General features: G+C 38.3%; 1 protein-coding gene across 1 annotated transcript; it reads left to right on the forward strand.

Annotated features, from left to right (window-relative positions):
- Positions 1-41363: 41363 nt before the first annotated feature.
- VIPR2 (vasoactive intestinal peptide receptor 2) lies at positions 41364-119820 on the forward strand. The gene is made up of 13 exons (XM_034402463.3): positions 41364-41872; positions 48918-49020; positions 83599-83706; positions 86363-86457; positions 100208-100302; positions 103274-103412; positions 106161-106311; positions 107468-107528; positions 111329-111398; positions 114320-114411; positions 114527-114650; positions 114738-114779; positions 117284-119820. Exons 1-13 carry the CDS (start codon positions 41819-41821, stop codon positions 117455-117457), a joined length of 1308 nt encoding a protein of 435 aa, XP_034258354.1. The 5' UTR covers positions 41364-41818; the 3' UTR covers positions 117458-119820.
- Positions 119821-137595: the final 17775 nt, after the last annotated feature.

The raw sequence follows: 137595 nt of genomic DNA on the forward strand, positions 1-137595 counted from the left end.
CCCTTTCCCATACCAAGTTCTTGCTAGTGTTGAATGTTTATTGAACTTACTTGGTCTTTCTGTCTGACCAAACACCTAACATGGTTTTCCCCTTTTGTTCTGTTTTTTCTTGATAGCTCTTTCTTGCTTATTGTTGTGTATGTCTTACAGACAGTCCTCGGGTTATCTAAGTTGCTTAGCGACTATTTAAAGTTACGAAGGACTTCCCTAGAGTACTTACCACCCAGTTTCAAAGTTCTGATGGCCAATCCCCCACCCCCCTCCTTCTCCCATACGGTCACATTTTGGATGCTTCGCAATCAGCCCACATTTATGGCTGTTTGTAGCATCCCACAATCACATGACCAAACAATTTAGATTTATTATTATTTTTTACCAGATGCCTATTGGGTATAGTGGGCTCACTCATATTCACTTAACAACCATCTCCAAAAAGATTGCAAAATCAGGCGCAGATATATGATAAACTGCTTAATGACTGCAACAACTTACTATCATAATTCCAGGCTCAGTTATAGTTGTAAATTGAGGACTACCTGTATTCAATAGTCTGTTTCCCAGAATTGTAATCTTCCTTTTTATTTTTGCAGCCCCTTCTCTCTCAGGTGGTATTTGATATTTCAATTTGGTTTTTGTTGCTATCCTGAAGTCCAGCCTCCTCTGCTGCTACTGTATACTAAAGCATAGCATAGTGAGAATTCTGCAGAAACAAATTCATTTGGAACATTTCAATTTGTGAAGTGATGTTACATTAGCATTTGATTTCTCTCTGATAGTAAATTCACTCTCCAGTTAAAAACTTTACTTTGTTAGTCAGAAAAGGATTTCTCTAGGGGAAATCATATACATTAGTTAGAAGAGAAAGGAAAGGGAGAAAAGAGAGAGCGAAAGAGACACTCCGTTCTCCTCAGTGTATTAACATTGTTAATTATAAATTAAATTAACATATAATTTATTTACATCTTGCTGTGGCTAACCTACAATAAAGAGTCACAAGAGAGTAAGGACCAAAATATTATAAACTTTTCTAAAATAAATTACAAACTACTGGGTGAGGTTTAAGATATCCAGATCCACATTTAAGATTGGTTTTAGAAACAAGAGAGTTGAGACAGGAAATATAATAATATTCTGTGGTACAGTTTCTGTTTTAAGACAACTTCTCCATAACTATGGTGAAATGAGATTGTAATTTCTCCACATGCATGTTGACATGAAATCCAAAAATTAGGAATTTATCCTAATTATCTTCCAAGTAAGAATATAGAACATAGAATAATAAGGTTGGGAGCTCCATGGTCTTCTAGTCCAACCTCCTGCCCATGGCAGGAGATCCTATAACATTCCCAACAGATGACTGTCTAATCTCTTCTGGAAAACCTCCAGGAATGGACCCCTCACAACTTCCAGAGGCAAACACTGTTTAATTGTTCTCACTTTTGGGATAGTTGTCCTTAGTTCTAGGTTCTAGGTTCGCTCTTCAAAAATCTTCCACCCATTACTTCTTGTTCTGTCCTCAGGTGCCTTGGAGAATAAATTGACTTCCTCTTCCCTGTGACAGCTTCATAAGTACTGGAAGACTGCCATCATATCACCTCTGGTCCTTCTCTTTGTTAGACCAGATGTAATTAGTCCCCTCAGTCTTTCATCATAACCTCCAGACCTTTTATCATTTTTGTTGCTCTTCTCTGCAATCTTTCTACAGTTTCAGCATCTTATTATATCATGGTGACTGGAATTGCATCCAATAGCTATAATAAGCTATGTATTTGTTTGAAAATCATGGCAAGACACCAGGATTTAATAGTGGAAAATCTAGGCCCAAGAGAAAGCCAACTCAGCACTCCTTCTTCCTATGTCTAGATGTTGCATATGGAACCAGGGCATCGATAAGCCCCAGAATTGTCCTTCAGTGGATGTCATGGAATCCCTAACCATCTGTCTCTGATGCTTTAATTTTAAAAAATGCCTCTGCCTGGAATATCAGGTTTTCCAAGGATTATTATTATTTTTAACCATTTAGTCATATCCAGCTCTTGGTGACGTAATAGCACTTAGACTTATATATCGCTTCATGGTGCTTTACAGCCAGGGATGAAATACTACCCATTCAGACCGGTTCAGCCGAACCGGTAGTGATGGCGGTGGGTGGTTTGGAGAACCAGTAGCGATGGTAGCGTGAGGCTCCGCCCACCCGCCCGGTCGTCATTACTTCCTGGATTTAACTAGGAAGTAACCTATTTTTTACCCTCTGAGCATGTGCAGAAGGGTTTGCGCATGCGCAGAGGGTCCACGTGCGCATGTGATGCGTGTGTGCATGGCGCATGCACTTCTGAACTGGTAGGGAAAGTAAGTAGATTTCACCCCTGTTTATAGCCATCTCTAAGCCATCAGCATATTTTCCCCAACTGTTTGGGTTCTCATTTTACTGACCTCGGAAGGATGGAAGGATGAGTCAACCTTGAACCTGGTGAAATTTGAACTGCTAAATTGGCAAATGTTCTCCATGCTATCCTGTCAGGCACAATTCTTCCAACTATTCTATGTTCAACTTTGTATCAGATTTGATGTTATCAAGCCTGCATATGCTTTTCTTGTCCCTTCTTCTTTGTCCACTAACCATTCTTAGCATCATTGCCTTCGCCAATAAATTTACTTGCATAATGGGGAATTGCCAGCTAGGCTGGAGGGTCAAGCCAGGGCCTAGCTTTGAGTCACTGGACAGCTGCAAACGTGACCTCCCCTCAAATCCATAAAGCCTTATCTGGTCATTCCCAGAGGAAGACAAGCAGTCCAGTGAGATTCTTATAACATAGGTGATAAAACAATAACTTTACAACCTAAGATTATTTGTGAGTGATTCAGATTACTTGCACATGACAGATATATATTTCCAAGGACCTCTATGATAGATAATGGCTTTATTTGGAAGTGTGTCCATTTGTTGAGAAAGGAGAAACGTGAATAGGAATCATAGGGAGAAACATGTGGGCAGGTAATGTTAGTGTCCTGGTAAATCAAAGTGATATTTATGTGTTTTATTTATTCACTTGCTTGCTTACTGGAGTTTAAATCTCCCACAATTCAGATGGAATTTGGGTGGCTGTATTATCTCTTTTTTTTTCCAGTAAGAAGTTTAAAAGAAGAACACAGTTTTTGTAACAATAGAAAAGTTAGCAATAGCGAAGAAAGTGGAAATAAGAAATGTGGTTATTAAGAAACAGTGAACCTTCAAATACAGCAGCAACCCAAATTGGGAGGGCTCCCAAAATTATTGTATCCCCTCCCACGGCTGCCGTAAGAAGCCAAATATTTATGGTTTTCTAAAGCTCATTTAAATTCTTGATGTAAGCCATTCTGTGTAAGGCAATTCCTGCTCAGTAGCCTCATTCATTCATTCATTCATTCATTCATTCTTTCATTCATTCATTCATTCACTCATAAATTCATCTCAGTGGTTTTTATTCTATTTATTTATTTGTTTGTTTGTTTATTGATGTATTTGCTTGCTTGCTTGCTTACTTATTTACTCCTAACATTGGCCAAGTGTGATTGGACACACAAGGAATGAATGTATCTTTTCTTTTATGTACACTGAGACCATAGGCACCAAGACAAATTCCTTGTGTGTAATCACACTTGGCCAATAAAATTTTTTATTCTATTCTATTACACCTAACATAGCTAATTTTTATCCAAAGAAGTAAGTTTTGGGCTATGACATTATTCCCTTTAGAGATGAAAAAAAAATGGAAAAGATTTTAAATAGGACGTACATTAAATTAACCGTTTTTCTTCATTTCAGCAAGCCATTAGCTGGAGGGAGGAGGTGCCATTGGGAAAATACTGAATGGTGATGCAGAAAATTATTTACCGGTATGTCCTATTGCCTAGATTCAACTCCTGCCAGCCTAGCAGTTCAAAAGCATGCAAATATGAACAGATTAATAAGTATCACTTTAGTAGGAAAGCACCAGCCCTTAAAGTCAGCTATGACTAATAGAGTAAAATCTGCATGGAGTCCTTTTTATTGCCTATCCTAATAGAGATTCCATAATCACTAAACTTTGAAACCATTTTAGAAGAGTTATGTATATGGAATGAGAACATGTCTCGCAACCACAACATTTTGCCTAGCCATCAGAACCAGCTGGGGAATTCTGGGAATTGAAGTTCACCTGTCTTAAAGTTGCCAAGGTTGAGAAACTTTGCATCAGTTCTTGGGCCTGTATTTCAAACATAGCATAGTTTCATTGATTTGTATAAGCATTCTAAACATTCCTTTCTTTCATCTACCTTTTTCTCTTGTCTAACCTCTCTACGTTGTTTGAATTGTTTGTTTATAATTTGACTATTAGCTTCCTCTTTTCAAAATTAAGTTTTGAACTAGTCCAGCTGGATCTGGATATTTTTGTTCATTCTTCAGAAAAGAAGCTTTGTCAGTGCAATCTCCACAAGACTTCCTGTGATAGATTTTGTCATTTTTGAGGTGAAATGCTGGATACAAAGCAAGCAATTTTGAGTTACAGACGACCTCTCAGTTATGATCAGTGTCATCCAGAAACTCCTTGCATTATTTTTGAAATGGTACAGTGATAAATATCCATATGCTAAGCTTTTCAAATTCTCAGTTCATAATGGAATAAGGCTCATATTGGAAGTACTGTAAAACATATTCTTTAAAAAAATGCATTTGAAAAGTAGGAAATATTCATCCATTTTTCAGATAAAAAAATCTTTCACCAAGGCTTTTATACCCTTTTTAACTGTAGGGCTCAAATATATGCATGTCACACATAGCACTTCTTCTTATACAGCTAATCCCTGAGTTACGAGCATTCATTTAATGCCCGTTCGAAGTTATGAGTTAAGCGCCCCCTAGTGTTTATGAGGAACTCCAAAAATTACAAATGTTACAGTACTACGGCAGTTCTTCACCCTTACGAATGACTAAAGAGGTCTGCGCCATTCACCCTATTCCCCCCATCCCCACTCCCCACAACTGCTACCTCTCCCATCCTGCCAAGGTGGACTCACTTACTTTACAAGATCTGTCTCCTCTCTCCTGCAGTTTCTCCTGATGGAAGCTCCGAGGTGCAGTAATATTGCATGAATTCAGGCACCCATCCTCTTTGGCAGAGACTGGGTGCCTGAACTCTCACAAGATCACAGGCCCCAGAAACTTTCATTCTTGGTGTGAAAAATGTTTGCAGTGCCTGCCTCCTACTCCTCCCTCCACAATTCCTTTCTGCCACCCCCGAGAGACTTTTTGCCCAGACGGAGACCTGATGGAGAGTGGAAGCTTCATCTGTGTGCAAATGGGTCCTTTGAAAATGGAAGGGTTCACTCTGTTTTGAAACATCTCTTGGGAACCTATGAGGCCATTGAAAACAGAGGGATTCTCTCAATTTTGAAATGCCCCATAGGCGCCTATGAGGCCTTTGAAAATGGAGGAATTCACTCTGTTTTGAAACACCCCATAGGACCCTATGAGGCCTTTGAAAATGGAGCAAATCCTTCCATTTTCAAAGGCCTCATAGGTGCTTTTGGGATGTTTCAAGATGGAGTGAATCCCTCTGTTTTCAAAGGCCCCATTTGCAGCAGATGAAGCTTCCATTCTCCATCAGGTCTCCATGTGGGTGAAAAGTGTCCCAGTGGTGGTGGAAAGGAATTGGGGTAGAGGGGGAGGAGTAGGAGACAGGCACACAAACACTTTTCATGCCCAGGAGCTTCCATCGACTCTCCCTCAAAGGGAAAGGCAGACAGGAGACAGATCTTTGCAAGGTAAGTGAATCCGGTGCAGCAGGGAGGAAGAAGCATGAGGTATCTTAGTGGGTTGGGGAGGCCTTGGAGGCCTGTTCCACCACTAGCTTCTCCCAGCATGGCCTTCCCCACCCTGAGATACCTCATATGCACTTAACGAACCATACATTCAGCCACGCATTAAATTAGCGAATGCGTGGGCAAAAGCAGGGAGTGATCTCATTCAAGGTATGAGATTCACTCCCACAAATACTCGAGGTACGAATGGAATGGGTTGGCTCCATTTCATTCGTAATTCAAGGACTACCTGTACACAAATATGCATATATTGAATAGATATTGCATATATTGCATATATTGAATAGAAGTTTATTCCACTAAAACCAAGGAAAACACAAAAGCCTATTCTGTCAAGGTAATTGATTTTGTTAGCTTTAAAAAAAAATTATTTTCAAGGCTACATCTGATTTTATTTTTACTTTGTAGGAAATTGTAAATCTGCTCCTACAAATACATTCACTCAAGTATGCTGTATTAATTTAAGATGATTCAATTCTAAGTGCTTGAAAAATGACCCTTCAAGGAAATTAAATGAGGAGGAACGCTATGGGTAAACTGCCCATTTTGTTTATATTTAATTGCTAATCATGCCAAGCCCAGTATATTTTTGCGCTAATTAATTAAATCTAAAGTTTTCCATATCATCCCAGCAGAGTTGGATAGCTGAAAAGGTGTTTTCCAGTGTCTTGCTTTGTTAAACACTTACCTATAGATCAGTGGGTGGGTTTCAGCAGGTTCTGACCAGTTCTGGAGAACCAGTAGCGGAAATTTTGAGTATTTCAGAGAACCGGTAATAAAAATTCTGACTGGCCCCGCCCTTATCTATTCTCTGCCTCCCAAGTCCCAACTGATTGGGAGGAAAAGGGGATTTTGCAGTAACCATCCCCTGGATTGGGGATGGAACAGAGATTTTACAGTATCCTTCCCCTGCCATGCCCACCAAGCCACGCCCACCAAGCCACACCCACAGAACCGCTGGTAAAAAATTTGAAACCCACCACTGCTATAGATTAAGATTAATTTTATGACTGGAAACAGTTTGATCTTAACTTCAGCAGGAACACATCCAAACACTCATGCAGGCAATTAAAATGACGTTGTAATTGTGACTTAAGAAGTTGTTAGACCCATCATGACTCCATGGACAATGTTCCTCCAGGCCTTTCTGTCCGCTACCATCCCCCATAGCCCATTTAAGCTCAAATGTAAGCTCACACTAACTGCTTCAGTGACTCCATCAGCCCCATCTCTGCTGTCCCTTTGCCCTCAATCATTCCCAGCATTGGGCTCTTCTCCAGTGAGTCCTTCCTTCTCATTAGGTGGCCAAAGTATTTGAGTTTCATCTTCAGGATCTGGCCTTCTAAAGAGCAGTCAGGGTAAAATGACTACTGAGGCCAACTTGGACAAAACTGTAATTTGTTTGGCCAGAACGTATGTGTATGTTTATTTTATGTCATAAGTATTTTTTTTAAATGCCCCATTGCTGAGAACAAGAGCAATGTATGAAATTCTAAACCCTTACTGAGAATTAGTCTGAAAAAAAGCATTTTGTTCCTACATACATCTTCTTCTTCTTCTTGTTGTGCCATATCCATCATCGGACGTTGGCGATCATGTTGGCAATCCTATTTTTGTCAACAGCCGTATGAAAAAGTGCTGCTGAGTTTGTCCAAGCTAGTCCCTTAGATTCTGAAGCCATGATGTTCTTTTTCTGCCTGGACCCCGTTTGCCTTCCCTGGAGGATTAAGTGAAAGATGCCGTATTTTTCTGGGTGTCGCATCACGTCCAAAATATACTAACTTTTGCTTTTTAATGGCTTTGATTATTTCCCTTTGCTTTCCCAGGCAGCTTATCACCTCCTCATTTGTGATTTTGTTAACCCAGCTTATACATAACAGTCATCTGTAAATCCACATTTCAAATGCTTCTAGTTTCTTCAAGTGGTTTTCTGTCAGAGACCAACTCTCTACTCCATAGAGCAGGATAGAAAAGATGTAACATCTGACAAGCTTGATTTTCAATTTTAGCTTATGTTGTGACTGCAGAAGACCTTTTTCATTTTGAAGAATGCATACATACATCTAACTGTGTTAAATCAAAGTTAAAATACATTTTAATAGGGCAAATCTTGTTTGGGGCTTTGGGGAAGTTAGTCCAAGTAAGCAGAATAATTTTAGTCCATAGTAAGTACATTCTCTGGAATACTGTACTCCATTTATATTCTATCAGTCTCCACAAGAAGCTCAAGTTATGATATTTGGTTCTTTGCCACCTTGCTGATTTTATTCTCACAATACAGGTAGTCCTCAACTTACAACAGTTCATTTGAAGTTACAACAGCACTGAAAAAAAAGATTTACAACCATTTTTCACGCTGATGACCATTGCAGCATTCCTATGGTCATATGATCAAATTTTAGAGACTTGGCATCAGTGGTAGGTTGCCCCCGGTTCGGACTGGTTCGCAAGAACCGGTAGTAAAACCGGCGGGAGGCTCCGCCCACTGACCTGGATGTCATCAGAAATGATCTGCGCATGCGCAGAAGCTTCTGCACATGCATAGAAGGGTGCGTGCAAGCATAGCAAGCACACGCGTGCGGGCACGATGTGAACCGGTAGTAAAGGTAAGTAGAACCCACTCCTGCTTGGCATCTGACTCATTTGATGATTGCAATGTCCTAAAATCATGTGATCACTTTTTGCGCCCTTCTGACAAGCAAAGTCAATGGGGAAGCCAGATTGATTTAATAACCGTGTTACTAACTTAACAATTTAGCAGTGATTTACTTAACAATTGTGGCAAGAAAGGGAGTAAGCCTCACTTAGCAATGGAAATTTTGGGCTCAATTGTAGTTGAGAACTACCTGAACTCCTATCAGGTGCATTGTTCAGAGAAATAATGATGGGCCCCAAATCACTGAATGTTCTTCACATCTGAATGGAAATAAAACCAGGTTAAACCAGATGTTAGACTACCTTTGAGATAGTCCAGGCAAGAAACACAACCATAAGTAGTAGCTCAATCATTTGTTACATTGCATTAACAAAATCTTGCAAGAGTGAAAGTATTTCTCCCTTCCTCTCCAGAAACTCCGGGAGGATCCCTTCGGAAATGCTTCCCATGCCCCCAATCTTCTTTTGTGGGCTGAGAAACTTTTTACATGCTGGTTGTCCAGTCTGTAGTTGTTCCTCCTTCGCAGCCTTCCCAGGCAGAGCAGACAGAAACCACAACCAGATGATCTGATTATACTTTATTGTAAGACGACATTAACAGAATCTTGCAAGTCTGATAGCACAAATCTCTTTCTTTTACAGCCCGATAAGTTAGGGAGGATCCTGAGTTTTTGTCTCTACTTGTTATGTAGATATGAGCTGTATCTCTTATCTTATCATTTTAAAAAGTGCTTTTCCAAACACATCAGCACAACACTGTCAGTCTCCGGATGTATATACATGGCTATCTCATTTATGACCAGCACTAAGAAGAAATTACAAAATTAACTTTTAGTGACAATTCAGTAATCATACAAAATGATTTCTGTAGGTAATAAAGATAATCTCATTAATGTAGTAGTTAGGCTTCATTTAGTTCAGTTAGTTTCCCAGATTAATCAGGCAAGGTGCTACAATTTTATCAATTCACATCACAGCCCTATAAAGATTTATGCATCACACCCAAGTCAATGAACATGGGATTTAAAAATTAAATCCTATATTTAATGATGATTTATAGGAAGTTATGTTTCCTGTGAAACTTATTAAATGTTTTGAGTACTTCAGATATATTAACTCAATAATCCACTGAAATATAAGGTAGATCAGTTTTATTAAGTCTACAATGTAAACTGAAATGTGATATAGTGAATATTTGGCTGGCACCCGTTTGTATAGCAATGTGACTATTGTTGTTAATGTTACATATGAAAGAAAATACCAGAGTAATGAAATATGAATTCTGCATTATCTTTTTGAACAACCTTATAAATATAAATATTTATAAATTTATAAATAAATTATTTATAAATATAAATAAATACATATAAATATTATAATTTGTATAAATATAAAGTACAATTCCCCAACTCCCTTATCTTGGGAGAGTGGGTGTCAGCCTTCCTAGGCAAATTAGACAGGAAACACAACTAGATCAGCTAATTCTATTTTATTATATGGCTACATTAATAGAATCTCGCAAGTCTGAAGATACAAACTTTCCTTTGTCACTTTCAAGGGATTGATCCACTTGAGTGGATCCTTCCTAAATTTTTTATTTGACCACTAAGTCACCAGGGACTTGCTATGTACAAATACGTAGATGTACATTTTTGCTCTGTACAATCAATTTATATTGAGTGATTTCTAGAATGAATCCATGGTTGCATTCAGAAGCTGTTGTAAATGCATTTTTAATGAGAATAAAGTTCCCTTGTCCATGCCTTTTCATAAAAGCAATTCAATATCTCATTGATATTTGCTTTTAGCCAAGATGCAAAATGAAGACACATGGTCTGAAGAATCATTCTTGATGATGTTAAGGTCTTTGATAAAGATGCTAATCACAGAATCCCAGCCCTAAGTGGTGAGATAGTATTTGGACCCACAATTTTTGGACTTTATGATTCAAACCTGGAACTGGATGCTAGTCCATTTATTAAAAAGTAGTCCATTAAAGAGGCAGCAGCAAAGAGACAGCTCAGTCACTCAGGTGCACAAGGAAGTGTTTAACATAAAAGCAGAGCTATTCAGAAGCAGTCTGATATTAAGGTCCCATCTGAGTGTAGTGTAGCATTAGAAAAACTCTCTTGTGTTAGCCTAACCTCACACCAAAGGGCTGTGCTTTAAATGGCTTATTTCTTGTGGTGACTCAGATTATGAATGCTGATTTACTCCATGTAAAATGAGAACATCTAAGCAGGGATGCTAGTCTCATCATGGACCTGTTCAGTTATTAAAATCTGTAGAAGCATTTTGATGGACATTGTTGCTTGAATATGAGAGCAATCTGGCTCTCTCATCCCACTGATCACCAGCATTGATTTGACTGATCTCATTGACTAGATAGGTGTCCCTTTCCTCAAATTTTTTTACTACTGGTTCTGGGGGCTTGGCTTGGTGGGTGTGGTGTGGCTTGGGAGGCGTGGTTTGGTGGAAGGGGAAGAATACTACAAAATCTCCATTCCTACCCCACTCCAGGGGAAGGATATTGCAAAATCTCCATTCTCACCCCACTCTGGGGCCAGCCAGAGGTGCTATTTGCCGGTTCTCCGAACTACTCAAAATTTCTGCTACTGGATCTGCTGGATTTCACCCCTGCCTTTCCTCCCTTACGACTCCAGGTGGCTTCTCCCTCATGGCCATCCCAGGTAGAAGTGCACCAATCTTGTTTTATAATTATACAATAGTCATGTTTTAGAACTTCCAAGCAAGCTCAAGCGTTGTAGCTTTCTAAAGCCTGAAAGCACATCAGAAAGGAATACAAATGCTTTCTGTTGTACTGATATTATGACTGCACTTGTTATTGTTGTTTAGTTGCTAAATTGTGTCTGAGTCTTCACAACCCCATGACAAGCATGATAAGCCTCTCTGTCCTCTACTGTCTCTCTGAGTCTGCCAAACTCATGTTCACTATGTCAATGACGCTACCTAACCATCGGGTGAAATCCAGCAGGTATTTCTGGAGAACCGGTAGCGGAAATTTTGAGCAGTTCGGAGAACCGGCAAATACCACCTTTGGCTGGCCCCAGAGTGGGGTGGGAATGGAGGTTTTGCAATATCCTTCCCCCAGGAGTGGGGAGGGAATGGGGATTTTGCAGTATCCTTCCCCTGCCACACCCACCAAGCCAGCCCACCAAGCCACCCCACGGCCACAGTAAAAAAATTTGGATTTCACCACTGCTAACCATCTCATCCTCTGCTATTCCCTTCTCCTTTTGCCATTGCTCACTTAACTTATTGTTAACTGACGCACGGTTTACAGGACTAATCCAGCTGTGTGTCTTGCCCCACAAACCAAACAATAAATTAATCACTCAGCTGTTCATGAACTAGCCAGGTTGGCCAAACCACTTACTCAACTTTAAACTTTCAAAAGTCTAATTTCGATGTGTTATTTATGCTTTCATATATTTGGATCTGATCCTTATTGTTTTTATGATTTTACTTTTTATTCATCATATAACACTTTGATGGCCTCTTAGCAGCAGGGCAGTATATAACCATAATAATTTATCTGCACTTTTTCAGCCAGGAAAATCAGAAACATTCAGTATTCATGCTCATATTTTATCTAGTCTTTTTTTTAATCCTTTCTGTGAGTTTCTTTTAAATTTGATTTCTCCTATATGCTTGGTGATATGTGTCATCTGTTTCTTGGTATAATCTTGCAAGGAATGAGTCAACCAATAAAGAAGAAAAGCAAGTAGATAAGTGATGGTCAAGTAGTTTTTCAGGCTTTAGGTTTAAAGAAAACCGCTGTTTCCAGAGATGGTATTTCTCATAATTTTGGGTCTCATTGTAGCAACTGGATCATGTTAAAAACTGCTAACTTTTACACAACGAATAGTCATATAGGCTAAAGCAAAGAAGTAGATTTGGTACAAAACCATCCCAAGGAAGATAAAAATGCAATGAACTCAACACATTCAAACCAAACCTGTATCTAACATTCATAGGTGTACATAATAATGCTAATAAAAATGTTCTAGTTATTTTTTTTCTGCTATCAACCACAGAAACCTGTCCCAGATTCTTACTTTTACTAGGATAAGTACTCTGGCTAAACAGATAAGAGATTATTAGCACCTGTTGGAACATGTCTTTTCTTTAGAAAGTAAGTTTTTTAGCTGTTGGTGTTGATTGCTTCCTTATTGTAGTTTAGAGATTAGGAAGCCAGCTTTTAGACAACAATGGGTGTTGATAGTCTTATCTGTTCTTCCATCAGAAATGCATTCAAAACTAATCAAGGCAAAACAGGGAAGAGATACACTTCATTGACAGCCATCATCAACAATATGTAATATTGGACCTTTGACTGGAAAAAAAATATAAGCATTGGTTTCCTAGGAGCAGGCAAATAGTTATTCAAAAAGGGGAAAAGCTGCAATTATGAAGCAGGAATGGCATTTACTCAGCACACAATCCAAAGATGTATATGTATTTCTATGTGCAGAGTATCATTTGCTAAATGTGAAGGTAGTTGCAAAAAAAAAAAAAAAAAAGCCAAAACTTCATACTAGACCAATTCAAGTTTACAATAGATCATCTTATTTTCAAATCCTCAAAGACTTAAGGCCACATTTCCTTCTATTCTTAAGAAGAAATATGGGATATTATCAGCAGATATTTAATTTAGATTTGAAGGAAGGCAGAGATAATGAAGGCTTGTACCCAGGAGTATTCTAAACCAGGAATCTTCAATCCCCGGACCATGGCCCACAACCGGGCCGTGGCCTATTTGCAGCTGGGTCACATGAGCAGCGGGCTGGTGTGCAGGTGCAGAGAGCACAGTTTGAATTGCATGAGCAATGGGCCAACGCATATGCACGTGTGTATGCAGCTCACCCTGCGCAAGTCAAGCTCTGCATGCAGGCGCATGTGTGAGGCCCTCTGCTCATGGAAGTTGAGCTGCGCGCACACATGCACACCAACCTGCTTCTCACGTGGCCCAGTTTCTCTCTCCCCCCCCTCACCAAGCTGCCAAACAACAAAAGTTGGATTTCGCTGCTCTAAACCCCAGTCTTTATAAATAAATAACATACATTGTGAAACATACATTGCATTAAAAAACAACAACAACTTGTAAATTGAACTGATGTGAACAATAATCAGTTGTACAATTCCAGTGAATCAGTTGAATGTTAAGAGTTTTGTAATACATGATTATTTCCATTATAAATTAATCACAGTTTATTGAATTAGTCCAAAGTCTCGGGTTCATATAGAACAGTGTTGGCAAACCTTTTTGGCACCAAGTTCCAAAATGGGAGTATGTGCGTGGGGGAGCGCTGGAAACTGGAAGAGCAGCTCCGTGTCACACATGTGTGGGAACCCCGGAAACCAGAAGAGCAGTTCCCCAGCATGTGCATGCGGGAGTGCCAGAAACAGGAAGAGCAGCTCCCCAGGGCGCATGCACTTGCAGGGAAGCTAAGCTTCCAGTTTCCGGTGTGCACATGTGTGCCGGCCACCTGGTCTTCCAGTTTCCACCGCTCCCCTGTGCGCAAAAACCAGCTAGCCCGGAAGAGCAACAGGCAATGGCTGGCATGCCCAGAGAGATTGCTTTGCGTGCCACTTCCGGCACGCGTGCCATAGGTTCGCAATCACGGATATAGAACATTGAGACATAAACTAATCATATGTTTGGGTCTATACACACACCCCGCCACAAATTAGTTAGTCCTTGACTTATGACCACAACAGAGCCCAAAATTCTGATGCTAAGTGAGATGTTTGTTAAGTGAGTTTTGTCCCATTTTATGACTTTTCTTGCCAAGTGGTTAAGCAAATCATTGCAGTTAGTAGCACGGTTGTTAAGTGAATCTGGGTTTCCCATTGACTTTGCTTTTCAGAAGGTTGCAAAATGGGATCATATGACCCCAGGACACTTAAACCGTCATAAATATGAGTCATCAGTTGCCAAGGGTCCAACAGCCATAATTTACTTTTTTCACTTTGATCTTGTAACTTTGAAACATCATTAAATGAACTGTTGTAAATAGAGGACTACCTATATAAGCCAACCATATTTTAATATATTGTAGCATGCTAGGAAATCCAAATTAATGGCTGGGATTGCACTTTGCACTAAATCAGAATTTTAATCATCATCTTTTGATTAAGTAATAATAGGTTGATTTATATATTATGCTGTCCTACAGGGAGGGAAACAAATAAATATTATCTGATAAATAAACATGAAAAGTATTTTGTGATCTTTTATATAGAAATCATATTTTCCTATGAATAAATTCCATTGAACTCAGCTTGCTTACACCATTTATATGCAGACATTGTGCTACTAATTTATTTTTACTTAGGGTAACTTGAGTATAATTCAATTGGACTTTTTAAAGATTTACTACATACTAAGCTTTTCCCTCTCACTTATTTTCTAAATGTTTTACAGTTTGGCACTCTTTCAAAAACATTATTGACCATCAAGTAATTATGTGAGGTCTAATTAGTCTTTATTGAGTACCTATTATTGAACAGAGTATTCCTAAATTACCATTTTGTTCTTTTCAGTAGCAGAAGTTATTTTACGTTTTATTTATAGCCAGTGTATTATCCTCACATTATTTTTAATCAAAATCTCTTTAACAGTGAAATCCTCTATAGCAATGATGGCTAACCTTTTTGCTGTCGCGTGCCAAAAGTGGGAGCACGTGGGAGGGGGGTCACGTGCGCGCCTACCCACACCCATAATTCAATATGTCCCACCCCCCTTGCGCATGCACGCGTGACCCCCTGCGCTCCCCCCACTTTTGGCACGTGATGGCACGGTGGGCCTGGCAGGCCCATTTTTTTGCCCTCCCCAGGCTTCAGAGGCTTTCTAGGAGTCTGGGGAGGGCGAAAACGGCCTTCCCCACTGCCCTGGAGACCCTCCGGAGGCCAGAAACAGCCCGTTTCCCAACGTCCGGTGGGTCCGGAAGGCCAGAAAATCAGGTAGCCGGCATGCACATGCATGCTGGAGCTGAGCTAGGGCAACGCTCGCGTGCCCACAGATATGGCTCCGTGTGGCACATGTGCCACAGGTTCACCATCACGGCTCTATAGCAATCTTGCACATTATTTTTTCTTCTTCTCCACATTGCGCTAAATAAATAAATAAATTGAAATGCCCCGCACCAGCTTTTCAGCATGCCTGAGGCAAACAGATCTGACTGATGTATGAAGGCAAAGATACGTATCCCAGGATAATGTTGCAGGATCCAATCTGGGTCGGTCACTGGGACCAGAGGTTTTGTCTTCTGAGCTTTTAGACTCATGCTGGATCCCATCTTCAGGGAACTTCTCTCTAGCAGAGCGTGTGCTGTTCTGCATGTGGAACGGATCTGACTGAAGATACCAGAAGATTTTAAGATGGCCCAGAGCCCAATCAGTGAGAAAGTAGGTCATCTTCATTATCTGATGTCTCCTTTAGTACTACAAGTGAAAAATGTCTCATCCCTCTCTACTTCATCTTCCAACTATCATGGGATCTCTTAAGTTTCTGATAGTTTGCTCTGTATTATTAGCCCTACAATTAACATACATTTATAGTATTTTTCTAATTTTCCAGATTGCTTTGTACTTTTCTTATGACAGTAGCTTCAATGGACTTTTACTCTGCCACTTTGCTGACCGTTTATGTAATTACGTTGAGATCTGCATTATTCTTTTATTATACGACCATAATGATCTCAGGAAGGATGGACACAATATATCATAGTAAAATCATCTGAATGACAAACAATTCTGATGTGTTTGATTATATTTTTTAAAATTTCAAGTTGATGCTTTAAGGCAGGAGTCTGCAACCCATGGGCCAAGGCCCATTGGGAACCAGGCTATGCAAGCTGTCTGTCTGTTTGTCTGTCCATCCGTCCATCTGTCGATCTATCTATCGGTGTCTCTGTCTGTCTCTGTAACTCTATCTGTTGGTCTGTCTATCTGTCTGTGTGTCTATCTATCTGTCTCTCTGTCTCTCTAACTCTTATCTATCTATCTATCTATTTATCTATCTATCTATCTATCTATCTGTCTCACTCTGTCTGTCTGTCTGTCCGTCTGTCTGTCTATCTACCGTGTTTCCCCAAAAATAAGACCCTGTCTTATTTCTTCTGAACCCTGAAATAAGCGCTTGGCCTTATTGCCATGCGCTCAAAACCCTCATTGGGCTTATTATCAGGGGATGTCTTATTTTGGGGGAAACAGGGTATCTGTCTGTTTGTCTGTCTGTCTCTCAAACTATCTATCTGTCTGTCCGTCTCTCTCTCTCTCTCTCTAACTGTCTGTGTCTGTCTGTCTGTCTATCTGTCTGTCTGTCTGTCTGTCTGCCTATCTATCTATCTATCTGTCTGTCTGTCTGTCTGTCTGTCTGTCTGTCTGTCTCTTTAACTCTTTCTGTCTGCCTGTCTTTCTGTCTATCTATCTACCGTGTGTCCCCAAAAATAAGACCCTGTCTTATATTTTTCTGAACCCTGAAATAAGTGCTTGGCCTTATTGCCATGCACTCAAAAGCCTGAGTGGGCTTATTATAGGGGATGTCTTATTTTGGGGAAAACAGGGTATCTGTCTGTCTGTCTCTCTAACTCTGTCTGTCTGTCTATAGATTGATCAATCAATAGATCGTATCATCAGCGATCTATATCATCGCTGATGATACTCAGCTGTACATCTCCACCCCAGACCATCCCAATGATGCCTTGGAAGTGATGCCCCAGTGCCTGGAGGCCGTGCGGATCTGGATGGGGAGAAACAGGTTTCGACTCAACCCTTCCAAGACCGAGTGGCTGTGGCTGCCGGCGTCCCGGTACAGCCAGCTGGCGCCATCGCTGGTTATTGGGGGTGAATCATTGGCCTCCACGGAACGGGCTCGCAACTTGGGCATCCTCCTGGATGCACGGCTGTCTTTAGAAGAGCATATGATGGCCGTGGCCAGGGGGGCTTTCTATCAGGTTCGCCTGATATGCCAGTTGCACCCTTTTTTGGATTGGGACTCCCTACGCACAGTCACGCAAGCACTTGTCACTTCTCGTCTGGACTATTATAACGCTCTCTACATGGGGCTCCCCTTGGGGTGCACCCGGAGGCTCCAACTGGTGCAGAATGCAGCTGCACGGGGGATTATGGGAGCGACGGGAGGCTCCCACGTGACTCCTCTCCTGCGCGAGCTGCATTGGCTTCCGGTGGACTTCCGGGTGTGCTTCAAGCTGTTGGTGATCACCTTTAAAGCGCTCCATGGCTTAGGGCCGGGGTACTTACAGGACCGTCTTCTGCCACCAATTGCCTCCCACCGGCCAGTTCGCTCCCACAGAGAGGGCCTCCTCAGGGTGCCGTCGGCTAGACAATGTCGGTTGGCAACCCCCAGGGGGAGAGCCTTCTCTGTGGTGGCACCTACCCTCTGGAACAATCTACCCCCAGAGATACGAGTGATCCCAGACCTCCGGACTTTTCGTCGGGCCCTTAAAACCTACTTCTTTCAGTTAGCCGGCTGTCCTGATTTTATGATGGGTTTTTAAAATTTGAAATTGGTTTTAAATTGAAATGTTTTAAATCATGGGCCAAATTTATTTAATTATTTTAAATCTATTTTAACTTTGGCTGTTCACCCCCCTGAGTCCGAAAGGAGAAGGGCGGTATAGAAATCTGAAAAATAAATAAATAAATAAATAAATAAATAAATAAATAAATAAATAAATAAATATGTCTCTCTAACTCTGTCTGTCTGTCTGTCTGTCTGTCTGTCTGTCTGTCTGTCTGTCTGTCTCTCTCTCTCTCTCTCTCTCTCTCTCTCTCTGTAACTCTGTCTAGGTCTGGTAAAGGTTTTTTTTTGTTTGAGCAGGAGGTTGGACTAAAAGGCCTCCAGGACCCCATGCAACTATTATTCCATTATCTATCTATTTAATTTAGAGGCCTCTCAATTCTCATTGACTTACAGCCCCCAAAGCAGAAAACAGTAAAATGAAAGAAAAGAGACTTGGCCATCTGGAATAAACAACCCAGCACATCCAAAGAAAACTAACAAGAGGCTCAAAAGTTGCCTTAACCCTAGGCCTGGGAAATGAGCCAGGTGTTCAGGGATTTGAACAACAGCTGCAGAGAGCCATATGGATTTTGGGATGGGAAAGACATAAAAGCCATAATATCTAAAATAAGATCAATCAGTTTTGAAAAAAGAGATAACACTAAGCTACACCCAGAAGCTTGAAGGAATCGGGAGGGGAGGAATGGATGAAATTTCCAGCTGTAGGGAATGGATTTAAGTGACTTTTCTTATGTACTGCCTATCACCAGAGATTGAGCTTCAGGATGTAGATATGAACTTGTCCTATATTTTCTGGCCATCAGCATACATAACACAGGACATGGTCTTATTATATGTAGAGGTAAACAATACATATCACTTTTAGGAAAACTATATTGATTAATAAAAATTTCATTAAGCCTTTATTCTTTATGCATGATAATACTTACAGTGAATATACTTATATTCGGTAATACTGAATATGTAATACTTATAAACAGTGAAACATAAAGGCCATATAGAACACAAACTTTGCCTTGGGATAGGACCTCCATTAGGGTTCCCAAATCAGGGACAACAAATCCCATCCAAGGTGTGAATGTGAGTTATACACTCCCTTGAATAATATCCTGACATATTCTAGAACCCTTTAATAACTTAAATATTTTGCACTATAGCAAAAAACAAACATGTAGAGTGGCAAAATAACAACCTGTATAATTATTTGTGTATGTGTTTCTCCTTTTGTATGCATGCATAAAATAAGACAGAAAAAGATGGGACCAAGAATAGAATAAGAAAATTCTGGTCGTTGGCTAGGCCCGTGATGGCGAACCTATGGCACGCATGCCACAGGTGGCTTGCGGAGCCATATCTGTGGGCACGTGAGCATTGTCCTAGCTCAGCTCCAGAATGCATGCATGCACCGGCCACCTGATTTTCGGCCCTTCCGGGCCCACCAGAAGTCATGAAACGGGCTGTTTCCGGTCTCCGGAGGGCCTCCGGGGGGAGAAGGCAGTTTTCACTCTTCCCAGACTCCTAGAAAGCCTCTGGAGCCTGGGGAGGGCAAATAACGAGTCTTCCAGGCCCACCGTGCCATCGCATGCCAAAAGCGGGGGGAGCACAGGGGGTTATATGCACATGTGCGGGGTGCACTGAATTATGGGTGTGGGCATGCACGTGCGCAAACCCCCTGCATTCCCCCCACTTTTGGCACACGACGGCAAAAAGGTTAGCCATCACTGGGCTAGGCACTTAAACATTCCTAGAGATCATGAGCCAAACTGGAAAAAGTACGCAAGTTATTAGAGGTAGACCTTAACTTAAAACTATTCATTTAGCGACCATTCAAAGTGACAATGGCACTGAAGAAAGTGGTTTATGACCATTTTTCATACTTACAACCATTGGTCATGTGATCAAAATTCAAACACTTGGCAACTGGCATGTATCCATGACAGTTGCCGTGTCCCAGGGTCATGTGATCATCTTTTGAGACTTTCTGACAAGCAAAGTCAACTGGGAAGCCAGATTCACTTAAAGACCATGTTACTAACTTTGCAGTGATTCACTTGATAACCATGGCATGAAAGATCATAAAATGGAGCAAAACTCCCTTAATAACTGTCACTCAGCACAGAAATTTTGGGCTTAATTGTGGCTATAAATTGAAGACTTCCGGTACTCCAAGACCAGATGAAGAGGTTACGGGGTGGAGGGAGAATTTCAAAAGTCATAGTTCATGATCATTTCAGTTCCACAAATGGAGTCAATAGAAAATAGAAATGTCTGCTGATAATAGAATTATAACTAACAATCCAATCTACACATATGTCAACTTTTTTCATTTTCATTGTTCTTCTTCCTAGTTACCATGTCTCTCGCTTACCCAAAATTTGTGTATCACATTTAACCAGTGGTGAAATCTAAAATTTGTTACTACCGGTTCTGTGGGCGTGGCTTGGGGGGTAATGTGACTGGGTGGGTGTGGCCATTTTTTTTTTTACTTTTAAAACCATTTTTTCTACAATCTCTTTGGTGAAGAGGTTGTAAAAAAATGCTTTCCAAAGGTTCTGACGATCCCAGCTGAGTTGCCTGATCAGCAAACACTTTTTTTCTTTTAAATGCCTCTGCCGATCAGGCAACTCAGTTTGGATCGTCAAAGGCATTGAAAAGAAAAAAAAGCCTCTGTCGATCAGGCAACTCAGCTGGGATCATCAGAGGCTTTTAAAAGCATTTTTTCTACAACCTCTGAAAAGGTTGTAGAAAAAATGCTTTTAAAAGCCTCTGACGATCCCAGCTGAGCCGTGCGATCATCAGAGGCTTTTTTTTTTTACTTTTAAAAGCATTTTTTCGGCCGAAGAGATTGTAGAAAAAATGCTTTTAAAAGTAAAAAAAAAGTCTCTGATGATTGTGTGGCTCAGCTGGGCATGGTGGGGGGGGGGCAGGAATTTTTGCTACCAGTTCTCTGAACCACCCGCCTCCATCACTACTGGATCAGGCGATCTGGTCCAAACTCGGACCATTTCACCCCTGCATTTAACTACAAAAAACTATATGGCATTTCTTTCAGCTTGCAAATTGTAAGAAATGTGAATAAAATAAAACAGATCTTCAAAATTCTGCTTCATTAAATGTACTCCTTAGACCAACCACATGGCACACCTTGCCATATGGCAAAAACATTTCAGAAGCTGCAGAACACAGTTTCAGAGATCTGGAAGTGGGCATTGTACAACATCCAGAAGCTATTATACAAATTATGCATTGTAAAGATCAGTAGTGGGTTTCAATTTCGGCCGCTATTGGTTCACTCGTGGGCGTGCACACGCTCGCGCCTGCAACACTTCTGTGCATGCAAAGAGATGTCCGGGCAAGTGGGCGGAGCCTCCCGCTGCCACAAACCACCACTGGTAAAGATCACTTGGAGTTAGGAGATACTTTCAATGTACAATCTACAGAAACCCTGCATGGTTTGTCCCTGTGAATATGTAGGACAGATGGGGGGAACCACCAGATTGCAAGGACACAAGGAAGCGGTCAGACAAGGAGACCTGAACTCATTAGTAACTGCTAATTAGCAATTAGTAATTAGTTAATTAGCAATTAACAAGGACATACATTCAACTTTGCAGCTATTAAGATTGTTGGACAAGCAGGCACAAAAACAGCCAGGGAAGTGTTTGAAGCCTGGGAAATGGGCTCCTTGTCATCCAACAGGAGTGTTGATTTACCAACAGCTAATCAAATACTTAAAAAGCGAGGGCTGGGCAGCACAAGCAAATGACAGTCAACAAAAGCCAGCCATCAACACACCCTAATCAGCATCTAAAATGCCACATACAAGAGACACCATATAAATACCACGCACATACTCTGCTAGAGAGAAGTTCCCTGAAAATGGGCTCCAGCACATGTCCAAAAGCTCATAAGACAAAACCCCTGGTTCCAGTGACCAAACAAGATTGGATCCTGCTGCATTTTTTTTTTACTTGAATGTGTTGTGACATCCTGTTGTTTGTAAAATACAGAAGACATTCAAATTCAGTCTTTATTGCTAGAATACATTTTCTTCCCAGAATCTTTTCTAAAACATAAATTTTACTTTCATGAGTGAAAGAAACTTAATAGCTCTATAGCTGCAAGATCAAAATATTAAATATTTTCTTGGACTAGACTAAATGTGGGAGTTATCCCAAAGACATTGAAATAAGGGGGGAAGATCTATTTTTCATAATATAAAATCCTTCTGTTTGGCATATATTTTTGTTCTTGTTATTTTCTACCTATTTTCACCATGCTTCTCACAAAAACCTAATTATGCCTAGCAACTAGTTGCTAGAAAGAAGATGCTAAGAATATTAAGACCTGGCCCAAATGGTGAATATCAAGACCTTGATTCCAAATTCTGTTATGAGCTTTTTAAAATTTGACAACCAAGAATGCTATAGTTATATGGTTAGTTTGGTTTAGTTCGCAAGTTGTGGTTTGCTGACCTCCAGGGGCCCAAAATGTCATCAGGGGATCCGTGAAGGCTTGATGAAATGTTAGGATTTAAATCTTGAGTTAAATCTTGGGGCTCCATGGCCATGGTCCATGGCCACAAAAGGCATTTAAAGTGGGTCTGTGGTGGAGAAAAGGTTAAGACCACTAGTCTAGTAGTTAAGGCACCAATCTAGAAAGTTGGAGAGAGTGAGTTCTAGTGCCTCCATGAAAAGCTGCATGACTTTGGGCCAATCATCAGGAGACAATCTCACTTTAGGCATGAAAGCTGGCTGGGTGAATTTGGGCCAATTCTGCGCTCTCAAGCCAATTCAACTCACAGGGTTATATTGGGAAAACAGGAGGAGGAAGGTTAATTGGATATGTTAACTGCCTTGAGTTATTTAAAAATAATAAAGGTGGGATTCAAACAAGCAAGTAAACAAACAAAACATCCCACCAATGTTTAGCATCTTATCTGGGTTGGATGATATTATTAATATCTGTCTGGAACCCGCACTGCATTAATACAATTAATGCAGTGTATTAATTGCATTGCAATTACTAAATAAATTAAATTGTAATTAATTAAATTGTATTAACCCGGACATTAATACAATTGAGCGAGTCCAGAGATATTTCATGAGAAGACTCCTTCACTCCTCTGCTCGCAACAGAGTACCTTATGCCACCAGGCTTGAAATTTTGGGCTTAGACAATTTAGAACTATGCTGCCTTTGGTCCAATCTAAGTGTAGTACATAAAATTATCTCCTACAATGTCCTACCTGTCAATGATTACTTCAGCTTCAACCTCAACAATACACGAACACACAATAGATACAAACTTAAGGTAAACCGCTCCAAACTCGATCGCAGAAAATATGACTTCAGCAACAGAGTGACCAATGCCTGGAATGCACTACCTGACTTTGTGGTTTCTTCCCCAAACTTTAATCTTAGACTATCTACTCTTGACCTCACCGCATTCCTAAGAGATCTGTAAGGGGTGTACATAAGTGCACCAACATGCCTACCATCCCTGTCCTAATGTCCCCTTTTATTCGTATCCATTTCATGTATTAATGTCCATGTTTATACTTATTCCTGTTATCTAATTTTTGTCATGCTTGACAAAAATAAATAAATAAAATAAAAATAAATAAACCAGGACAGCCTTGCCTAAGTGTATTCAATTGCTATCAAATTAATCCAAAAAAATTGGGAGAAAATTATATGGACAAATTATTATTTTGCAAACTCAACTTTATGAATGTAAATATAAAATAATTATTATATGAAAGGAGATATTCTGAGACCATGTATCACAAATTCATGTTAAAGAATGTGTTGCATTCTTGATTTTTTAATATTGCCAAGCTCTGTAGTTCACAAAAATATTAATAAATATGTGAAAAATATTTTCAAACATTTCAAAAAGTTCTAATAGGCAGCACCAATAATTTCTTAAGTGCTTTATTTCCAAAAAAGGTGGAAAAGAGAAAGTTAGGCGTAGATTTTTTTGAAATGATGCCTTGCTTTATTTATGAATTTTTTTCCTGAGAACAGCACAGCATGCAATTCTGCAACAGAAGAAAACTATTATAATAAAATTGGTACCTTATGACCTAGGGCTGTAGGGAAAAAACATTTGAAAAATGACTTTGAAATATTTTGCTTTTATTATTCTGGAACTGATTTTAAAAACCTGCAATAATGGGCCATTATTTTTTGACATCAAAGGAATTACGTGCCAGCAGAACCTCTGCAACATTTATTTAGTTTTCAAATGGCAGGAGTCTCATAAATTATTATTATTCAATAATTTTTCAAATATGAATAAAGTAAAATAATTAAGATAGGGAAGGGAAAAACCCAAATCCTCATTTGTACAAATGGGAGCTGTTTTACTTCTATACATGTAAACTTTACTCTTTGGTTCATCCATAGAAATCAAATATATAAATAAATCTCCCCAAAGGTTAGATTAGCCCCAACTCTGATGGTCTTTTAGATAACTTCAAAGACTGAGTTGGGCCACCAGATATGTGGAGTCAGAAGAGATAACATGGTCTGTGGCATAGTTGTGTTGGTGGTTGAGATGGTTGTCATCTTGGTTTCTGAGTATTTATATGATATCATTTTTGTGATTTTATGTTTTATGTTTTTACTGGCAAGAAAAAGAAAAGAAAGAAAGAGAAAGAAAGAAAGAAAGAAAGAAAGAAAGAAAGAAAGAAAGAAAGAAAGAAAGAAAGAAGAAAGAGAAGGAGGAAGGAGGGAAGAAGGAAAGAAGGTTATTCCAGGAAATAAATTAATAACCATCCATAGCAGAGGATGATTACTGGCAGGAAAACATAGGCACACAAGGACATGTCACATCATCAAATATCTTACATGAGACAATTCTTTGCTTATGAAAGTGGAATATAAGTTTTCATGCCATTATCTCAGTGGTCAAATTAGCACATCCTAAAAGCATTAAGAAAGGAAATGTGTAAGTTTCCTGAGCAATGGACTTTTGCCCTTAAAAAATTGAAAAGAGAAGAATATATATATCGTTTCCCCAAAAATAAGACTGATAATAAGGCCAATTGGGCTTTTGGGAGCATGCGCTAAAATAAGCCTCTCCCTGAAAATAAGCCCTCCCCGAAAATATTTAAATACAGAGCTGGAAATCAGGTAAGACAGCAAGAGGAGCCCCATATTGCTCCACATGCCCCAAAATAATAAGATCGCCCAGAAATAAGGCCAAGCACTTATTTCGGGGTTCAAAAAAATATAAGACAGGGTCTTATTTTTGGGGAAACATGTAATTACCATACTAGTATAACCATCTGTTGCACTTCAACTGCAAATTTAAATGTAAGGACAATTTTTACATTTAAAGTTGCAATTGAATCATGTGCTCCTGATCAAAATATTATATGATGGCTGTATAGAATAAATTGCTCACACTTGTAAACCTATCTTGGTCAATCTTACTTCACTATATTGGACACATTCCCTAAATAGTGCAGAAATGATTCAAGAGTTCTTTATGTCTCAATTTCTGCAGTCCAATTTATTAGACAGAGTAGCTGTCTAGCCAATTTGAAAAAGGTACAAAGGCCAAGGAAATAAGGAAAAAAATATGTTTCTTTCAGGAGAAAGAAATGTATCGGAATGTGGATCTCATGTAAGGAGCTAAGGCAAAAAGAGGTTCAGTCTAAAAGTAAATAATTATTTGTATCTTCTCTTGAGACGGATGGATGGATAGATGGATAAAACAGAAATAGAAATGTTTGTCTATGTCCATTTTTTATTTTTATTTTTGCAATTTATCATATAAATCCCTAGTACTCCACAACATTCTCTAGTCTTCCACAGTTTATGGAAGTTCCTCTGAGTGTTTATAGTAAAAAGGAGAAAGTTTTAAAATGGATTTGCTTTTAGCAATTATTATGGAAAGATGTTGCACAGAAACTATAAATATAGAAATGCATTTGTCTTAAGAACACTGGCTTGGCAAAGGATAAGTTTTTGCTTTGGGATCATTTGGGAAGATGAAATAAATTTCAGAAATAAGATATTCCAAAAAGCAAGAGACTAATTACAAGATATATCAATCTACACGTGAAAATAAATGGGAGTCTGTATTGGAAATTCAGCTCAGTTTATTTAAAAACCTTATGTGAATACACACACATTTTTTCTGTTTAAACATGTGCTCTTCCTTTCATATAGTACTTATAATGCATAGCTGCTATGGTTTTTGCAAGTAACCTCAGGAAAGCTAAACAAATGAGTTTTTTTTTTTTTTAATTGTGAAACATTCCATTATCCCAACCATTTCTCTTACTTCTTTCCCAGGTGAAATAGTAGGAATCTTTTCCTTTCTATGGGAAAGTAGGAAGAGTTGCTTAGAGTGAAACAACCTAAGAAAATGAATATTTTGTCCTTAATTTACTTTATCTCCATTTTATAGAACTTTGGGAGAGAGAGCTATTAATCCCACATTGAAAAACAAACAAACAAGAACAATCAGTCTATAGAAAAGTGTGGTTTTAAATTATTAATAGTGACTCTCACCTCAATTTTATATATTTTTTAAATATTTACTTGATAGCTTGATATATTTCCTTGAGATATAAATGTGTACTACCATTAAAATGTCATTTCTCTAATGAAGGAATTAAGTGGGATTTCCAGGAGAAAACAAATTATCCTGACAACAATTATCATATATAAAGCCAGCTCAGAGTAATTTTAGATATCTAAGATATAGTAATAGTTAACAAAACAATATCTAGTATAGCTAATCCTCGATTTACGACCACAATTGTGTGTAAAATTTCTGTTGCTAAGTGAGACATTTAAATGAATTTTGCCTCATTTTATGACTTTTCTTGACACATTTGTTAAGCGAATCATTGCAATTGTTACATTAGTAGTGAATCTGGCTTCCCCGTTGACTTTGCTTGTCAAATGGTTGCAAAAGGTGATTATGTGACCTCAGGACACTGCAATTGTCATAAATATGAATCATTTGCCAAGGGTTCACACTTTGATCACATGACCTTGGGAATGCTGCAATGGTCATAAGTATGAAAAATGTTCACAAATCACTTTTTTCAGTGCCCTTGTAATTTCAAATGGTTTCCAAAAGAACTGTTGTAAGTGTTGTGGTCCGTCAGTGGCATGTGCAGATTGTTGCTGATTCCGACAACGAGGAGGCTGGTGTTGTGCTGCGCCAGCAGCCTGTGCAGCTGGCGCTCGAGTCGGACAGTGAGGAGGCTGGAGAAGATGTGGTGCCAGAGACAGGGATTCCGCCAGGGCCTTCAGAACTTCCAGAAGTTCCTTTAAGTGAAGAGGACGAAGAGGAGGATCCTCTTCTCAATGCACGGGTGTGCAGAGCTGCCAAAAGGCAGGAGTGGCTCCTCAGGAGAAGGTCTCCTCGAGAGTAAGGCTTGGGGCTAATTGGCCACTCCCTTAGCCTACTTAAGAAGGAAAGCCACTTGCAACAAGCTGTAGAGAACAACTTTAGTTCACTCTCCTTCATGTCTGCAAAATTGCTTCTGGGCTTTCTGCCAACTCTAGTAAGACTATGATTACCTTATCTTAGAATTCTGGTAGGCTGTTAAGACAGTTCATTAACAGCCTTTGAATGATAAAGACTAAGTTATTTGAGTAAAATAAGCTTTGTATAGACTTTTTATGTGCTGCGTTCTTTGGGGTCCATAGCTGGGGCAGAACAGTAAGTTGAGGACTACCTGTAGCAAGAGAAACTCCATATTTAGCAGTTATTAAATCCTATGTTATTTTTCAATATAGTTAAGTTTTAGTCATTGCCATCAGATATGGTAAAGCATTCCAATTTGATTTTTGCAATTCTAAGAATTTTCTAAATACAGGTTGTCAATCACCACAGAGATAACATACCATTGGAGGAACATTTTGTACCAAATTTCTCTTAGTGTATTATTCACCATGGATTTAGTTTTTTTTACTTCAGTTGATATTCCTTTGTTGCATATCAATTGTTCTGTTTAACTTTTGCATCCATTTGATCATGCCATATTAGGAGCAACCTATATATAAATTCTACAATAGTAGGAGTTCTGCATTTTGTGTTACAAGTATCTCAAATTCAGTCAAGTCTTTGAAGTGACTATACTGTCATTGTACAGTAATTCTTTCTGGACTGCACATAGGAAATATTAGGCACTGCTAGTTATTCTAAGGGGAAAAAAAATCTTATCTCAGTTTCTTTAGCCAAAGCAGTTAAAAATCTTTTAAACTTGGACTTTGAAATTGGCACCATTTTTAAATTATTTTTTAAAATCAAAGATAAGCAAATCTTGGGGGCTAATGAGCATATTTTGCACTTAAGAGACTGTTGCGACTCTTTTCTCAAAATGGTCATAAAGAATTTGTATATTTACAATATGAGCTGCTAGGGAAGGTGTTAGGATATGGTTTGAGCCTAACAAGTTGTCCAGGCAATATATGTGTTCTGTGACTTTAATATGAATATGTATTGTGTGACTTTAAAGTTTTACTGCTGATTCATTGTAATGCTGAGTCATGCTGTAATTAGATAATCACTGGTTGTAAACGTATTTAAGAAAGGTATTGTAACATATTCAGTTGATGATAAGCTACCATAGTGTGTGGAGTTGCTATCATTGTGCTATCATCATTGGATGGATCTGCTACCATTGTGGTTTGTTACCAGAGTGAGTTTGTTATTCTAACCAACTACTGTTTGTGTGGTAAGAAGAGTTTTTGTATAACTGGACTGATTTAACTGGAAAAGATTTGGATTGATTTGAAGACTATGAGATTGTTTTTTCACAGTAAAGTAAACTTTTGATAAACCAGTTTGCACATCTCTTATTCATTGCTCTCAGCAACGTTTCTCTGTGCTCTACACTCTGCTGGTTGGTAACACAACAACAATATCCTTAACAGAAAGCATGCACAAAGTCACAAGGCACCCATTTACTAGAAGGCAACACTTTTTATCCAAGGATGTGTCATAACATCCTAGCTTACCTCTTCAGGTAGTCCTCTACTTACAACCATTCATTTTGGGACAGTTCAAAGTCACTGAACGATCTGAAAAAAAGAGACTTATAATTGTTTTTCAGATTTTCATTGCAGCATTCCCATCATATTATCAAAATTCGGACGCTTGGCACCTGGTATGTATTTAATATGGTTGCAATATCCCAGGGTCATGGGATCGCCAATTTCACTTAACAACAATGGCAAGAAAGGTCATAAAATGGAGCAAAAGTAATTTAAAGTCATTGCCTTGCTTAGCAAAGGAAATTTTGGTCTCAATTCTGGTTGTAGGTCAAGGATTAACTGAAATTTACTCTTGGGCAGTTATCCAAAGAAATAATTGAGATGATACTCAACTAGTAAAAATTCAGGAAAATAAATGGGGCAAAGAGGAACCAAGTGAATGACTTCTAAATATAGGAACAAGATTGTTGGCTTACACCTTTCAGTTTCCTTTTTGTTTGTTTCTTATAAAAACAATGCAAATAAATATAGGAGCAATGTTTGTGTTTTTCAGGTCTGCAAAATCAGAAATACTCAAGATTCAGCCTAAGATTTTGCCTTTTTTTTTTACTCTTTCCCTCTTTTAGCTTTTCGTTTTAAGCTTGTTTGATCTCTCAGTTGTCATTTGTGCCATTTCTTCTGCTGATCTTTTTAAGGGAATGAATCCGTCCAATAAAATATAATGTCAGGCAATGGTACATCCTTCCACTAATCCACTATAAGACTGGTTTTCAAGATCTTATTTCTGAATAGGTTTTGAAGAAACTGGTATTTCAATAAATTTCAAGCTTCTAAGTGAATCTCAAACATTCCTCTCGGTAGCTGACGTTATTGCCTATGTTCTCCATGTGCTAAATTTCTCAGAATTCATTTCGAAGTGTGAGCCTAATTTTGAACTTTCCAAGTTGCAAATTGTCACACAATGGCATTCTGTGAAGAAAAAGACTAAAATAGCCTGCTTCCATCTTTGAGAATACAGAAGCTGATTTTTCCTGTCTTAGGAAAGTTAAACAAAACTAAATCTTACTTGTTCTTTCTGTTCCATGCACAGAATTAAGAGAAATCATTCAAAATGATGTGTTTAAATAAAGTGTGACACTATTACCTAATCAACAACGGCATTGATTCCAGAATGAAGAGAAGTCCTAAAAATATGTTGCCAAAAGCCCAGCACTGTCTTCTGTATTTCACATTATCTACCAAGTGAAAAAAGGACTCCCTTTCTATCTTATTTAATGGAGTCATAAATCACGGTGTTTAAATAATGCTTTCCATTAAATCAATAGTCAACAGTATTGTTGTAATCTGTATGCAAGACTGACTTGTATTACTTATTATTTAAAGTACTCTCTCTCTCCCTTTCTCTCTCTCTCTCTCTCTTATCATTCAGCACAGTTTCTTTGCAGCTAAAGACACAGCCAGAATATTATCTGGGCTCCATTAACTCCTTATTTTCTGCAGCATCTTTTATTTATATAAAAAAATCTTACTCTCTTATTTAATATTTTGTTGTATCTTAAATGGAGACCACCTAAACAGAGGATAAATAGAACAGTTGAATTGATGCCCCCAAATATACAAGATTATCCACCCAATATCTTCCAGGATCCCATTAAACATGAAGTAAATAAATGAGGAGGGGGGAGAATGTCTTGCACTAAGTTAGTTGCTAAGCTTTCTAAATCATATTTTATATCGTTGCGTATTTTGCAGTAGTAGATATTGTACTTTATTCACTATTAGTGCAAGCCACAGTTAAGCAAATCTTGGTTCTTTCTGATTATGAACCAGATTAAAATTCCACTGATTTAGAAGCAGACCTGATTTTGTGGTATAACCAAGGTGAAGTTGGATCTGGAAGTTAACAAAAATACATATCAAATTTTATATGTATACATTCAGGGCAAAAAACCCCTCCAAAGTATATAGGAAAAAAAAGCAGAATCTAGTGTTTTGAATATATATGTAAGTTTTCACAGGTATAATGTGTGTACAGTTAATATCTCGGGTTTCTTCCCGTTTAATTGTAAACATTTATTCCCTTTTAAAGATATGTTTAGAATTACACGGGAAGAAACCCGAGATATTAACTGTACACAAACACACACATATATATATATATTTGTAGATTTTCATATATATATATATATATATATATATATATATATATATATATATATATATATATATATATATATATATATATATGCGTATTACTGTTCTAGCCAGGGTTTTTCCTACGTAAATCAAGATGTTTATATAGCCATAGTTAAGGGACATCCCAAATCACTATTTTCTAGGCTTTATCAGACATTTAAGCAGCATTATGCTGTCTGTTGCAAGACTTAAGGGAGATTAAAATAAATCTATTTCTGGCTTATTTGCCTTCATCAGTTAGCCACACCCTCATTTTATGACTCCTCCCTGTAACGGTCAAATATTTATTTTGTTTTTTTTCCGTAGGTCTATATGTGCATATATATATGTTTTCTTTCCTTTTTGTAGGCTTTATGTGTATTTCTCTTTAGCCAGGTTCTTCCTACATAAACCAAGATTTTTATGCAGCCCTAATTCAGTGAAATCACAATCCACTAGTTTCTAGGCTTTTTTTTCTGGCAGCCAGCAAACACTCTGCTGCCCATTGGGAGACTAATATTTGTTTTCGTAGATTTTCACGGGTAAGGGTATGCAAGTTTTGGTCTGGATGGGTAGGAAAAGGCTCAGACTCAGCCCCTCCAAGACGGAGTGGCTGTGGATACCGGCATCTCATGGTCTAGCGCCCCCATCACTTTGGATGGGGGGGAGTTACTCACTCCCTCTGAAAAGGCTCGCAATCTAGGCATCCTCCTGGATTCGCAGCTGTCCTTGATCGACCATCTGACAGCCATGACAAGGGGGGCTTTTGCATAGGTTCACCTGGTGTGCCAGTTGCGCCCTTTCCTAGACAGGGATGCCCTCCATACAGTCACTCATGCTCTCGTCATCTCTTGTTTGGATTACTGCAATGCCCTCTACATGGGGCTGCCCTTGTGGTGCACCCGGAGGCTCCAACTGGTCCAGAATGTGGCCGCGCGGGTTGTTACGGGGGCTTCCCATTTTACACCTCTCCTGCGCGAGCTGCACTGGTTACCAGTGGTCCTTCAGATCCGCTTCAAGGTGCTGCTACTTACCTATAAAGCCCTTCATGGCATGGGCCCGGGGTACTTGCAGGATCACCTTCTGCCTGCCTCCAACCGCCCAGTGCGCTCACATAGGATTGCCCTCCTCTGGATCCCATCAGCCAGACAATGTCGGCTGATGGTGCCCAGGATGAGGGCGTTCTCTGTGGGCGCACCGACCCTCTGGAATCAAGATGGCCCCCGACCTCCGCTCTTTCCGCGCTGACCTGAAGACATGGTTTTTCCAACAAATTTGCTGATCTGATGGGAGTTTTAACTAATCTTTTGGGGATTTTAATTGAGTATTTTAGTCGTAATTTTACTGTTTTATTGTTTTATCTTTGTGAGCTGTCCCAAGTCCTTCGGGAGAAGGGCGGCCTATAAGTGTAAATAAACTAAACTAAACTAAACTATTCGAGTCTTTTCCCATGTAAGATTGAGAATATCTTCGCGATGTTTTGACAAGGTTCCACTCATCATCTTCATTATCCAGGTAGTTAAAACACAAAAGACTAATGGGCACACATCAAGGACCTCACCCACACAGGATGTTACGAAACAGCTGACTAATCTGCAAACATCAACTCCATCAACCAATCAAGATGTAACAACACAGGCAACCAACCCGCTCACAGCAACAAAGCCAGCACCCCACACCTCCCCACCAGTATTTGTAGAGAGACGGCAGCTCCGATCACGCTTCCTCGCACAAGCACGAAGCCGAAGACACCAACCTGAAGATGATGAGTGGGACCTCGTCGAAACATCGGCAAGATACTCTCAATCTTACACGGGAAAAGACTCGAATATACCAAAACTTGCATATATATATATATATATATATATATATATGCTTTTCTTTCTTTTTCGTAGGTTTTATGTGTATTTCTCTTTCTAGCCAGGTTTTGAGTCAAATTTGCTGCAATTTGAGTCTCCCAAATTGCAGCACAGAGTTGCTGCTTGTCAGCAAATACAAAAAGCCCAGAAACTTGTGAATGAGATTTCACAGAACTAGGGCTGAAGAACATCTTAGCTTACATAGGTAAAACCTGGCTAGAAAGAATATGCACATAAAAGCCTACGAAAAAGAAAAAGATATATACATATATATATATATAGAGAGAGAGAGAGAGAGAGACAGCTGCGATCTCACATTGCTCCTGGAAGCACGAAGCCGAGAACACCAGCCTGAAGATGACGAATGAGACTTCATCGAAACGTCGCCAAGACACTTCCAATTTTACGTGGGAGAAGACCCGAATAACCAAAGACCTACATACAAACACCTGCGAAAACCTGAGAAAACATATACATATATATGTATATGTATATATGTATATATGTATATATGTATATATGTATATATGTATATATGTATATATGTATATATGTATATATGTATATATGTATATATGTATATATGTATATATGTATATATGTATATATGTATATATAATTTGTTTTTGTAGATTTTCACGGGTACAGGTATGCAAGTCTTGGCATATTTGGGTCTTTTCCCTTGTAAAATTGAGAGTACTCTCATTCTTACATGGGAAAAGACCTGAATATGCCAAGACTTGCATATATATATGTTCTGTCCCCCTTCCCCACACAGGCAAACACACAACCAGGCATGCCTGCCAAGATTTTATTAAGCAATCAGACTAGAAACCCTTGCAGATAAGAGTTTTGGCAGTAAACTGCGAAATGCCTGCCAAGTCAGTTTTCACTCACAGTAAGCAAGAGAGAATTTATCCTCAGTCCGGTTCAGTAGCAAAAAGTTATCCATGAAGCCAGAATTGGCCAAGGTCCAATCCAAATATGCACAAGCCAGATTTCAGATAACGTGGTGTGACTCTCAGGTTTTTAAGTTTGACTGTAACAAAGCCTGAAGAGCAATCACACCCACTTTTATTCCTTGTGGGGTATGGCTCAGTGATTTAGCTCAATCTCTGGCCCTCCCACGCCTCTTTCGTTGCTGCGCATGCTTGTCCCTCCGACGCTGCCTGGGATCAAGCCGGGATTCATCATCCTCGCTCCCTATTTGTTGTTGTTCCGATATGCTTTCCTCCTGGCATATCCCAGGGTGTTCCTCTTGGCCTTCGGATGGAACCTGAGGCATTGCCAGAGAGGAGGGTCCTGGAGGAACCTGAGGCATTGCCAGAGACGAGGGTCCTGGCCTTGTCAGTTCCTCCCCATCACCTTCTGAGTCCTCTTCCTCTGTTAGGACAGGTCATATATATAGCACATAATGTGCAAGGGGAACCTTTACCTTCATATATACGCGCGCGCACACACACACACACACACACACCAGGGGTGGGTTCTACTTACCTTTACTACCAGTTCACAATGGGAGCACACACACTTCTGCGCATGTGCAGCTCACCCATGAGGACGTGGCGGGTGAGTGGAGCCTCCCGCCGGTTTTACTACCAATTCTATAGAACCGGAAGCAACCCACCACTGATACACACACACACACACACACACACACACACACAAATATGCCACTAAACAATTTATGCTTTGTGCAGTAGATTAATTTGTCTTTAAAAGTCTTTAAAGTTTGTGTTAGGATTAGTGGATAACATTTCCCATAGTGAAGTTTATAATACTTTCGTCCTTATCCATTAAAGATTAAATTTAATAGCACACAATTGACCACAAATGAGCCCAAAATTGATGTTGTTAAGCAAGACATTTGTTAAGTGAGTTTTGCCCCATTTTATGAACTTTCTTGCCACAACTGTTAAGTGAATCACTGCAGTTGATAAGTTAGTAACACGGTTGTTAAGTGAATCTGGCTTCCACAGTTGCTTGTCAGAAGGTCACAGAAGGGTATCTCATGATCTTGGGATACAGCAACGGTCATAAATATTTAACCAATTGCCAAGCATCTGAATTTTGATCACATGATTATGGGGATGCTGCAAAGGTCATAATTGTAAAAAACTGCCATAAGTAACTTTTTTCAGTGCCATTGTTGCTTTGAAAAGTCACTAAATGAACTGTTGTAGGTTGCAAACATTGTAAAACTATAACAATTTAGATTAGATTTTTATTTATAACACCCCACCCAAAAGAAAAAAAAAGCTATTTATGTATGCTTCATGTGCAAAGTTTCACTCACTACATAATATATTTGTGACTTTAAGAGAGTATTGCAATTGTGTTTTCATCTTCTCTCTTGGAATAGAAATGAGCAGGGAATTGGACTACAAAATCCCTTCCAATTCTATTTTTCTGTTATATAGTTCTCTAGACACCTTATTTCGATACTAAGGATTGATACTAAGGATACTAAGGAATGTTTTCTGTCCCCTTGAAAACAACAAAACAGTCTGTCTAGGTGGGAAATGAAAGAAGGCCACTGGGTACATATCATAGGCTGTTTATAGTGATATATATGAGTTCTCTTGTGCTATAGGACTGATGCTGTTCAGATAGTTCTTGACTTATGACTGATTCCTTAGCAACCACTCAAAGTCATGGTGGAACTTCCTGGAGGTACTTATGACCCAGATTCAAAGTTCCAGCAGTCACACAGACACAGACACAGACACAGACACAGACACAGACACACAGACACAGACACAGACACACACACGTATACACAGAGAATCACGTACCTGCATGTTAGCCAGTTGGTAAGTGAGCTCCATTTGCAGCATCCTGCAATCACATGTCTTGATTTTATTATGTTTTTGCCAAAAATAGGCGTTTACTTTTGTGCACTGGGAAAACTGTTCCCAGAGCAAACCATTGATTTGGTTAATATCTGTGGTATTTGCCTAATGACTATGGATTTGCCTTTACAACTCCAGTGATTTGCTTAACAACCATCTCTCAAAAGGTAGTAAAATCGGTTTAGTCATATGGGTAAGCCGATTTGCAACTTATGAGTTATGAATTACGACCAGGATGACCATTATGGCCATAACGTGAGCACTAGCTATTGTTCTGATGGATTTAAGTCTCATTGGCTCTAATGATCTTTGTGGGGTAGCTAAAATGAGATGGGAAACCAGGCTACTGCTCCATCTGTTCAAGGGAAATTTTAAGGCTAGGTTCACATATCGTTTTGATTTTGTCTCTTGGAGTATTGTCTGAACTCAGCTTTAAAAAACATGAACGGTCTTAGATACAAGCAACATTCTGAAACAGTCAATTAATTACAAAATAAGCCAAATATTTGGAGTGATGCTACCTGCATGCATACTTTGTCTCCTCTCTGTCTCGTTTCTCTTTATGCGATTAAACAGCAGTAGCTGAATGCAAGTATTGGATGGAGAAGAATGACAATGGCGAAGAATTTGGCAAGGATTTGAACTTTCTTGTCCAGTTACTTAGTCATAAAGGTGACTCAGCTGCTTGAAATGTGCAGGAAGAAAAAAAAGGAAAAGAAAAATGCACCATTGGATGCTGTGTGCTAAGAAGCTTCTAAATCAGTCCCAAGTTTGAAATCTGGATAGAAAGCACCAAGGGATGAGTTCTCTGCTCTTCTTAAAGCTTCATAATGCCACATAGCCTGACTTAGGATGCCATTATATGTTAAAGGGACATCTAGATTCATGCCTATATCAGAACTGCTGGTCCAGATGTTGATATTTGTTCAAAGGACAGAAGGAATCTGGTAGCATTTTTTTCTGACTTAACACATTTTTGGCATAGGCTTTTTGCGAGTTTATTTCATCGGAGACACAGAACGTCTAGACCAATGTGGGATTTAAATGAGCTGAAGTAGAAGGGAAGAACAAGGAAGAAGAAAGGGAGGGAAAATAGGTTGGTTATGCAGATGAAGGATACAAGTGAGACAAATAAGTACTTTGTCAATTAACAATTGTAATGTGTTGAAAGTCCATTGTGTTGGTTCTGAGATGGTGTCAAACTTTTTGATAGATGTGGAGTACAACAATACTTGACTCCTGGGAATACAATGCAATAGCACTAATGCTGATATACTCGTGATTTCCCAAAGTCAGTCGTGGGTTGCTCCCGGTTCGGTCCGGTTCTTGCAAACCGGTAGTAACGGTGGCGGGAGGCTCCGCCCACCTGGCTGGACGTCATTACGGATGATCTACACATGCACAGAAGCACGCATGCTCCTGTTGCAAACCGGTAGCGAAGGTAAGTAGAACCCACCTCTGCCCAAAGTGATACAGTCACTTTGGACTCTACAATGGAGTTAGAAAAGCTCTGATATTCCTTTATCCTCATTTTGAAACTTGATGTCAAACTTGTGTTCATTAATTCTTTTCTTGGTTTTGTGAGATTTTTCCTAAATAGAATCCAGAGGGAGATTACAGGAAGAGCATGTGAAGACACCTGTAATCTTGAATGTCTGCTTGTTGGGGATTATGATTGCACTATTTGTGTAGTTGTGGGGGCAAATTAGACATGTGACTTTGTTGCAGGGTCTGGTTCCCGTATTGGTGTTATGTCTTGTTGGTTCTTGTTACTTGTGAGGATTTGCTTCAAAGTTGGGTAGTTGTGTGTATGAATCTGCTAACAAGGGCCTGAGAAAATGTGGTGTCATTGGCAGAGACATATTAATCAAGTATTTGAGTGATTTGAGATGTGAACTAGAGGTGACAATCAGTAGTCTGTCTTTTAATACTGTAGGTAACGAGGCATAATCAAACAAGTTACCTTAAAATTATAAGGTAATAAAGTAAAGAATTTTACACCACTAATAGTTGTCGACTATAGGGGGCAGTGCTCATCTCCATTTCAAGGCCATTAAGTCAGTGCTGTCTGAAGACATTTCTGTGATCATGTGGCCAACATGATGTCATGGAGCACTGTTACATTCCCATTGAAGTGATACCTAACTACTGTATCTACTGCATTTGCATGCTTTTGAACTTCTAGGTTGGCAGGAACTGAAGTTAGGGTGGGAACTCACCCCATTAGGTGGTGCTTGGGTCTCGAACCTGGGCTGCCATCTTTCCAGCTGACAAGTTCAGGGTCTTAACCGCTGAACCAACGTGCCACCCACTTTAAAATAATAATCAACATTAATTCATTATTAATTAATGTGATAATTAATAGTTACTTGTTGAATAAATCATTACATAAATTGGGGAGGAGCAGTTTTTGCTATCAATTAATCTTCCTTCCTTCCTTCCTTCCTTCCTTCCTTCCTTCCTTCCTTCCTTCCTTCCTTCCTTCCTTCCTTCCTTCCTTCCCCATCTCACTATCCAAAACAACTCTGGGAAGCAAATAAAGTGAATTATATCTAGGAAATTAAAAGGAACCCTTCAATGCCACATTCTTCCAAGTTCTCTACTTGGATCCCACAAGAATATATCAGAGAAAACCATATAATCTGATTTTAAAAGATGCACCAAGTTATATAGAATATTGAAACATTCCTGACCATTTATATGTACCACCCAAAATACACACACACACACACACACACACACACACACAAAGGCAATGTCCCATTGTTTCAAATATTGGAACTATAATAACTGATAGCTAATAGATAAAGAGCCAGTTTGGTCTAGTGCCATGATGGCGAACCTATGGCATGCACGCATAGCCATATCGGTGGGCATGTGAGCTCAGCCAGCTGATTTTCGGGCCTTCTGGGCCCACTAGAAGTAGGGAAACAGGCTGTTTCCTGCCTCAGAAGGACTCGGGGGGGGGGGTTGGTGGGTAGGGCCCGTTTTTCTCTCTCTCCAGCCTCCAGAACCTTTCTAGGAGTGTGGGGAGGGCGAAAACAGCCTTCCCTACCCTACTGGAGGCCTCCGGAAGCCAAAAACAGCCAGGTGGAACCACAAGTTGACAAATGGGCCATTTTTGCCCTCACCATACTCCTACAAAGGCTCTGGAGGCTGGGGAGAGAGAAAAATGGGCCTACCAGGCCATCGCGTGCCAGGAGCGAGGGGAGCAGAGGGGATCGCGCATGCATGCATGGGGGCATGGCACATAGAATTATGGGTGTGGGCATGCACGCGTGTGACCTAACATAAAAGGTTAGCTATCACTGGTCTAATGGTTAAGGCATCAGGCTAGAAACTGGGAGACTGTGAATTCTAGTCCCGTTTTAGACATGGAAAGCACTGAGTAACTTTGGGCCAGTCACTCTCTCTCAATTCAACCTACCTGACTAGGTATCCTTGCCATCTTATTTATAAAAATAATAAAAGCAAATAAACTGGAACATCAGGTTTCATGACTTCTGTGTTCTTACCTTATGCCATCAGCATTCCTACATACATAAAAGAGACCAGACTTCCTAAGAAAAGTCAACCACACTCCTCCTGATTTTTGTCACCTAAACCAAAACAGCTGCCTCGACAGAATGATCTTTGCCAAGCTTTTGAATTATTGGGAATCATTGGCCAAGAACGTCAAGTGGGTGCCAATGCTGGTCTTACTCTAGATGGATGTTGTTCTAAAGATTAGTCTTGTTCTTTCACCTTTTTTCTTGATTTCCTCCACACTTCTTGCTAGTTCGGCAGTAGTAACTTTTCAATAACCTCCAACTCTTTGGTGTAACTTGAAAACAGAAGCAGAAATGGCGATAGCTTTGTGTGCGAATTCTTGATCTAGTGAATCTGAATAGTAAATTTGGTACAAATAGTATATGAAAGAAATGGCAATTTGTGGCTATTCAGACAATGCATAAATATCCAGGATGTTGATCCTGGATATCCAGAAATGGTGGATCTCCAGGATCTCCAGGATCTCTCACCATGCAGAGCAACACTGGAGGAACTACAGGTTCCTTCCTTCTTTGCAGCATTGCAAAATTCTTCTCTTGGGTAGGTGGAACATGAATAGTTCTAGAGTACTTCTGCCATATTGCTTTCAAATATTTATGTGTACTGATCAATAATAATAATATGCATGTTTTGTGTCATTTATTTTGGATGTACCTTTCATGAGTTGTATCTTTTTTTAGTATTCATCAGTTATGCATATTAAAAGCAACTCTCCTTTCTCATCTGCCATCAACAGATGTCTTGGGAGATGATTGAGAATTGCTTGGATCACAATTCTATGCATCTAGAGGGAATTCACAGGGAATGCCTGCGATATTGTAGGATGAATAGCTGAAGATACATACAACCATGTCTTTATTAAATATCAAAATAATCTATTACAGATTTTCCAGAGCAGTTAGAGTTTTCCTGGAATTAATTGCTTATAAATTGAGGTGGATTTTTTCCCCATATTTATAGAGTTTTTGGTGGGTGGTATGTTTTTTCTTTTTAATTCCCAGAGGTCAACATTTGGATTATTTTGGTCATCTAACTTCACTTCAAATGTTCAAAGCACTCACATTTGAGCCATTGGCCACTGCATTTTGGAAATGTTTTCTGTATCAAAGCTCTATAAAACATTGGGGAGAGGGTCTCTTTCAACCATTTGTTATCATCAAAAATGTCTTGTTCAGAGGCGTGTTCTCCAGTGAGGAGGGAAGTTATTCCATTTCCCAATCACTTTGGCAACAGATCAACTCCAAAGTTGAGGTGACCTCCAAGTTGACCTTGGAAAGAAATAAAATAACAGAGTTGGAAGCGACCTTGGAGGTCTTCTAGTCCAACCCCTGGCTAGGCAGGAAACCCTACACCACTTCAGGTTATCCAACATTTTAAAAACTTCCGGTGTTGGAGCATTTACAACTTCTGGAGGCAAGTTGTTCCACTGATTAATTGCTCTAACTGTCAGGAAATTTCTCCTTAGTTCCAGATTGCTTCTCTCCTTGATTAGTTTCCACCCATTGCTTCTTGTCCTGCCCTCAGGTTAAAGTTAGGGTGGCAGTTCACCATAGTGTCCATTCCACTCTCTCTAGCCTTTGACCTATATTTTGGTCTTTTCTCTTTGATCCTCTACCTTAATGGCTCTGGAGGATACCCAAAGCTTGCACACCCATGGATTGGATACTACAATATTATGGAAGGTCTTTTTCATCCCATTACATTATTTTTCCAAACTACTTGATTTAGGGGTATTTTTGTTTTTTTTTAACTTTTTCCCCCTACCCCCATTCCCACCGGCGTCCCACGGATCAACGCAGCTCCTGTTCCTTTAGTTCTGTACACCCCGACGAAGTTACTGAAAGCGAGATACGCGCCACCATCCCATTCCAGGCGCTGGAGAATAGCTTTCGCCGTCCCCAACTCAAGGCATCCTAGACTGCTGCAGAACTTCTATGGTCCTTCTGTGGATTCGATGGGAACGGTTGTCACTGCAACCCTGGTCCTACCCGCCCCCCCTTTTTTTGTGGGGGGGGGGAGGAAAGAAGTAACTCGCGGAGCAATTAAGTAACAATTTAATCCAAAGAAGGATCCGGCGAGGAGGAAGAGAGGTGGAGTCCGGAGAGCGCACAAGACCGCGCGGCGGACCCAGAGTGGGCGGACGGGTGGGCGAGGCGTCGCGGCTCTTCGTCCGGCTACGAGCGCCAGTCAAGGCTCCGTGCGGGAGGCGGGTGGGCTTGAGCCCCGTGGTAAAAAGCGCGCGGCTGCAGACGGGCAGCGCCGGCTCGACGACCGCATGTCCCTCTGGCTGCGGGAAACTGCCCGCGCCAAGGAAGGTCGCCGCGAGTCCCGAGAAGCTGCGACGGGATGCAGCTCTCGCTGCTGCTGCTCTTCTCGACCTGCTGGTGGACGTTGGGGCCGGTGAGTAGGGATCCCTGGCCGGTGAGCCTCGCTTGTGTCCTGACTCGGAAGGGTCTGAGCAGCTCCGGAGCATGTGCAGAGAGCTCCTTTTCTGCGGCTTCTGCGAGAAAAGGGCGCGTTGGCTTCTATTCCGCGAACCTTTCAGGGGGATGGAGAGGGGCGGCTCGGATCTTGCCTTCTGCTCTTCTTCTGGAAGGAAACCTATGGGAGCAGAAGGAGGAAAACGCGTTCAGGTTAGCTCCGTTTGTGGGGCTAATTCTGCGGCCTGGGTCGCCCTCCCTTAATGTGGATATGAACTTATCCCTCCCTCGTCGCATTAGTATGTGATACACACACACATCGAATAGTTCCTGCTATTAATAGTTAATGCTAATAGTTCCCACTTTTTTAGAATTGCTGCTTATTCTTATATCCCTCCCATTAAAACAAAAAAGGAGCGAACGAGTCTCTTCGGACTGTGCTGGATTACAGTTCCCATTATTCCCTTTTATTTCAGGCTGGGGATGACGCCCAGGCCCATCTGCAGAGTCCCGATTGAGAGCTTGGTTATACTAGTGGGCCACTTTTTAAATTTGAGGACAGGATTAAAATCCAGCTAAATTTGAATCTCTTATCGGGCTGGTGAATTGGACTAAAATGAATTTAATAAAGAATTGCTTTAAGGTGCCCTGGGCTTCAGCAGTTCCAGTATCTATTGTAACTCCCTAAGAAAAGCTGATTCGATTTTAATTGATGCCAGTGAAATTGCTACAAACAACAGGATGCCCTCTTTCAAGGAGTTTTAAATCCCATACATGCACCATCTTTCAGGATCATTTAAAGCCAACAGATTTCACCACAAATGTTCTGTATTCAGAAATATAACAGTGAAAGAAAGGCAAAGAGGGTGGAGTTTTTCACAAGCTCTTCTTTGTTTATAGTTGCAGTGGAAATTCTGTACTACTTTAAGGCAGAAATTCTGTCCATTTAATGGTCAACTTGATTTTGTGTGTATGTGTGTAGCACTGTAAATTTTGGTGCATTAATGGCATGAAGTTGTGAGGACTACTGAACTTTCAAACATGGCTGCAGCCATGTGGTTTTTGCCAAGCATTTACGAAATGCAAAATATCAAGAAAAAAAAAGAAGACTAAGCTTAGGGATAAAGGATGTGTGTTTTCTGGATAGATCAATCGGATTCTCTTTTTCCATTGTTCGTTACCTGTTTTAATGAACCAAAGCAGGGTTAAGTAGAGTTCGTGCCTGCAGCAGAATGAAGTATTAGGATTCATTGACCTAATCTTGTATATGGAATGGCTGTTTAAAAATACAAGGGTCAACCCTGCCATTAACCAGAGTGAAGACATCTCCAAATAGTTAATAACTTTTATAATAATTTATTAGAAGGGGGATAATTTATTAGAAGGGAGATTTTGGGGCTCAGCTTCAGCCTCTCTTATCAAGATTTTGAGAATTATGAAGTAACAATCAAATGTCTTTGGACAGTCCTGTTTTATGTCCTGTATCCCACTTTTATAACCTTCCTTGAAAGCAGAAAAACAAATGCAATGAAAATTTTGTTTTGGTATAGTTTTCTAATTGCAAGGAGTTAGTCTTTCCTGCCATTTGTATCATGATAACCTCATTCTATGATATTAATTATCCTTAATTTAGAGAGATTATGGAAATGACCTAAGAAAAATTACATCAGGTCAATGTTTATCATTAAATTTTATACAAACATTTTGGCTGTTGTGTATTTCCTTATTTGTGTAGTTTATGATACATACATTTCCAGAGCTTTTAGTTTTGTTTACTAACCTCCTATAAAAAGTCTCTTTTGAGTCAAACTTGATTTGATGACTTCATAAAAAGGTCCTTCTAGTTTTATTAGTTGCAGTATCCAGTGGTTTACTATTCTCTTCTTGAACTTCCAAGATGATTTTCTTTAACTTCCCACTCTAACTTCCAGCCTTAAAGTTTTTTGATAGTCTCCCATCCAACCATCAAACAGACCCAACCCAGCTTAGTTTTTTGATATAGTCAGGCTTAGTTAAATAATCTGATAGGTGTGCACTGAAATGCTATTGCATCTAAAACAAACAAACAAAAACGTTCACAGCATTTCTCAAACAGGATTTTTTTAAAAAAAGAAAATGATGCAAACATAGTTCAATTGCTTACTACAATTGCTCCATGAGATGTTGTGGTAAAGCTAATCTTTTTTTTTTAATGTTTTCCAGTTATCACATATGGTACTTAGACATGTTTTCATATTTAAGCAAGGAGCTATTTGATAGGTATTTGATAAGCTGATATAATTGTTGTTAATCTCTGTAAATTGATAATTTGGTGTTTGAAATAGTATACTGAGATATGTCTGAGCTCTGTGAACAAGTTGATGAGATGCTGATTATTTTATGTGGATATGTAAGAGGTGTACTTTTTAAATGGTTACATGTGTGAAGTACAACCCAAAAAATGTTTAACTGAAGTTTAGAGCTTAGTCATCTTAATAAAAGACCAATAAATCCAGAACATCTCTGGATTTTATTCAGTAATAAAAATAAAAAATGGTTCCACTCCACTGGAGTAACCAAAATCTTTTCATTTCTCAGTCCAAATAAAGAGAAAATAGAAAAAATATTGAATCCAAGCAAATTGGGAAATACACAGTTGCTTCTTTCTTATTGAAGAGGAGGGAGAAGTAGACAAAATTTATCCCTCTTAGAAAGCCAACATTGGTCTTAAATGATTTTCTAAGGTACCTGAGTTTCAGCACAGAAATGAGGAAAAAGATTGTTTAAAAACTCAGCAAAGTTTCATTTTTGCAAAAAGAAGCCTCTATATTTTGCAGTCGGTTATGCTATAGTAAATCCAAAGCTAAATTGAATCATTTCTTAAGTTAACATCAGAATTGGATCACTGTTTTCACTGCTACAACATTCTTCTGTAGACATCTAATTATTTTTAACAAGCATTTTTTTTAAATTCAGCTTTAAAGTTTCTCTGATTGATTGTTGTCATTGCATTTTACAGAATTCCATATTTTAATTTTTCTAAGGAAAAATAACTCTTCTTTCATAGTAAAGGCTTTTATGCTGGAAGGACATCTGTGCAGAAATTAACAAGACTTTGGTTTTGTAGATGCAAAATCCTTAATCAGTCAATTGAAGAAGTATTTATATAATATCATAGACTTCATTTCTTTGGCATTAAACTACATTTTTGTATCTTATTGGGTTGTTACAAGACTATTTTGTTAGTTTATGACTTGTTTGGGATTAGAAAACAGAATAATTTGATAATTTAGGTTAAACTATGTGTAAGTGCAGTCTTTGAGTATGGAATTATTTGGTTCAAATTTTGAACATAAAGGTTAAAACAAACAAAGTCTTTGTTGGCAAGGAGTTATAGTTCAGAAGTAATAAAGTTCTTGGACTGGACCAACAAATTATGGCTGTAAATACAAAAACAACAATGAGTAAAGACTACTTCTTTGTTGTCATCTAGTGTTCATCTAAGTTTTTACAGTAGCCCTGATTTAGAATAAGATAATTTTTACATTAAAAGAGATTTCAAACTTTCTTATCCATTCCTCTCTTTAATGTAGGATTTACAATATAGTAATACTCTCTACGGTTATACAGATGGACTCCCTAATTATCAGAGATTAAGCCTTGACTTCCATACAGTTCCTTCTAAAACAAAGAATAGTGTAGAAATTATGAGAGTCTGAGGCAGTGGTGGGTTTCAAAATTTTTTGCTACAGTTCTGTGGGTGTGACTTGGTGGGCGTGGCAGGGGAAGGATACTGTAAAATCTCCATTCCCACCCCAATCCGGGGAAGGATACTGCATAATCACCATTTCCTCCTGATCAGCTGGGACTTGGGAGGCAGAGAATAGATGGGGGCGGGGCCAGTCAGAATTTTTACTACCGGTTCTCCGAACTACTCAAAATTTCCTCTACCGGTTCTCCAGAACTGGTCAGAACCTGCTGAAACCCACCTCTGGTCTGAGATATTGAGTTGCAGATGGTTTATGAAGATCAGTCTAATTCATAGTAGATTAGCCTTTCATGCCATGTCTCATTTGAACTAAGCACATATCAAGCATTGAAAAGCCAGGCTTTAACGTGGTTTAATGCTAGAATTGGGAAGAGCATCAGTGGAGAGAGAGAGAGAGAGAGAGAGAGAGAGAGAGAGAGAGAGAGAGAGAGCAAAAAACATTGCAAGAGATCCCCCCTCATGTTTTTTTCAGTTATTTTAAGTAGCAGTTTAAGTTGCTTTGGCTGCTTGCTTGCAACTGCTGTATTCTGCAGTAATAATTGCAGAGCAACTTTTAATCCTTTGAAACTTGAGACAAAAGATAGGAAGTGAAAAAAATACTTGTGTCTTTCAGGCATGACCGGAAACCACAGTTCTAGATATTTTGTGGTGTACTGACAACATTCTACTTAGGCTTAAACTGCAGCAGACAAAAGATTGTCCCGATGTGTGGTATAACTCGGTAATTTGTCTCTCTGCTGTTTCTTTTTTAGACCTTTAAGTCAGTGTTGACTCCCAAGTACTGCCTAGACAAGTCCATACAGTCTTCTTGGCAATGTTTTTGAAAGTGGCTTGCCATTGCTTTCTTCCCAGAGCTGAGAGAGAATGGTTGGCCCAGGGCCATCTAGATGACTGTGTGCCAGAAAGTGGGACTAGAGATCCCAGTTTCCAATTTCTGTGTTGGTGCTTTAACCTGTACACCAGGTTAGCTTTCACCAAAGCTGTCCCTCTGCTTACTGCCTTTAAAGAAACAGTTCTCGGAAGGAAGGGGGTACTTATTTGGTATTCCAGATGAGGTTATAATGGTTAAAATATGGATGTCTGCAGAGAGGGATTTTAAAGAGGTCAGTCTGATAGCTGAGCCCACACAACCAGTGCTTTAACCATTTTTATGTGTCCTAAACACACACACACACACACAAAACACTATAAATGTTTTATGTAAAGCTGTGAGACATTTTGGTTGACACTTCTAAATAACTGTGTGGTCCTGATTGTCACCTGATGTTTTATTTTCCAATTTAGGAATCGGCAACGTACAACAAAGTGGCGTTCCTTAATCCAGCTATGCAAAAATTCAGACCTGAATTTGCATTTGATGAAAGACAGTCAGATATACTTAACCAAACTATTGAATAAATCACCATGCACAACCGTGTCATTATTTGGTTTGTTCAATCTTGGCTACATAATGGTGGTATGTTCACAAACCTGGTTTAGAATGATATGCGAAACCAACCATGTCAGTCAAGAGATTGGCTTTTAACTGAAAATCAGATGTCAATCATGCATAAATCATGTTTTCTTGGACATAGTTCCTCGGGAGCTTCTTTTTAGAATCAGATATTTTTTTATCTCAAAATTAATGAATTCCCAATTGAAACTTAAGTAATCAAACTAATATTGCTACAGCTATAGATAATACTCATTTTAGCAATTGTTCAAAGTTACAATCGCACTGAGGTGATTTACGATAAGTCCTCACACTTATGACCATGGCAGCATCCCTGTAGTCACATGATCAAATTTTGGGCATTTGGCAACCAGCATGTATTACCTACAACAGGGTCATGGCAGAATCTTGGGGTGATAGGATCACCATTTGAAACTTTCCGACATGCAAAGTCAATGGGGAAAGCCCGATTTACTTAATGATTGCATGATTCAATTGAGAACTGCAGTGATTCGCTTAACAACCATGGCAAAAACAGTTAGTATAATCCATCTTTAACAGCCACCTTCCTTAGCAACGAGAATTGATCCCAATTGTGGCTGCAAGTCAAGGACTATCTGTAATTGGTTTCTCTAATCTTTTTAGTCTTCTAAACATTTTGAAGATATTTCAGTTTGACATATAATGTTAAACTTTTTAACAATAATGGTCATTTGCAAGCTAATGCTCCCAAACTAGCATTTATTGGAGCTGAGACATACCTGACTAAAGTTTTCCAAAAATGCAGGGTTTCACAAAGCTTATGCTGGCATAATTTAATTATGGCAGGTCTTGAGATAAACAATTCCAATGGACATTTCATAATTTAATAAGCCACAATTTGCTAGATTTATAAAACAGACTGTGCCATAAACAATAGTTTCAAACAACAAAGGCTTGCTTTGTATAACACATACTAAACCAACATAAAATAAGCCATGTTTATAAATTAGTGCAATGGATGAACCACTTTTATGCTGTTTCTAAGCTGTAGAAGAGTTTGGCAGAGAACAAGTTTGTTAATCAAATTTAACATAACCTTTTAATTTTGGGGCTTTGGTATCTTACATCAGAAAGAAACCAGAGCATAAATCTCTTTAGTTAGTTAATGACTTTGTCCTTTTTTTCTTCTAGTTAAAAGAATTCAATGATCTCAGGTGAACTTAGGTAATCATATTATAGATATCTTACTAATTATGTTCTTTTGTAGAAGAACCAGCAGGTGCATTTTTTGCTAAGCCAAAATGGAACTGAGTGTGAGACAGAGCTAGACACTTTAAAAAAAAGTTAGCTAAACCATTAATTTTGATTGTCATGTACAGCTACCATATTTGCTGAAAAGTTCTGAACAACCGCAAGATGATAACAAGGAGATTCAGAATTCAACCAGATTTTTGCAGCCTAATAACCTTAGTGTGACCTCAACCTGTACTGGGGATCTCATAATCTTTGTAAGAAACATAGACATATAATTAGAGCAATACTAGAACTAGAAAGTATTGCATAGGCATGGGGCAACTAGAATAACAGAGATGGAAGGGACCTTGGAGGTCTTCTAGTTCAACCCCCTGTTTAGGCAGGAAACCCTACACCACTTGAGACAAATGGTTATCCAATCTCTTCTTAAAAACTTCCAGTGTTGGAACATTTACAACTTCTGGAGGCAAGTTGTTTCACTGATTAATTGTTCTAACTGACAATAAACAAAAGCTTCCTATTTTGTCTTTTTTCCCTCAGCTGGTTCTGCTAGCATTGATGTCCTTTCTACAAAGTTAAATGTTTCAGGTTTTTGTTTTTATTCAACAGGTAAAAAGTATTCACCCAGAATGCAGAATGCAACAGGAAATCTATGAAGAAGAAAAGAAGTGTATGGAACGTTTAAAGAATGCCAATACAGTGAGTTTAACAGGTGAGACAATGGCTTATAGTCACTCATTTCTGGTTCACTGGTACTTCTATACTTGCTTACTGAGGACATGATGATGTGGCATAAAATAGCACATAGTACGATTTGAGTTTTGGTTAGTGTCGTGCAGAACAACCCATGATACAAAAATGGTAGTTTCCTCTTTCAGAGGTTCTTTGAACCTCTGGTTCCACTTGGTTCTGGTGTTGATTGCTGAAAACTGGTAACACATTTTTCTTGCTGTTTTCAGATGTGAAATATACGATATTTGAAAGACCTAAAGTTAGCATTTACAATTTTAAAAAAAGTAAATGAACACACACAAATTCATTCCACAGCTAGGCTCACCCACATATATATGGTTCAGTGGTGGGTTGCTCCCTGTTCATTGCGGTTCTATAGAACTGGTAGTAAAACCGTCGGGAGGCTCTGCCCACTCGCTATGATGTCATCATGGGTGATTTGCGCATGCACAGAAGCTTCCGCGCTTCCGTTGCAAACCGGTAATAAAGGTAAGTGGAACCCACCCCTGATATGGTTCCATCCACATTATAGATTGTGATCACCAAAAAATAGTCCACCCCTGAGTGAGTTAGCTCTAACTCAACTGGAACAGCATGGTGTACCAGTTCCTATCTGGTGTACAAACCAACAAATGGGAATCAAGTTTCATAAACTTTCTCTCCTGCCATCTGCTGGCCATGTCAACATTTGCAGCCCTATATCTTAATCCTAAAAAGCAGCTCACATCAATGATATAAATAGTTAATCTACACACTCCTGTTAAAATTCCAGAGTTTTGAGATGTAAATCAGACCAAGATAAATCGCTTCAGAATTTTTTTCACCTTTAATATAATCTGTAAACTATACTGTTTAGTTGAAAAACAAACTGAAATCTTCTGGGGAAAAATAAAACTAAAAAACTTAGTTTTTTATGTAGCATGGTTGCATAAGTGTGCATACCCTTAAACCAGGGGTGTCAAACACAAGGGGCATGGGCTAGATATGGTTGGATCCAGTCTGCAGGGCCATCCTAGAAAACATAAGGGGACGGCCTGTGTCGCTTTGTCCCGGTCTACCCAGTGCAAAGAGGAAACATTGGACCAGCGTGGCTTCGTCCCGGTCTACCCAGTGCGAACAGGAAATATGCCAGCATTTTGGGGAGTGGTGTCAAGATGGCCACGCCCCCCAGTCAGCCACGCCCCCCTCCGAGATCAACCACAACCATGATCAGCCCTCAATGAAATTGAGTTTGACATCCCTGCCTTAAACTAATACTTGTTGAAGCGCCATTTGATTTTATGATAGAATTCAGTCTTCTGAGGTAGGAGCCTATCAGCATGATACATCTTGCCTGAGGTATCTTTGCCGGCTCTTTCTTGCAAAAACACTCCAAATATGTCAGATTGCAAAGGCATCTCCTATGCATAGCCCTCTTCAGGTCACCCCACAGATGTTAAATAGGATTCAGGTCCGGACTGTGGTTGTGCCATTCCAAAATTTTGATCTTCTTCTGTTCCATTGTTTTGCTAATTCATCGCTTTGGGTCATCGTCACATTGAAGGGTGAAAATCTTCTTCATTTTCTGCATTTTAGCAGAGCCCTTTGTGCCAAAATTGACTAATATTTGGAATTGTTCATAATTCCCTCCACCTTGACTAAAGCTCCAGTACCAATTGAAGAAAAACAGTCCCAAAGCATAATGTTGTCAACACCGTGTTTCATTATGGGTAAGGAGTAATTCTGGTAGTATGTACAAGTAATGTTGTTTTTGAACCAACTATATTTTTTTGGAGTTATGGCCAAAACTTCAACCTTGGTCTCATCTAATCATAAGAAATTTTCCCACATGGTTTTGTCAGATTTGATGTAGGTTTTTGTAAATGTAATCAGACTTGAATGTAACTAGTCTTTGTTAAACAAAACTTCCATCTTGCCACCCTATCCCGCAGCCCAGGAATATAAAAAATATGGGAAATTGTTGTCACATGCAGTACACAATCAATACTTGCCAAAGATTTCTGCAGCTTGTTTAATGTTGCTGTAGATCTCTCTGCAATCTTTTGGACAGCTTTTCTTCGTTTTTTTCATCAGTTTAGAAGGACACCCAGTTCTTGGCAATGTCATTGTTGTGCCATATTTTCCCCACTTGTTGATGGCTGTCGTCACTGTTCCATGGCATATCTAATGCCTGGAATTTTTTTTGTATCTTTCTCCTAACTGACACCTTCCACAATGAGATCCCTTTGATGCTTTGTAAGCTCTTTGAAGACTAACTTTTTCTGTAAAAGACAACTGAGTAAATGTCATAAAAATCCTACTAGAACAACTGAACTTTATTCACCCAGTAGATCAGAGTCACTTTGATTAATGGCAGATATGTATTGACTACTATTTAACATCAATTTGAATGTGATTGGTTATTTCTGAACACGGCCACATCCCTACTTATAAGAAGGTATGCACACTTAAGGAACTATGTTATTGTAAGTCCCCCCCACACACACAAATATTTAGGTTTGTTTTTCAATTGAATTGTGCAGTAGATAGATTATATTAAAGGAGGGAAAAAATCTGAAGTGATTTATCTTGGTCTGATTTTTTCTTTTTTTACATTTTAAAAAAAACAGGTATTTAATGGAAGCATGTAGACTTTTTATACCCACTGTAGAAGTATGTATACTCCACATCAGCAGAAAATATCCTTGGACAGTTTCTAGGATTCGAGCATTTTGGCAGGCCTCAGGGTTTTCAGCTGGTGGTTGCCATTCATATGTCAGCTGCCATTTTGTTTTTCTCACAATGCTATAAGCATTATAGAAGAAACAAACCATCGGTGCTGGAAAATGGTTCATGTGGATCATCCTTGGAAAAATAGATGGTGTTGCAAGTAATCTGTGGCACATACTATAATAAGATTAGAAACATGTAATTGGTATTCAACAAAGAAATCGGCCTATAGTTTTTTATTAATGTGGTATCTGCCCCTTCTTTTGGTATTAGGGAGATATACGCTTCTTTCCATGTGTTTGGTAATTTTGCCTCCATCAGCGCTTCATTGTATATTTCTAATAGCATTCCATTTAATAATTCCCCAAATGTTTTATAAAACTCCGTTGGTAGACAGTCGGTCCCTGGAGTTTTATTATTTTTCTGTCTCTTCAGCGCTTCTTTTAATTCCCCTATCGTAATCTCCTTATTTAATAGTTCTTTTTCTTCCTCTGTTAGTATTTGCACTCCCTCTCCTTTTAGATAATGTTCAATTTCCTCCGTTGTTACTATGTCCTTCTCATAGAGTTTTTGATAATATTGGACTACTATCTCCTTTTTTTTCTCTAGGCTCTGATGGATCCTTCCCTCATCATCTTGTAGCTTCTGAATTGTCTTTTTTTCCTTTTCCTTCCTCAGTCTGTATACCAACCACCTCCCTGGTTTGTTTGCGTGTTGGAAATAGTTCTACCTTATATATCTTAAAGTAATTGCGTATTTCCCTTGTTCTAATATGTTCAGCTTGTGTTTTGCCGTTATCCATTTTACCCTTATTTGTTCATCCCCTGGTTTTCCTTGCAATTTACTTTCCCAATTTTTAATTTCCTCTCGCATTTTATTATATTCTTTTTCTCTCTCTTTTCTCCGTTTTGCATTATATGCTATTGTAAGGCCTTTTACATATGCCTTAGTTGTGTCCCATAAGTTTTGTAGGGAGGTGTGTTTTTTTGTGTTTTCCTTGTAAAACAATTCTAACTCCTTTTCCATATAATTCTTATATTCTTTCTCTTTCATCAACTGTATATTCATTGTCCATCTGTTTTTTCTTTTCTGCTGCCCCTTCCACGTCATCATTATTGGGTTGTGGTCCACCCAATCGTTTGATTGAATTTCTACCGCTTCTATTTCCATCATTAATATACTGGATACCCATGCCATATCCAACCTAGACCAGGACTTATGTGGATTCGAATAATATGTAAAATTTCTAATTTCGGGATTATAAAATCTCCAGCTATCTATCATATTTAGTTCTTCCACATATCTATAAAGGTTCTGCGCAATACATTTTTCTTATTTTTATTTTGCTGGACACATTTATAATCTTTTCTTGCATCTAAAATAGCATTGAAGTCTCCAATCAGACATACATTTTCCATTTTTTGATCCATAATTTTTCTCGTGCACTTTTTTATAGAATTCTAATTGTTTACTGTTTGGGCCATATATTACTACTAACAATATATTTTTAAAATCAAGTTTTAGCTCTATCATCACTATTCTACCTTCAGTATCCACATATCTTATATTGCTGTCTATTCCTTCCTTAACATATACCACTATTCCTCTTTTTTTTTCTTCTGTCAATGATGAGTATGCTGTACCTAATTTCTTATATTGTATATATTTTATATCTTGTTTTCTTATGTGTACCTCCTGGAGGCACACTATATCTAATTTTTGTTTCACAATTTTTTTAAAAATTTGGTGTCGTTTGGATGGTGAGTTGAGTCTATTTACATTTACTGATAGAATTTTTAGAGTTCCTTCCATTTTTTACTGACTTTCCTGTTGTTTCTTCTTTGTTTCTTCCTGTTCCCTTTTTTTGCCTCTCGTTGGCATTCCTCCTTCCTCCTGCGTCTCTCCTTCATCTTCTTTTCCTCCTTGTGTGTGGGGGGGGTTTCACGTTCCCGCCTCTGTTTTCCTTTAATATTCCTTCCTCCCTCTTCTTTACTACTATTTGTTGCCTCGCTACCCGTCATTTGGTCGTATAGTTCCCTTGCCTTATTCTGCGAATCCACCTTTATTTTCTTTCCCTGCCACGTTACTAACATCCCTTCTGACGTCGTCCATCTAAAGGGTATATATCTCCTATTTAGAGATGTGGCCAGGAAACAATAGTCCTTTCGCAGATCTCTTATCCTTTTGGGAATTTGTTTCAGAGTAATTATTTCTTTATTCCTGTAGAACATAGGTTCATCCTTTGTTATTTTGTATACGATATCCCTCACCTTTCTTCTTACGAATCTTATGTGCACCTCCCGGGGAAGATTATTTTGTCGGGCGTAATTTGTATGGACTCGGTACACTTCATCAAGTTCATTTATTATTTTGTCCTTTTCTCTTTGGAGCGCCTCCGCAATCATCTCTGCCATTATCATCGTCAAATCTTCTTCCCTCTTTTCCACCACATTTTGGAAACGGAGGTAAAATGCCGCTTTTTCCATTTCCAGCTGTGCCACTGTGTTCTCAAGTTCCTTATTTAATCCTGTCATTTTTGGATATCTTTCTTTACTTCTCTCTTTACTGTGTCCATATCTTTTCTGGATTGCTCCAGAAAAGTTTTCATGAGTATAATTGCCAATAGGTTGAAAAAAATATTACACAACAAAATACATCAGGACCAAAATGGTTTCTTGCCCACAAGACAGATAAGAAATAATTTAAGGATGGTAATGGATGTTTTGGAATATTACGAGGTGCATCCAGAGAGAGACAGGTGGCTCTGATCTTTCTAGATGCACAAAAAGCGTTCGATCAAGTAAATTGGCAATTTATGAAACAACAAATCAAAATTATGAATTTTGGAGAGAAATTTATTAAAATGATAACATCAATATATCAGAACCAAAAAGCATGTATTTTGATAAACGGAGATCCAACAAAATTTGTTGGAATAAATAAAGGAGTAAGGCAGGGATGCCCGCTATCACCCCTACTTTTTATTTTAACCTTGGAAAACCTGCTAATTAGAATTAGGGCAAACAAAGAAATACAAGGATTAAAGATTAAGAGAGAGGAGTACAAGGTCCAAGCTTTCGCCGACGACCTGGTCTTCTTCATAGAAAACCCAACAGAAACAACCCCGAAATTACTAAAAGAGATTGGAAAATTTGGAAAAGTAGCGGGTCTAAAAGTTAATAAGGAAAAGACAAATATGATAACAAAAAATATGACAACAAAACAAGTAGAGAAATTAGTAAAAGATTCAGGATTACAGGCAGTTAAAAAAGTGAAATATCTGGGGATACATTTGATGGCTAGAACTATAACAATAAAACAAGATAATTATGAACCTTTAGTCCAGAAAATAAAAGAGGATTTAGAGAAATGGGGGAAATTAAGACTGTCTTTGCTGGGGAGGATAGCGGCAATAAAATCAAATATACTGCCAAGACTCCTTTATTTATTCCAAACAATTCCAATAAAATTGGACAAGAAATTCTTCGATAATTTGGATAAAATAACCACAAAATTTGTGTGGGAAGGGAAAAAATCAAGAATAAAACTAAATATATTGCAAGACGATAAAATTAGAGGAGGATTTGGTTTCCCGGCATGGCAAAAATACTACAAGGCCCGGCATGGCAAAAATACTACAAGGCTGCAAGCTTACTATGGATCAAGGAATGGATAACCTTGGATAATCAAAGGTTATTAAACTTGGAAGGACATGACCTGATGAAGGGATGGCATGCCTTTATTTGGAATACCAGGAATAAAATATATAAACACTTCAATAACCACACTATTAGGAAATCTTTAATTAATACATGGCAACAAATCCAACACAAACATTACATGAAAATTCCTGGCTGGCTATCAACAATAGAAACAATAACTCATCCCAATATATTATCAAAACAAAAAATATTAAGATAAAGAGAAATACTAGATAGACAGGGGAAACTGAAAACCAGAGAAGAATTAAAGGAACAAGGAATAGCAATAGACTGGTGGCCATACTCACAAATAAAGAAAAGATATAGGAAGGATCAGGAGGAGGGAGGAATAGATTTAAAACAAAATCGATTGGACAAATTATTAGAATCCAAAGAAGGGAAATTAATTTTGAAAATTTATAAATATTTACTTGAATATGATCTGGCAGAAGAATTGGTTAAAGGGCAGATGATAGCCTGGGCGAGGAACATCAGGCACAGTATACAACTAGAAGAATGGGAAAGAGCGTGGGAAAATAACTATACCATGACAAAATCGGTAGCCTACAAAGAAAATCACTATAAAATGTGTTATCAATGGTATCTGGCCCCCGCAAGGTTAGCAAAAATGTACCCAAATGTAAATCCGACCTGTTGGAAGTGTAAAAAAGCACAGGGAACTTTTTATCATGCTTGGTGGCTCTGCCTAGAAATTAAGAAATATTGGAACAAGATAAAAACATGGATAGCAAAAATAACAGATTATGAAATTTTTTTATTAGGTATGATTAAAAAGAACATTAGGAATGACATAAAATATTTAATACTTCACATAATAACGGCGGCTAGACTAGCAGTAGCACAACTTTGGAAACAAATAGATTGCCAACTGATCAGGAGCTAATACAAAAGATATACACATGCGCAGAAATGGATAAATTAACCTTAGAGTTACAGGATAAGGAGGACTCAAAATATTTTATAATATGGAATAGATGGTACCAGTGGATAAATCAGAGGAGGCCAAATGGGTTGAGATGAAATTTAGAGGAAATTAACATAAGTAAAAAAATGCACTGTCAGATAGAAAATGAAATATGTCACTGTAGGTTTGTATATATGTATATATAATAATAGAAATTAGTTAGTAGTTGAAGTCGTTTATTGTATATGTATATGTAAATTTGTTTCTTGATTAACTTTTAACTTAATCAAGCTTTTGTATGTTTTAAAAGTTTTTTTTAAGAATGAATAAAGTTTTGCTTTTTAAAATTAAAAAAAAAAAGATTAGAAACATGATGCTATAGTCTATGAACCAGAGGTGCCCATTTTGTGGGCTGTGGGCCACTAGTGGGCCATGATGGGATTACAACCTGGCAGTGGAAACAGCTGGCAAGTGCGTGTGCACATCCTCAGTTGTGCAAACAGGTGAGTGTGTGCGCACTGCTCCATTTGCATGAGTGGCAAGCGCACATGCATGCCACTTGCACAAGTGGAGCTGTGTTTCACACACATGTGCTTGCCGGCTGCAGAACTGTCCCCACTCCTTCCCCCTTGCTGATCCACAAAGCCAGGCTGAAAAACAGCTTCTATCCCAAAGCAGTAACTATATTGAATTGTACTGTATAATCCAATATTAATGCAATACCAGGGGTTTTCAATTCAGTTGTATAGAATGTGAAGGATGTGTGTTTTTGTTTTATTTTTTATGTATAATGTACACTGAAGATGGCATTTAATTTCGTTGTATGAGGTGCAATGACAATAAAGTAAACTAACTAACTAACTACAGCCAGAAACGTTGGGGAGCTCTGCTATAAACAATGATTGATTTTTTAAAATGGTAATATTCTTAGGGCATAAACAGTTAAGGACAAAAATGTAGAAAAGAAAAGTGTGAAAGTCACCTTTCTGGTTATTTTGTGCTCTCCCCTTAAAAAAAGCTGTAATATTTTAACATGCTGAGATATAGTTGTGTTCACATGTATACAAAGTTTTCTAATGACCAATATAGTTTTAGATTGCAACTTTCCTTTCTTCACATTCAAACCACCTTTAAAAATGATCCATAGCTACTGTACTTTAGGAGGGGAAACTGTGATAGAAGGAGGTAGCTGTTTCTATTCCTTTTCTGCCTTTACTTTTGAAAGAAATTTTGTTGCCCTTTTAAGTGCAAATGGAATAGAAGATTATCAAAAAGCAAATACAAGAAGTAGGATATTTTCCACAACTAGAAGCCTTAGCTAAGGCCATCTGTTCATAGTGTAAATAAATGATGTTTTTATTCTTTTAGTAGGGACAGAATAAATATACCGGTGAGCTTATAAATGAAAAAGTGTATCTTCGCCAGGAATGCAAGGAAAACATATCAATAGCCTAATGCTATTTTATAGGCAAAGATAACTCTGTTAGTGTTATGCAAAGCTAAAATTCAAAGACAGTTGGGTTGAATTGTCCTTTCAGATTGAATTTCTAAATCAAATTAGTTGGGTGTGTCAGGTTGAATCAGACGACATTCCTGATAAAAACACACTTTTGTCATATTTAATCTTTAAACTGAATTGAGTCACTTTGACAGTTTGAATTGCAATTCTGAACTCAACAAATAAGTCAGGAGATCTAAATCAAATTTTCCAACCTTAGCGCTTGATCATGGCTAATCTGCATGCTCCTAATTTCTGTTCTGAAAGGATTACCTAGAATTTCATACTAGGACATGAGAACTAGGAACCAAATCTGGAAGATACTTGCAATGACAAAGCTTAAAAACATTTCTGTCATAAATTCTAAAGGAATGATGATAAGATTCTCTCTACCTTTTATCTTCAAAGGCTATTTTCTGAACCAAGGTATCATTTGCATTAATGAGCAGGCTATTCTGATTGAATATCTTTGACCTTCTAATTATAATTATACATTTCTTGTGTTTCTTCCAGAGAAAACAATGCTATAAATATCTTGATAGAGATCTAGGTGCAATGAATTAAGGACACTTTTACTTATATATCAATATCACATATATTTTAATCATGGCAGCTTAAAAAAATCTATAATTGGCTGGGTACACAAATAATGTTAAACCATAAAACATGATTTACGAATCATATTGTCTGGTTTACCCATGAACTAAGCCAAAAATGTGTTCTGATTGTTTGGAGCTAAGTAAAGATTCTTTTTGGTAGAGTGAGTCTTAGGTCCATAAGGCTGATTTCATTACTGTTTTTACAAACCTATTTTCTCTCCGCTCTTGGTAACTCCTGGTTCCTACAATTTTCTTAGCAAGGTTTTTCAGTTTGCCATTATCTCTTTCCTACGGCTAAAACCATTCAATATCACAGTAGTCCAAGTCTATGCCCCAATCACTGGTGCTGAAGAGAAAGAAATTGACCGGTTCTATGAAGCCCTACAGCACCTTATAGAATTAACACCAAAAAATGATGTCCTTATCATCATGGGCGATTGGAATACTAAAGTAGGAAGCCAAAAGATAACTGGAATAACAGGCAAGTTTGGCCTTGGAGTACAAAATGAAGCAGGGCACAGGCTGATAGAATTTTGTCAAGATAATATGATGGTCATAGCAAACACTCTTTTCTAACAACCCAAGAGATGACTCTACACATGGACATCATCAGACGGTCAACACAGAAATCAGATTGACTATGTGCTCTGCAGCCAAAGATGGAGAAGCTCTATACAGTCAGTAAAAACAAGACCAGGAGTTGACTGTGGCTCAGATCATGAGCTTCTCGTTGCAAAATTTAGGCTTAAATTGAAGAAAGTAGGGAAAAGCACTAGGCCACTCAGATATGAACTAAATCATATCCCTGATGAATATACAGTAGAGGTGACAAATAGATTTAAGGAATTAGATCTGATAGACAGAGTTCCTGAAGAACTATGGATGGAGGTTCGCAACATTGTACAAGAGGTAGCAACTAAAACCATCCCAAAGAAAAAGAAACGCAAGAAAGCAAAATGGCTGTCTGAGGAAGCTTTGCAAATAGCTGAGGAAAGAAGAGAAGCGAAAGGCATGGGAGAAAGAGAAAGATACATCTAATTGAATGCAGAATTCCAGACAATAGCTAGAAGAGATAAGAGTGCAAAGAAATAGAAGAAAACAATAGAATAGAGAGGACCAGAGATCTCTTCAAGAAAATTGGAGATATGAAGGGAATGTTTCATGCAAAGATGGGCATGATAAAGGACCAAAATGGACCTAACAGAGGCAGAAGAGATTAAGAAGAGGTGGCAAAATTACACAGAAGATCTATACAAGAACGAACTTAACATCCCTGATAACCAAGATGGGGTGGTCACTGACCTCGAGCCAGACATCCTAGAATGTGAAGTCAAATGGGCCTTAGGAAATCTGAGCAACAACAAAACTAGTGGAGGTGACAGTATTCCAGATGAGCTATTCAAAATCTTAGAAGACAATGCAGTAAAAGTGCTACACTCAATTTGCCAGCAAATTTGGAAAACTCAACAGTGGCCACAGGATTGGAAAAGGTCAGTTTACATTCCAATTCCAAAGAAAGGCAATGCCAAAGAATGTTCAAACTATTGCACCATTGCACTCATTTCATATGCTTAAAAATCCTACAAGCTAGGCTCCAGCAGTATGTGGATCGAGAACTACCAGAAGTACAGGCAGGATTTTGAAGAGGCAGAGGAACTAGAGATCAAATTGCCAGCATACGCTGGATCATGGAAAAAGCTAGGGAGTTCCAGAAAAACATCTACTTCTGCTTCATTGACTATGCTAAAGCCTTTGATTGTGTGGATCACAACAACTTGTGGCAAGTTCTTAATGAGATGGTAGTACCAGATCACCTTATTTATCTCTTGAGAAACCTATATGCGGGTCAAGAAGCAACAGTGAGAACTGGACACGGAACCACTGATCGGTTCAAAATTGAGAAAGGAGTCCGGCAAGGCTGTATACTGTCACCTTGCCTATTTAACTTATATGCAGAACACATCATGAGAAAGGTGGTGAAGGAGAATGAAAAAGTTGGTTTGAAACGCAACATTAAGAAAACTAAGATCATGACATTTGGCCCTCTCAATTCCTGGCAAATAGATGGGGAAGAAATGGAGGTAGTGACCGATTTTATTTTCCTGGGCTCCAAGATCACCGCAGATGGGGACTGCAGCCAAGAAATTAAAAGACGCTTGCTCCTGGGTCGGACAAGACTTCGCAACTAACAACAACAACAACAACAACAAAGGCTAAAAGAAAGTGATTGGCCAAGATCAGCCATCTGGCTTTGTGCCTAAGGCAGAAGTCGAACTCAGGGTTTCCCATTTTCTAGGCTAATGCTTTAATCACTTATCGAAACTGGGTTTCCTGCTGTATCTCCTTTATTATTTTTGTATCTTATGCTTGGGATATTTGCTTTCTAGTCTCCTTTTTTAATTATATTACATTCATTAAGAGGTTAACAATAGATTTCTTAAACTTTTGTTCTTTGAAGGGATAGGCCTCTATTGGCCAAAGAAATTATGTCAAAATGAAGATACTTAATATGAAGCCAAAAAAAAAAAATCTGTCCTATTTATTTGTCTTTATTAAATTGCAATCCAATCTGAACTCAAGGAAATAAAGTTGGACCAAATGTGTTTTTAGCTGGCTGAGAAGCTCTTAGTTCTTTTTAAAAACTGCATTGTGAGCTTTTCCAGAGAACGATACAAAGGCTAAGAAAATAATATTGTAATCTACTGTACCTCTGTGATCTATATATAGAGCATACAAATATTGCTTTAGTTCACCCATGTATGAATCACATTTCTGTGGGGACCATTGACTTAAATGCAGGTGCAAACACATTACTTTTTCTGAATTGATGTTGTTCAGAAAAGAACCAATTAAAAAAGACATCCTTTATTGATTAGCCTTTCTAAAGTCAGAACATGACCAACCTATTTGTAGTTAAAACTTTTTTTCCCCCTGACAACTGCTATTTTTGTTTTTGTTTTAGTGGAGATAGCAAGCTGTAATAATGTACAGTAGTTTCCATCTGTTTGGGAGCAGCCTTTGCCTGTCACTCTAGTCTAGGGGTCTGCAACTTGTGACTCTGGAGCTGCAGGTGGCTCTTTCACCCCTCTGCTGCAACTCCCTGTCACTCAAAATATGTGTCACAACCGCCAGTGTGGGACACCCAATTTATTGAGCTTTTCGACTTTTTTTTTTGGCGTTCAAAATGTTTTCGTTGCATGCAGAAATAAAAATGTGTTTTCTCTGTAGCAGATTTGATTTCATAAATGCAACACACTATAATTTTTTTATACATGGCATAAAGGTAAAAAACGATATATGCAGTGTCATCTTCATTTTAGATGTCAAAAGGGTTTTGTGGCTCCCAGTGTTTTCTTTTCTGTGGGGAAACGGGTCCAAATGGCTCTTTGAGTGTTTAAGGTTGCTGACCCCTGCTCTAGCCTATTTCACACTATGAGAGAATAGAATTGGGACGAAATAATTTGAATATTTACGTACTCATAATTTAGTTTTCTTTTTTCAGGAATCAGCTACTTAATCTACAGAGCTACTTGGTTAGCTCCTTTTAATTATCTGATTAAGTTTATATTGCTCCTTTTTGCATTTGTAAGCATTTGGGTGGCTTAATTTTTATTAATAACTCATGGCAGTAAATGTATCCAACACACCTTCCTTCACCTATTTTCCTCACAACAACCTTACATGGTGAGTTGGCTGAAAGAGAGTGACTGATTTAAGGTCATCCGGCTGGCTTTCATAGTTAAGGCAGGACGTAAGATGGATTTGCTTCTTTCTAGCCTGATGCTTTAACTACTACACCCATCTCTCTCTTCTTCTCCCTCCCTCCCTCCCTCCCTTTCCCTTTCTCTCTCCTTTCCTCTTTCTCTCTTCTTCCCACTCTCTCTCTCTCTCCCTTTTTCTCTCCCTCTCTTTCTTATTCTCTTTCCCTCTCCCTCCCTCCCTCTCCCCTTTCTCATTCTCTTTCCCTCTTCCTCCCTTTCTCATTCTCTCTTTCCCTCTCCCTCCCTCCCTCTCTCTTTCTCATTCTCTCTTTCCCTCTCCCTCTCTTTCTCATTCTCTTTCCCTCCCTCCCTCTCCCTCTTTCTCATTCTCTCTTTCCCTCTCTCTCCCTCCCTCTCTCTCCCTCTTTCTCATTCTCTCTTTCCCTCTCCCTCCCTCTTTCTCATTCTCTTTCCCTCTCCCTCCCTCCCTCTCTCTTTCTCATTCTCTCTTTCCCTCTCCCTCCCCCTCCCTCTTTCCCATTCTCTCTTTCCCTCTCCCTCTTTCTCATTCTCTCTTTCCATCCTCTCTCTCCCTCTTTCTCATTCTCTCTTTCCCTCTCCTTCCCTCCCTCTCTCTCATTAAAAGGAAACAACTTTGTAATACATGACATTTAAGATCAATAAAAATTGAAATGGCTCTAATGCTTAAAAGCTAGAAAATGTTTTTGTTACTTTCCTGGGAGAATGGACGTCAAACACTAGAGCTATGAAACACTTTGAATTCTGAGGTAAAAAGGTTGCTGGAGAACACACTCAACACTTATCAACAACTTCTTTACTTTAAAATGTGTCTTTCCCTGGGATTGTGCTGCAGTTGTAGAGAGGATCTACAAGGAGTATCCTTGTACAACCTGAAGGACTTTTATTCCATAAGAACAAGCATCCTGGATAGCCTTCATCCCAGAGACAGCGTTTTTTCCTATGAAAGTCTTAACAGAAAAGGAAGTCCAAGTCCTTATTCCAGATAGCTGAGCTTTGGGTGGAAAACATACCTTCAAAAGTTGTTGCTGCTGATTTAGAAACAAGGCAGGTTCTTACAAGAAAGATGTTTTAAAGGTCAACAGTAGCACTTTAAGTGTTGATAAACAATTAACAGCCAGTGCAGAGTTTTCAATGCAGACATTTGTATTTAATACCTTTTATCACTTACCCAATTTGTCTGCTGCATTTTGCATTAGTTGCAATTTCTGGAATTTAAAGCACCTTGCAATAGTTGAGACGCATTATATCCAAGGCATGTGTAATTGTTGCTAGGTCTGACTAATAAAGGAAGGATCACCGGGAGTTTATTATTGCAGATGTGCCAATGAGCTTCTTTCTACAGTCTCCACCTGTGAATCTAATGACAACTCTGGGTCACAGAACATATCTAAACAGCAAAGTTGTTAGAGAAGTACAGTAGGTGGGAAGTTTAGAGAACAAAAGACGATGTACGAATTTGGGTCTCGGTGTGCTGAAAGCAAGATGATGTGTAACTGTAAAAATTGTTGTAAAGTAACTTCAGTTGTATTTCTTCTTTTTTTCCCTCGTACTTCATTCTTTTTTTTAAAAAAACCTTCTTGAGTATATATATATATATATATATATATATATATATATATATATATATATATATATATATATATATATATATATATATATATATATATATATATATATATATATATATATATATATATATATATTCATTCTTCAATTCTTCAGCTTCCCTGTCTCCCTGATGTGGTCCCCAATACTAAATTACAATTAATATTAGGGTTACAATATCTGCATTTCCAAAGCTATACATGATCACCAGATGGTATTTTTTTCAGAGTGTTCTGTAACTTGGTTGCCATCTAGTGGTCCTCCAGTCATTGCAGCCCAGATATGGTAACCTTATGAAAACTCCTCCCTTAAATCTCAATTCTTTTGCAATGTTCATACATAAAGATGAACAGGTTAGGGGCTTCCAAAGGATAACTTTCTTTTGGATTAACTCATATATCAACAACCTATCGTTCTATCTGGGACAGAATTCTTTTCATACCTGAGAAAAATTCCTAAACTTTTTATTTATGACAGTTGCAGTATCCCGGGGTCATGTGATCCTATTTTTGTGACCTTCTGACAAGCAAAGTCAATGGGGAAGTCAAATTCACTTAACAACCCTGTTATTAACTTAACAACTGTAGTGATTCACTTAGCAACTGTGGCAGAAAAGGTTGTAAAATGGGGTAAAATTCACTTTAACAACTGCCTCGCTTAGCAACAGAAATTTTGGGCTCAGTTGTGTTCGTAAATCAAGGACTATCTATACTTAAAATATTTTCGATTAATTCATCAGTTTTATGTGTTGGAAAATGATGGGAGCTCCAGCATACCTAAAGAACATCATCACAAATCTGTATTATTTTTTTTTACTAATAATCCACTTTCCTGGATTTATTAAACAAAGATAAGTGGGCATTAGATTGCTACCTTCGTAGCCTTAAAAGCAATTTGAGGTTTAATGTGAATGCTGCCTCTTGGTGCAGTTGTTTATTGGATTTCTTAAATGGCAAAATATGTAGAATGAAGTGCAATATTATAGGGACCATACAGATACAGGTAGAAATCAACTTGCAACAATTCATTCAAAGTTATAGCGGGAACTGAAAAAAGTGACTTATAATTGGTTTTTCACATATGTGACCACCACAGCATCCCCAAGGTCATGTGATCAAAATTTGAATGTTTGGTAATCGGCATATATTTATAACGGTTGAAGCATTCTGGAATTGTGTAATCACAATTTCGAACCTTCCATCTGGTTTCCGACAAGCAAAGTCAGTGGGGGAAACCACTTAACAACTGCATGATTCACATAACGACTGTGGCAAGAAGATGGTAAAATGGGGAACAAGTTCACTTAACAACCATCTTGCTGAGCGGTGGAAACGTCGGGCTCCATTGTGTTGTAAGTCAAGGACTACCTGTATATTAGTGTCTCCCAGGAACAAAGTTAAACAATGTTAGCTTCTCCAGGAATTCAAGAAATTATCCACCTGTTTTGCTAGGAGTCATAGCAGTGATGAGGGGCCCAGGCAATTTGTTCTTTTAGATCTAGAGACAATGAACATTTCAATAAATAAAGGGTAATTAAACCCTGACCTAACTCAAGTAAACATTTAAACGCATAACATAAAAGGCATATATTCCAAGCAAGATGATACCCAAACTGCCTGGAGCTCCTTAATAATGACAGCTGAGTTACCCCAAGAGTGTTTTTCCACAGTATCCAGAGCTGTGATCTCTGCAGAAGCTTCACATTAATAACAAAACCCCCACAGTTTTTATCAAAATCTGACACCAGAATTTCATGGTCCTGCTACAGTCAGGAATTTGCAAGATCTGACATTGACTGAGTGACACATGACTTTGGGACGGGAATTGAAAGCCTGAGATTTTCACAATGGCAAAAGCTTTGAAGTTATGAGCATAATTTTGGATGTTAACAGAGGGTATCAAGAATAATTTAAGAGGAAGGTGCTTTTCTTAATCAGAAAGGAGACTAAGGTTTTTAAAACAGAAGAATACACTGCAATATCTTTTTCTTAAATTGGTGAAATTTGGGTAGTATTGTTCTGAAAAAGTATTATAAAATATAGATTCCTTAATAACAGAAATATCAAGATGAGGATTATAAAAGATGGATCAATAGATGTCCAAAAAAGACATTTCTAAACTTAGAGATTTTCAACATTTCACTTCTGAATGCATTTCTAACACAAAACATATTTTTTCATTGGAAAGAAATATTGAAGAGCAATTTATTACAATCTCTTTCATAACGATAACAACCTTATGGGCAAAAGATTCATAACTCTAATTAGAAACATTTTTTTAAATTTTATTTTTACAACCACAGACTTGATTTTAATGGTCTCTGTTATTCTTTTAAAATTTTACAACATTTATCATATTTAGTAATTTATAGTGCGTGCAGAACTCATAAAATTGAAAATCGATGGGGGGTTTTTGTTAAAAAAAGAGGAGCTGTTACAAACCATTGGGTGTAACTTAATTATCAATCTTAGATTTCAAATCTTGCTTATATTTTACATTAGGTAGCTTTTAATACATAAATATCCAGCTTTTCCTTTATGTTTCTAATACTTTACTAAATTATGTATATTCAAATGAACTATCAATAAAATATATTTTTCTGTTTTGCAATCCTACAAGGAAAAAAATAGTGAAAAATATTCTTAAATTAATATAAAATGTATGTATTCTTTCAATAGTCATTTGAAATAATCAAGGGTGACAAAAACAATAAATTTGTGCAGAGGGTAAAAAACAGGTTACTTCCTGATCAAAACCAGGAAGTAACGATGACTGGGCCTCACGCCACCATCGCTACTGGTTCTCCGAACCACCGGCCGCCATTGCTACCAGTTCTGCTGAAGTGTCCGAACTGGGAGCATTTCACCCCTGCAATGTCCCATATGTCACTAGAGGGAAAGTGATGAGATTGGGTGTCTGTGTAGATAGGTAAGGTTCCAATTGACAACTAATATCACTTTGAGACCAAAATGTTCACCCATTGCTGAGCTTCATATCCAGAAGACGAGTTCAAGAAGGATTGGTTTTTAAATGAGCTGGGAATAGGGCCTGACTCTATCCACTGCAAAGCTGAGCAAGTCATTGCTTGCTTTTAAAATTATTAGCCTTTTCCCTTAATCTTTGAGTTTCTGATGTACTAGCCGAGGACTCTTTTAAAACAAAAGTATTTTAAACTTAGTGAAAAAATTGAAGTGATCATTAATTCCAATTTATGCCTGTTTATTACATTTTTGTAAACAGCAAATGCTTAATGTGGCTCTTACTTTTAGGAAATCCAGGGTTGAATTTTAATAACATTTCCATAGAGAAAGGCACTCCAGAGTTTTAAAATGTCATTAAGGTACAAAATATATGACTTTATTTACAGGTTATTTAAATGCTGCTCTGGATTTCATACACATTTATATTTGTGTATGGAAAACAGATTGTGTCATTTTGTTTTAAGGGAAGATTTTTTTTCTAGTGGAGAGCTTTAATATACTTCTCTGCAGAAATATATAAACAAGTATATTACTGATCATGAAAGAACAAACTGTACTTCATTATTTACCAAGGTTTTGTGTGATTTTTAGCTAAAGCATGTACTCAAAAAATTTCAAGTAGATAATCAAAGTTCCTTTGGGATATATTTCTCTTGGGATCTTAAATATACCATATTTATCTTTAAATCATCCCTAAAGAAAAAGAATATCTTTCTCTTTATTGAAACACAAATTTTGCTAAAAGATTACAAGGTTAGTTTAGCAGAGTATAATACTATATTCACACCATCATATCATGAAGCATTTTCTGAATTACGGCTTAACTACTTGTTAAGTTTATCTGAATTAAGTAGATGTAATAGCAAAAGAGCTATTCATTTTGTATAACTGAAATAGATTCTCAATCAGTTACTTTTTATTTTTCTCCCATCCTGATTTATTTCCTCCTCATTTCATGTTTCACAGATCATTATGACCTGATAAACTTAAGATAATTTTCTCTCTCCAAATCATTGGGTCAAATAGTATAATCAACATGTTTGTAAGTAAAGTTATACAGTTAAATGGATACATATAATATATGGAGTATTTTACAGTGTTTCCTTTTACAACTTCTTTGCCACTTTCTGGGAGTCTGTACCCAGACCTTACCTTTTTTACCTTACCAATCTTTGTTAACTTAACGGACACCTGTATATGTCATTAGACGTTACAGTTTAGTATCAAATTTTTTATTTATTTGCCTTCCACCTTTATTATTTTTATAAACAAATCAAGGCAGCGGATATATACAACATACTTTCCACCTCCAATTTTCCCCACAACAACTACCCTGAGCCACAGTGGCGCAGCGGTTAGAATGCAGTACTGCAGGCTACTTCTGCTGACTGCCAGCTGCCTGTAATTTGGCAGATCAAATCTCACCAGGCTCAAGGTTGACTCAGCCTTCCATCCTTCCGAGTTGGGTAAATTGAGGACCCAGATTGTTGGGGGCAATAGGCTGACTCTATAAATGGCTTACAGTAGGCATTGTGAAGCGGTACATAAGTCTTAAGTGCTATTGCTATTGCTGAGAGGTGGGCTGGGTTGTGGAGAGAGAAGGAAGGAGTGGGAGGGGAGGGATGGAGGAAGAGAGAGAGAGAGAGAGAGAGACCCCAAATCATCCAGCTGGTTTTAAGGCTAAGGCAGGATTTGAACGCACAATCTGTTGCTTTCCAGCCTGATGCCTTAACCACTAGACCTGGGTAGATTCTGGGTAATCTGGATATAATTTCACTTGCTGTATTTTTTTCTTGGAGATGTTGCATATTTGATTCAGTTTGATACTTAACATTTTGGGTGAGGATATTAGTGTATGTTGTGCAGGTGGTATGTTTTGTCACGAAAGGCAGATATTGTGTTAAGATTTAAGGTAGAAGCCATGCAAAGGTCCTAATTAGCTACTTAGATAGTATATTCATATAAGAGTTAAATACTGGGTTGAAAAACAAATTCAGAGGCTAAAGGCCTCTGGTGAGCTGTGATTGGCTGTAGGACACAATTATTTCAGAGAATCTGGATGGATGGCAACCAGAGGCCTCTCACTCCTTCAATATCGAAGGAGACTAATGAAACAAGTTTGCCTGTTAATTAGCTAGAGTCAGTTTTGGAGTCTTGATTATATTGGGAGTTCAGGAAAATCTGGAAATGGCAGAAGGGGAAAATGCTTTCACAAGTGTGTCAAGAACTCTGACTCCTACCTCATGTGGTGGTCTCCCCAATTTTAGCTTCCTTCTGAATTCTCCCTTCTAGATCTACAACATTTTCATTAATTCTGGCTTGTCATTGGCTCCTCATAAATAGGAAGGAATGCTCTCTTGTCTTGGCAATGCTTTACATACATAATAAGCTTTGGCACACCTTATGTTTCTACACCAGAATGGGTTTCAGCAGGTTCTGACCAGTTCTGGAGAACCGGTAGTGAAAATTTTGAGTAGTTTGGAGAACCGGTAGTAAAAATTCTGACTGGCCCCCATTTCCGGTTGGTGACCTGCGGCGATACGGCATTGAATGAGTGACCGCTGCTCCTCAACTCTTTCAATCGCCATGTTTTGGGGATCCCCTCGGGGGCATAGTGCCTGGAGAGCCCCGCGGACAAGAGAGCGAGTTCGGCGAGCATGAAAGCGGAGTGCAACGCTGATCGTAAGACCGGGTGGGTCTGTCGACCCAGCACGAGCGAGTCAGCCTGTCATTGGCTGACCTGAAGCTGTGGAAGCCAACAATTGAATAGGAAGGATCGAAGATGGAAGGCTGCAGTGTGAGATGGATCTGGGCGATTAAGGCGATTTCCCCGTTGTGGTGTAATTGGCATCCGAAGAAGGAGCCGGTGGAGCCAGGAGAGAAGAGCTCGGAGAGGGAGAGAGCGGCGATTACAAGTAGAGAGCTGATCGGAAAGATAAAGTGCCTACAAGCCGGCAAGGAACTTTTTTAAAAAAAACTGAGGTGGCGAAAATACGCACACAAGGAGAAGATCGGTGAGAAGAACAAGGAATTTAAGAAATACTTTTTTTCCTTGATGAATTAGAGTACTAGATCGATCGGAGGCTGTTGTTTGGTGATTGTGGATTGTGCCTGATTATCTCAGAGACCAGAAGCGCAATCATTGCAGTGACTGGCCTGAAGAACAATCGAAATTGCTGACTCACTGACAGTCTAGTTCTAAGGAATATTATAGAGCTTAGGCTGTGATAAGCTGCCTTCGTGAATATATATATATATATATGTAGGTCTTTGGTTATTCGGGTCTTCTCCCACGTAAAATTGGAAGTGTCTTGGCGACGTTTCGACGAAGTCTCATTCGTCATCTTCAGGCTGGTGTTCTCGGCTTCGTGCTTCCAGGAGCAAATGGAAAACACCCGCGAAAACCTGAGAAAACATATATATATATATATATATATATATATATATATGTTTTCTCAGGTTTTCGCGGGTGTTTGTATGTAGGTCTTTGGTTATTCGGGTCTTCCACGTAAAATTGGAAGTGTCTTGGCGACGTTTCGACGAAGTCTCATTCGTCATCTTCAGGCTGGTGTTCATATACATATATGTATATGTATATGTATATGTATATATGTATATATATATATTAACAATAAGAGCAACAGAGTGAGGAAAAAAAGAGTTACTGTATGTATTAGCATATTGCTATTTGGTTCCTGCTTAACTCCCTCTATGAATGAAATATTCTGAGGTTCGTATCTATATTCACAGTTAACTTATATATTTATATATTATATTAACGTGATTAACTTATAGTATATTAACATAATATTTAGTATTGATATTTTTATATAGATATTGATCCTTTACACATAATATATTAATTGTTTATGCTTGCATGTGATTATTTTGTTAGGAATTAATTAATTAATTAAGAAAGCTAATTCATTATTCCATTTAAACATTTTCTGAATTTTTATAGTAGGTATTTAATTACATTGAATCTATCGTATCTATTTAAGTTATTAATAGACTTAGGTTAGAATTAAGTAAAACTTTTATATTTAATATTTAAAGGTATAATTTGATAATACGGGACTAGATAGACAAAAGAGATTGCTGTTTGTTGGAAACTATTCTACTATATCAATTGGGAAATTAAGTATTAACTATAACTTTTAAAGAGTCTATTGGGAATAAATAAAGGAGGTTAACGATTGGAGTGAAGGAAGAGCCCCTGAACAAATAGTGGCAAGTGCCACTGGATGATTATCTGGAGAAATATAGAGAAAATAATAAGAGACCAAAAATTGACTTTGAAAGAAATGGCAAGTTTGACCTCAACAATTGCAAAAACTGGTAAAAAAGTGCCATCCAATCCTACACTAGCAATGTCGTTCCCAGCTACCCAGAAATCAGTAGAAGGTCTGCAGAAAACAGATAAACCCCCAGTAACTCCAACGCTTCAAATGGTACAATCTTCTCTGCTATCAATACAAGAAACTATGCTTGCGATGCAAGAGAAATTATTGAACAGTCATTCCGAACTAAAGTTGGACATACACACTCTAGATTCTAAAATGAATGAGATTCAAATCTCTATTGCCAGTAATGCAAACAGAATCCAAAAAGCAGAACAAAGGATTGAGAAAAACGAGAAGAAATTGGACTTAGTTGACCAAACTCTGTTGGCGCAGAACAAAGAAACAGAAGACTCTTTGATACAACTCGAGATGGATAAGGCCTCGTTTTACCTCCGATTTCAAAACATATTGGAAGATAAAGAAGAGGACCTAGGGGACAAGATGGCCGAGTTGATCGCGGAGACCCTCCAACAAGATAAGCAGGAAATAATTAGAGAGATTGACGAGGTATATAGAGTGCAAACAAATTACGTGAGAAGAAATAGGCTCCCTAGAGAGGTCCACGTTCGGTTTGCTAGAAAAATGGTGAGAGATATTCTGTATAATATAGCCCGGGAGGAACAAATTATGTATGGGGGAAAAGAAGTGAATATCCTAAAACAAATCCCAAGAAGAATGAGGGAAAGGAGGAAAAACTACAGATTTTTGACAAGTCAACTAAATAGGAGAAGCATAATATTTAGGTGGCTCTTGCCAGAAGGAATGTTAATATCATGGCAAGGAAGAAAAATTAAAATCGACAGTTTAAGTGCTGCCCAAGATTTTCTTGATCAGCTAAGGGGAGGAGAAGAGGAACAAACTAGCAAGGAGGAAATCAAAACAGCGAACACGGAAGAAGAAACATCTCAAGAACAAAGCACAAGGGAAGATATAGAAGAGGAAAAGAAAAAGGAAGACACAGAAGAAAAAGGAAAAAAAACTAGACCAGTAAGAGCAGTAATCTTAAAGGCAAATAAGAACTAGGGACCAGATACCAACATCAGGAATGAACGATACAAAGATCTTATCGTTAAATGTTAATGGCTTAAATGATTATAAAAAGAGGAAGTTAATATTGTCCAAATTGGCGAAACAAAACCCCGATATAAGGTTCATATAAAAAAAGATGAAGCCAACTATCTAGACTATACCAAATTTGGCAAAGTATTTGTGTCACTAGCCGAGAAAAGAAAAAGGGGGGTTGCTATATACGTCAAGAAAGGAATAGAAGCAGAATGTAAATATAAGGATGAAAAAGGGAGAATTCTAATAGTAGAAATAATGAGAGGTAATTCCAAGATGTTATTGGTAGGGGTCTATGCCCCAAATAAAAAACAAGGGAAATTTTATCGAAAATTGCATGAACAGCTTGCAAAATGGGCACATAATGAAATATGCATGTTAGGGGACTTTAATGGAATTGTTGACCCAAATAGAGATCATAAGAGTGATATAATTAAAAAGAATAAAAGATTTCCCTTACCAAAAAGTTTCTTTGATTTGGTGGACGAAATAAATTTAATAGATATGTGGCATACTCTACACCCCCAGGATAGACAATTCACATTTTATTCAATGCCGCAGAACTCCTGGTCCAGAATAGACATGGTCTGGGCCACTAGGAAACTAGGACTGGAAATAAAAAAGGTTGATATGTGTACAAATGCCTGGGCAGATCATAAGTTTCTGGAAGTTAGCTGGCACCACGATACCAAGAGAAAACAACAGAGATGGAGTCTAAAGACCAACTTACTAAACGATAAAGAGTTCACACTGAAACCGAATGAAGAAGTAAAGCGTTTTTTCATATAAAACGGGAAAAAAGACACAGCCAGAGAAATTGTTTGGGACACCATGAAGGCTTATGTGAGAGGGGTGGCCATCTCATATATGGCGTTTAAGAACAAGGAAAAAAGGAAGGCTAGGGAAGAGTACACCAAAAATTTAGTACAAGCTGAAGATGAACTCCAGCAACATCCAGGAGATGAGGCGGTAAAACAACAGTGGTCGATGGCGAGACACAGATTGAATCTTTTGGACCAGGAGGAGATGGCACAAAAAATAAAAAGAGCTAAACATTATTGTTTTGAGAACGCCAATAAGTCGGGGAGATGGCTTGCTTATAAATTAAAAATAGAGAAGGAAAAAAAATCAAATATTGGTTTTAGAAGACTCCCAGGGCAACCTTTTGACGAAGGAAGAAGACAAGCTAGAAAGCATAAGAGAATTCTACAAATGCCTATACAAAAGTGAAGAAATTGAGTCAAACAAGGTGGAAGAGTATTTGATGGAAGCTAGTTTACCCCAAATTACAGAAGAAGAAAGGGAAATGTTGAATGGAAAAATCACTATAGAGGAATTAAAAACCGCCCTCTCTAAAATAAAGAAAAACAAAACTCCAGGTCCAGATGGTCTCCTTGGGGACATATATCTAAAATTTGATGAAGCCTTGAAATTAGAACTATTAGAAATTTTCAATGAGGCTCTGGTTGGTACAACAATCCCGGATACCTGGAGAGAAGCGTACTTGATGCTCATACTGAAAGAAGGTGCTGACCCGAAACAGATATCAAATTATAGACCCATCTCTTTGCTGAATTCAGATTATGAATTATTTATGAATATAATTGCGGAGAGGGTCAAAAAAATTTTAAATCAGTGGATCCACAAAGATCAGAACGGATTCCTTCCAGGGAGACAGATCAGAGATAATTTGAGAACAGTGCTAAACACCATAGAATTCTATGAACAATATCCCGAAAAGCAGCTAGCCCTAATGTTTGTCGACGCCCAAAAGGCGTTTGATAACTTGAATTGGACTTTTATGATTAACCAAATTAACTTAATGGGATTTTAGGACATCGAGAACATATACCATAAACAGAGGGTGAACATATTAATGAATGGAGATAAAACCCAGATATTTCAGATTCAAAAAGGAGTGAGGCAGGGATGTCCCCTATCCCCCTTACTCTATATTCTGGCGTTAGAGGTGCTACTTAGAAAGATAAGAGCCAATAAAGAAATTAAAGGATTAAAGATTAGGAAGGAAATATTCAAAATGCAAGCTTTGCAGACGACGTAGCCCTCATAATAGAAGATCCACTAGAAACTGGTTTAATACTAATGCAGGAAATACAGAACTATGGAGAAGTGGCGGGCCTTAAACTTAATAGGAAAAAAACTAAAATAATAGTGAAAAATATGACAGATACACAAAAAAAGGAAGTGGAAGACTTATTAGGCCTCCAGGTAGTTAAGAAAATAAAATATTTAGGAATATGGATCACTGTGAGATTCTCATCACTAAAAGAAGACAATTATACCCCATTACTGCAAAAAATATATCAGGACCTAGAAAGATGGAAAAAGCTAAAACTGTCTCTGATCGGTAAAATAGCAGCAATCAAAATGAACATCCTACCTAAAATTCGAACAAGAAAAAATCCTACTTTCACAAACATAAAATTAGGGAGACACTCATACACACGTGGGAGGAAATTAGACAGAGGATTTATACTAAAGTACCTAACTGGCTTTCCATTATGGAAGCGTTGGCGGCCCCAAACAGGAGAGATGACTATAAATTGGGCACGTATAAAGATATTCTAGATGAAAAGGGGAAGCTCAAACCCTTGGATATTTTGAGGGACCATGGTTTTAACCTAGATTGGTGGAACTACTTGCAGATTAATTCAAGATTTCAGAAAGATAGAGACCAATATAGTATAGAATCTAAGCATGGAAACTTTGATAAAATTATTTGGGGAGTAGATAAGAAAATGCTAGCAAAAATATACAACTTCTTATTAGATGAGGATAGGGCAGAGATCATAGCAAAAAAACAGCTAAACATTTGGGAAAAAAATTTGGGATATAGATTAAATTTCAATGACTGGGAGGTGGCCTGGAATAGGAATTATAAAATGATGAAATTGGCAACATTCAGGGAAAATCATTATAAAATGCTACACAGGTGGTATTTAGCGCCAGCTGGATTAGCGAAAATGTTTCCAAATCTCTCAGCCATGTGTTGGAAATGTGGAAAAGCGATCGGCACCTTCTATCATTTATGGTGGACCTGTCCAGAGACAAAAAAGGTTCTGGTCCAAAATTCGATATTGGCTATGTGAAATAATGGGACAGGAGATTGTTTTATCACCAGAAATCTTCCTTTTGGGTATAATCGGAGACGGCTTTAACAACAACAAAACTCAATTTATAATCCAGATAACAACAGCGGCTAGACTAGCTTTCGCGAAATACTGGAAAAATAAAATCATACCACCAGAAGAAATGTTAATAAATAAAATCCTAGAGTGTGCAGAAATGGCAAAACTGACGAGTGAGATAAATAATGAGGAGAAATCTAAATATTATGAAGTATGGGGAAATTGGTATAATTGGTTGAAGAACAAGACAAAAACATGATTTTAGGATATGATTAGTTATGCATTTGAAATACGAGCTATACTGTATATAATTTTGAACAGCTAAGGATGAAGAATATTTGATGTATGATTTCTTAATATGTATAAACACTGTGCCTCTGAAGGAGGTAGAGATTGTATACTTTTCTTTTATAATGGAAAAATTTAATAAAGTATATTAAAAAAAAATTCTGACTGGCCCTGCCCCCATCTGTTCTCTGCCTCCCAAGTCCCAGTTGATCGGGAGGAAATTGTGATTTTGCAGTATCCTTCCTCCGGAGTGGGGTGGGAATGGAGATTTTACATTGGTGAGTTGCCCCTGGTTCAGACCAGTTCTATAGAACCGGTAGTAACTGGTGGGAGGCTCCGCCCACTGACCCTGATGTCATTAGAAGCGACCTGCGCATGCGCAGAGGCAAGGCGAGTGCGCAAGCGCGATCCCGTTGCAAACCGGTAGTAAAGGTAAGTAGAATCCACCCCTGATCCTTCCCCTGCCACGCCTACCAAGCCATGCCACGCCCACCAAGCCAAACCCACAGAACCAATAGTAAAAAATTTTGAAACCCACCAATGTTTTAGACCCTTATAATCTTGATTGCTTCTTGGTTCTAATTCTTTGTTTCTGAGTTGCTGCTGACTGTTGCCCATTGTCCAGTTCCTGACAATGTGTATGTGAAGAAAATCACTTTTCTCAGCAATATCTTTAAGGTATTTTCCCCAAGCAAAGAGGAAGTATAGATGGTCACCCTGTGCTTTTGAGGCAAATGTAAAGACAGAACAATGGAACAAAATAAATTATTCTCCTTTTCTTTACTGCTTGTATGAGTTACACATCTATTAGAGCCAATACTTTTTTTTTTAACGATCAACATAATTACTAGTGTTGCTAGATTTTTACACAAACACACACAAGCACTTGCCCGTATATGTACAACAACTTCAAAAATAGAATTGTGGAGTCCTTTCTGAGTTTGGTTGCAGACTTTTCATTACCTGACTAGGTAACATTATCATTGCTAATGAGTGTGTGGCTTGCCCCCTATTAATATAAAATAGCTAAGTCAGCCAGTATTGATGTGGTGTGTTCTTTTCTTTGGTAATTCTTGATTAGGATATTGCTTTCTGCTTAATTGTTTGTCTGGTGCTAACCTATGCTTATCTGGGTGTAACTACCGAAGTACTAAGAATAGAATTATCATCTTTTGGATTTTTGCATGCCTAAAATCAATTGGGACTCCACTGTTTGTGGCCTGGATCTTCCCTGGCATGGTGGGATAGACGGAGCAAGATATTAAATAGGAATGCTGCCAGGCACTGTGAAAATGATACTCCTAGCCTTTGATTTCCAGCCTACCTTATAGCAACAGTAAAGATATAAGACAACAATAATATTTTCTACAGTAGATATTAGTGTCCCTGAGAAAATGCATTTCCTATCTCTATTGGTGTATTATATATTCCATATGATCACAGTGGATACTAACTGGGAGTGGGGTGGAGAGACACATCTTGCTGTTGGAATTTGCTGTAAGTGGGTAAAAAGAAGACTGGACATTCATAGCTTAGAGGTGAAGTGAGTGAATAGAAGCTTATAAAAATATGGACATTTCTATCAGGTAAAATGCACTTACCTACGCTACTGGATCGTAAATGTGAGCGTGCTCATTTGCTACACTTGCGCGCTCCTCCTCCACACATGCACAGAGGGTAAAAAATGGGACGTGATGACATCCGAGCGGGTGGGTGGAGCTTCCCACCGCCGGCCCTACTGGGTCACGCAAGCCAGATAGATCCAGCTGGATTTCACCAGTGATTCCTAATCCTCTTTCAAGCTATGTGTATAGAAAGATAACTGATTTGAACCACACTAAAACTACAGTATGTATATAGTTTCAGAGAGGTTGGTTGTTTTGAGGAGCAACTAACCTGCTTCAATAGTGCTCTACAACTTGGCTTTTTCCACAGTATCCCAGTCTATTTTAATGTCTGGAAGTGGGGATTTAAAATAATAATCCCCTTGCCAAACATTCCGACAACTCTAATCAAAAGCATTATGGTTCTGCAAATAGGATACTGATCCTGAAGCAGGTGGTGTCATAATTTCTCTATTTACAATAATATTTACAATAATGAAAAAATGCTTGGATCCTTCTATTATACTCGCAGAGATCATAGAGAGCAGCTGGCAGTGAATGGCAGAGGACTGTCCTGTAATTTCTGTTCCTTTTTTAAAAACAATACTCAACTTTTTTTTAAGATGAAAAAAAGAAAGTTAATCTACACAATATAAGGCTGCAATTTTCTTTCTGTAGAAAGAATATCTGTAGATTGTAGGAAAGAACATTTTTCCTTTTTCCATATAATAGACACAGTGTGTTACACAATTCCCAGCTATTTCAGCGATGATTAGGCCAGAGACTGGTACATTTCTGGTACATAAGTATCAGTGGTGGTATTCAGCCGGTTCTATCCGGTTCAGGTGAATTGGTAGTGGCAGCTGCAGGAGGCTCCGCCTACCTGCCCAGATGTCATCACATCCCATTTTTTACCCTCTGCGCATGCACGGAAGGCTATGTGCATGCATGGAGGTGGCGTGTGCGCTCACATTTGCGAACCGGTAGCAAAGGTAAGTGAATACCAGGCCTGATAAGCATCCAAAAGTAGCAGGTTCAAATCATCATATCAGCAGAGCAAAGAAAATACTTTTATCTTTATTAAATAAATAATAGGAATCCCAAGGTATGCAGTAACTATTTAAATTTTCTAAATGAAAATTATAGATCCTTATAGAAAGTTTGCACGAAATGGAAAAAATGCATTTATTATTTCTGGTTTTAATTATTAGGAGAAAACAACAATCACTGAATAATAGAAAAGGTTTTTTTAAAATAATCATAATATAGGAAGTAATTTTGTAACTGCTTATATTTGCTGCAAAGGAAACAGGAAGCTTTCTTTTCTTTTTATTCTTTCTTTCTGGATTTCCCCCACTCTTTCTTCCTTGCTTCTTTTATTCTTTGTTGGTTTGTGTTAGTTTTTATGTTCTTTGTAAAACCTTCAATAAAACCTATATTAAAAATTATGATTGCAGACATTTATGACCTTTTCTGAGAATTATGAGAAACTCACTTATAATGTGTGTAAATATTCCGCAAATTCTTCAGGCAGTCAGCAAATGCAACAAAGCCAATACTATATGTTTAAATATTCTGAAGATGTTTTACTTATTTATATAGGAGTTTGCTTCGTATCAACTGAAGAATTTTATTTCAAAGTAAAAAGACACTAGTGAATAAAGCAGAAAGTAGTTTGCTCTAAAGGATGGATTAATTTTGTAATTTTGTAACATTTGTATATTTTTCAAGGTAATGCTTATTTCATCCCATTTACACATCAATGGTCAGGTTTTGTTTTTTTTAAAAAAAAAAAGCTTTCAAAAACTAATATGCATTTTAATGCAGATGTTTGCTTAATGCATACATGTTGGATGCAATTTTATATGCTGCGAATTGCATATTCAGTATATCCAGGATGTCTAGAATGAGGATTAAGATTTCAAATGTTCCGTAAGGCAGGAGTGTCAAATTCAAGGCCTGGGGACCGGATCCAGCCCGCAGGGTGCTTAGATCTGGCCTGCGGGGCTACCCTGGAAACAGTGGACTGGCTTGTGGTGCGCCTGCCAGTGAAAATGGAGCTTAGGAGGGCTGCGTGCGGCCCTCCCGGGCTCTGTTTTCCCTGCCAGAGGGTTGCAGGAGGCCATAACACAGGCCGAAATGGAGCTCAGGAGCCCGTTTTCACTGGCAGAGTGCTCAGGCTGCCAAAGGCAACCCTAACAACATGAGTGACGTTGAGCTGGCCATGCCCACCCTGGCCTTACTTAGCAACAAAAATGTTGGGTTCAATTTTGGTTGTAAATCAAGAGTTATCTGTAGTAACTGCTTGACATAGAGGCATTGTTGAATTTGGGAACTTCACAGCTGAATGGAAATTTGAACTGAATATTTAATTAGAAGTCAACCTACTGACCCATGGACCATATCCAACCCTTCAGCTAGCCCTGTCTGATCCATGGCATTGGCAGGAAGTGGGGCAGCATCAGGAGAGGTTGGGCAGCTCTGACAGGGTAATGGGCAGCAATAGGGGACTCTAGTGGGGGCCCTCCACAGAAGTCCCAATTTCTCATGTGGCCCCTTGAAAACGTTCATTGACCAGCCCTGGCTTATTGCCTTCTAGAGAACTGAGAGTAAAACAAGTTTTGGTTTCATTTAATTTGTGATGCAGATATAAAACCACACTAGCTCTCCATGCATATTGCTACAAAGGCTTCTGCTGTACATTGCCTCTATCAAATAAATAATGATTAGATATTAAGTTAAATAATGGGACACAAAAGTTCAAACAAGCTTAGGGATTGCTACTTAGGATTTACACAGTCTTCAGAAACCAGCAAATGTGTCCAATTAGCCATAAGCAAAGCTGTTCTTGTGCCTCTAGGAGAGCTTGATGTGCAGATATATTTCACATGGGAAACAATAATTTGATCATTTTCTAATATCAGCTGTTAAATGCACTTTTAATGACTGGAGACAAAATTGGTTCTTTTTGCTTGCAAAACAATTAAATTGCTCATACTAAATCAGTGTGCAATCCGCATGGTCCCCCTAGACTGCCAATTCCTGTTCAAGGTAGCCCTGGCCAGGAGGACTTTTGCACAGATACGGTATGTGTATTGTGTGCCAGTGGTATCCTTTCCTAAACCACAACAACCACAATCTATTCATGGTTGCTTCCGCTTTAATCACCCTCTAAATGGACTACTGCAATGCGCTTTACATGGGGCTGCCCTGTAGGATCTGGAAGCTACAAATGTACAGAAACTTCTTGCTCTCCAGCTGCATTCGTTGCCAGTTTGCTTCTGGATGAGTTCAAGGGGCTCGTTATAAATTATAAAGACTTTTATGGCATGGGATTGGGTTCTTTGAGGTACTTCCTCTCCCTAATTATGCCCACCCCATCCCATTAGATCTGCAGAAGAAGTACAGCCCAGGTGCCATCTGTTAAGGAGTGCCATCTGGCCTTTTCCGTCATGGTGCCATGGTGGATTGCCCCTGGTTCGCACCAGTTCTATAGAACCGGTAGTAAAACCAGCGGGAGGCTCCGACCACTGACCCCAATGTCATCAGAACACTTCTGCGCATGCGCAGGAGAGGGTGCGCGGCCCCGTTGTGAACCGGTAATAAAGGTAAATAGAACCCACCCCTGCATGGTGCCCATCACTTCAAATATTCCCCCAGAGATTAAACTGGCCCCAATTTTTGTAAAGCTTGGAAGACATGAGGTGTGGGAGTGTATGGATCAGGAAATGATTCTGAGCCCATATGTTGATAATGCAGATTTGTTATTACTAGGATTACTTTTACTCGACTTTAAATCTTGTCTTTCTATTTTTTATGTTTTTATGCCTTTTTTTCAATATTGTTAGCTGCTCAAGGTAATGAGTTTGAGATAGTGGCCATAGAAATCAAATGGATACATAAATGCATGTTGGTATGTGATAGCCTAAGAAGCCAAAATTCACCTATTCATATTTTAGAGGGTTTTCTCCAGAAGTTGTTGAACATCATGTAGATCTTTAAAAAAAAAAAAAAAAAAAGTCTGACCTTTTAAAGATGAGGACTATTTTGCTTTTCCTATAACTTAGGAGATGTTAAACTATACTTCCCCAATATGACCAATAGTCGTGATAAATGATTTTCATAATTATAACTTTTATTCCTTCATATCTCATCTATGACTGAAATGTTGGAAATCAGCATTTCCAATGTTGGAAATAGCTACTTAATTTTAAAAAATCCAGATATATGACTAAGAAAGGTTCTGAGTTAATAGCATTAGGTTAGACAGCAGAATCATAGTTCACCATAAAGTGCTTTCCATTAAAAGGAATCAGTTAACGTTTAGACAGCAAACATTCTAAATCCATGGAGTTAAGAGATCAAACTAAAACTATACCAGTCAAAGAGAAATGTATTAAAAGAACGGATTTGTAATCTGTAGATATCGTTAGGGAGATAAACATCTGCTACCAAGCTTTATTTTAGTTGGATTCCTCTTCATTTGCATGGCCAGCCCTTATAAAGATTAGAAGTATTTTGAAAGCAGCTTCAGACACAAGATTTACACATGGGTATCATTAAAAGCTGGCTCCCCATTGATATATAGATAGCTGGTTTGAAAAATTACTTTGAAATTGCATGAGCAGTCATTTGCCTGACAGGAGAGCAGCTGTATAAATATATTTTAACTAATCATTCATTGATATTAAATTCAAATCATTCTCATTATTAAGAGTCCACCTCAAAGAATGGTTAAGTAATAACTTTTTTAAGTAATTTGTAATAAATGGTGGTTTCTAGCCCATCATTTATCTCTCATAATAGTTTCTGTTCCTTTGAAATACAGTCCATTTATTTGAAGCAATTCTTTCTGTGCTGGTTTAACAGAGTATTTCTACTTTCTTTAATAAATAATTCTACTTGTTGGGCTTAAATATAAGAGTGGCATCTATTAATCTCACAAGTATCAGCATTTCATACAGTTAGGTAAACCTAATAAAGAATATTAGTTTTATTATGCTAGTTGGAAAATAATAATAATGCTGACCAACATCTTAGTGTTTCTTACTACATAATCATGCATAACATTGCTTTTTAGCAAATGACAAAGTCATTCTCTTTTATTCTTTTCTGTTGTAATATAAATTATAATAGGTTGCAAATAAGACTTATTATTTTGTCTTCAGGCATGGTCATTTATCTTTTGCTTGCAACACTGAATATCTACTTTTATTTCATCTTTTGGTCTAAGTATTTCCCAACCCGGCAACTTCCAGATGTGAAAACTTCAACTCCCATAACTTCTCAGCCATCATGGTGCCAATGTTAATAATTCAGAGGATTGAAGTCCATGTCACTTGGAGTCATCCATGTTGAGAAACATTGCTTTGATCTATCCCGTGCCTGCCTCTGTTAAATAGCAAAGAAACAGATTTAACTGATTCAGATTTAGATCTAGACATTTAATCTCTATGGGGTCCCTGTGCTCTCTGAACTTGGTTGCTTTCTTGCAGATGTTTTAGTACTCAACTACGTAACATCATCAATGCTAGGATGAGCTGTGTGATGCATTTGACATCCACATATGATATCAATAAAAGATTATATTTGCAGCTCAAAGCAGAACTGTCAATCTTTGGTGCTCTCTGAGCTTGGTTGTTTCTTGCATACATTTCATTACCCAATTAGGTAACATTATTGGTTCTATTAACCTCTGCTCAGTGTATCATTCTCTACCATTGGCCTGAAGTTAGCGTTTGATGCAATTTCTAACAGAAAGATTAGGGAGGCATTTTCCTTTGACTTCCTGTTACTTGGACAAATCATACTGCTCCGTGAAAATATTTACATGAATGTTAAATACAATACCAGTGGAATCCTTGCTGATCTTATTCCCATCACACTAGAAGTTTAATAGAGTAGAACACTTGACCCATTACTCATAAACTTCTATTTTAGTATTATTTACGCTCTGTCACATAACACATTTCATGTGTTATTTACGCTCTATCACATAACACCAACTGACACACTGAACCATCCCTACATTATTGTTGATGCCATTCTTTCTGTCTTATGTAGAATTTCAGCAAAGCGTCCAAATCTAGGTAGCCCTTGACTTACAGTCAGGGGTTTAATGATTTTCTGAAGTTAGAATGGATTTTTAAAAAACTAGTTAGAACCTGTTCTCAAAGTTATAACTCCCTCTGCAGACACATGCATACACCTTGGCTCCGTCATGTCATTGCATTTTGGACACTAGTCAACTTGCTGCACCACTTTTCACATTGGAGAATTGTTGGTATTGTTGTTTCCTCTGGAAACATTAATTTGCTCAATAAGTTGAACATTTTCTACTTATTTTTCCAGGATGTGTTGGAGTCTGGGATAACATTACCTGCTGGCATTCTGCAGAAATTGGAGAAACTGTAACAGTCCCTTGTCCGAAAATCTTCAGCAATTTTTTCAGCAAACAAGGTATTTAAAATGTCTTTCTGTAATTTGGACTGACATGTATCTTTGGTTTCTCTGTGTTTTAAATGTTGGAAAGAATGGTTATTTCATTAGGTGGCATACAGATTGAAAGGAAAATGTATCTGGCAGGTGCCTCTTAAGACATGTGTTTTAAGACAGATGTAACCACTATCTCAGCAAGTGACGTGCACCTCTATTGTTGCAACTTCAGATACTGACTATATCAAGAAAATAGTCTTGAACAAAGTTAAGAACAATGGAAAGTATTTTATGGCCTTGAAGTTTAATGAAAAGAAATTTTTTTCTCTGATCATTTGTTGGCTTATGATAAGTTTTTTATTATGAAGATAGAAAGTAGGGGAAGTCTAGCAGAGCATTTGAAAGTCAAATTCATTTTCTTGCATGCTTCAAAAGAATTGTAAGGAGGCCCTCTAACATGCCCCTCATTCTGGGAACAGATCTGTGCTTCCTTTTTGTTCCTGTATCAGCCACCCCACCATTTCTTTAATGTAGGAATGGATGATATATTTGCTAACATGGCTGGCTAGGGGACTCTGGGATTTGAAGTCCATATATCTGGAAGTTGCCAAGGTTGAAAAACACTGCCCTAAATGGAAAAGGCAGGCACTGATAAACCTCCGCTCCTATATGGGGCCAGACGATAAAGTTTGCCCTCCCTGTCCAGACATGAAGAGCAAGAGGCAGAGAAAAGACCAATCAGGGTTTGAGGTGGCCATAGATTACCACATCCTTGAGGACCATTGGATTGGAATTTGTTAAGTCAGCTTCAGGAACAACTCTGATCAATGGAGGAGACAAGTAGATTAAGAGGACACGTAGAATTGTCCAAAAATCTCTTCCTCAACTTTAGTCCTTCTTCCATGTTTGGATGAGTCTTTTAAAAAATGCATTTTTGCCATTCTTGTGTGTCAGACATGCATTTATCTCCGACTAGTAATCCGTCACAGGAACTGAAGCCTTTGATACTCCTGCCACAGGTCATTCAAAATCACTTTGAATAATGGTGTTGAGTAATGAGAGGTTTTTATGGAGACAATTTAATTTAAATTATTTTCCCATCCGGCATATTTATAGTGTCAGATTAGTTGTATCTAAAGCTACATATGTCTGCCAAATGATCTTTAAACGTTAAACAATTTTTTTCTGGTCACTGAGTTTCCTTGAACAGTTGTCATATCTTTAATGACAGACACATCCTCAGAAAATAAAGAGGGAATCAAAATAAGTCTGTGCAGTAAACCAGATCCCATCATGACAAGCAAGAAAGCTTCGCATGGGTGCAAAAAGTAATGTAGAATCGAAGGTCTGAGAGTTGAGGAATATGAGATTGCAAAGAAAAACCTAGAGTGAATAGAGTATCTATTTGGGAATCATTTTTGTTTCAAAATCAACTTACATCAAAACTGAATTATATACATACAGTTCTGTTGAGCGCAAAGAAACATTTTTATATAAATCTTTCCATTTTTTCCAAAAATGGCTTATTCCTAGTCCCAATATCTTGTTCTCTCCTATGGCCAGCTGTTTTACATCCAACTCTGACAGTTGGACAGATTTCTTGGATTTTGACATTGTCTTGTCTGGTGAGTTATGGGTTGAAGCTTTGATTACCTAGCTTGGCTTTTTAATAAGCTACTTTTTTTTTTTTTTTGCTGAATCTTATGACATGTGGATTATGTGGGAGAAACCTTAACTCACCCAACTAAATGTCACTGGGCATTTATATATGTACTGCTCTTTATATATTTTTCTGAACAGAGTAACTGTAATTAACTTGGACCAAAAACCAGATTTTAACTGTTGGTGATATTTGCACTCAAAAACAAAAAAAAGAGCAACAGGTGGAATAGAGATTTGATTTAATTTTGTTTAGATTTTTCTTGAATTAAATATTGTTCATAGCATCAAATATTTCTTAATTCTGTATCTCAAATTAGAATCACAATTCACTGGGAACTTCTGTAAAGCCTCTAGATGACACTCAAATCTATCAGAAACCTTACATTCTTTTGGGACAATAAATGAGATATTAAACTTTGTATGATATATTTGAATACAAAGCAGATCAGTTTTCCCAAAGTATTGTTATTCCAATAGGAAAAACACTTGGAAATACAACACATTATCACTTAGCACAGATCAGAGCTGTGCTAATTGTCCATGCTAGTTAGGAGTTCTTAGAGCTGTAGTCTCAATTTATCTGGAATCCATAAGGTTAGAAAAGATTATGATGGACCCAGATTGTTGGGGGCAATATTTTGACTCTGTTAACACATTGTTTAGACAGGGCTGTAAAGCACTGTGAAGTGGTATATAAGTCTAAGTGCTATTGCTAAGTGCTATTAAATAATTAAATAAAAGTAGATGATCTAACAAATAATTTTAAGGTTGGACCAGGGATGGGTTCTACTTACCTTTACTACCAGTTCGCAACGGGATTGTGCATGTGCAGATCACCGATGACCACATCCAGGGCGGTGGGCGGAGCCTCCCGCCAGTTTTACTACTAGTTCTTGTGAACCGGTCCGAACTGGGGGCAACCCACTGCGGGGTTAGATGTTTTGTTGACTTATTGGGGGTGGGAATATCTGATGTTCATAAAATATATTGCCGTTCTCCTCTTTGTTCATTTTCTTAGGAAATATCAGCAAAAACTGTACAAGTAAAGGATGGTCAGAGATGTTTCCGGATTTTTACATTGCTTGTGGATTGAAAGATATTGAAGACAACCCGGTAAGAAAAACTTGTTGAAAAATACTAAAGAACCATCTTAATTTTTATGAGATCTGGTAACAATCTGTCATTTGTTTATGACAGGAAACAAATACAAACATTAGCTTCTTTAGGGAGATGTTCTGTATTGATTGTTCTCTATTGCCTTTTCCTTCCTAGAGAAGTCAGTTTTGCAGGTTACGGTACCAGACTTGGGTTGTAATTCCTTCGCTTCCAAAGTATCTTAGCTTTATGTATCTTAGTTAACATAGAGCTTTTACTCTTGTGGTATTGTTTTTCTCTATAGAAGTGGTGCCTTGCCTTATTTATTTATTTTTACTGCAGGGCAGTGTTTCACAATGTTGGCCCCTTGAAAATGTGTGGACTTCACCTCCCAGAATTCTCCAGTCTGCCATGCTGATTGGAGAATTCTGGAAATTGACGTTCATACAACTTCAAGTGGCTAAGGCTGAGAAACACAGCTGAAGGGGATTCATTTCTCATTATAATTTTACCACTTCAGCTTGTAATCACATTCTTTGAAATGATCAGAACAGCTTCAAAAAAAAAAAAAAAGTTTCCAAAGCCCATCCAGGAGATGTGTTCTTTTGTGAATATTTCAGATTATATGCGGTTTGTACCTGTAACTCTTTTGTTTAATAAATCTTTGAGAAAGTGACATCCTGGCAAAGATGTATGCATGCTTTCTCTCGTGAGTTTTGACAGCTATAATAAGCTTATTTCTGGTTTTTCTCATCAAGATGTGTCTGTCCATGTGTGAACATATGTCATGTATGCATGTCTTGTATAAATATGGTGGCTGCCTGCAGGCTTGTTCAGAAGGAATTAAAAAAAAGAAAAAGAATGGTTGTTTCATTCCTTTGTAAATTAAGGAATTTTTTAGAAGGCTAAACAGTTTTAAGTTCTCATGGAAGTGGAATGAGATCATTCTTCCAGATTCCATATGGCTGGAATATCTCCTGCTAACACATGTTATGGCCCCAGTCCAAAGCTCAAACAGCAGATCCTACAATTATTAGCCACTGTGAGCCCTTTGAGGTAGTCGAGATAACGAGCATAACAATGAATATTAATCCTATCTTTATCGTAAGGTTGTGTTAACAGAACCTTGCAATCTCTTCTGCCTTCACTTTTGCTCTTGAAAAGTAGGGAGATGTTTTATTTTACCATATGCCTTCAAACTCAAATTTTGATTATCAGACCAATGTAGTCTATGGCATTTCCTCCTTTTCTCCCAAGATCATTCCCACATACCATTACGGAATGAATGGAGCAAAAAAGAAATTCAAATGCTGAAGGGCATTTGGGTTTGGCCAATGGCGCAATGGGGATGTTGGCAGCATCTCAGAATATTGTTACCAAGGAAATGAAGTTTTTGCTCGTTTACAAAATGGCTGCCTTGGTAGCCAGGACCAAGAAGAAAAATCTGTTTATTAGAAGGAAAGCTGATGAAGATAATTTCCTCTAATTCCTTATGATAGTGTCTGTATCTCACCTTGCTTTTTGTCTTTTTCTTGGGCATGGGAACAATTTTTTTTTATTCTGTTAGAATGCCTACGGAATCCATGTAGAAATATCAGAACCCTCAAGTTGAGTGTTTCTATTTTTAAACTACTACCGTAAACTAATTTTTAGAAATAACCAGGCCACTATAGGAGTTCACCAGGTGCAATACCATACTGGTGCAAACAAGGTTAAATACCTTTTTTTTTTTTTTGCATAGTTCTTCTTTAATCTCTGAGATTTTAAAATATCTTTCTGATAAAGGGGTATTAAAAACTCAAAAGCTTGCATGCTGTTTTGTTCAATCTTCTTTCAGATCCTAACTGTAATTATTTATATCCCAAAGGGCAATAGAAAATTACTTCCTTTTATAACTTTTTATAGCATCCTAGAAGTTAGGTTATAGCTGCCTCGTGTAGCTGAAAAGGAAAATATTTAAATGGAAGATATATGAACTATTCCATAGTTGACTATTGACTGCAGAAAATAATATTTAAATGGAAGATATATCAACTATTCTATAATGAAATTTATTAAATGTATTATTAGAGAAATACTTTTTGGTAGTCCAGTAGAAGAATTCAGTTATTTTACTTTTCCAGAGAATAATTCAATTAGCATTTCTTCTTCAACCAATAGCTTGCCTAAATAATACAATCTTACATTTATATTATGAGTTGATTAGAGAAACTCTGTTCTGTCTGACATGTTCACTCCTGGATACTGTAAAATCTCCATTTCCTCCCCACTCCAGGGGAAGGTTACTGCAAAATCCCCATTTCCTCCCGATCAGCTGGGACTCGGGAGGCAGAGAATAGATGGGGGTGGGGCCAGTCAGAGGTGGTATTTACCGGTTCTCCGAACTACTCAAAATTTCCGCTACCGGTTCTCCAGAACTGGTCAGAACCTGCTGAATACCACCTCTGCACCAGGTTAGAAAGCAAGAGATCATAAGTTCAAGTACCACCTTAGCCATGAGAGCTAGCTGGGTGGGCCAGTTAATCTCTCTCAACCCAATCCACCTCACAGGATGGTTGTTGTGGGGAAAACAGGAGGAGGAAGGTGTGTTGGATATGTTTGCTTCCTTATTTGTAAAAACAATAAAGATGAGATAAAAATAAATAAATGTATTTATCCTCCAAAATACTTTAATTTGTAAATTTCTACTAGCATTGTTCTTCATCAGCTTCTTTTATATGAGCTCTTACCCCAATAAACCTGTCAGGGCTGCCCAAACAAGGATTTATCTTTATCTTATCTTTATCTAAATGCTAGGAATGGATGGTGAGACTTCTTTAATTTAATGTCTAGGGGAGTATTTTCCTTCATAATTTAATATCAATTGGAAAAAAACAATCCAGTGAAATCACAAGTATTTAAAAAATGAAATTCAGAATGACTATGATAGAATTTAGACTAAAGCTAAATCCAAGATATTTAGTACTTTTTGTTAAGTATTAGGCTTAGTACAATCAACAGCTTCTTTAACCAAAGAAATGAAAGATAAGGTCCGGATAGCTATATATACATCATCATTATGTAGGAATGGATACTTTTAAGCATCCTTAAATATCCTTTCTACAGGGAAAAATGTGATAGATGTTGTATAATTGAAATAATAAAATAATTGCCTAGTAACAAAGTATAACATGAGGAATTCAAACTTGCATATAATTTGCTATTCTAATGCTATTCTTCCAAGCAACCCCAAAAGCCATGTTACCTGTGCCCGGTTTTATCCGCACAATCTTACAAGGTAGGTTATCTAGAAAGACACCTAACTTTTTATTACTTAGGACTTAAGTAATGCAGACTTTGCACTACATTTTTGTCATTTAAAATATAGTACTGTTTTACCAGCACCATGCAAACTGGCCATGACTTTTCAATCTGATACTGGTACAAACTTCGTTTTGCAAAAAAAAAAAAAAGAAAAAAAAAGAAAAACCTGCTAAAATAATGAGGATTGCATTAAGAAAACATGTATTAATCCTGTTATTTTTACTCTCCCAATGTGCATTTCTTGTTTTGTGATGGACGTTTTTCATTTTGTTGTCTAAATTTTTTTCCCACGAAACAGTTTTCTAGTTACCCAAGTCAAAAATAGCAAGTCTTTTCTGTATGGAAAAAGCACTAGATGAGAGGTACAATTAATTATGGCATTGCAAAATGTATACCTTGTGAGTAGTTAGGAATAGTAATGCAGACTAAATATGAATATACTCAAAGTTCTTAGTACCACCTCATTTACTTTACTTCTTAAACAAATCTCTCTGCCAGGAAAGAGGAAGAGAGAGTCAGAGTACATGATAATCCTTACTTTAGAATTCTTCTGAGTTACATGGAATCTTGATTTTTTTTTCTAATAGCAATATAGTATTAGCTGAGAATTGTCCACTTATTTCAAATATCAGTTCAATCGATCCTTATAGCTCTTACGATTAAGAGCAGTTTTTTACAGAAACATTCGCCAACTTTTGAACCTCTAATCCATCAGAGGCATTACTATAATGAGTGTTGATACTGTATTCTTTGCAAGAATGCCCAGAATCAATTTACACTTCCTTTGGATGACTAATAAAGGACTGGAGAAATTGGCTGTGCCCTTCATATTTTTGCCTAATGCATTAGTTCCTGGTAAGGAAAGAAAGATCACCTGGAAAGCTGTAATAGCTGAGCAAGGTCATCATAATGATCTGAAGGGATCATGTAGTGCAGGGGGGGTCAAACTTAAGGTCTGTGGGCCGGATCTGGCCCATGGGGAGCTTAGATCTGGCCCGCAGGGCCACCCTAGAAACAGTGAAGGACTGGCTCACAGTGCCTCTGCCAGCAAAAATGGAGTTCAGGAGGGCAAAATGGAGCTCTGTTTTCACTGGCAGAGGGTTGCAAGAGGCGGTCACAGTCGAAAATGGAGCTTGGGAGCCCACTTTCGCTGGTAGAGCGCTCGGGCCACCACAGGTGCCCCTGACATGAGTGACACTGAGCTGGCCACACCTACCCCAGGCACACTCACCCTAGCCCCCCAAGGTCAAATACAACGCTGACGCAGCCCTCAATGAAATTGAGTTTGACACCCCTGATGTAGTAAATGAAAAGAAATCTCTCTCCAAGAGTTTCAGACATGAAACAGTTAAAGTTGGTAGACACTTGATCTACCGATCAAATATGGATGCCAATAGGAAGTTCAGTTATTTTGTGAAAAATTATTTGAGTTGTGGTCCCTTTGTTCTGCCTTCATTCTCTTTGTGCATCCATGTGTTGCTGGCTGAAGGTTTAAAGTCATTGTTACTTTCTTTTGTTTCCTTTTTCCGTCTTTCATCCCTGTCTAGTTCCTTACCATTCAAGATTTGAATTCTTGCTGAATTGGCCTCGTTATTCTGAAAGGATTTAGCACAAACACCAGTTTGTTCAGTTAATCTACAGAACTTTTACCCGCTCCAAGAAATTCAATCCTAGAGAACATTAGGAAAGACCCAGGGGCATTTAAATTTCATTAAATAAGTAGACCAATTCACTACATCCCAGATGTGCCTCTTGTTACACATGCCAATATATAGGAGCAGCAGAGAGCTATGGAGCTGGAGAAGACATCGGTTGCAACACAATAAAAACAAACTGCTCAACTCCTATGGAGTTTTTCAACCTGCAAAAAAGTTTTGTTATTAGATATTCTGAGCAGCCAAACTGAAGAAAAAGTGTGCCATGTCAGCATAGGGAGAAAGAGTGCTGCATCGTAGGAAGAACAGTATCAAAATTGAAGAATCCTCAGCTAAGAAATATGGTGACAGTAAAACAACAGAGTCGGAAGAGACCTTGAAGGTCTTCTAGTCCAACCCCCTGCTTAGGCAGGAAACCCTACACCACTTCAGAAAAATGGTTATCCAACATCTTAAAAACTTCCAGTGTTGGAGCATTCATAACTTCTGGAGGCAAGTTGTTCCACTGATTAATTGTTCTAACTGTCAGGAAATTTCTCCTTAGTTCTAAGTTGCTTTTTTTCTTGATTACTGTATTTTTTGGAGTATAAGACGCACCTTTCCCCCCCCTCAAAAGGGGTGAAAATTTAGGTGCATCTTATACACAGAATGTAGCCCCGCCCACCCACTGGCTCCCACCCTTTGGCCTCTGCCTCCCAGTAGTTTACCTCCTTGCAGCAAGCAGCAAGAAGAAACAGCTCATTTTAGCTTCAGCACAACCTAATTAGCACAAGTTGATTGGATCGGCCTCCCTACTCTCAGCTGTTTTGCTTTCAGCTGTTTTGCATGAGCCTCTGCTGCTTGCTGCAAGGAGGTAAATTGCTGGGAGCAGATTTTTTTTCCTTGTGCTAATCAAGCTATGCTGAAAACGAAAATGAAAGTAAAGCAGGCTATTAGCTGTTTTGCTGCAACGAGGCAAAATTGCTGGGAGGCAGAGGCAGATTTCAAGCGTCTTATACTCTGAAAAATACGGTAATTTCCACCCTTCTTGTCCTGCCCTCAGGTGTTTTGAAGAATAGCTTGACTCCCTCTTCTTTGTGGCAGCCCCTGAGATATTGGAACACTGCTATCATGTCTCCCCTAATCCTTCTTTTCAATCAACTAGACATACCCAGTTCCATCAATCATTCTTCATATTTTTTATCCTCGAGTCTCCTAATCTTTGTTGTTCTTCTCTGCATTCTTTCTAAAGTCTCAACATATTTTTTACATTGCAGCAACCACAAATGGATGCAGTATTCCAAGTGTGGTCTTACCAAGGCATTATAAAGTGGTAATAACACTTCATGTAATCTCAATTCTATCCCTCTGTTTATGCAGCCTAGAACTGTGTTGGCTTTTTGGGCAGCTGCTGCACATTGCTGACTCATATTTAAATGGTTGTCCACTAGGACAACCTATATTCAATCATCAATTAATTTGAGGGCTTAGCTGCACTTTACTTTTCCCCAAACCCTTCAGAGATGCTGAAGTTGAATTTCCAACCTGCATGTTCAGTAGAATCTATTCCATATGATGGAGTAACAATTATTGGATAATTTTAGAAATTGCTCTAGGCCCGTGATGGTGAACCTCTGACACGCGTGCCACAGGTGGCATATGGAGCCATATCTGTGGGCACATGAGTTGCCCTAGCTCAGCTCCAGCGCACAAATGTGCTCTGTCCAGCTGATTTTTGGGCGTTCCGGGCCCATCGGAAGTTGGGAAACTGTATCTGGCCTCCGGAGGGCCTCCAGAGGGGTGGGGAAGGCCGTTTTCGCCCTCCCCAGGCTCCTAGAAAGTTTCTGCAACCTGGGGAGAGCAAAAAACGGGCTTCCAGTCCCACCAGAAGTTGGGAAATGGGCCATTTCTGGCCTATGGAGGGCCTCTGGGGGGTAGGGAAGGCCGTTTTTGCCCTCCCCAGACTCCTAGAAAGCCTCTGGAGTCTGGGGAGGGCAAAACATGAACCTATTGGGCTCACTGGGCCATTGTGTGCCAAAAGCATTGTGTGGGGGGGGGAGTCATGTGCACATGCGGGGGGGTTCAGGGGGCATTGAATTATGGGTGTGGGCATACACACATGATACCCCCACACACTCCCCACGCTTTTGGCATGTGACGGCAAAAAGGTTAGCCATCACTGCTTTAGGCAAATGAATGAAACCTATATAGAAGTTTTCAGAGGTATTGCAAGAAACACAAACAGGAGTGATATTGCCTACAAGCTTTGTTTTTGAACTTTCTAAAAGAGCATTTGATGACCAATTGAGGCAGTAAAAGTGATAAGCACACCAAGATAGATCAATAAAATTTAACTGCTCCTTCTTGGGGACAGAATTTCCACCCAGCAAATTTCTGACGTTTGATTTAAATTCTGGATATTCATCAGATTAGATGTAGGAATGAATGGAGATGATATTCTCATTTTTTTCAAGCTGGTTGAGATGTCCCTTCAATTTTTTTTTTTTTAAAACAAGCTTCACAGAGGCCAATTTTAGAAATGCTGTATTTTTGGAGAGGGCATTCTTCTAACATTGGCCCTGACCATATTTTATTTATTTATTTATTTATTTTTAAATTTGTATACCGCCCTTCTCCCTGAGGACTCAGGGCGGTGAACAGCCAAGTAAAAGCATAAACTACAAACATTAAAATACAATTAAAAAGATATATATAAATTTGGCCCCATGATTAAAAACAATAACAAACAATTAAAAACATTTTAAAAAGTGTTAGGCCAGCCCGGCTTGTTGGAAAAAGAAGGTTTTAAGGGCATGGCGGAAGGCACCGAGGTCTTGGATTCTCCTTATGTCTGGGGGCAGCTGATTCCAGAGGGTAGGTGCCCCCACAGAGAAGGCCCTCCCCCTGGAGGTCACCAGCCTACATTGTTTGGCTGATGGCACCCCGAGGAGGCCCTCTCTGTGGGAGTGCACAGGTCAATGGAAGGCTGTCGGTAGCAGCAGGCGGTCTCAAAGATAACTAGGTTATCTTATATGTATTATCTTATAATACAGTCATAGCACTACATTACAAAAAAAACATTGAGACTTTGGGGGAAAGTGCAAAGAAGAGCAATTCAGATTATTAAATGCCCTGAGACAAAAACATATGAAGAATGGTTGCAGGAACTGGGTATGGCTAGTCCAGAGAAAAGAAGGACTATGGGTGACATGATAGTAATATTCCAGGATTTGAGGGGTTGCCACAAAGAAGAGGGCGTCAACTTATTTTCCAAAGCACCAAAAGACAAGATAAGAAGCAATGGATGGAAACTAATCAAGGAGAGAAGCAACCTGGAGTTAAGAAGAAACTTCCTAATAGTGAGAACAATTAACCAGTGGAACAGCTTATCTTCAGAAGTTGTGGATGCTTCATCACTGGAAGCTTTAAAAAAAAAAAAAAAGACTGGACAGTCACCTGTCTGAAATGGTATAGGGTTTCCTGCTTGAGCAGGGGTCTGGACTAGAAGACTCCAAGGCAGGGGTGAATTCCAGCAGGTTCTGACAAGTTCTGGAGAACCGGTAGCGGAAATTTTGAGTAGTTCGGAGAACTGGCAAATACCACCTCTGGCTGGCCCCAGTGGGGTGGGAATGGAGATTTTGCAATATCCTTCCCCTTCCACGCCCACCAAGCACACCACGCCCACCAAGCCACACCCACAGAACCATTAGTTAAAAAATTTGGATTTCACCACTGCTCCAAGGTCCCTTCAGCTCTATTCTGATTAAGTACCATGCCAACAATATTACAAAAAGGACATTCTCCCTTATTTTCTCCTCAGTATTAGGACTCCTGTGTATCTGTTTTATGAAAATCAAGAGAGATTTTTCACCATTTTAGGAACATGAGATAAATCTGTCTGTATCTGCCATAAATTATACTATGGAGCATCAAGAGATGTACTGCAGTGAAACTCCTAAATTTGTTCCTGGCACGATGCGTGGCATAATTCTTTTTTAATCTCGTAAGCATAAAAAGGGGATATATGTGGCTCTTTAGCCTAATCCTACAGAACCCTTTTCATATTTTCAGTGTGTCCTGCAATTTAATTTAAATGGCAATTATGTCAAAAGTGTGAATGAAATCAAAGTGTCAAATGTCATATAACTTGTTCCAGAGAGAGAGAAATGATACATTTGGCAATTCTAAGGCTTTGTGGACCTGAAAACAATAAATTAACACTCTTTTCCCCATGTTAAGCAGAAGTGAGAAGTATACTTGAAAAGTGGGAAAAAAATGTCCTGTCAAGCAAAACTTGAGCAGGTTAATTTCATCATAGTAAAGCCAATAATCATAATGGGAGCTCTTTTGTGTTTCTGTATATTTTTAAAGTAAGAAAATGTTTTTGATTTGAAGTAAATATATCTTCTTGATTTGAAATAATGTACCTATACAATTGAAAAATAGTTTTTCAAACAATAAGTATTAACCATTATATAAGCGGAAAGAGCATTTTCCCAGAATTATTATAGTACCGTTTTAGAATATTAGCAAAAAGGTTATTTTTGGTAAGTTACTCTTCCAATTCCTGTAAAAAAACAAAACAAAACCCAGGAGCAAAAATACCCCTCAGAGTGTCTTGCTTCACACAGCACTTAACTCCATAAAGTGGTTTGATTAGTTTTGATTTATAGTATTACATGAAGCCAGTTATTGTGGTTTCTATGTCATGATTTATAGCTTACTTGTGAAAAACTAATCAATTGCAATTTATATATTAAACTTAAGCAATGATTTCAAGTAATACATAAACAGAGACTGACAATATGGCTAGTGGTGCTGGTACCAGCACCACTAAATATGGCAACTTTAAGATGTTTGGACTTCAACTTCCAGACTTCAATTCCCAGAATTCCTCAGCCGGACTTATTACATATTGCCAGCGGAATTCTGGGAGCTGAAATTTACACATCTTGAGGTTGTCAAGTTTAAGAAACACTGAGCTAGAATATCACATGTTTATATATGTCCGTTGCTGATAGGTAATTTGCTTATTACTTTTTCCTTGAAATTGCTTAAAACCTCTTTTTCTCTAGTCTGTATTTCTTTACCATGACCATATAGGACATTTCTGAAATAGCATAAATAAATGAGAATCCTGACTTTGATACTAGGGAATTTTCAAATTTACACATGGAACAACTTAATGTAGTCTGTTTAATGCAATTATTTCATGCATTATTATCACCACCTTTTCTTCCTCTGTACTGTTGGGAGCAAAAGATGTGATACATGGTAGGAAAAACTCAAGGGATATTATTACAAAATAGTTTGAGTTATCCATCACATCATATTGTGAGAGATCGGGGGAGGAAAAAGACATGAATCTCCCTTTGATGATAACTTGTATGTAATTTAGATAACTTGTATTTAATTTAATCTAATAAATTAGAGCCTTGGTGGCGCAGCAGACTAAAACTGCTGTTAAAATAGCACTTAGCTGCCAGCTGCCTGCAATTACTGCGAGTTCAATTCTCACCAGGCTCAAGGTTGACTCAGCCTTTCATCCTTCCGAGGTAGGTAAAATGAGGACCCGGTTTGTGGGGGCAATAAGCCGACTTTATATAAAATAGAACACAGCTTAGGGGGGGGCCAAAAGGCCCTACTAAGCAGGTATATACAAAAGTATGAAGGCTATTGCTTAAAGCATTTTAAGCTGCCCTGAGTCTCCGGAGAATGGCAGCATATAAATCGAATGAATGAATCAATGAATCAATGAATGAATAAATTTTGTCATGTGTTGTGAAAACAAGGGAAAGATAGCTTACATTTGGTCAGTGATAGGGATTTGACTTCTCTTATCAGGGTTATTCTGATGTCAGAAGAAAGAAATAGGAGGGTGTTTGTTTTCTTTTTACTTTTCACTTTTGCTGTTCAATTTCACACCTTGAATAGAATTCTATGAGGCCAAGAAGAAATTACCTAAGATGCACTAAACTGACTGGAGTTTGGTGCCGTATCTTAAACACACTGCTGTGTAAGTGTTGGCAAGATATTTTCCTCAAGCGTTGGCAGAAATCTTAAACCTACATTATGTTCTATATTTTTAAGAATCTTATTTTCTTTTAGAATTACAACAGATAATTAAACAATGTTCTTCTAATCATGCTATTGGAATCAATTTATTATAGAGGTACATGTTTCCATTGTGGGTGTCTGCAAAGAAGAATCCTCGACATGTGACCATAATGGAGCCTTCCCATTACAGAAAAAATATCGTAATGGTCATAAAATGATCGGTCATGTGACTGACCTAATTTTACAACTTTTTTTTTTTTTTTGCAGCAATCCAATGGTTCACTACCGGTTTGGCTTTGCTGAAAACCAGAAGTAGCAATTTTTGGTAAAACCATTATAAAATACAGTCACGTGGAATGCTGCAAATTACCGTATTTTCCGGTGTATAAGACGACTGGGCGTATAAGACGACCCCCGACTTTTCCTGTTAAAATATAGGGTTTGGGCTATACTCGCCATATAAGACTACCCCTCTTCCAACGCACACCAAATAAAAATTAAAAAACATCAATTGGCTCACCCACAATGTAAAAGCAGCTGTGCTAGACCCAAAATGGCCCCTGCAACAAGCAGGAACCTCACACAGCCACAAAAAGCCCCCCCCCAAAAAAACTTTCACACTTTACACACAGAAAATTCCACATACAGCTTTGTGAGATTTTGTGTGTTTGTGTAGTTAGAGTGAAACACTATAGAAACACACTAAATCTCAGAAAGCTGCACAAATATTATTTTATTTTAATTTATTTTTATTTTTATATAAAAGCAGCTAAATTTAAAACTTCCTAAACTTTAAATGGCTAGGTCTAAACAAGAACAACTAAAAAAAAACCCAATTAACTATTTTTTTAAAGCTCCCAAAGGGGAAAAAACTTACCCAATAGAACAGGGGTCTCCAACCTTGGCAACTTTAAGACTTGTAGACTTCAACTCCCAGAATTCCTCAGCCAGCTTTGTTTTGCTGGCTGAGGAATTCTGGGAGTTGAAGTCCACAACTCCCTGCCTGCTTGATTGCAGGCAGGGAGTGGCTTGCTGATGGAATGGATTGCAGGCAAGCGAAGCAAGGCAAGCATTGCGACTAGCAGCTAAGGTAAGCAAGCTGGAGGGGGAAAACTTTTTTCCTTTTACATGGTGCTGGCGATCCAAGCTGAGTTGCCTGATTAGCAGGCAACTCAGCTGGGATCGTCAGAGCTTGGATCGCCAGAGCTATGTAAAAGAAAAAAACTTTTTTCCTTTTACATGGCTCTGGCAATCCCAGCTGAGTTGCCTGATTAGCAGGCAACTCAGCTGGGATGATCAGAGCTTGGCTCGTCAGAGCCTTTCGGGCTGGTCTGCCTGGTTACAGGAGAACGACACCTGGCGTATAAGACGACCCCCGACTTTTGAGAAGATTTTCATGTGTTAAAAAGTCATCTTATACACCGGAAAATACGGTACTGTATATGCAGCCATGTTGCCCAGCAACTGAAGTTCGGTAATGTGACCACAGATGGAGCCTGACCATTTGAACTTCGAATCTGGTTCCTAAGTCCCCCTTTTTCAGGTGGCTCATAACTTTGCACAGTTTCTAAGCAACTAGTCATAGGTTCAGGACTTTTTGTACAGAAGTGTAAAAAAGAATAGGTAGATCAAGCACAAAACCAGAGTTTCCTTTTCTTCTAATCTGCTACAAGTAAACACTTCTTCCCTAGCAAGGTGATCTCTAGAATCACAAAGTTTAGAATCACTGCAGCTTTCAGCATTCTCAAGCATTGAAGAGCTGTGATGGTTAGGAATCTAGCAAATGGTGAGCCAGACACATCTGGAGGGCATCAGAAGGGGAGAGTTAATCTAGTACAATTTCTGAAACAGGAGCATGATCCATTGTCCTCTACTATGGTGAACTTCCTTCCTTTCTTTCCCTTGTTTGAACTCTTAAGTGCACTGCTTTGCTTTCTCTTTTTCCTTTTTATCCTGTGATTATTCATGGATAGACAAAATTTGAGGACTAACACTGAAACAAAGCCTCCTAATTTTCTCAGAAACCAAAAAAAAGATACTGGTGATGCTGCAACTGGACAAGAGGGACATGCCAAGACTGTTTACTTACATTTTGATTTTGGGAGGTATTTAAGAAGGAGAATGGAAAAAGGAGGATTTCCAGAGACAAAAAAAGAGTTTTAGTGGTGAAATGTTGGCAGTGGTTTCTGCTCTCTGGAACTATTTCCCCCTCCCCTATATATGACACCCCAAACTCTTCTTGCCTTTAACACACACTTAAAATTTGGCTCCCCCCGCCCCCAAGCATTAGTTGAGCGGGCGCCTCTCCTGTGAGTGGTTGAATGCTTGGTCACATTTTACATTTTATATTTATAAATTGTTGGCTTGGTAGGTGGGTTTTTTCTTTTTCTTTTTGATTTACTATGTTTATGTTGTATGGCACCCAGAAACGCACCAATGGGTTTTTCTTATAAATTTATGAATGAATGAATGAATGAATGAATGAATGAATGAATGAATGAATGAATGAATGAATGTTGGAGGGCTGTATGCTGGGGTTTGTCACCTGCACAATGTAGACCAAGATTCTGGAAAGGAGGGTATTCTCTGCCTAAATAGTGAGCTGTGCAGCATATAAATTCAGTAAATAAATAAATAAAAATCTCCGTTTGAAAGGTACAAAAGTATTATGTGTAATTTCTATGGCCTACTGTATTTAAAAGGCAATTCTCTTGCTGATTTTTTCCCAAATGTCTGTTCATGGTAATTAATTAAAATACATGTTTGCTTCATAGGTTTTCTATGTTTGGGTGAAAGCAATTTATACCCTCGGACACAGTGTTTCTCTCATTGCTCTGGTCACAGGAAGCATCATTCTTTGCGTTTTCAGGTAAGTTTGTTGAAACGTGGCAGGGACTAAATATTTTGGAACAGTGGCAGAATAGGAGAAGGTAATGTTTTCACTTGTCACTTAACAGGTCCCTTGTTTTTATTTTAAATGAAGCCTCCTTTGATTCAAACTCAGTTTCTGGTGATTTGAAGGACATGACCATGTGGTTATCTTGGCAACCATATGGAAATTGTTTATTGTTGCCTTCTGGGGTATTTTTGGACTCTACAATTCTGGGATCTTCATCCAAAATCTAAATAGGTTGGATGATGCTTAGTTACTAAGTCTAGGAAAGTCTGATCCAGATGTTGAGATTTTTCATTTTTTCAGATGTGTTTAATTGCAACCATGTAATTAAAATAATAAATGGAAAGCAGCTGGTTTGGTGCAGATCAAAGTGCCATTCTGCAGTATCACCTATATTTGTAAAAATCCTTTCGGAATCCAGGCAAGGCCTCTAAATATATAGTTGAATATAGTCCTATGCTTTGCCAGCTCTCTGAAGCTCAGGATCTTGAAATCCAGCAAGGAGGCCCACCTGCTGAGGAAAATAGGTGAGTGGGTGGGGAGATCTAAAGGAGATAATGTGGGACAATCTTATTGAATTGCGTTCTGAAGAAGAGTTGTTTTGAGACTGGCTGTTTTCATCAACTCAGCCATTTCCCGAACGGGCAGAGCTTTCCCTTGACAGCCATTTTTATGTGAGTAGTACCAACATAATATCAAAATTCCTAATGTATCCAGAGCCTAAAATGGATTTAGATCAGCAGCAGCCATAGAAAATTTGATTAGTGAACCTAATTTTAACTGGGCAGTGTTGTACTACAGAAAGCTTGTGAGTTCAGGGGCAAATTCTAGAGAAGATTGCTAAAGATAATTGTTGGGAAAGACATAAAATGAAAGACAGGATGCACTGAGGGTACTCCCCCCCACACCTTGCAAAAGACGTCCCCAGGGCCAATGAAGTCAGAAGATGTTCTACCAGTTAGAGTCATGAAGGAAGGCAGTGCCAATCGTATGAAAAAGAGGACAGGCAGCCAGGATATATTGAGTTCTTTATCATATATTTAGGATGTAAATAAAGAAAAGAGTAATTAGGAATTGCCATATGTACTTACATGATTTGTTGTTGTTAGTCGCAAAGTCGTGTCTGACCCATCGTGACCCGATGGATAACATTCCTCCAGGCCTTCCTGTCCTCTACCATTCTCCAGGAGTCCATTTAAGCTCACACCGATTGCTTCAGTGTTTCCATTCAGCCACCTCATTCTCTGCTGTCCCCTTCTTCTTTTGCCCTCAATCTTTCCCAGCATTAGGCTCTTCTCCAGTGAGTCCTTCCTTCTCATTAGGTGGCCAAAGCATTTGAGTTTCACCTTCAGGAGCTGGCCTTCTAAAGAGCAGTCAGGGTTGATCTCCCCTAGGACTGACCGGTTTGTTCGCCTTGCAATCCAAGGGATTCTCAGGAGTCTTCTCCAGCACCATAGTTCAAAGGCCTCAATTCTCTGGCGCTCAGCCTTTCTTATGGTCCAACTTACATGATAGAGCAATAATATAGATTGCAAATATACACAGTTTAAAAAAACATATTTAGTAGTAGTAAAGAGTTATCCCTGTAAGGAGGCATCTTAAAGAAGTGAGCACTGAAATGCAATTATCTAATTGTAAAATTAGGTTCCCCCTTTGATGCAAAGGATGTTCTTCTCCTGTGAAGAACATTTGAGTATTTGCCAAAAATATGTACCCCCAACAGGGTCCCCCAAGACATGAAGGTAATCTTAGCAACTTGCTAAGCCAACGTATTGGGCAACAATAATATAAGAAGATGCTAAAGGTGGATTATCACTTTAGTAACAATGGCAAAGTCATCATTTCATACTGCATAGAAGAAAACAATATAAACACTCACATATTTTACCAAATAGACCACATGAGTAAGTAACAGTGGAATGTTTTTAAGAAAATTAGTACCCCAGAAATCTCACCATCTTTACAAAGAACAGGAAGATGCAGTCTGGATGGAGCATGTAGAAATAATCTGGCTCTTGAAAAGTAGATTACTCTAGGAGGTTTAACACATCTATTTTAAGGGAATTTTGTTTTTGTTTAGTTGCTAAGCCATGTCCTCCATTGCCTCCTGGAGTTTCCCAAATTCATGGTCATTGCATCAGTGATATTATCTAACCATCTCATCCACTGCCATCCTTTTCTCCTTTTGCCTTCCATCTTTCCCAACATCAGGGTTTTTTCCAACGAGTCCTCTTTTCTCATTATGTGACCAAACTATTGCAGTTTTCAGCTATTTCAGTTCAAAGGACTCCCAAGAATCTTCTCCAACAATTCAAAAGCATCAATTCTTTGGCACTTCCTTATGATCCATCTTTCACATTGGAAGGAATAATTACTCCAAAACCCAGCTCTTTCAAAAACAGGCCAAAATGCTGGGCTTACCCCTTCACAACTGTTAAACTATGGTTCCTCCTTGCAACCCTCCAAGGAGAGAGAGAAAAATGAAAGGCATCCCTGCCTTAAAATAAATCACTGTAACAATTCTTTCAAGTTAAAACATAGCCATCAGTTTTTCTTAGTTTTCAGTGGAATCCCTCAAGATCCCTCATTTGTCATACAAGAACTTGCAAACTAGAGTAACTTCGCATTTTAGCAACTATTTAAATTTTATGCCATTTGGATGGAGCATGAGACACCCTGATCCTTCACTGCTAGCTTCAATGTATGGTGCCTCAGGACTTTCTGGACCCCTAAAAGCAGAGGTTTTGGCATTATTATGTCTCAACAGTAAAGTTGATGCTTCTTGTAGAATAGCAGAGGGCAAAGCAGAATATAAGCATGGGGCCCTCAGGAGTTATAATCTTTTCTTAATTGTTATTATCAAATAACAGAAGGTAAGTAGAAAGATCTTCAGCTTCATACTTTGGTTCCAGAAACTGCATTGTTTTTCTCTTTCCATATGTAGAAAACTTCACTGCACTCGGAACTACATACATTTGAATCTGTTCCTGTCTTTCATTTTAAAGGCAATCTCTGTCTTAGTTAAAGATGAAATCCTCTATTCCGACACTAGCACAGATAAGTGTTCAGATCATGCTTCTTGGGTAAGTGAAAAAGTTGTTTCATTTGTATCATGTCCATGATCTTTGAGATCGTTGTAGGTTATATCAAACCTTACATGAGATGACTACCAGCAAGGGTAGTGAGGCTTCTGTTGGCGTGCTGGAAAAGAATTAGAACAGAATAAGATTGCAAGGGGGAGAAGTTATATATTTTGGTAATGGCTTCCTCTCTGCTTTGGAGAAGACAACATTAGATGCAGCTGATATGCAGATTGATGTGATTAAAATCAAGGTTCTCCTTCCTCAACCTTACATCTTGATCAGTGCTATACAGCATGTAAAGATTCCAAGGAATGTACAAGAGCAGTTGCTTGTATGTGTGTGTATGAGTGTGTGTGAGAGAGAGAGATTTGTGTTTTTATGCCTAATGATGTTTTTTTAAAAAAAAAATGAAAAAGGGGACCACATCAAGGGATGAAATGAATTTATCAAAAGAGATAGAAACAAGAAGTTGGAATGGGATCTGGAAGCCTTTATTTCAGGTTTAATAATTGTAAAATCACTACTGGCTAGTGCAATTGGCAAAAGCATTGTTCAATTCTCCATCTGAAACTTTGATCCGTCTATCATGAAGAATGGTTGCAGGAACTGGGCATGTCTAGTTTAATGAAAAGAAGGACCAGGGGAGACATGATACCAGTGTTCCAATTTCTCAGGGGCTGCCACAAAGAAGAGGGAGTCAAACTATTCTTCAAAGCATCTGAGGGTAGAATAAGAAGCAATGGTTGGAAAATAATCAAGGAGAGAAACAATTTAGAACTAAAGAGAAATTTCCTGACAGTTAGAACAATTAATAAGTGGAACAACTTGCCTGCAGAAGTTGTGAATGCCCCAACACTGGAAATTTTTAGGAAGATGTTGGATAACCATTTGTCTGAAGTGGTGTAGGGTTTCCTGCCTGGGCAGGGCGTTGGACTATTTATTTATTATTTATTATTTATTAATCAAATTTCTATACCGCCCTACTCCCGAAGGACTCAGGGCAGTGAACAGCCAAGATAAAATACAGATAATACAAATATTAAAAAATCCCTTAAAATTATTAAATATATCGGCCGAAACACAGATTAAAACACCCAATTTGTAAAATCACGAATTAAAAAAATTTAAAAATTTAAAAGATGGGAGTTAGGCCTAGGACTAGAAGACCTCTAAGGTCCCTTCCAACTCTGTTATTCTATTCCAAGATCATCATAGTCAAAATGCATTTTCTAACTTCCTAACAATGAGTAGTGCTAGAAATGGAAAGATAATTTGAATATTTTTTTTTAAAAAAAAATGAATAGTGATATGTGCGAGTGTGTGTATGTAATTTTGCCTGTCGACACCAGACAATATTAATCTATCAAGCATCTCAACTTTTTGAAATCGAGAAATAAAGATAGCAGCTCTTAGCATGCTTAGTTTGGGAGGAAGAACTCCTCCCAAAGGACATGGAAGGATTTATAGTGAAATTGCATGCAAGAGTGTTATAGCACATTACAACTCTGGTAAACCCAAAAGGTTTTACAGTGCTTGCAAGAGTGTCATAATGTATACAACCCAAAGGGAGAACTCTTAGAGAGCATTGTAGAGTATGATTTTCAGAGATGTTGCTACTCAGTATGAAACTCTTGTCTTGATGGAGAAGACAGCCTGAAGAAATACGGCAATTAAATAAATTTCACAAATCCATGGATATTACTATTCCATTCTCTTCTGCTTAATTAATGAGAACCAAGAATGTGATAGCAATTGGAGGAGTTTTAGTCTTCAGCATGAAGCTTCCTCATATGTAATCCCTCTCCTTCCCCTGTTAATTAAATTTGACATGGCTTTTCACAAAGTTACTCTGTGACAAAAATGCAAAACAAAGGATCACCTTTAATACTTTGCATGTTCAGCTTCATACAATTCAGATGAGAGTTACTGACTTAGCTAATTTAAGAAGGAACATTCTCCTCCTCCCCCTACTTCTGACTATTTCTTCAAAATCCTAACTTGTTGGCATTGTTGAAATAAGTGGTCCATGTGATAAAATATCTGCAGCAACGAATCACTTATGCTGTGCTCATTCTGGTTTACTTATACAATAGTCAAGCAATACTTTTGAGTTTTTCCTTGGGATTGTACATTCCATGAGCTATTTTTTGCTTCTGGCAAAGCTGCCGTAGAATAAACTAACTTTAAAAAGGGATGGGAACATGTTTCCCAAACCAAATTACTTCTGATTAACGGGTGGTCTTAAATACCTCTGCCGTCTTCTGATTCTCAAAGGAGATGATGTTTTTAATTCTTGGGCCTTTTTGCCCTGAAATCTGTAAGAAAATCGGAGAGAAATTTGATTTGTGAAGACAAACACAACATGATGAATATGCCACGCCGTTAGGAGGTAACAACCATGTACATAAGTCTCAAACCTCAATCTGACTTTGTATAAATATACAAAAGGATGAAGGCTATTGCTTAGCGCATTGTAAGCCGCTCTGAGTCTTCGGAGAAGGGCGGCATATAAATCAAATTAAAAAAAACTGGTTTTGAGAAGCACTTGGCATTTGCTTTCATTCATTGAACTAAGTCCAAAACAGTTGAAAGAGGCTGTTTCAGCCCATCAATAGCTAAATTCATGGAAGGAGAAATCTCTTGTCAAAGCTTGTATCTATCAAAAGAGCTTTTAAACAAAGGAAACCATTTACTGTGTTACAGCAGTTTCTTTGCATAAACATTTCATCCTTGATTTGTAACTTTCAGGTCGGCTGCAAGGCTAGTTTGGTATTTTTCCAGTACTGTGTAATGGCCAATTTTTATTGGCTCTTAGTTGAAGGACTTTATCTCCACATCCTCCTCATGATCATGTTCTCTTCTAACAGACACTTCACCGCATATCTCCTTACTGGATGGGGTAAGAAGGTCAATATAGTTATCTCTGTTTTTTATTCCCTTCCCCTCAAGATTAAAGGAGACTTTGGAATCCCATTTAGGGCTTCTAGAATTTGAGACTTGGCCAAACTCCATGTTGCCTGTGTTGGTATCTGTCCCATCTTTCACCCACTATTGTTTTGAAGGTTCAGGCAAGTGCAAAACTAATGGAGATGCATAGAGCTGTTGTTACATGGCTGACTGGATTTATGTGATTTGATGGGTTACAAATTTTTTAGACCCCTGACCTTAGTGCTGAGTCCTTGACTTATGACCTCAATTGAGCCCAAAATTTCTGTTGCTAAGCAAGACGTTTTATGACCTTTCTTTGCCACAGTGAATAATCAGAGTTATTAATAGCACAGTTATTAAGTGAATTTGGCTTCCCCATTGACTTTTGGTTGTCAGAAGGTCACAAAAGATTAATCACAAGATCCCGGGACACTACATACATAAATATGAGCTAGTTGCCAAGCGTCTGAATTTTGATTACTTGACCATGGGGATGCTACAGTGGTTTTAAGTGAGAAAAACGGTCATAAGTCCAGTGCTGTTGTAACTTTGAACAGTCACTAAATGAACTGTTGTAAGTCGAGGACCACCTGTACTTGGAGAGACAACTACAGAATTCCTAGAGGAGCATGGGGGAAATTCTCAAGTGAAACCAGAACTGTGCTGGAAAGAAGATTCAGAGTCACTGGGTAGGATAAAGTCTTGGCATCAATTGAGTAAACTTTAGTTTCCAGAAACAAAAATCAGGGAGTCATATTGGGGCACATTCAGTGAGCATTTCCAGTTGCTAAACACATTGGACAGCTGCTCATAGTTATATAGACCATTCTGGATGTACCGACACTTTAGCTGTTTATTGGATTTGGAGATCACTCCAATTGTAGATGACTAAGGATGGTTTAAAATACAGAGACAAGGACCAAATAGTAATGAATGTGTATCCAGAAAACTAAAAACAAGGTCAGTCTATTAGTGCTTTGCCTCAGCTAATTCTCATACTATGCCATATTTGAATACTTCATCTACAAAGTGATTTCTGTTTGCATGATTAATTTTGTCAAATCAAGTATTGATTATATATTTTCTTTTTTTTTTCCCTTGCTTCATCTGCTATGTCTCTCTTCCAGGAATCCCTACAATTTTCATCATCATATGGATGATAACTAGAGTCTATCTAGACAACAGTGGGTAAGGACGAATTAAATAGCAGCATATACACACTTCCAGGCTTCATTGTAAAATGGTTACATGATGTCCAAAATTTAATCCTGGATACATAGGTTGCAACAGGTAACACACTGGGGTGAAATGCTACTGGTTCGCGGAACTGGTAGTAAAAGAATGCTTTAAAAGGTAAAAAAAGAAAAGAAAAGAAAAGAAAAAAAGTCGCACAGCTGATCTTTGGAACTTTAAAAAAAAACTTTTTAAAAACTTTTTAAGCATTTTTTTTACTACCCGTTGTCCGGAACCAATAGTTAAAAATGCTTTAAAAAGTAAAAAAAAAAAAAGTTCTGATGATCACGCGTCACACAGCTGATCTTCGGAACTTTTTTTTTTTTTTTACTTTTTAAGCATTTTTTACTACCAGTTCTCTAGAACCAGTAGTAAAATAATGTTAAAAAAAGTTTTAAAACAGTTCTGAAGATTGAAAAGTGCGACAATCAGCTGTGCCCCGTGATTTATATCCGCTAAAAATCAGTAAATCCTGCTTTCTAGCGAATCTAAATCGCGCGGCACAGCTGTCCCCCGCCCCACGTCTCTGCTCTTCTACTTATCTTTGCAGATTCAGAAAAGGCTTCTTAGCGCCTGTAGTGCACATGCACACAAAGCATGAGTTCGGCACGCATGTGCACTTTGCACCCATGCACACGCAAAACAAACCGGTAGCAGACTTCAGAGCATTTCATCCCTGTAATACACATATATATGTTAAATATGAACTTGAATTGTAGTTGGCAGACTTAGTTACCTTTTCTTAACTAACAGCTTCTGTTTAATGCAGAATGCCTTATGGGAAACGAGGAGGATGTTTAGAAGGTCAGTGTTGCATCATAGCCTCCTGATCTTCTGACGCATCATAGGAGATCCGTTGGTTATACCACCAAAAAGAGCATAGCCGACAAAATTCTGTCATTTTTGGCTTTCTGATGGGGCTTTTAGCGTGAGGATGGAACGCTCACTTTAGAATCAAAATTGTATCATTCAAGTTGAGTATTGCAATGCTGAGATATTAGATCCGTGATGGCGAACCTATGGCATGAGTGCCACAGGTGGCATTCAGAGCCCTTTCTGCAAGCACATGAGCCCTTGCCCCAGCTCAAGTCTACCACGCATGTGTACGCGTCTCCCGCCAGCCAGCTGATTTTTTGGTCTCTGCTGCACATGCACGGGGAGGTGGGGCGCATGTGGGAGACGTGTGTGCATGCGCAGGGAGGGTCATGCATGCACATACGGGGTGCGGGGAGCATGTGGGGGTCCAGTGCCCCATTTTTTTGTTCCAGGACGCTGCAGGGAGGCCTGCTAGGCCAAAACGGGGTGCGGGGGGGTCGCATGCGAATGTGTGTGGAAGTGAGGGAGTGTGGGGGGAGCGTGCGCGTGCGCAGGGGGAGCACAGGGGGGAGTCGCGCGTGCATTGCATTATGGGTGCTGGCACACGCACGCACATGCTGTCGCACATGGGCGCACTTTCAGCAGGCAATGACAAAAAGGTTAGCCATCACTGTACTGGATCTCCCACACCCCATGCAAATGGGGTGTGGGAGAGTCCATTTATAGGCACAGTCCTGATACGGCATAAGGACAGTAAAGAAGTAACAACTTTGCTCCACAAAATAACGCCTGAAAACAAGTTCCATGTCTTGGAGGAAAAAAACCCCAGATATAATGAAATGAATTTAATGTATGATCTTTATTTAAAATGCAGAGCAAATAACTGAAATATATGATGTAATTTCTGAACGCTGTGTTCCTTCCTTGTTTCCCTTCTGCCCCCCCCCCTCCCATCTTACCTTATCATGACCATAATGCAGTTGCCCATTCTAGACATCATTTATTTATTTAGTATATTTAGAGGCCTCCTGATACTCGGTAGTTTACACTTAAAATGGGAAAACAATAAAAAAGAATCTCAAGTGTCCAGACAAATCCTGTCACAACCTCCCACAAGGCCTGGGAGAACAGCCAGTCTTCTCAAGAGTTACAGAACATCATTTTTTAAAATTGATTGATTATGTCTTCTCAAGCTGGTGTTGATGCTTGGCAGCCACATAGATAGATTTTTCTCTGAGAAACATAATCAGGATGGATGCTATTTGGATCTCTCTAAAGGGATAACTTTCCAGAGGACAGGTGCTTCAACACAGACGCTGCTTGATGGGTCTTGATAGATGGCATTAAAATCATGCAGGAACAGTGTCAATTAAGTAGGAGGCCATTTCAAACTACCACCAAAAAAGCAGTGTCTACACCCTTCATAGTATATATTGTTTATGATATGCAGGTACAACTCTCTTCCAATGCAATTTGCATTAATTATTCTGGGCTTTTGTTTTGAAACTTGCTCATTCCACAGCAAGATATTAAATGCCTCAGATGATAAATATGGACTGCCACATGATATGAAGGCTGGTCAGAGAAGTGAACGCCTGGAAAAATACATAAATGCAAATTTAAAAAGTTTTCTTCCTCCATCCTATATTTTTCTAATTTTCCCAGGCTTTATGGCCTCTGTGATTGATAACTTAGATTTGGATTTGTTGAAAATCTTAAAGTTGTTTCTTTCTTAAATAGGAAATTAAAGATAGTGAATCTCAAACAATATCAGTGAAGAAGAAAACTAGGAGACATTAAAAACAAGTCAACGTAGTTGAATAGGCAGCTTAGGAAGGAGCTGAGTCAGCTGAAAAAGATGCTTATATGGAATGGAAGGTAAGAGAAACAGCTGAGGAAGTTGATAAATGTAGCAAAGAGGTTAGGAAGGCAAAGGTAGAAAATAGCATCAGGTTTCTTCAAATAAGTCAATAGTAAGAGGAAGGCAGAAGAAAGGAGAAATCACTCTTCGTTCAAGTGAAGAAATCTTGACAGATGACAAACAAAAAAAGGAAGTCAACTGCTATTTTGCTTCTGTATCCAAAGGAAATGGTCATTTGAGTAATATCGATTTTAGAAGAATATTCATAGAGAGGATTGAAGTCAGTAAAGATGTGGTAAAAGAACCGCTTTGAATGTCTTCAAGTCCCCAAGCCTTGAGAAGTGCATCCTACAACAGTGAAGTTGTTCGTGGAAGACAGTTGGGACTCCCTTCAAAGTTTGCATGACAAAAGACTGGAGGAGAGCAAGTGTCTTCTTCCTCTTCCTACTTCTTCTTCCTTCTTCTTCCTCCTCTTCCTTCTCTTTCCAAAACAAAAAACAAAAAAAAGATCCCAGTAATTATTGACCAGTCAGCCTAATATTAATAGCTAGAAAGATGTTACAGTAGAGCAAATAATAAGCATGTCATTTGTAAACTTGTAAATGGTGCTTTCATTGCTAAGTGTCAGCATGGTTTTGTCAAAAATAGGTCATATGAGATATTATCATCTCCTTGGACAAGATAATTACTTTAATGGAGTATGGGAATGCTATGTATATAACCTATTAAGAGAAGAAAGTGGAGATGGGTGTGGACCAGCTCATCCTCATCCTTCGAACTAGTGTCAAGAGAGGAGACTGGTGGTGTGTTCATTACACATAGAGCGATTGTTGCCCTGGTACCATTGCAACCCCTCTCCCGTCTATCTATTGGCATACAGTCTAAAAATAATAGTCATTTCTGATTTACAATTATATTGTAGTCCCCTCTGCTTTTTCTATTTTCAAATTTTCTCACAATTTTACTGGAGTTAAGCAAGAATTACATTGCTTAACAATGACACAGGATTTATTATTTTTATTTATTAGGTATCCTTGCTGAAAGAATTAGATTCATTATTTTTTCCTTTTTTAAACAGTTGCTGGGATACAAATGAGCATAGTGCTCCTTGGTGGATTATACGAGTACCAATCCTAATTTCCATTTTAGTAAGTAAATTCAGCATTGGAAATGAATTACGTTAATGTAATTTTTCACACTAGCTTTTTATACCTTGAAATTTCATGCACAAGTGTTGGTCTGGGCAAAAGTCTAATATTTTTCATTATTAATTTTAAATGCATCCTTCAGCACCAGAAGGAGAGGCTGAGGTTCCCACAAAGCAGCTAATAATAAAAATTTAGAAAGAACAACACATTACCGCTATAAAAAGCAATTCCACAGTCCTAAAAACAGCAACAAAAAACCCCAAACATTGATATTCTTTCTATTAAATAATCCCTGGTGAATTTAAAAAACCTTAGCCTGCTTTCTGAAAGAGTAGCTACGTTTTATTTATTTATTTAAATTTATTGGCTATAAGTCCAATGGAATCTGGCCAGTGGGCAAAATTTAAAAAGACATAACTGCCAAAAATATTAGACGGAAAGTCTTTCCCATCATTAGTTCGACAAAAATCAAACATTTTTCCATACTGAATGTTGATATTATAATAACTGCCCCAAATTTAGTTCTTACGTATAACTTACAGAATTATAATTCAACAGTATCTCTCCAAATTGCAAATACATGTTGTCCTTCCACATAGGACTACAATTGGGACAAGAAGTCCTGTTGCTAAGCAAGGCAGCTGTTAAATGAGTCATGTCCAATTTTATGACCTTTTTATTTATTGCTGTGGATGTTAAGCAAATCAACGTACTTCTTAAGTGAATCATGCAATCTTTTAAGTAAATCCAGCTCCCCCTCCCCCCAATTGACTTTGTTTGTTGGAAGCCAGTGGAAAAGTTTGCAGATGGTGAGATCACAAGATCCTGGGATGCTCTAAATATATGCCAGTTGCCAAGGGCCTTGATTTTGATTGCATCACCATAGAGGGTCGTAAGTATGAGGATTGATCACTTTTTCAGTGCCATTATAACTTCAAATGGTTGCTAAACAAATCATTCTAAGCTGACCTGTGTAGAATTATTTACTTGTTTGTTTCATCCTGCCTTTGTTACTTCTACAAATAACTCAAGTCAACAAACATATCCAATACACCTTTGTCCTTCCATTTTCTCTACAACAACAACCTTGTGAGCTGAGTTGGGCCAAGAAAGATCACCCAGCTGGCTTTCATGGCTAGGGTGGGACTTGAACTGACAGCCTCTTGCAGTGCTGAAATCTAAAATGTGTTACTACGGGTTCTGTGGGCGTGGCTGGGGGGGGTAATGTGACTGGGTGGGCGTGGCCAATTTTTTTTCTTTTAAAACCATTTTTTCTACAACCTCTTCAGTGAAGAGGTTGTAAAAAAATGCTTTCAAAAGGCTCTGACAATCCCAGCTGAGTTGCCTGATCGGCAAAGGCTTTTTTTTCTTTTAAAAGCCTCTGCCAATCAGGCAACTCAGCTTGGATTGTCAGAGGCTTTTAAAAGAAAAAAAAACCTCCGCCGATCAGGCAACTCAGCTTGGATCGTCAGAGGCTTTTAAAAGAAAAAAAGCCTCTGCCGATCAGGCAACTCAGCTGGGATCATCAGCTGACGATCCCTTTGACGATCCCAGCTGAGCCGCACGATCGTCAGAGGCTTTTAAAAGAAAAAAAGCCTCTGCCGATCAGGCAACTCAGCTGGGATCATCAGCTGACGATCCCTTTGACGATCCCAGCTGAGCCGCACGATCATCAGAGGCTTTTTTTTTTTTTTACTTTTAAAAGCATTTTTCGGCCGAAGAGGTTGTAGAAAAAATGCTTTTAAAAATTAAAAGAAAAAGCTCTGATGATTGTGCGGCTCAGGTGGGGGTGGGGGTGGGGGTGGGGCAGGGATTTTTGCTACCAGTTCTCTGAACCACCCGCCTCCATCACTACCGGATAGGGCGATCCGGTCCAAACCAGGAGCATTTCACCCCTGGCCTCTTGCTTTTAGCCTTGTACCTTAGCCACTAAACTGGTTTATGATGTGTAATACTAGTTATATTACACTAATGTAATATTAGTGTTAATGACAATAATATGGTGGTAGAAATGATGGAAATAGGACTTTAGTAAAGGACCAGAAGAGAATCTTATTGTAGCTCCTAATTTAAGGAAAGAATATAATTCTGAGACAGACGAATGGATAGGTGTATTTATACAGAGGCCTGTCTATCTCTCTTTGTAAGAGTTCATTTCATAAAACCCTACCTAAAGGTCAATTAATCTTTTCAAAAGATTCAGAAGGATAAAGTTATTATAAATATCTTTTCCCTCTCTTTAATTATCTTGCAATGTCTTTATAAAAAACTGAATATTCATGGACAAGTTTGTGGTTGGTAGGTGATCAACTCTTAAAATTCAGTCCAATATTGATTTTTTTACCCCAAGATAAGCTTCCCTGAATTCCCTGTGAATTGATTCTAAGTGGATGAACATATGAATGAATCAGGTGGTATTCAGCCAGTTCAGACCAATAGTGGAAATTGCAGGTGTACCCGTCCCGGCTCTATGCAGTCCTATTTAGGCATGTTTTTGAGGCCGGGTGCATGCGTGGAAGGGACACGGACACGGGGCAAACCGGTAGTAACAGAATGTGAAACTCACTGCTGGAATGAATTATATGCTTTCAATTTGATGTATATTTAACTTTTAATATATGGTGTTAGATACACCAAAATGTAATTCTTTCTATATTTAACTGTGAGCACATTTTAATCTGCATGTTAAGGCAATATTTTTCATCTTTGCAACTTTAAAATAGATGAATTTCAACTTCTAGAATTTGGTCTGGGAATTCTGGGAGTTGAAGTCCATCTATCTTAAAGTTGCCACAGTTGAGAAACACTGCAATAAGTTTCTTTTTTTTCTTCTGAACATCATTACAGGATTTAATTTATCAGTGAACGGTTGGAAGAACTATGCATTATGATTATAAATGCCTCTGTTAATTCTTTCATAGGTAAATTTTATCATTTTCATTAGCATAATAAGAATTCTGCTGCAGAAGTTAAGATCGCCAGATGTGGGAGGCAATGAACAATCACAATACAAGTGAGTGAAATGCAGGGCTCTGTATGTCTCTTGATGGAGGCCCCTGTTAGAAAAACACAAATCAGAGGATCTCTGACGTATCCTAATGGGCTTATTTTATGTGTTTATTTTTAAGGAGACTTGCAAAATCAACGTTGCTTCTGATTCCGCTTTTTGGTGTTCACTATGTAGTGTTTGCAGTCTTTGGCGTTTCAGACTACCATCAGATGGTTTTTGAATTATGCCTGGGTTCTTTTCAGGTAGTAGCCAAGCAAGTTTTCTTCTTAAAATAATTCTGATTTAATTTTATTGCTGTGTTTTAACTTTTTAATACTTTGCTCTTGCAGGGACTAGTTGTTGCAATCCTGTACTGCTTTATGAACAGTGAAGTAAGTTTATATCTTCTTGGGATAAGATTGGGGGCAGTGACAATATTTCAGGAAATTATGCTGTTGTTTAGTTGTTGACAGAAGCCCTAAGATTCACTTTCCAGTATATGGCGGTAGGACTGAGAAAGGGCCATCTGGGCAGGGGGATCACTTCAAGTGAGAGTAGATGGAACCTTGTTTTAAACATTTCAAAAACCATAGCTTGTTTTAAATCATAGTTTGTTAAAGAGACGGTTGTAAAATGAGTACTTTGTCACAGATAGGAGTGGAATCAAGAATTCCCTTCTTTCCTGGTTATATTATTTGAACACGGGTAACTTCCTTCCTTCCTTGCTATTTTTAAAAATGTATTAAACCTGGTTCAGCGTTACATTTCTATTGTGTGTTTCCATCTTCAAGCTAGCCACCAATTTTCCAGAGTGTGGTTAAAAGAGGCTCCAGGAGCCCCTCGAATGAGTCTGAAGGCCACTTCTTGCCTTAAAGTATAGTTTACAAATCACAGTGCCTGGATATACTGTATTTTTCAGACTATAAGATGCTCCGGACTATAAGACACACCCAGCTTTTGGGGAGGAAAACAAGGGGGGGGAAAATCTGCCTCTGTCTCCCAGCATCCATCTGGTATTCATCTGGCCTGTTTGCCGCGCCCTGTTCACCGCTGCAGCCCATTTGCTGTTGCCTATTCAGCGTGGCCCATTTGCCGTCACCCATTCAGCACAGCCCGTTCTAGAATATTTGATTGGTGCCTCACCAACCCCCTCCCCCTGCCGCAATATTCGGAGTATAAGACACACAGACATTTCCACCCACTTTTTTGGGGGGGGGAAGTGCGTCTTATACTCCAAAACATACGGTAGCTAACATACTGTTGGATTAAGCAAAATGCATCCTGGTATGACATGTGAACCCAACCATTCAGCTAACCGGAATAGTGCAGGTTTCTGCAGGAAGGCCTTTTTCCCAAAAAGATGGAAATGCAAAGCAGGAGAGGTATGACTCTGGCGGGAAACATTGTATTTTTGCAACCCAAATCAAGCACCAATCCAAACTTGAAACATGGCTGGTGAAGACTAATAGGGAAAAATTGGGTTCTTCAGTAGATAGGATTGTAAATGTCTAGAGTAAAATAAGGAGAGTGTTGGATGATTTGTTGAGATTTTATAAGCTCATGCTTGTGACATTAGGGAAGCATCTACCCACCTTCCCTTCTGTGGGCCTCTTCCTCAGTTATCTTTGATTTTTTTTCAAACATCTGGATCCTTTTTTGCTTTGGTAGGATGTATCCAAAACATTTAAGCTTTAGCTTAAGTGTTACTGCTTCTACTGAACATTAATTGGATTCAGCGCCACCAAAAAGTAAATATAGTGATAACCTGCAAGTTTTTAATCAGCTAGCAACTATCTTTTTCTGCTGGGAGTTACTGGGTGAATAACTTTCAGATATTTTCAGATGCCTGTAATCTGCTGGGTTTTAATTTGGCACTAACCCAAAATTTGGAAGTAAAAGTTCCTGAGCTAAGAGAGATTTAGTTTCAAATAAGCATGCCTAATTTTCAGTATGTAATTAAATTTTTCCTGTTTGCTTTTAGGCTCAAAATCTTTGCTTAGAAGTTAAGAGAGAGATAAAAAGTATCTTGAATTCAGTTTTCTTGGCAGCTAAAGAAACATGTCCCTATTGTTGATAGTATTGCTTTTCTTCCCAGGATGTTTGGGTTTTTCTCAGTCTAGTGCCAAATCGATTTGATTGGGTGTTTTTTTTTTCACCGCCACTTTAACACCTTTAGATTTGAAATGCTTTGAATAAATGAGCTTTGTATTTTTTTTATTCTTTTATCAGCACCCCAATTATAGTGCAGCATATTGTCAAGAAATTTCAATACATAGCATAACAAGTTGTATTTATAAAAAGTAACTATAATGCAGTTTTATTAAATGTGGGAACCTTCGTATAATTCCCTTTTCCTTTTATTTATTTATTTATTTATTTTATTATTCACATTTCTATGCTGCCCACTCTCCAAGGACTCTGGGCGGTTTACACCAAAGACAGTATACTAAATAGCATATTGCCCCCAGCAATCTGGGTCCTCATTTTACCCACCTCGGAAGGATGAAAGGCTGAGTCAACCTTGAGTTGGTGAGATTTGATCTGCTGATCTGCTGAACTAGCAGTCAGCTGAAGTAGCTGAAGTACTGCACTCTAACCACTGCACCACCTCGGCTCTCATCTTTATCTCACCTTGAGGGGCCCTTGGAGTTCTCTGAGCTTGGTGGTTTTCTTGCAGACATTTCATTACCCAAACGAGGTTAACATCATCAGACTGAAACGCCTGCAAGTAAACCACCAAGCTCAGAGAGCACCAAGGACTCCTTATTTCAACTAGGAACTACTGTACGTATATTATCTTGTGTTGGCATATTGCATATTCAAGCACGTTTTTAATCCCACAGTGAATTAATCCCAGCTCTGATAAATTCCATGCGGGTTTCCTGTTTGCTTTTAGGTTCGAGGAGAGCTGAAAAGAAAATGGAAGAGCTGGTGTCTGAATGAAAGAATGAGCCGCGATTACAAAGTTCACAGATCTTCTGTTTTTCCAAATGACTCAGAAGGTGGACCCCAGTCTCATAGCAATTCGGCCACACAGTTTTCTTCTCAAACGGAAACCTCGGTGATATAAGTCATCTAGGGGCCTACAGAAAAACTATGGGGCGTGTCCCTGGGTACATAGTTCATTCATTGTGCTATTTTCTAATGTGTAGAGTTTGTACTCCACTTTATCTGTATGTCGAGATAGAGGGATTTCCAGCCTAATGACAGCTATCTTTTGTACTTGCTTTTAGAACTTGGTTATGATGAAACCCTTTTTCCTCTATTAATTCCCCTACCCCGAAACTGTGTACGCTGCAAATAGCTGTAGTAGTTTAATAGTCACCATTCACATTTGGTTTAAACTTCTGGAAAGTCATCAAATCATGCAGCAATTAGTCTCATCTGTTGAAGAAATGTTTCTTTTTACAAAGTTTGTTCCAAAGACTATATATATATATACCGTTCTTGTCCTTTTGCAGAATCTTGACTCTCATTGGAGTAAATTCTGTGCAGGTAGTCCTTTTTAGCAACCATAATTGGGACCAGCAACTTGATCATTAAGCAAAATGATCTCTTAAGTGAAACATGATTTTATGATCTTCAGCTTTCCTTTGCTTCACAGACCTATGAAGCTCTTAAATGGGAGAACTGGTCACAGAATTACTTTTTCATTACCATTGTAATTGTGAACAGTCACTAAGCAGGATAGTCGCTAAAGGTGGACTACCTGTAGAGAAGCATGCTGCTGATATTTGCAATATCGTTTGATAGTAACCATGAATTTGCTTGGTCTTTAGAACCTAGAAGGATCATATGTACATAGCTCTGGCTTTCCATCCCAAACAAGCTATTTACAGAGGTGTGATTATGACCATAGTATTGGGGCTTGTGGTCACAGCTTGTTTGAGTTGTCATGTAGGTGAACACTTGAAGGGATTTGAATGCAAAGTAAAAATGGAAAACTAAATGTTAAGTGTTTGTGGCTTATCACAGCAGATTGTACTTTCCTGGCACGATGGAATAGATTGGAAAACATTTGAAAAAGGAAAAAAAATTCAGCATCAAACTTTTTTTTTTTTTTTATGTTTCTGTGATCTTCCAGATGCTGTCATTTATCAGTTTTCTCATATGTTGGTTTTAATACTATTTATTGTGTGCCTTTTTTTATATTCCCTATAATTTAAAGTATTTTGACTATTCCCAAGGCTTTCCTTTTTGTTAGCTTCTGTGGATTTCTGTAAAATAAGACTAAAGCACTTAAAGCGATGTCCCTGCCACCCTCCATAATGTTGTCCGGTTTTATTATATTTCCATTTGTTTTTAACACCTTGGCCATGGGATCCCAACAAAAAAATTTCCAATCTCTTTTTTATGAAGAGAGGGGCCATCAACACTAAAAGTGTAGTCATAAAAAAAGTCTTCTATTTTCAGATGTGTTGGGTTTGCAACTTCCAACACAACTTGTTTCATTAGGTTGCGCTTTTATAATGCTTGAAAAAAACAATGACCAACTGAAAAAAACAATGACCAACTTTTGTGCGTAGGGCCAGCAGCGGACCCCAAAACAAATAATTTCCCTGAGTAGTTTCATTTCTAGATTAATATTTATTATAGTATTTCAGCCAGAATAATAGTAACTCAATTATTTTCAGTTTTAGGGTGCCTCGTCCATTATACTGTGTCTCTGATCTGCGTTGCCTCTACAAGGAATGAGTCTAAAATACTTTGCTTTAGAATATTCAGCATATTTCATCTATTTGATGTCAATGACTTTTACAACACAGCCATATTATAATATTCTGGTGGTCCTGAATGGAAATAAGGCATAGTGATGAGCTAAAGGAATATTTTTCAAGATGCTGGGCTTTAAGTGCATTTGACTATTATTCCCAGACTTCCTTGTCAGCCAGAAAGAATACTGGGAGATATTATTCACACACAGTGGTCCTTATTTATCTACTGCCTTTTTCACAGTTACAGCATTGGTGAAAAAGTAACTTTGCAACCAATTCTCACATTTAAAACCTTTGCAAGGTTTTAAAACAAAAGAAAGCTGAAATAATATAAGCACAGTCACCAGTTTTACTAAAAAAGTGTTTTACTTAATTGCTATTCCCTGTTGTGATTGCTAAATGAGAATGATCTGTGTTTGAAATCTCCAGATTCTAGATCGGGGCTGTCAAACTCACATTGTCATGGAGTCATCACGTGACGTATCACAACTTTTTCCCCCTTTGCTAAACTGGGCGTGGCCATGGCCAGCACATGACACATCCGGCCCACGGGCCACGAGTTTGATACCTTGCTCTAGATGGTTTGTCTAAAACCAGTTAATATGCTTGGAATAGCAACTTGCTTTAAAATCAGAAAGTCAGGCATATATTCCTGGAAGCAGGTTCCATAAATTCTTCAGAGTGTTTCCTCTCTTTAGCTACCCTGTTTCCCCAAAAATAAGACCCAACCAGAAAATAAGTCCTAGCATTATTTTTCAGGATGCTCGTAATATAAGCCCTACCCCCAAAATAAACCCCAGTTAAGATTGTCAGCCAGATGGATGCATTTAGTACTGTATATCCCCCAAAATAAGACCCAACCAGAAAACAAGCCCTAATACGTCTTTTGGAGCAAAAAAATAATATAAGACCCGGTCTTATTTTCGGGAAAACACAGTATTGTATGAAAGCTGGTCTATGTATGCTGAACATTTTTTTTTTATTAATTAGTCTTCCTTTTATTGCCCCTAGAATGAAAAAGCTAGTTTTCTTAAGGAATGCACCCTCTTATAAAAGGTGAAATAAAAAAGCATAATTCTGCATACTCATAATGCTTTTTTGGTTTGATATAACTGTCTTTCTATGTTATCTTTTCCAATTTTCTTTTTTTTTTTCAGTGTTCTTTTCCAGTGTTTTTCAAATTGAAAATTGATTATTTTTCTTGAATTGAGTTTTTCTTGTTGGATCCATTTCTAAAAAGTTGAATAAGATCCAAACTGTGGAAAGAATTAACTGTAATTAAATTTTTAAGGTTTTTTTAATAACAAGATGAAAAATAAAAATTGCTTTTTTCTAGGATTGTTTTAGTTTTCTAGTCTAGCCTTCAAATTTAGTCTTTCCAAATATTAGCCTAAATTTAAGTTTAATTTAATCATCCTATGTTGGCTAGGCATAATGACAATCAATTTTTTAAAATAAAAGATGCATTGGAAACCATTTTTATATAACAAAACAGATTGAAAACCTAGCACCTCATTATAATTTGTAACCTTATTACAACATATAGGCTCAGGTTGTTTACAAGTAAGATTAAATGGAAAAAATCCACATTTTTCCATTTAAAAATTCTAGGGATATGGCTGTGCTTGGTGGCCATTGGACAAACTTAAACATCAATAGAGTCTTAAGATGGATCAATGGCTGTGTTTTTCCATAATACTCCTGCGACTTAAAGGAGCTGAAGTCAGTGCTCCAATCAGGAACTGAGCCTTCTCCCCAGTTTTTCTGGCTGATAAAGGAACCTTGGTGGCGCAGCAGACTAAAGTGCTGTTAAGTAGCACTTAGCTGCCAGCTGCCTGCAATTACTGTAAGTTCGAATCTCCCCAGGCTCAAGGTTGACTCAGCCTTCCATCCTTCTGAGGTAGGTAAAATGAGGATCCGGATTGTGGGGGCAATAAACTGACTTTGTATAAAAAGAATACCACTTTTTTGGGGGGGGGCGAAAGCCCTACTAAGCAGATATATACAAAAGTATGAAGGCTATTGCTTAACGCATTGTAAACCGCCCTGAGTCTCCAGAGAAGGGCAGCATATAAATCGAACCAATAAATAAATAAATAATAAATAGCTGCAAATTTATTAGCCCCAGCCTGATCTTGAGGCTCCATGATGGTCAACTGCCCTGCTGATACAGATGGTCCTTAACTTACAACTATTTATTTAATAAGCATTTAAACTTACAGTGGTACTGAAAAAAGTTCCTTATAACCAGTCCTCACACTTAACAACTGTCGTGCCAGGCCTACAGTCACATGATCAAAATTCAGGCACTTGGCATTTGGCATGTACTTATGATGGTTGCAACATCCCAGGATCATGTGATTGCCATTTGAGACCTTCCCAATCAGCTTTTGACAAGCAAACAGTGGGAGAACTGAGAACTGAGGCAACTGTAGTGATTTGCTGTAGTGATTTGCTTAACAACCATGCCAAAAAAGGTAAAATTGGGTGTGACTCATTTAACAACTGCCTTGCTTAGCAACGAAAGTTCTAGTCCACATTGTGGGCATTAGTCAAGGGCTATCTGTGTAAGGCAGGAATGAATCCCAGATAGTGAGATACTACAGCAGCACTATAGCCATTCCAGTAGTGTCTATTCTCAATTTTACCCCAACCCATCCCCAAATACAGCTAATATTTTGTAACTATCTGGCAATTGCTGAATATATCAAATTATAAATATTGTTGGAACTAAGGGCTAGGTAAGTCATTTGTAATATGACTTTACATCGCAGTGCTGCTGACTGCCTGTTCAAAATTAACAAGATTGAAAAAAAAGTTTTGACATGATCTCTTTTTTAATAACCATAAAAGGTATAAACCAAAAGAGGGCTATTTTGTTTTGTTTTAACCTCCTGTCTTTGTGCAGCCATTGTAAAAGGACACAAAGCTGACAGGTTTTTATAAATAGAAGTGTGGAATATCTGCAGTCCTAAGAGGAAAGGGCATAGCCACGTTTACTTCTGTTGTCGCCTATGTCTGTGGCTTTCTTAAATAATAAACCACGTTTATGCTGCTGTACTTTTCCACAAGAGCTGCTTGTCCCTCAGAATCTGAAGAGGCAGGTTTCTAAGAAATAAACACTCCCCTTGCAATTAAAGTTGGATAGAGCAATCAGCAGCTTTTTCTAATTTTTTTATTTGGGCATATCATCTTCACCCTATTTACGCTTAAGCCCAGCCATTTATTCTCAGGTTTAGTTTCACAGCAGACCAGCACATGAGCAAAACCGCATTTCTAGACATGGAGCAAAGGTGTTTATGCATCATAAATGCCACAGATTCTGTTTTTCATTTGCTTGGTTGCCATCTTCCCAGCCTCTGAGAGATAACTGCAAGAAGGATCAGGACAGCTCAAGGCCCTTACTAAATTTCTATTGTCTGGTCCAGGAGCATCCTCAGGGGTATGGTATTTTTTAAAAAATGTCATAATGGCTGCCAGAAGCATAAAATTGAAGCTCTGCTCCTTTGTATACAAGTCAAAAACACAAGGCATATTAAAAAGAGGCAGAGCTTCAATCACACAACCATCAACAGGAGTTTTGGGACTCCACTCCCCACTTCCTTCAAATACTGATGAGATTATCTAGTTAGGTAATGAAATGTCTGCAAGAAAACAACCAAGATCAGAGACCATCAAGAACTCAGTTTGCAGATTCTTGTCCTGCTCTTAAGAGTTAGAACATGTATGTATATCTAGAAGATGTATAGCTTCTAGTCGATGTATCCTTCCCCTACCCTCAAATCAAGCCTTATATTTAGTTAAAGTCTAGGGGATCAATTTCTCCCTACTTTCTAATACTGTGTGAAAGAATGCAGGAAAAGCAGATACTGGACATTGGGCCCTAAGCAAAGTAACACTTCCCCCATGTTATCTCATGTTATCTATCTTGGAGACCTGAGTGAAAGGTGTTAAATCTGTAAAGATTGAGGTGGAAAGATTCATGCCTTCTAATAATGGCATAGAATTTTGTGATTCAAACATAACCCACTTATTATAATTACAAAACAGTTGTAATTTCAAAAATTTTACATTAGATAAAGTTAATGCCGTTTTAGCATGTAAATAGTTGGTCAGCTTTATTTTCCAGTCGAGGGTTTCTCTTGAGCAGAACAATATGCTGGGAGAAAAGGATCTGAATCCAGAATATAAAAGTACTTAATCTATTTACTGTCTCCATATTTAATCATTTTTTCCTGTCATATTGAAAATTGCAAATTGATAGAAATCAAAGTTATGCATTTCTGAAACAAAAGAATTTGGAATTGATAAAACTGAAAATTAAATACATTCCATTGCATTATTTAAATTCGTATAGAATTTACTACTGTAATATTTCAGATTCAAAAGAAGCCATAGATGAGAAAGTTCATTTGCTATATATTTGATATACGATTCATTTGCTATATATTTGATATACGGTTCAGAATGCAAAGTTGTAAATTCAAGGCTTACGTTAGCCTTCATAACCTGGCGCCCTCAAGGTGAGCTGGATTTCAGTTTCCTAGTTTCTTAGCCAAAACATTTGGAAGGGATCCCACAATGAGGAAGCCTCATTTAGGTGTAAGTTCAGGATTTTATTTTCCTTTCTGTCATGGGCATTGCTGACCAATCAAATAATCAGCCTATTTTGTTCGAATATTTCTATCTATAAATTTTTCTATCTATGGATATTCTACCTCCCTACCACTCTGGCATTTAGCACAGACATGATGACAATATAAAGAGTTTTATTTCAATTATTATATAACTATCTTTTTAAAACCATGACTATGTTATCTTTATGAATGTGTACATGGCATTTTATATTAATTTTAGTCATGGTTTATATACATGGCATACAGATTTATCTTTATGAATGTATATACTACTTATAGATCCAGTTTGGTATTAAACATCAGGCTAGAAGCCAGAAAACCATGAGTTGTCCTGCCATCGGCACAAATCCAGCTAGGTGATCTTGGGCCAGTCATTGTCTCAGCCCTAAGAAAGAAGCAAACCAGCTTTGAAAAATCTTGCCATGAAACTGCAAGGTCCAGGTAGTCTCTGAAAGTTATACACAATTGAATGGAAGAAAAAAGGATATTTCCAAGATTTTTAGCAAACTTAATTTCACATCAAAATTTGATGTAAATGAATATTGCTTTCTTTTTTATAAGATGTACAGATTTATGAAAATATAGGTAAACAAATATACATAGAGCGGCCTTTGTATGTTCATTTGATTCTTATTATGCAATTTAAGCTATAAAGTATTTGACAAAATATATAGCAGCTGTGATTGTGAATTGTTATCTGCAATGTTTGAAAGTGCTTTAAAATATGCTGTATTGAACATAAAATCCCAAACACAGGTTCTGGTTCACTTTTTGCATGCATTTCCTGAATGCCTTTTTAAAAAATGCATTCAGGTAATTCAGCAAGGGCCAATGAAGACGGCATGGTAGTGGAGCTTCCAGAGGTATGGCAAATACAAAAGCACATCCCACCACAGGAACTGTTCAGTAGACTGATTCTTTGAAATCTCTCCAGATAGGGAGAGAGTAGAAGATCACCCACATGTGCTCCAGAGAGCTACATCTCACAAGCAGACAGCAAGATTGCAGTTTTCTATGGGTTTGAAGTCTTGAGAGTTGATGAAATCAAACTAAATCGAATCATAGCAAACTCACTTTCTAATCACTTTTGGAAATCACTCATTAACTACTTCTAAGCTATTGAAAATCTTTAGTTAGACAAGCCTGAAAATGCTGGTTGAGTCTGCCTTAATTCTGAATGAAATAAAAATTTAACCATAAACTTAAGAAATTAAAGAATCTGAAATGGGCAAAATGCTTACATTGATTCTGTATTATCACAATGATTATGATTGTTTCAGACATGTTTTTCCTCCAATGTTAGGCAGTGTTATTCTATTTGTAGCTTGCTTTGATTGTACTGTAATGGGTTGAGTGGATAGGCACTTTTTGATAAAATTGTGTAGTATCCATTTTATTAAAGGATGTTGTATAGGCAATCTGCTTCTTTTTTCTGGTGTTCTAGGTTGCTGCAGTGCATTTGTAGTGATCTGAATAATGTTCTTACACAGTTCTTGCAGGAAGTTGGATTGTTACCAAAAGCTAGTGTGGTAAATTGCTAACATTTCCTCTGATGATGAGAATATTCAGAGAGGTTCGGTGTTCTTGTGAATTGTATTCCTTTGAAGAGGTGGATTTTTTTCACATTTCTTTTCTAGTTGTTCCTTTTTTATTAAAATAAAGACGTCATCACATATTGGATCCATATTTTCAAGTGCTATTGTTTCTAGATGCTGCATTATGGTGCACTATGAGTTTTGAGAGTGGTGATCTCATGGATAATTTATTGCTATATTTGTCTATCAAATAGAAAATAGGTAGTGAGGCAGAGGTTGATGAGATCTACAATTCTGGGTGTTTCAATCCTCATGTATTTGACTAATTGAGTGTCTTGTTAGTTACTTCTGTTATGTTTGTTTTTTACTAGTTCCAGATCTATAGAAGAGTACATTCCAGTCATCTTCATTTCTTTGCACTTTGATTTTCTTCAAGCACTGTAGTTCATAAAATATTAATTCTCCTTTGTGAGTTGTCCAAGTTTTTTTTGTAAGTTCTTTCACTCTGTTGTGTTTTGGGTAACAATACAACTGGATAAATAATATATTGGGCTTGTGAATTTTGGGGTATCTGTAGAAGCGTGAGAGGATGGTCTTTTCATTCGCCTCTGTTTTTTAGTGATTTGATCTTTCTTAGTTAGGTTGTTGAGCAGATTGTCTAGTTTTTATATTTGGTTAGTGGGATGTATGTCTTCTAATAATTCTTTGGGGTTTTGTTTGTATGTATTATATTCTGGTTATGTTGACCTTTGTTGAAAGGATGGTGATGGTTTGGTCCTTCTTTAGGTTTTTGAAGGCTACTGTCTTCTATTTGAATATGTTCTGATTCTGTGTTCATCTGATCTCTGGTATGATTGTTTGCATTCTTGGGTCTCTAAGGCAAGAAGTTCTGTGATTTTAAATGCTGCTTCTAATGCTGAAAAAATTGTGATTGATTAGTGTCATTTGTATTGAGGCCTTTTGGGAGCATATTGTATGATTTATAGTGGATAGTAAGCTGCTGGATGTATTGACTTATCTATTTGGGTTCATGTTATCGCTTTGCTTCTGGAATTTAGCTTGAGTAGTTTGGTTTGGAATTTTGTTTTCTTTTTTCAGCTTGTCTTAGAAATGTAATCTTGATTATGATTGTCAGCATTTTTGTACTTACTGGAGTTATGGTTTGTTCCAGTTGCTCCTTGAGGTTGTTTATGGTGTACCAGATGGCATCATCATGAAACACAAACCAAACAACTACTGTAATTTAAGAACTAAAAACAGGAGTCATCTACAATATAGAACAGACATGCAGAAAACTACAGAGTGCATCCATGGACACCCAACAGCAGTCAAAAGGCACAATGAAAACTCCTTAATTTCACAACACTTAGACAGACTCAAGCATAAAACTGGGAAACTCAGACCATCCTAGTCCAAGCCTGATCCAAAAATGCTAGGGAATTTCTGGAAGCATTCAGGCAAGTCAGCCATCAATGGACACATAGAGATAAACCAAATTTAAAAGAGCGTATAAAAAAATTAAGGAAACAAAAAGACCAGAACGCACTCTCTCCAATAGCCTGCACCCAGATAGGCAAGAATTAGCACCAAACAATCAAGCAGAAAATAATACCCTAATCAAGGTACTACCAAGGAGAAAACCATACCTCCAATACAAGCAGGGCAAATTACTATATATAAATAGGGAGCAAACTCCTCACATACTGGTACTGGGTAGTGAAAGGCATTCAAGCAAAAAACCAAGCTCAGAGAGCACGAAAGATTCCACTGTGAATCCTGACCTACAGAGATTGTCTTTTATTGTCTTTAATCTTGAAAATACAGAAATGAAGAAATTGTATTTTCTAGTGTTTCCTGTATGGCAAGTTTATTGTGTTCTTTCAGCTTTTTCAACAACTGTAATAATTAAATATTGATTTAATCTGAATACTTGGTCTAAAACCAGAGGTGGATACAATTTTCCCAGCATTGCCTTGGTGTAGAGGTGTCTCTTGTTTCTGCTGCTTCTAGCTCACCAAATAAACTGGAAAGATACCAGCAAGTGTTTTCTGTTGTGATTTTCCTGAACTTCTTGCGCTATTTTGGAATGAATGATCTATTGCTTTCCTAATTGAATATGCTATTGGAGCATGTGCTTTCTAACCAGTGAACCTTTGCCGTTAGCAATAGTGATTATCTGGATCAGGAGTGTCAAACTGGCGGCCCATGGGCCAGATGCGTCATGTGCAGGCCACACCCACACCAGCTCCACAAATGGGAAAAACATCGTGAAGTGTCACGTGACGGCAATGTGACGCAGCAAGTTTGACACCCATGATCTAGATGCAGTCTTAGGTTTATGGGAATGAGAGAGAGGAAGGGAGAGATAGGGAGGACAAAACGAAAGAGGGAAGACCAAACAAGAATGAATTATCCCAAAATGCCATGTAGACAAAAGGTTAGATAGATCCAAGAGTGAATGTGACATACATGTTGTCATCTATAATAGCCTAGGGAACACAACTCACTAGGAACAAAGAGATGCTGATCATTCAGAAATTATGCTAATGAGATGTGACTGACTAAGTGCAAGAAGATAACCATCAAAGTTAAATAGTTATCAATATTGGTCTATCGAGACAACTCAAGCCAAATGAAACATTAGCAAAGCTGCCACCAAGTATCTGGTTGAAGACTGTGGATTTAGCATTCATTTAAAAATTATATCAGTAGGCAGTAATAAAATTAGTTTTTAGATGCACATCTCTTTTCTGTGTTTTATCAAGAAGGAACTTTTCCCCCCTAAATAACATGCACCAGTATGACACAGCTCAATGTAAATTTATTCTATATAAGTATAATCCAAATAATTCTGTAAGAGATTGGGTTATGGATCAGAAAATTTATAAATGGCTTCCCAATGAACTCAATTGATATTTAGATTAGCTATGTTTTCTTAGAACATCTATGAAAGGAACAAGAAAATTTATTTGATGTGGTTGTGTAAGGATTTCTGGATAATCTTTTAAGAGAAACACTGAATACTGTATAATCTTTGGTAGATAATCTGTGGGCCTCCAATATTTTTGGAATACAAATTACTAACTCTTGGGCATGGTCTCAATGGCTTGAGTTACGAACATCTACTGGCCTGCATTTGATATAAATGCTGTGTTTTCATATCATTGTTGCAGGAGAAGCCTCACCCAGTTAAGAAGGCAGAATTGCGCTACAATCTTTTTGACCATTTCATACAGATCTTTACTGCAGTGATGGGTTGCTCCCGGTTCTCCCCAGATCGAGCGAACTAGTAGTGGCAGTGGCAGAAGGCTCTGCCCATCTGCCCAGATATCATCAAAAACGATCTGCAGATACGTAGAAGCTTCTGTGCAGAAGTGCTGTGTGCTCACAAAGCGAACGAGCGTGCCTGCACGCTACCAATAGCGAACCGGTAGTGCCAGGTTTTGAAACCCATCACTGCTTCACTGTTGATCCTTTGTTTGGAATAAAAATAGCACTTCACAGTGCTTTACAGCCCTCTAAGCTGTTTACAGAGTCAGCATATTGTCCCCAACAATCTGGGTCCTCATTTTACTGACTTCTGAAGGATGGAAGGCTGAGTCAACCTTGAACCGGTGAGACTTGAACTGGTGACAGTTGGCTGTCAGAAGAATTAGCCTACAATACTGCATTCTAACTACTGCGTCACCACAGAATGAATTTAATTTAATTTAAAATTACATAGAGACACATATGCAGCTGGCATAAAAAAGCCACAGTTGAAACCTGGAAGCTTTAAAAAATAACAGTCAACAATTTTCTACCTTCCTTCATGGCAACCCCTATGTGGAAGGGGAAGGGAGGAAAATCAAATTAAAAACAGAATTTCTCATTAAACGTTGCAGCTACATTCAAGTACATCTTGCACTGGTGAAGATGCCATTACCTGGCAACCACCAGAAAAGTGCAAAAAAGGCTTTTGAGTGCATTTGACACAAGACAGTCTTTAACAGATGGAGTTCAGTCACAGGAGCTGTATTTCCCTCAGCCCATGATGGTGAATCTATAGCATGTGTGCCGGAAGTGGCATGCAGAGCCATCTCTCTGGGCACACCAGCCGTCGCCCATTGCTCTTCTGGGTGCCGGCCAGTTGTTCTTCGCACGCAGGGGAGCACCAGAAAACGGAAGAACAGCTCCCTGGCATGCATGTGCATACTGGAAACCGGAAGCTCAGCTTTCCGGCGTGCACATGTGTGCCAGGGAGCTGCTCTTCCAGTTTCTAGTGCTCCCCTGCATGCATACTCTCTCGTTTCGGCACTCTGTGCCAAAAAGGTTCTCCAACACTGCCCTAAGACATCAATGTCTACTTTGCTTAATTCTTTAAGCAGTCAATGCAAGCCAGATTTGGCCATTTACAGTGATGCCATCATGTAGATGCAGATTACAGAATTCACATAATTGGTATAATGACATCATAATGTGCCACATCCATATATGTGTCAAGGAGGCATCTCCTTTCATGGGGAATTTAAGTGCTTGTTTGCAAGAAAAGTAGCAGTGAAAGATTTTCAAAAAGTTAAGGTACAGTAAGACAAGTCCCAACAGCATCTTGAAAGATAAACGTGATACTTGTTCCAACAAATGTGATACCTACAACCTGGCTAAATGACTGGCACAATGGAGATATTCCAAAGATCCCTGCATGGACTGCCCCTGTGACCATGTAGTACAGACCAGGAGGAAGCTAACTACCAGATTGCAAGAACATAAGCAAACGGTAAGACTAGGTGACCCAAACTCATTGGTAGCAATGAACAAAAACATATATTCAATTTTGCTGCTAAGATTGTTGGCCATGCAGATACAAAGATAGCCATGGAAATTACTGGAACCTGAGAAACGAACCATTTGTCCAGTCAACAGGAATGCTGATTTACCACCAGCATTGGCCATCAACACACCAATCAACCAATAGGAAGGCACCACATAAATACAACACATGGAATAGCCCAAAGCATACATTCCAGTAGAGAGAACTTTCCTGAAGATGAGAGTCCAAAAGCTCGGAAGACTAAACCTCTGATCCGATGACCGATCTAGATTGGATTCTAGACTTTAGCTATAGCTCCATTATATTCTTTAATGGACTTGATTGGGAGGGGACCCCTTGGTGCAGAGAGCTTGAGCTATTGCACCATGGAAGCTTTGTCCCCCTTGTATGCATGTGAATGATTGGTGTGGGATGGCACAGCCTCCAGCTCTTCAAGATGGGCCAAGAGAGGTTATGGATCGTCCTAAGGGCTATGAAGCGGGACATCAGATCAGTACAGTGATGGGCATGGGTTGCTATGGGAACCAGAGGGCAGGCCAGTACGGGGGAAGACATGCCCAATGTTTAGTATCAGTGACATGTTCTGGCCCCCTGAGTTCACACTCAGTCCCTGGACAGCATTACCCTGGAGGCCTAGGGTTCCAGGATGCTGCTGCTTTTGAATGCTAGGTTAGTCAATAAAGCTCATTCAAAACCTTACTGATGAGGAACATGCCAATCTGGCACATATCATCGAAACCTGGCTGTCATAGGATGGGGAGATTCCCCTCTCAGAGATGTATTCAGCCGGATTTACAGCACCAGCCAAGATCCCAAAGTAGGGGAGGTGGAATGACAGTAGTTATCAGAGAGGAGTCTTCTGCCTTCATAGGCCCTGCTCTCCAAATTTTTGCCTCTGAGCCTGTTTCTGAGTCTGGGTTTACAGCATCAGCTGAGATTGTTGCTACTGTACCAAGCTCCCTGCTGTGTAGCAACTTCCCTGCCTGAGCTGGAAGTTCCCCAAACTTATCATTTTGGGTGTCCTGTTTCATGCCAAGCACACACACACACACTATTATACTTAGGTTTTACTAAAATGGAAGGATGAGAAACAGCTTAAAAGCCAGAGTTGCCCAACTAGTATTTTGAAAGACAAACAGATTCCACTTTGAAAGTTCACATCTTTGAGGAGATAAATTGTAGAATTCACTGACTTGATAGGTTAAAGGCTTTCTTTCTGGCAGAAGCCGATTTCTAAATTTACAATTTACAGACCTCTCACATCCTGGACTTAAGTTGTTTCAACTCCTACCCTCAAAACGACGCTATAGAGCACTGCACACCAGAACAACTAGACACAAGAACAGTTTTTTCCCAAATGCCATCACTCTGCTAAACAAATAATTCCCTCAATATTGTCAAACTATTCACTAAGGCTGCATTACTATTAGTCTTCTCATCTTTTCTATCACCTATCTCCTCCCACTTATGACTGCATGACTGTAACTTCGTTGCTTGTATCCTTACGATTTATATTGCTATTGTTTCCTAGTATGATTTGATTGCTTATTTGTACTCTATGACTATCATTAAGTGTTGTACCTTATGATTCTTGATGAATGTATCTTATCTTTTTATGTACACTGAGAGCATATGCACCAAAGACAAATTCCTTGGGTGTCCAATCACACTTGGCCAATAAAGAATTCTATTCTATTCTAAAGAGGTTGCTGACTACCTAAAAGCATTACGAAGCTTCTTTTATTCCTTAGCTGTCCAAATACACTTCCTGAAAGGGCTGATGTGTTTTTGCTAGGCAGCTGTTAAATCTGCCATTGTCTTTCGAAGATCTAACAAAAAGTGGGTCTTTGCAATCACCTTTAGAGCTAGAACTGTGTTGGAGTTCTAGAGCAGAATGGGGAAAGTTTTGTTCTACGCCCAATTTTGGCACAAAATCTACATGAACTTTGGCCCAGTCCCTCTCCCTCAGCCTGGCAATCTTGGCAAGTCCCGTTCTGATAAGCTATCAAGAGTCAAGATTGATTCCAAGGCATTCAACAAACAAGGTAAGGAATGTATTACGGTGGAAAGGAACCTCTAACTACATAAATCCAGGGATGTTGGGGGGGGGGGAGAGAGATTCCAGAATTCAGAAAGAGAAAATAGGTCAGGAATCAACCGCCTCCCCACAACTAGCCCAGTCAAGGCACTGAAATAAGTGAGATGAATCCTGAGGCGGAAAAATCTCTCCACCTCCAAGATTTCCCCACCCCTTTCTGTGATTGGGTGGCTAACAGTGGCCTGATTAAATACTTCCCTCTGAGTGAGCATCAAGCCTGTCACTCATGGAAGTCCAGACCCCTTCTCCTCCCACCTCACAGAAACGATCCTAAAAATGTCAAGTCAAAATCGCTGCTTAGTAAAATACATTGAGTTGCCTATTTAGCTCTGATCACTGTATTTAAGCAAAGCTTGTGCAGTCCTTCTTAGGGAGGGAACAGGAAAGTAAAGCAAATTGAGGGAGGAAGATAATTTCAGATGCTTTTAACTCCCCCTCCCACCCTTTGCTATGATGATTTGCAGATAAGAGCACTTCTTTATTTGCCTGACATGATTGAGTAAAAAAGAGGAAGAACAGAGGTGTAAATTTATGAGAGAAGTTTTATATCCAAATATATTTTATTCTTTATGCTGTTTCAGTCTTCCTTTAAAATATTAACAGAATCCAGAATAGTCTGAGAATCAATGTCTCCACTAGATAATTGAAAGTCAAGCTGAAATTAAGCTAATCAACTAAAATTAGTAAATTTCCTCAAACCCCCAAATAAATTACACAGACCTAATCTACATATCAAAGGTCTGCAAACTGAATTAATTAAATTAGGCCTACCAGAGGAACATGTTCACAAGAATAAGCATGCCTACACACACACACACACACACACACACACACACACACACACACACCTACTCCCCCTCAAGTGTCACCAGGGGTGGGTTCTACTTACCTTTACTACCGGTTCGCAACGGGATCACGCATGCACCTTACTTCTGCACATGCAATTGTGCATAATCAGCATGTAGACAACTCCATACCTTGGACAAGCTCCCCCTATAAAATCTGCTGCTGTACCCCATTTCTCTGCAACCTGTCCCTAAAGGCAAACTGTTTTGCTTTTAGGAATAAATATTTCTTTTTTCCTAACAGCTGTTTGGATTTCATTTTTATTTATTCTTGCGCAGCCCCAGCTCAAGTTGGAACTCCAAATTATTCTTCTGACATTTACAACATGCATCAGAATACATTCAGACTCAGTAGATTGGTTAGTATAAAAGTAATTGAAATTGATATTACGAATTATCTGTCTATCTATCTACCATCTATCTCTGTTTATCATCTATCTATCATCTTTATTTATCTATCTATCATCTATCTATCTCTCTTGACCTCTCTTCCCATCTGCGCTTCTTACTCCCCCTCTGCTCATCTTTTTAAAATTTCATATTACTGTATTCCCACTGGGTTTTTTTTATTGGTTCATTACTTTACTGTTGTTATTTTTACATTTTTTTTATCATTTTCCCACTGTTTTATTATTGTAAACCACCCAGAGTAGTTCCACGATGAGATGAGCAGCAAATAAATGTAACAACTAAATAAGTACAAATAAAATAAGCAGTTGATGTTCAAACAGTGTATGGTAGCATAATATCATCAGGTCTTCAATAACTGGGATTATTTTAAGTGTTGATTTTGGTGTGGGGTGATACCAGCTAAATTGTCACTATCCCAGTCACATAGGTTACTCTTAGCAAATAAGATTAAACTCTCTGTGTAAACTCTGTGTGTTTTATGTACTTGCTGTAAGTAATACTCATTTAATAGATTTATATACGTCCATCTCACAAGTGGCTCACAACAATTAAAAAACATGAATGAAACACAATAAAAATATAAATGAATGCACAAAAATTCAACGATATTAAAACCATCATTCAAAAATCAATCAAATACAAAACATAATGACAATCAGCAGTTGAATACAACCAGACATCCCATTCAAATACAACCTTGAAACAAGTTCCCTTCTACTACCCGGTCCTTGCACTACCAGCAAAATGGCTCAGCAAAACAGGAGCTATCTCTGAGTTGTGCCCAGCTTTTCAAATGAAGACATTGCACAAGGAGCTCTGTCCTTGTTGAAGGCACTAAAGATCCTGGTAAAGAAATACCTTTGAAAGGATGACTCAGTAGGTCACAGGTTGGCTAGTAGACATTTACAATTAAGTTTAACAAGACATACAAGTCCATCGTTACTTGCTCAGAAAGTCTTCTACTACATCATTTTGGGGGAGGAGGGAGGGCAGCAGGAAATCTCACTTCTAAATAAAGCATTGGGATGGAATCACTGACCCTGTATTTACTAAGAATTCTCACTGGGCGCATAGAAGCATTCATGGAAATAAAAATGACAGTGACTATTTTGTAGCTCACCACAATTTTATTACATTTTTGCTTTCAGTATTTATTTTTTTACATCCAAATCAGAAATGGCAGACACCTTAGAGGATGTCTATAAAACTTTGATTGGGAATTCCTGCCTTATATTCAGATAAATTGTAGGGTGAATGTAGAGCACTAAGAAGATCTGTTCTGATAAAGTTTTTTTAAAAAAAAACAAATAAACCTGGGGATAGCAATAGTTGAGTTTTTAAAAATAAATTCTTTCTTTATAATTGCAAACTGTATTTAAATAGTTGTGATCTCATACAAACTCACAAGGTACAGTACTGCCTAAACCAGGGGTCCCCAAACTTGGCAGCTTTAAGATTTGTGGACTTCAACTCCCAGAATTCTCAGCCATCTATGCTGGCTGGAGAATTCTGGGAGTTGTAGTCCACAAGTCTTAAAGCTGCCAAGTTTGAAGACCTCTGGCCTAAACTGTAGAAAGCAACTTATTAAGTTAATCTTACAGTTTGGCATTTGGGAACAAATTAAGAAGTTTTCCCACACATTGTATGAATTCTTGGAGCCATTTCTCCAGATTTCTTCCAGGATTTCTCATCTGAACCTTTTCAGAAATGTTTGTAGCATGCTTGCACTTCTGTTTGATGCCGTAGACTCTGAGCTGAGTGTAAGCATGAGGTGGTGACATGCTCTTCAAAATTTGTTAAAGATGCTTGAAGGCATCCATCCTTAATCTTCTTTCAGGGTAAGCACTAGCCAAATTACTCTCTCCCTGCTTTTTCTCATCCTTGCTTTTGATGCTTTAGTGCCTTGTTCTTTGAAATTCTAGATGCCTTTGATAGATATTTCAAGCTATTACTGAGTATCTAGATAAGGTATTTCAGGTTCTTCCTCTTCCAAGGTTATTTACAGATATTTGAAGTCATTTTTGTCATCTTGTTTAGATGCCTCAGGACTTTCTTCCTTCTGATTTTTTAAGGATTCTCAAAGCCAGTTTCCTAGAACAGATATGGGTACTTCAGAAGAGAGATTTTCTAGAGATAGTTGAAGTGGCTCAGTGACTAAGAAACAGCTTGTTGATCAGAAAGGTCAGCAGTTCGGCGCTTCAAATCCCTAGTATAAGTCTCCTCTGTGAGCAGGGGGTTGGACTAGATGACCTCCAATGTCCCTTCCAACTTTGTTACTGTTACTGTTATATTCTCCACAGGTCCTTCAAAACACTGCTTTCTGAGGTCCTCTATGATTTTTTAAAAGCCATCTATTAGGCTATCCCAAAATTCTACCTTAGAGTTCTGTAGATCCTGATAATAATTCAAGGTTATTTGTAGATATTTCATGCTATTTTTTGTTCAGATGCTTCATGATCATCCTCTTCTAAGTTGTTCAAGGATTCTCAAAGCCATTTTTTCACAGCTGATCTGAGTGCTTCAGAAGAGGAGATGCTTTCTAGTGATCCTTGAAGCTATTATGCTCTATTCTCCACAGATACTTCAGAACATTTCTGGTTCAGATACTCTATTTTTAAAGCCATCCCTTTCTTAGGCTACGTCAAGACTGCCTCAGACATCTGTAGTTCTTGAACGCTATTAATTAGATGCTTCAAGCCATTCCTGCATATTTAAATGAGATGCTTCTGGCCCTTCTTCTTGGAGATGATTTATGAATATATCCAGCCACTCACTTACATCCTCCCTGGCTGCTTCAGGACATTCCTTCTGAAGATTTATCAGAGATGCTTTAAGCAATTCTGCTAGGATGTGTTTTGACTGTTTAAAAGAATCCTCCTGGCTTTTCAGAGATTTTTAGAGAAGTTATCCCAGTATATTTTGCCTAGATTCTTTGGATTTTTGGTTTTGAGATTGCCTACAGAAGCTTTAAATCATTCCTTCTTTACTTTATTTTCCAACATTAGAGGTCTCATCTATTCAAGATTAACTTATCTTTTGGTTTTTTAACATCTGCACTTGTTTGCCAGACACTTTTCTTCTATTCCCTACAAATCTATTCCATATCCTCTTTTCCATTTTTATTTATTATGCACAATTGCCTTCATATCATGAGTCAAAAAGAGGGCTGTGAAAATATCTACAGATCCCTCACATCCTGGACATAAATTATTTCAACTTCTACCCTCAAAAAGAAACTATAGGGCACTGCACACCAAAACAACAAGACACAAGGACAGTTTTTTCCCCGAACTCCATCACTCTGCTTAACAACTAATTCCCACAAAACTGTCAAATAATTTACTAAGACTATTACTATTATTCTTCTCTTCCTTACTAGTATCTATCTTTTCCCATTACTATAACCATATTGCTTGTAACTTTCAATTATATTGTTTTTATTTGTTTCCTAGTACGGTTTGATAGCTTATTAGTAACCTTGGCTATCACTAAGTGTTGTATCTTTTTTATTCTTGATGAATTTTATTCTCCTTATGTACACTGAGAGCGTATACACCTAAGGCAAATTCCTTGTGTGTCCAATCACACTTGGCCAATAAAGAATTCTATTCTATTCTATATACTATGTATGACCAGGAGAGGGAGTTAAGGGAAATTTAATATGAAATTCTGGAAGGAAAAAACAGGGTTGTTATCTACCAAAGAAGCTTCTTGAATGAGAAGCAAAATGTTTATAAAGAAAAAAATAAAGAAAATCCAGTTGACTTTTGAAAAAACATCATTACGACTGTACAAGCCATAATTCAATAATCTCTTTTTTCTTTTATATTTTGGTGTTTGTGGGATATTAATTTTAATATTTGGTCAATTATACTGAAAAGTATTATATATAACATTCCGCTAACAATAAGGAACATTGTCCTAAAACATCCATTGTAATTTATGTAACTATTGATAAGATGATAATCATATTTAATAATATGATAGGTTCGTGTGTAGGAGCAAGAATAGTAACAACATCATAGAAACTAGGGTTAATTTTGCTCTTTTGGAATTTTAGTTTTACAGAATTGTGGATATTTATTTATTTATAAAATTTATTGGCACCCATCTTATCATAGGATAACTCTGGGCCGCTTAAAGTTACATCTTAATTA

This window comes from Pantherophis guttatus, chromosome 4 (genome assembly GCF_059756535.1).
Source record: "Pantherophis guttatus breed Tessera chromosome 4, ASM5975653v1, whole genome shotgun sequence".
In the NCBI taxonomy this organism is placed as follows: Eukaryota; Metazoa; Chordata; class Lepidosauria; order Squamata; family Colubridae; genus Pantherophis; species Pantherophis guttatus.

Coding starts and splice junctions, on each gene's coding strand:
- VIPR2 (XM_034402463.3), top strand. CDS start 41,819: ATGCAGCTCTCGCTGCTGCTGCTCTTCTCGACCTGCTGGTGGACGTTG. Junction 106,312..107,467: donor ATATCTCCTTACTGGATGGG/GTAAGAAGGTCA, acceptor TCTCTCTTCCAG/GAATCCCTACAATTTTCATC. Junction 114,651..114,737: donor TATGCCTGGGTTCTTTTCAG/GTAGTAGCCAAG, acceptor TTGCTCTTGCAG/GGACTAGTTGTTGCAATCCT.